Source organism: Rousettus aegyptiacus, unplaced genomic scaffold (genome assembly GCF_014176215.1).
Source record: "Rousettus aegyptiacus isolate mRouAeg1 unplaced genomic scaffold, mRouAeg1.p scaffold_m13_p_7, whole genome shotgun sequence".
In the NCBI taxonomy this organism is placed as follows: Eukaryota; Metazoa; Chordata; class Mammalia; order Chiroptera; family Pteropodidae; genus Rousettus; species Rousettus aegyptiacus.
In genome coordinates this window covers 108630182-108748489 of record NW_023416310.1, presented here as the reverse complement: position 1 = coordinate 108748489, position 118308 = coordinate 108630182, and the positions used below count along the sequence as shown (strand labels likewise).

The following is a 118308-nucleotide window of genomic DNA, read 5'->3' as shown; positions in this document are numbered from 1 at the left end:
GCACAGGGCTTGTCTCTTTCCCATGCTAGAAGCACTGTTTCAGTAGAGCCCTCCTTTCTGTCACTGCTCTGTTGCTCCCTGGCAAGGTCCTGGGCCAGAGAGGTTATTGGTGAGTACTCCAAGCCAGGCACCGTAATCAGGACACTCAGGACCCTGCTGGCAGTAAGTGGCAAGGCAGAGCCCTGATGCATTCGTCTCCCTCCTGCTTGCTGCAGCCCTGCCCTCTTCAGAGACTCCAGGGCCACCCCTGCATCTCTCAACCGGCAGTGAGAGGGCCCTGCCGAGGGCACACCTGCAGGCCATCTGGTACCCGGACCTCTTCCACGCCTCACACACCTGTTTTACACCATCCACCTTCTACTTGGTGCACACCTTTTCTTTGTCACCCAGAGTCACTTTGAGCTGCCCTTCTGCACACTCCACCTTTCCTTCCGACTCCCAAATCTTGCATAACTCTAACACCAAGCAAATCAAATGTTACACACTTTGATAATTTATTCTCCACACATGTGTCTGCACCATCCAGTTTCCACTCTGCACACCTGCGTGCCACTCAGAAGTCACCATGTTAGGGTTCTCCAGGGAAATGGGACCACCCAGAAGTATAAGAGAGGATGGGGCACTGAGCAAGGAGTCTGCAGGGCAGGCTGGAGACCCAGGGAAGAGTGGATGCAGTCTTGGGTCCAATGGCTGGACTCAGGCAGGATTTCTCTGTTGCAGTCTGGAGGCAGAGTTGCTTCTTTGTAAACCTTGGTCCTTGCTCGTAAGGTTTCAACTAATTGGACGAGGACCCCCTACATTACGGAAGGTCATCTGCTTCACTTAGAGTCTTCTAGTTTAAATGCTAATCTCATCTAAGAAACACTTTCACTGCAACATCCACACTGATGTTTTACCAAACAGCACCACAGCCTGGCCACATTGGCACATAAACTTGACCAACATAACCACTCCACACTTGTCCACTGGGATTCAGCAACCACTTCCTCCAGGCCTGCTCCAACACTCAGTAGTATCCCCTTGCACAGTCAGTTGCTGTGGCAACCCAGTGATGCCCATGATGTACCCACCAGCCCCACCCAGTGTCTACCCCTGTCTCCCTCATTGCCATTTGACCCCCAGAATTTTTTTTGACCACTGTTTTCACACACTGTGACTATACTCTGCACACTCCCTGGTTTATTCAGTGACCTCCCTTTCCACACATTCTGTACCGATTGATTTTTATTTGCATACCCAGTCTGCCGTTTAATAACTCCTTGCACATTTGCTGTGCGTAATTCAAAAGGCAACATCTCATTCTCCACTCAGTGTCACACTGCACATCCCCATTGTTTGCCATCCAGTCACCTTTTACATACCATGTGCAACAACAACCAGTCTGGGCAGCTTGCTCTATCCAGATTGCATCCAGCAATGCTTTTTTGCAGCATTTAAGATGCTCCTCCCTTGACCACTATCAGCTGTTGCTTCTCATACCCATGTGTGCAGTTTAACAGTGTCTGCTTGCACACACCCTGTGCAGGAGCCACTGAACACTTCTGGGACAGATTACCGGCCACTCTTCAGCTTCCAGCTCCCCCATCCTGCGCAACCACTATGTGCCATCTGACAGTGCTTGCACACTTACCGTGCAGATCAACAACCACTCTGCACATGTGTCAGTTCGGTCTTGCACATTACCTCTGCACCATCCGAGTCCCAAGTTGTGAATTATCAACTCCACAATCACTGGTCAACAATTGCTTACTTCATTATGTCCTCTCCCATATCTGCTTCTTGCACACCTACTCCCATCCAACAATGTCTCCTGGCACAGTCTCTCTGGGCTTAGCAGAGGTGACACTTGTAGCCATCGGGAGGAGGAGATAACTCGGAGCTGTCCCACATGTCAGCAGGCTCCTGTGTTTATAGGCTGCATATTCTGGAGCTGTTGGAATAAGTGACAGGGTACTGGCTGGAGGCCATATGGGTCCCAGAGGCTCCCCACTGAGCCTGCTGTTAGCCCTTGAATCTTGATCCTGGGAAAAGCCCCAGAGGATGCTCCAGTGAGCTCAGGACTTAATTGGTACTGCTGTGTCCCTGCTGCCCTTGGGTGTCAGTCCTGCTGGCACCTTCCTCCTCTGCCTGCCAGGCTTCATTTTTCAGCCCTGCCCACAGGAAGGGTTCACACCCCCATGACCTAACTAAAGCACATTCATCAGGGCCAGCAACAGTAGTGAACACAGAGTACCTGATGGCGAGGGCGTTCTCCCCGAGGAGGATTCAAATCTAGGTAAAAGGCCAACTGCAGAGCCCTTGGTGGGGTCTGATGATGGGAAGTCCTATGTGCCCTCAGTTTTTTTGCTAATTTTTTTATTTATTTTATTTATTTATTTTTTACAGTTTTCCCTATTTAGTGCTGATGGAATTCCAGAGGTTGACCTTGAAAAGCACAGTTCCCCAACTGGCAGTCAAAAGGTGCCTAAGCAAGAGAAGCAGAGTGTAGCAAGGCAGCCACCATCCCAAGGCAGGAAGTGGCCCTGGCACGTGTCATTTTTAAAGACACCCAATTTCAGTGCTGATTGCTCTGCCTGTGAAAGTACCTTCAACCTCTAAATCCCAGGGTTTCTGAGGAGCTGTGTCTGTTCTTGGCCCAGCTTTATGACACTGGAATGAATCTGTCCTCTGAGGAAGGGGCACTTGGGAGTCTCTTTCAGTAGCCAGGGAGGGGAGCTGGCACTTCTCCCTTCTCCCACCTAAAATAAACTGATGACCCTGCAAAACTTATTGGGTGAGGAGTGAGTCTCTCTAATTTAAATTAAGAGGAAATGGAAGAGCAAAACAACAGTTCCCAGGTGGTAGTAAAAACAGACTTTAATACAATATTCGAATATAACTTTCGCTATTTAAAGAATGAATATTATAATAATCAGTAAACTTTTTTATCTTTTATACAAAAATTCAATCGCTCTCTCACCTCTTGTGAACTCTCCACTTTCCACTGACCCCATCTCCTGTGGTTTCAAAGTCCTTGGTGCCTGGCACTTGAGGGGCACCAGAGGACATCAGCAGGACTCAGCTGCCCTCCTGTCACTTGGCAAGAGCCAGATATGTGACAGGTGGGTCTCTCCCAGGGAAGGTGTGGGAGACAGGCAAGAGTCGATGATGGGATCCTTTAGGATTCCATCTGCCTGACAAAAGCTGGGATAGTGGAAGGCAGGGCCGGAGCCCCTGGGATGGTCACAGGCAGGTGCTATAAATATGAGAGAAGTGCAGTCATCAGACCCAGTGGTGCTCTGGACACAGATGACCATGATCTGTACCTGCAAAAGGATGATGGAAGAGGAGAGGGCAGTGCCCGGCAACGGGCAGGGCACTCACTACCTGTGACCAGCGCTCCTTAGCAAAAGTCAGCTAGTCCTCTGGTTCCCAGGGAGCAAAAGGCACTTAAGGCAGCAGGTGGACCACAGGAGTCCGAGTCAGCCCGTCTACTGTCAGGCATCTTGAGATCCAGTGGTGAGATGAGTCTGGAGGTAGCCTGCCTGGCAGGTTGTGAAGAAGGTGCCAGCTAGCTAGGGCCACTTCTGAGTTTAGCTACCTGGCCAGCCACACGCTGTAGAGAGGGATCTGAAAGCTGGTTATTGCCAGGGGTTGGTTAGAAGATGCCTTTTATGAACTAGAAAAAGAACGAAATAAAGAAAAATTATTAGAGCAGAGGTGAATATTAGAGGTCAGAGAAATAGAGAAAGTCAAAGCAAAAGTTGTTTGGAAAAGCTAAAGAGCTGGAGTTGGATCTCGTTCTATCTTGAGCTGATGCAAAAGCTGGTGCTGCGGCTGTGGAGCTGCTGCTAGTGCCAGTGCTGGGAGTTGGTGATAGAGGTGCTTCTGTCCTAGGTTGGTTGTGGAGCTGGGGCTGTGGTCACTCTGGTGCAAGTGTCAGAGTTGGTACTGAGACTGGCGCTAGGTTGTAACTCATGCCGGAGCTGCCCCTACCTCGGGAGCTGATGCAGAGCTGGTACAGGTGCAGACTCTAGTTCTGCATTTAGTGTTAGAGTTGGTGCTGAAGCTGGCTGTAGCTCAGAACTTGGTGCTGGTACTAGTTCTGGAATTCATTTTGAAGGTGATTCTAGATCTAGAGCTGGTGCTAGAACTATTGTGAGAGCTGGCATAGGAGCTGGTGATACAGCAGTGTCTGTCTCTGGAGGTGGTGCCAGGGCTTACTCTAACTTAGGAGCTGATGCAAGATCTGATACTCAGGTTGGCCCTAGCTGGTGCTCGCTTTAGCTCTGGCAAAGGTGGTGGAGCTGGTTCTAGCTCCAGAGATCATGATAGAGCTGATTCTGGAGCTGGCTTCAAATCAGGTGTTGAGGTTGGTGCTGGAGTTGGCTTTAGCTTTAGAATTTGTGCTGAAGCTGGGGCTAGAGCTTAAGCTCCTGCTAGCACAGGACTGATGCTAGAGCTGTGAAATTATTGGCAGAGTTGGTGCTGGAGCTGGTTCTCTGAGTGGAGCTGGTGCTGGTGCGGGTGTTAGAGCTGGCAATGCAACTAGCACTAGCTCTGGATCTGCAGGCAGAGGGATGTTCACCAACATGACAACATTTCCATGCGACTTTTAAGATAGAAAACACCCTATTGCCTTGATGAGAAGCCCTAGTGCCACATCTCAGGAAGTATTCCCAGACCGAAGTCCAGCACTGAGTGGGCCGAGGTTACTCTGCCCCATTCTATATGGCCCAGCCTAGCCCCTCCTCATCGCAGCCACCCCCAGTCCTCCTTAGCCTCTGGCTTGGCCTTGGTGAGCTCCAGGCTCCAGCTGGAACCAAGCATGTTAAATTGGTGTGGTCCACTGGCATCTTGGAACATAAAGTGTGAACACTGATAGAAACCCTCTGGGACTGATCCAGCCAGGCACCCAGGATGTAGGAGGAGACAGGGAAGCATCATAGGCAGAGGAACCCTCAGGCAGAAGCTACCAAGGCAGCACCCTGCCCCTCTCCCACAGCCCACATCCACACTAGGAGGCCCAGCCCTGCCATTGAGGAGGGCAAGTCCTCCTGAAGCAGGAAACAAGCAAGCACTCATTCTTCAAGGAGAAACCAAGGTGGAGCTGGGAGGGCTGCTGTTCACTCAATAGGCCAGCACCCGTCAGCACTAGAAGGGTCTGTCCTCTCTGGAGCCCACTCCCTGCTTCCAGTTCTAGTCAGGGCTTAGGGGTTCTGGGGTCCCCCTCAGATCCTGTCATCTTCCAGCAGTGGCAGCAAGAAACCTGGCCTTTAAGAGGAGAATCACTCAGCTATCCCTTCCCGGTATTTAGGGCAGAAGCATGGGCCAGGCTTTCAGCTCTGCTGCTCCAGCCCATCCTGGAAAGGGTGAGGCCTGGGTGAGTCCTCGGCAGGTGCACTGGCCTCGCTATTGGTACTATCTAGTACCTACACGCCCAGCTCAGGTCACAAGACCCCTTTAGGGGAAAGCCTTCTCTGAGTCTGGACTATGGTCACAGAAACTGTGAAGTATTTTATGCTATAAGCCGCTAAGTGTGGGGTAAGATTGTCACACAGTAATACATTACTGTCATTGCAACCCAGGCAGGAAACCATAGAACAAAACACACCTTTAAATGTCATCAGGTAGTGGCTCCCTGGGCCCCGGGGTACAGAGGACCAAGCCTGTGGTCTCCAGAGAAAATAAGAGGAACATTGATTCTGTCTTCCTCCCTTTTCCTTCTTTTGCCTCCTTCCTTCTTCTCTCCCTCCTTCCTTTCCCTCCATCTGTCCTTCTTCCCCCCTCCCTGTCTCCTAATTCCTCTCCTTTTCTCCTCCGCCTTAGCTCCCTCCCACTTTATTTTCAATACAGCATGTGTTTTTCTTCTTCATATGCATTTGTTTTCTTGCCTTTATCCATCCACCCCCAAGACTGTTAGCTCCTGGAGGACAGGGACCACCCATGATGCCAGTACTCAAGGCCTTCCCTGGCCCCTGCACAGGATGAATGTCCAGGGCACAGTAGCTGAATCAGTGAATGAGAGGATTTGAAGCCCCCCCTCACCTCTGAACATTCCCAGATGAATGCTAATGAGAAGAGGTACTATCTGATTGGATGCAGGGGTATGCACAGAATAACCCCTGGTGTCCCTGCCTGCTCTCATTACTCCCTTGAGCAGAATGGGCACAGCCCGCCCCCTGGTGGTCAGTGCGGCCTCTGCAGCACAGGCAGAAAACACACCTTTGGGTGTCATTAGGTAGCAGCTCTCTGGGTGCTGCAGGCGTAAGAGGGGACATGTAGGTTCCAGGGACAATGAGAGAGGGCCCTCAATCTTCCCTGGTCTTCAGTTACTCTCTGCTGGCCTCAGACGGCCAGTTTACTCACCAAGCCGGCACAATGACCCTGGCCCCACTTCCAAAAGAGGACCTCAAGGCTCCAACCAAGATGGTCATGTCCTTGACTCTGTCTAGACTCTTGGTCATTGCTCGGCCTCGTTCTACTCTACACTATGTCCTCAGTCCCCCAAGTCCCCCAGCTACTCTCTGCTTGGAGGTCAACCAAGGACCTCAGGCACAGTGGGCCATCTCTGACCATGTGGAATCCTGGGGTCTCCACTCCATGCACCCAACTTGTAGAGGACAGAGGCCTCCTCTCTTGTAGCCCATCACATTTGGGGGTTTCCCATGCTCGTTCCAGATTCCACAGAGCTGGACACAGGACCCCAGATCCTGTCCACCCCAGGCTGCTCTACAGATGGCCCCAGACAGGCAGGTCCCTGGGAGACTTAAGGAATCTCTGCCCGTCGGACTAGCATCTCTCCCTCTCCCCAGCTATGGGACCGTGAGCATGCTGCTGGGAGAGTGGATACTCTGCCCTGTGGCAAAGCTGCCTCCAAACTCTTAATTTTCTTTTCAACTCCAGCTGTCTGTTCCTTCTCAGGCCACCAACTCATGGCCCCCAACAAGAAGTCTTTCTATGTATGTTGCAGGGAAAGGATGTAGGGAAGTAGAAATAGGGGTTACGAGTTAGTGGTTTGGGCCCAGGCTTAAGGATTAGGGTTAAGGTTAAATATCAGGGTCAGGGGGTTAGGGTCAAGGTCAGAGTTAAAGAGTTAGAGTTGGGAGTTAAGTTTAGGGTTAAGGATAAGGGTCAGGGGTTAGGATTAGAGGGTTAGGGATTAGTTTTAGTGTAAATTTAGTGTTAGGTTAAGTTTAGGCTTAGAGTTAGGTTTAGGGTTACCATTAGGGTTAGGTTTGGGACTAGATTTAAGGTTAGGGTTAGTTTTAGGGTGAGGGGTTAGGGTGATGGCGAAGATAAGGGGTTAATATTAGGGCTAGAGTTAGAACTAAGGATTGGGTTAAGGGTTAAGGGTGTTAGGGTTATGGAGAGAAGTTATGGGTAAGACTGTGGGCAAGGGGTTAATATTAGGGGTAGGTAGGGTGACTTTAGGGAGTCTGTAGGGATAGGTGTAGTTAGGGGTAGTGGTTGGAGTTGGGTTAGGGTAAGGGTTGTTTTAACTTCACTGACACAGGAGTCACATTTCTGGTATCTGAACATATTTCTGCAAAGTCCTCAGACCCAGTAAGAGCTCCCTCCTTCTCATGTCAGTAAGCCAATAAAAGAGCAGCCTGTTTCCTGTGGGCACCATCACCCTTTTCCACACAATGCCATGTTGAGTGGTGTAAAAAGTAAGCACTTATTTTTCACAATTCTAGAGGATGGACGTTTGAGATGCGGTTGTCAATCAAGGTTGGTTCCTCCTGAGGGGTTTCCGCTCAGCTTGTAGATGACTGTCTTCTAGCTCTGCATCGCTTGGACTTCCCCCTGCACTTCCATGTGTCCTCCCCTTTTCTAAGAACACCGGTCATATTGGATTAAGACCCGTCTCAATGAGCTCACTTAACCTTAATTTCTTCCTCAAAGGCCATAAATCCAAATATAGGCACATTATGTAGTTCTAGGTATTACAAAGTAAATATGGGAATTTGGGTGACCCAATATATACTAATCGCTTGCTGGAGATAGACACCTAGGAATGGGGCTCCTGGTGGAAAGAAATGAGTATGGAAATGTGAATAAGCTACAGCCAGACCGCAAATAGAAGAGGCTGCATGAATGATGTTGCCAATAGCAATTCCTGGTAATGGCTACATCTCACCCTCTAGCCCTACACAAAGCTTTCTCATTCTTTTACATTTTTACCAATCTGATGTCAGATTATTCAACACAATCACACTGATCCTTGATTTTTAATTGCCTCAGTGATTCTTTGAGTCACCTGTCAGCTGTTTACCACCCCCACGAGTTTTTCCCTTCCCGCATTACCATCTCAGATTCTTGCCTAGTGACCAAATTTCTCCACTCTGGAATTTCCAGGCATTTGCCCCTTTGCTGGGATCTTTATAATGAGTATCTCCAAATGTAATAGAAAAGGAAGAAAAAATAAGTGTCCTTTTTGAAGTCAGTGGTTTTCATAGGCTGTTTATCTTGTACACTGTCTCCAAACTGGGGAAGGACAAGGTCTCCCGACCCTCTCCCTATCTGTCAGGAGTGGGTCAAATCTCAGTAGCTTAGAGGGACTGCCATGCATGCAGCCCAGGCTTTGGCCAGTCCTCAGTTCTGAGCTGCATGACCTTGAGCTAATCGACATCCCTAAGCCTCTGCATTCATCTCTGTAGTGGAGATGTTTGTCAAGGACTTACTGGGTCAATATTATTTAAACGGACTATTAATACAGGGAGGTCTGTCATTCCTTAGCTAGAAAAAAATGCCTAGAAGGTAACAATTGTCTTTCCACTGTCCCTCACCCACCAAACTTAACTTTTAAAGGCTAGACTCTTGTGGACACTCCTGTCCCTCTTGTACATGTCCCTGAGGGGCTGCGAGTTCCTGCTTGGGCTCCAGACCTGGATCCTGGTGATTCATGATTCCACTAACCAGATGTCCCTCCTTGTCCCACCCAGCGTGAAGCTGACTTAACTCTTAACCTGTGTAAGGCCTATGGGATGCAGGCCCTGCAGGAGGGGACACTGAAGAAGGTGGCAGAGTCCATGACACCAGGTTTCCCAGATAGAAACATCTCCCAGGCCACTGCCTACCTTCACAGTCATTCACTGACCTTCACCCCAGCCCAGCAGGTCTGAGACCAGCTGTTGACTAGATGCGCACCCACCCCTGTTGGACACAGTGGTGACTCTGCCCACTGCCAATCATGTGTCTTGAAAATGTCATCACATCTCTCTGAGCCTGTTTGCTCCTCTGAAAAGTGAAGAAGAAGAGGATAAACCTCATAAGGTTCTCGTAGGGACAACTGAGACAAGCCATGGTCGCTGCTTACCTGGTCCCTGGCTCTGCAGAAAGGGCTGCCAGGACTGCTGTGTGTTCATGGTAATTATTTCTCCCACCCCCATGAATAGTCAGACATCTGCCTCGGTCATCAGCAGCCTATGGCACTTCTGAATTTAGAAAAGCACGTAGAAAACAACCTGTCAGGGAGTTTGAGATTCCATCTAGTGGTCCTTGTCCTTCCCCTCAACGTAGCCAGATGAGGGATCTCTGGGAATAGCAGGCAGCCCCAGGCCCATTCAGATATCTGGGATAGTTCTGGTGGGAGTTCATTTATTCAATAGTGTATATTAGGTACCTACTATAAGCAGACATTTTGGAGACATTTAGCATAACTCAATGAATGAAGCAGACACAATCTCTGAGCCCCAGTCTAGTCAGTGAGTGGGACAGTCACACTAGATATCATTTGCAGGTTCTATCCACCATCCATCAGATCTGATGCCCTCATGACATCCTCTACATTTGGATGCATCTTCTCACATTTTGACCAGGGTGACAGACCACAGGACAGCCTCCAAAAGTGAGTTGTTGTGGGTCCAGAGGAGGGCTTCGTGGGAGTAGAGTCTGTGGATTGTGGGTGGGGAGGGCTTGGCAGAACCCTGATCTTACACATCTTCTGATTCCCATGGGAGGGCTGAGGTCTGGTGGCTTCAACTACAGTATGGGAGTCACGGAGAACTGTGGATGGGGTCCCAGGGCCCCTGAAACTCAGGAGGAGGCTGGGCTGATTTGTTCCCTAGAGTCTTATCTCCACCACGATCCCATCTCTCTCTGCCTGCCTCTCTCCACATCCACCCCTCCAGGCCCACATCTACCACCATCACCAAGACCAGACATGGAGGGGTGCCCATCACAGCCTGGGCTCCGTCTGGTCCCAAAGGGAAAAGCCCAGCATGAGCACCTGGCACCCACCATCTGTGCCTCCATCACCCAGTTCAACAGTGTGGTCAACTCTGTGGACAGCTCTGTCATCACCACCTGCCTCGGGGACCTGAGCATGACGGCCATAGTGCTAGAACACTGAACCAAGGAGGTCACAATGTGCTATGAAAGGTCCAGCAGAGTTCTTGTCTGGCTGGAGCCTTGAAAATGCCTCTCCTCCTTTCTCAGCTCTCAGGATTGAAGTCTGTATCCTGAGGCCCTGCATAGTCCCTGGGGCCCTCTTGCCCAGGCCACACTGACCTAGACCTTTAGGTCCCAGTGCTGGGAGGCTTACTTCCTACCTGGCTCCTTTTTTGTGTTGAGCTAAAATACTCCTCCCTGTGAGTGTTACTCTTTTGATCCCAAATGTGACCTTCCTCTGCTCCCTGGGCATCTGTCCCACCCAGGTGGGGCGGTGTGAATTGCGGGGGACTAAAGCTAAAGCAAGCAGAACTCTTGCTCCTCCTGAAGCTCATCCGTTCCTTCTCTAGGAGGTTACCCCCTCAGGCATTCTCCTCTGGGCACCTGGATTCACCATCAGAAACAGATGTGGGGAGAGTCTCCAGGTAGGTAGGCTTCTCCCACAAGAGTGCCAATGTGGTGCGAGATCTCCCATATATCTGCTATGGCCCCCTCAGCTACTGGGACCTCCCGGGAGGCAGCCAGCCCTGTAGACAGGGTCTGAGGGTGGTGGGCAGGGTCGATAAGCCTCCATGGGACCTCAGGAATCAATTGGCAGTGTCAGATCCTAGGTGGGGCCAAACTTGAGATTTTCAAGTGTTTATAGCAATAGAACCCTATGTCCAGTTGAAAGCAAAACTTATCCAAAAAAAAAAAAGAACTGCTCAATGAAAATGGGAATGGAGGCCCAGGTGACCAGTGAGAGCTCCTGTCCCAGTCCCATGGGACCTTCCTGCCAGAGGAACACAGTGAACACCCTCTTGCAGGCAGTTTGGATTTCAGTTTCTCTAATAAAAGGGATTACACTTCCTCCTCCACCAACATACACATTGTTCCTAAACACTTTCCCTTCTTTCTCCTAACTCAGAAAGAGTTCTCTAACATTTAAAAAACTGCAGCTAGTGGAGAGACAGCAGGTCTGGGAAGAGGAGCAGTGGGGTAGGGGCAAGGAGGGGGAGACCAGGATGTGGCTTTGATAGTTCATGACTTCAAGTTGCTCTAAAAAATTCCAGTCGCTCTTGTCTGATTAAGAGGAACAGGCATTTGTTTTGACTACGTGCAGGTTGGGGTCAGTCTGAGGGACGAGAGGCCCTGACTGTGAGTAAGGAGAACGTGCTGTTGCAGGAGGGAATGCTGAGCCGGCAGATACAGCCGGCCTCTGGCTTCTATGCAGGTCCATCCTGCTGGCTGGCAGACTATTGGGTAAAGGGGGCGGCAGGTTACCTTTCTTCCCTAAACCTGTGCTCAGGAAGCCAGGCTCCCGCTGTTCCTTCTGTCTTCAGCACATCTTCATGGGGGGAGTACCCTGCCTGCCCCAGGGGTGGGCACTGCAGGGATTCCCACGGGCCAGATAAACAAAAAAGCTGCCTAGCCTCAGGTCCAAACTCCCGGACCACACAGATATGTGTGACTTCCCAATGTACCCGTCTACCAGTCACTGCCAGTCAGTGACAGTTAGGATCCTCAGCCAGGGCTGGTCGCTGAGTGGATGAAGACAGACTGCTGTGCAGGGAACATCCTGAGCGTTCCTTGGGGAGCTGAAGGCTTGGTGTGGCCTAGGTTCCAGCCTGGTGGGCAGAGACTCCAGTGTGGATGGGACAGGCTGGAGCGGCTTGACCCACAGTCTCCTGATCTGGGAAACGGAGGACAGTGACCCTGTGCTCTTGCCTCACAGTGGGTGATGAGGGGAAGGTGCACAGCTTTGTCCCAGCTCCTCCTGGAGGGGTTGATGAAGGACAGGGAAAATTTCCCCAAGTGGAGGGAGACGAAGCCTTGCACCGGGAGAAGAGGGACCTTTGGCGGAGAGTGTGGAAAGAATTCAACACACGCGCCAAAGTTAGAGTCAAAAGGAAAGTTTATTAGAAAAGGGATAACATCCCACAGACAGAGGCAGAGAGTGAGAGAGACAGAGTAAAGGAACTGGGAAGGACCCTGAGTGTTCAGGGAATTCAGCTTCTATGTCATTCTTCAGTTCTCATTTCCTTTGATGCTGGGCATACAGTGTGGAAGGGGAATAGTATGTAGCATGAAAAGGTAAGAATATGTAGAGTGAAAGACCTGCTGGCGGTTCCCAGCCTGTGAGCCATAGGCCCTCACAGGTGTGGGGAATGGGTTGTTAGCAGTCCCCCGCAGAAATCTTCCTTTGTTCTGAAGGTGTCCTCTGGCCTGGCTGCAGGGCTGATCCGCATATTGCAGTCTCTGATTATGGCTTGATTAACATTTTTAATTCTCTCATCTCCTCCCTATGTTAGGGTGAAGGGAGAGCAGTGATGACAGATGACACTGAGCCCTCAGGAGACCCTGGAGGGCAGGGGGGATTCTCACACTTTCCATATAAGAAAACAGGCTCAGCAAGGTCAGGTCGCAGGCCCAAGGCCGCACACCAAGTAAACGTTATAGCTGGGACTATTCTAGGATCAGAGCGTGCTAGAGGACAAGGCAGCACTGGTACAGGAAGACATGGGTCAGATGTCCTTGGGTCAGAGGCCATCAGTACTGGAGAGAATTGAGAGGAGGGGATTCTGGCCTCACTGACCCTGCTCTCGACCCTGGCAGGAGTGGCCCTCCAGGTTTGCCACCTTGGAGAGGAACCTCCAGAAAGACCAGAGAGGCTGCAGAAGGTGAGTGTATCTGTGGGGGAGGGACAGAAGAGTGTGGCTCCCTATCTTTTCTGTTAGCTGGAGGTCTCCAAATCCAGCCCTGCCTCTGTTGCCACAGAGCCTGAAATCTCACATTGGGGGTGACCAGAAGGAGGCCTGGAAGAGGAGAGTGCAGTTTGGGGGTACAGAGGGGCGCAGGACCACAGACCCCAGGACCACAGGCCCTATAGGTGATGAGGAAGAGTCTGTGGAGTTCTTGGAGGGTGAGGGGAGAAGGATGGGATGTCAGGCTCTAAGGGTCCTGGGCTGCTCTGGGTGGGAACCCTGAGGTGGCCAAGGAGGCTGAAGGTGAGGAGTTTTCAGAAGAGGGTCCATGGAGGCACTCAAGAGCAGGGCTTCACTCCATGCTAATGGAGGAGGAAAGAGAATTAACATGTTAATCAAGCCACATTCTGAGATAGCAATGTGCTGATCAGCCCTGCAGCCAGGCCTGGAGGACACCTTCAGAACCAAGGAAGATTTCTACTGGGACTGCTAACAACCCATTCCCATACCTGTGAAGGGGAAACAGGAACCAAGAGTGATACCCTATGGCTAAAACAATGGGGAACCTAAAGATTAAAGGCTGGGAAGTGTCAGCCAGCTGACTTTTGGAGCTACGTACTCTTCCCTTTCCCCTTCCTCACTGTGTATCCATATTAAAGGAAATGGGAACTAAAGAATAACATATAAACTGAATTCCCTGAACACTCAGGCCCCTACTCACTGCCTTTCCATGTCTCTTTTGGTTCCTCTTACTGTCCCTCTCACTGTCTGACTCTGAGAGGAGACTATACTCTGTCTGTGGAGGGTTATCCCTTTTCTAATAAACTTTCCTTTTGACTCTAACTTTAGCATGAGTGTTGAATTCTTTCTGCACTCTCCGCCAAAGGACCCTCTTCTTCTCTTGGTACAGGGCTTGATCTTCCCTCCACTTGGGGAAATTTACCCTGTCCTGCATCAACCCCATGCCAATTACACAGGGTATTGTCCCCTTCCTTGTTGGCCCAATGCTCACTGAACTAGTGATGCTAGCTAGACACTGAGTTGGAGGATTATCTGGAGGTGGGTGAGTCTGGGGCTGGGTAGGCATGACAAGGATGGAGGCTTGGGAAAAGAAAGCCCTGTACTGAGACCTGAGCTCTCAGCACATGACCAGCCTTCTCACATGAGAGCCTCACAGCTGCCCCTGTGAGCTGGGGAGTCACAGCTACCTTAGCGATAAGTGAACAGAGGCTCCGCATAAGACACGCATACAATCCCCCCAGGCTGGCGGAGCCTGGACCAGTCTCTCCCTCTCTTAGTGCACATGGTGAGGGGAACAGTGAGGTCTGGCCCTCCCAATCAAGAAGCACAAAAGTGGCATAGCAGTCTCAGCTGTCTGAAGCCTCAGTGTACACTTCTGTCATTAGAGAGGGTTGGCTTACAAGGGTTGAGTCCCTAAGACTCAGTCCCTATGTCCTCTCTTCTTTGAAGCCCAGAGCCTGGCCTGGGTCCAGGTCCTGCTCTCTGTGACTGCTGGGTCACCCAGACTCCAGTTGCTGGGCAGACACTGGGAGGGACACCTGAGGTGTGGCTCTTGGGAACTCAGAGATGCCACTCTATCCTGTAGCTACATCCTGTTCTGCCAGCGGGAGCCCAAGTCCTAGTTGGCCAGCAGATCACTCAAGACCAAGAAGAACTGGGCATCTTTATGCTCAGGGGTGATTGAGTGTCCAGGCTGACAGTGCAGCCTCTTCCTCAGCAGTGGGAACACAGGTGGGCCCTTGGTCACACTGGGTCAGCTCTTTCTGCTGTGAGGACAAGGAGGACATTGGGAAGATTTTCCTGGTGTCCCCAGAAGGCCAAGAGAAGAGAGAATGGCCCTACTCCATCCCAGTTCCCTTACCTTCAGTTTCCTTCTCCATGGAAAAGAATCATGTGCAGCCTTAGAGCTCCATCCCTTTGCCATCACCGCTCCACGGCTCCTCTGCTCCATGTGAACTTGGATCCCCAGCCTCCCTGCCCTTCCTTATGCAATTCTGTTTGAGGCAGAAAGAAAGCCCCTGGGGGCCTCCAGTCTGTCAGCTACATTGTGGCCACTACTCCCTGGCTGGGACCTGATGGATCAGGGATGGGTTCTCATTTGCCAGGATAGGGGCCTGTAAACTTGGTCAAGGGAAATCCGATATGCCTTCTTGCTGGCCAAAGTAATTCCTGGGGCCAGTGGTTCTGAATTCCATGTTCTCAAATAATGACCAGTTTACACACCCAGAAGTGCTGTTACTGACTCATTCTAAGTTGGCAGCTGGCCCCAGCCCATAGAGCTTGTAGCCCCCTGTGTTCTCTTCCACCATCTTGTGATGCGGTCACGTAATGGGGGGTGTGAACCTTTCCTGTTGGGAGCTTTGACAGATGACATTTGAAAGGGCAGGGAAGGAGTTCCACTAGGGCGAGGCCACCAATCTGACAATGTGTGGACAGGCATGGACACAGCCTTAGCTATCATAACACTTCCCATACATTAACTGCTCTGAGCTTACCCCGAGTGCCCACTCCATGATCAGGAACCGAGGGTGACCACCTGGCCTTTTGAACATCACCCCTGTAACACCCTGAAACATCCTGTAGGAGCAAGGGCCAGATAAATTGCTAGGCAGTTTTGAGTTATCCCTTCCATCTGAAGGCTGCAAGTGTCACTCAACACACTGCAGGGCTGGCCTCTGCCAGGAAGGCCTTTTCTGTGCAGCCGAGAGCAGAGTATAAATCCTGATTCTTGACAGCCCGGGCCCTTCCTGATATGGCATAGCTCTCCAGGGCTATGATTTGCTAAAGGAAAGATGGATGAGACTAAACCTCCAAAATAGAGACATACCAATTTCCAGGGGTGACTGAGCCAGGGGGAAAGGCAAGGGTGCCCAAAGGGTTTCTGCTGAGAGACTATGACACCCCCGAAAGCCAGTCCTGCATGTGCCTAATGATGTAGCAAAGAAGGGATGACTTAGTGAATCTTAGGACATCCATTTGTCAAAAGCACCTCTACAGGCATCCAGAAGAGAACCACATTTGCAGTAATGGTCAATGTCACTTAATCCCCAGAACTTTACACTTCAAAGTCTGTAGCCTATGACCAGCCTCTCCCCATTTGCCCCACCCCTCAACCTTGGCAACCACCATTATACTCCTGTTTTTATAAATTCGATGGTTTTATTTCTTATTTATTTTTAAAATTTTTATTTATTTTAAATTTGTTTTCGTGTTCAATATTACTTAGCTTTTATGTATAAGTAAAATCATATAGTATTTGTATTTCTTTATCTGACCTATTTCACTTAGCATAATGCCCTCAAGGTCCATTTATGTTGTTGCAAATGGTAAGGTGTTCTTTTTTATGGCTGAATTGTATATACATACATTTATATATCACATTTTATTTTTTTAATTAAATTTATTGAAGTAACACTGGTTAATAATAGTATATGAATTTTAAGTGTACAATTCTATCCTACATCATCTGTATATTATATTGTGTGCTCACTACCCAAAATCTAGTCTACTTCTGTTCACTTTTGTGAATATTGTAAGACTGAGATCCAATTTCATTCTTTTGGAAGTGAATATACACTTTACCCAACACCATTTATTAATAAGACTATCATTTTCTGGTTGATTATAATGGTTTTCTTGTGAAATATTAGTTGATCATAAAGGTATGGGTTTATTTTGGAGCATATGGTTCTGTCCCATTTCTCTATGTGTCAGGTTTTATGCCTGTACCATGCTACTTTTATTTTATAGCTTTGCAATGTAGTTTAAAATCAGAAAATGTGATGCCTCCAGCTTTGTTCTTTTTAAGAATGCTTAAACATTCAAAGTCTCATGTGATAACATAAGATTATTAGGATTTTTTGTTTTTGTTTATGTGGAAAATGCCATTGGAATTTTCATACGATTGCATTGAACTGTAGACAGTTTTGGATAGTGTAGGCATTTTAATGGTATTAATTCTTTCAAGCTGTGAGCACAGTTTATCTTTCCCTTTTATTTGTGCCTTTTTCAGTTTTTTCAAGTCATATTTCCTGGGTAGCTGATTTCTAAAAACTAAGAAAATGAGGAGAAATATTGTATTTGAATAAAACAATTTAACAATTCAAATATTTGAGCCTTCATTCTACACAGGACTTGAAAAGACACTCATTTCCTAGAAAGACAAACAGAATTTTTTTTTGCCCTGAGGGAACTTACTTTCTGGAAGGAGAGAAAAGAAAAAGACAAAAGTTGAAAAGAGAGTAAACTTTCCAAGTTCAGAGATTAGTTTGGTACTCATGACTGAGAAGTCTTTGAGTTTGTTCAAATTAATCACATAAACGACGACACTAATAGTCAAACGCAGATGCATGAAAAAGTTATTGGGACACAGCTTTCTGTAAAATGAGTTTTTATTATCTGACCATAACCACACAAACCTAGTGCCAACTGATAAAGCAACAACCTAGGGGCTAGGACTGCAGGAGGACACCGAATAGGGTAAGGTACGAATGTGGTCAGCGCAGCCTCATGCGATCTCCTGGCCTAAGCCTGGCCCACGCTCCCCTGACCATGGCCCACGGAGCAGGAAAAGGGGCTGCTCAGCCAGGAGGCCAGAGCAGCACAGAGGCTGGGAGGAAAGTCAGCCAGAAGTGATTGGACACCAGGGACCACCAGGGACACCAAGTTGTAAGGGACACTGGGACCACCAGGGACACTGGACTCCTACAGGAATATCTATATCCTCAAGGAGCACCAGGGCTCATCATAGACTCTTGGATCTACCAGGGACAATTGGAAACAACAGGAACACTAGGGTTTAGCAGGAACAATAGGTTCTTCTAGGAACCCTAGGTCTACCAGGGACATTGATGTCTTCCAGGGGCACATGGATGCACTAGAGACGCCGAGGTCCTCCAGGGAATCTGAGGTCCATAAAATACACCAGGGACACTATGGTCCTCTGGTGACACATGGATCCACCAAAGAAACCAGTATCCAACAGGGACAGCAGGGTCTACCAGGGATATATAGATTCACCAGGGACATGAAAATCAGTGAGGAACAATAGAATCCCCCAATGTAGGAACATTGGAGTCTTACATGGTCACCTGGATCCCCCAAGGTCATCATGGTCCACCTTGGGCACTTATATCCTCAGGGAAACTAGGATCCACCAGGAGCACAAAAATGAACCAGGAACACTGAGAAACCTTAGGTACAGTGGGATTCTCCATGAACCTTTGGATCCTCCAGGGACCCTGGGGTTTCCCTGGGTTGTGAGGGAAACTGGGAATCACTTGGGACTCTGGGATCTGTCAGGGACATTGGAGTCTTCCAAGGATGTTGGCATACACCAGAAATCTTGGATTCACCAGGCACACTGACAACCACCAGGGACATGATGATCTGCCAAAACACCAGGGTCTACCAGGGACACTGAGATCCATCAAGGACTCAAATATCGACCATGAACACCAGCATCTGCCAATGACACTGGGTTACACAGGGACACATGAATACACCACAGATCCCCAGGGGCCTCAAGGAACACTAGGTTCTACCAGAGAAACCAAAATCCATCAGGTCCAATGGGGGTCTTCTGAAAATGCATGGATCTCCAGAGATACCAGGTTCCTCCAGGAACACTTAGATCTACTAAGGTCACTGGAACATACCAGAGACACCAGGATCCACCAGAGAAACAAAGGTCTTCTATGGACACTTGGATCTACTGGGGTCCTTGAGAGAAACAGGGGTCCTCCAGGGACACTGGGATCCAACAGGGACACTGGAAACCACCAGGGACACCGGAGCCTTCCAGGGGCACTTTGATCTACCAGGGATGCTGTAATCCATTGGACACTGGGATCCGCCCCCTCCCCCAAACTCCAAAGTCCTCAAGAAACATCATGGTCCAACAGAAACACCGGAATCCACTAAAAACACTGGAGTCCACCACGGAAACCGGGATCCCTCAAGGACACAAATGTCCAGCAGGGACATCAGAATCTGCCAATGACACTGGGATCTTCCAGGGACACTTGGATTTACCATGGAATCCCAGGGTCCTCCAGGAAAACTGGGGTCTACCAGAGACAACTAAATCCTCCATGGACAATGCAGTCCTGTGAAGACATGTGGATATAACAGAGACATCAGAGTTCACCAGGGACACTGGGGTCCACCAGAGACACTTGGATCCACCAGAGACACTGAAATACACCTGTATTTGACAGAACAACAGGTAAACTGGGGACACACAGATCCACCAAGGACATTGAATCTACCTCAGATGCCAGTATCCACCAAGGACACCATGGTCCTTCAAAAACACTGGTCCTCCAGAAATGCTTGTCTCCTCCATGGACACAGAGTACTACAGGATGATCAGGAAGCTGGGAACACGAAGGTCCTGCAGAGTCATCAAGTTCCACTAGGTACATTAGGTTATTCCCAGAAGACCCATATTTACCAGAGAAACAAAAATCCACCAGGGACACTTGGATCAACCAGGAAACCAGAGTCCACCAGGGACAATGGGGTCCTTCATGGATGCAAGTGTCTTCCTGGAACCCTAGATTCAACGGGGACCGTGAGGTTTTCTAGGGAACACCTGGAACCTCCAGGGAAACCAGCATCTCACCAAGGACAATTGGATCCACCAGGAACACCAAAAACCATCTGAGGCAGCAAGTCCCACTCAGATCCATGGCCTGGAGCAAGAAGGAATATTTGGGGGCATCTGATAAAACAATGAATACTGGACTTTGTCACTCAGAATGAAATAAAAAGGCCATAAATGATCTGAATGGGAAAAGAACAAAAGCCATTTTGGATTTTAATAAGTAGAAATTAATTGTAATTAAAGAATTATTGCAATGAAATTAAAATAGCCCTTATTGGCCCTTCCTAAGAAAAGATTTAAAAATCCTTAAACTCATTTTCAGTTAGGTATTACAAGGTTCCAAAGAGGAGAGCAACATAGTCAATCTCATGGCAGAATACTCACCCTTCCCATTTTCTTGAAAGTCAAATGCCGAGGTACAGAATTTTCTAGCATTCCAACTATCTCTTCCATAACATGTGCCAAGGGAGATGGTGACTTCCATATCACCTGTGGGAACCTGTAGAGCTCAAGAAGTGCTCCAATCTGAAAAGACAGAGGAGAGGTGTCCCCTCCAATGACAGCCATTGACTGAGTCTGCCTCTGGCAGCCGAAATTGGGTCGGGTGGGATCACCTCCAGATAGCTAACTTAGGGAGCTCTCCATGGTCCTGCCATCACTGTGGTAGGTGTTGTAGATACGGTATCCCAGAGAAATGCTGGGCAGAAGACCCAGGTCCCTGTTGATTTCCTCCACGGTAAATTTCAGAGCCTGGGGTTGCTGAAAGTGTTAGTTGAGCTACCTTCAGGGAAAGGAGAGAGTCATCAGTCCACTTTGGACTTTCAAGAGATTGTAATTTCTGGTTGAGCCAAATTATAGAAGCATATCATTCAGAGAGTCACTAACCATTGACAACAAAGGCCTCCCCAGTACCTTTGGGCAAATATGGGTCCTATTATGAATAATGAAATACACATCTCTAGATAAATGTTATCGCATAATTGCAAGTCACAAGCAATCTTTTGTTTTCCAGTACATATACACATCTCGTCCATCTTGAAAAGAATAGATTCTATTTGTTATCAATTTTCTCTCATCCTCTTGATACCCAAGCTTTTAGAAATAATTATTTCCATGATCCTTTTTTTCATTCTTACCTCTTATTTTCTCAACCTACTAAAGTATGGCTTTTAATCCAACTCAACCCAACTGAAAATACTCCTTTTTTTCCCCCTATTTAGGAATCTAGGAGCATATAACTAGATTAACCACAATCTATGGACCATAACACTGAGAAAAAACTGAAATTCTGTTTTGAGTGCCCTGAATAATTCTTAGCACTTGGTAGCCTATCAGCACATTTTTGTTGAATGACTGAGTCTTCATTGAAATAGGGGTTCCAGGAATATAATAGTAGAACATGGAGGATGGGAATGGAAAAACATGGTGTCGACAGAGAAGAGTTGAATAAGACGACAAGTAAGTGAAGGTCACCGTGGGAATGGAGAGAACGTAGGTTTGTAGACTTCTGTTTGCTGTGGTTTTCTATCAGTGCCTTCAGATCAAGGTCAGTTGTGAAACCTCCCTCTGCCTTTTTCATATCTACCACATGGTACCTGGACCAGAAAATGAGTAATTAATCTACCTGAAGTCTTGAACTGTCTTACACAAAGAGCTGATCGAATGCCCTAATTATGTTCCAAAATTCTTACCATGTTAGTTTGACTCGTAAGTCTCTCTCAGTGCCAGATGCCAGATTTCTTTCCCTTTCTTTCTTCTCTACATTCCTGTTCTAGGAGACTAGGAGCATGCACTAACATGATTCCCCTTTTCTTTTGTTACTCTGCAACCAGAACTATTGTCCTGGGGCATATCACTTTTATTACAATGAAGAAAATAGTAAAAATAAAATTAGAGCAACATAGATTGTAACTGGAGAAGTTATACCATATATGTAAACATTAAAACATTTAATCCATGTAACCACTACTGGTGGGAAGTATTACTCTCTCCATGTTACAGAAGAGTAAACTGAGGTGCAGAGAAATTCAGTAATTAAGAAGTGCCCAATGTAATATACAATAATTGAAGAAAACAGAGTTGAACCCAGGCAGTATGGGTTCAGAATGCACAGGCTTCACCATTCTGCTATCTCACTTCTCAATAAACATTAGGAGGTGTTGATTGTAAACAAAAAGTCATCTAAATATTCCTCCAATAAAAAGCGTTATTCTGGAAAGAGAGAGAATTGCAATCTGATACATGTAGTCATGATACATGTAGCCTGATGTAGTCATATGCAAATCCACCAGCACAAAGAAGAGAGGTTATTTTATAGAAGGGAAGAGGAAATTGGGTAGCTGTTATAACCAGAGTTCTTCCTGTCGGGCTTTGGGATTGATGTAAGCATGAGAGCTCCCCCTACAGGCCCTCCTGATTCCAATCCTGGTTGAAGTCTTCATTAATTTTTTACAGGGGAAAATGTAAACAGGCAGACCTTGAGATATTGTGGGTTCTATCCCAGACCACCGCAATAAAGCAAATATCACAATAAAGCGAACCATAAGCAATTTTTTGTTTCCAAGTACATATAAAAGTTATGTTTACACTATATTGTAGTCTATTAAGTACATACCTCAATTAAATCTTAACAAAAATGCTAACTAACCATCTTCTGAGCCTCTACTGAGTTATAATCTTTTTGCTGGTGGAAGGTCTTGCCTTGCCATTGATGGCTGCTGACTGACTGAAGGTCAGGGTGGTGGTGGCTGAAGGTTAAAGTGTCTGTGTTAAGCTCTTAAAATAAGACAACAATGAATTTTGCTGCATTGATTGCCTTTTCCTTTCATGAATGATTTCTCTGTAGCTATTTGATGGCATTTGACTCACAGTAAAAATTTTTTTCTAAATTGAAGTCAATCCTCTCAAATCATGCCACTATTTTACTAACCAAGTTTATGTAATATTTTAAATCTTTTGTTTTCACTTCAACAATTTTCACAGCATCTTCACTAGGAGTAGGTTCTATCTCAAGAAACCACTTTCTTTGCTCATCTGTAAGAGACAACTCATTCGTTAAAGTTTTATCATGAGATTGCAGCAATTCAATTACAGCTTCAGGCTCCAATTCTAATTCTGGCTGTCTTACTATTTCCACCACATCTGCAATTACTTCCTCCATTAAAGTCTCGAACCCCTCAAAGCCATCCATGAAGGTTGGAATCAACTTCTTCCAAACTCTGGTTAATTTTGACATTTTGACTTTTTCCTATGAATCATAAATGCTCTTGATAGCATGTAGAATAGTGACTCCTTTTCAGAAGGCTTTCAATTTACTTTGTACAGCTTTACAAAACATATTTCTTTAATAATGAGACTTGAAAGTTGAAACTGCTCCTTGATCTGTGAGCTGTACTAACAGGCATGATAACAATCTCAACAATAGACCTAAAATATTTAGTAAACCTTATGTCGTAAACGGATAGGCTGTCACCTAGGATTTGTTGATCGATTCGTAGAGCATAACGGAGTAGATTTAGCATAATTCTTAAGGGCCCTAAGATTTTTGGAATGGTAAATGAGCACTGGCTTCAACATAAACTCACCAGCTGCATGAGCCCCTGACAAGAGAGTCAACCTGTTTTTCGCAGCTTTGAAGCTAGGCACTTACCTCCTCTCTAGCTATGAAAGTTCTAAATGATATCTTCTTCCAATATAATTCTGTTTTGTCTGCATTGAAAATCTGTTCTTCAGTGTAGCCATCTCTTAATTATCTTAGCTAGACTCTGGATAACTTGTTGCAACTTCTCCATCAGCACTTTTATGTAACAGAGATTGCTTCTCTCCTTAAACCTCATGACCAATTTCTGTTAGCTTCAAACCTCTCTTCTGCAGCTTCCTCATCTCTCAGCCTTCACAATGTTGAAGAGAGTATGGGCTTGCTCTGGATTAGGCTTTGGTTTAAGAGAATGTTTTAACTGGTTTGATCTTCTTTCCCGACCACTAAAACTTTCTCCATATTAGCTGTAGTAGGTAGCACTTTTAATTTCCTTCAACTACTTTTCCTTTACATTCACAACTTGGCTAACCGTTTGGTGCAAGAGGCCTAGAGTTTGGCCTATGTCAACTTTTGACATGCCTTCCTCACTAAGTTTAGTCATTTCTAGCTTTTGATTTAAAGTGAAAGATGTGTGACTCTTCTTTTCACTTCGTAAGGCCATTGTAGGGTTAGTAACTTGCCTAATTTTAATATTGTTGTGTCTCATCAGGGAACAGGGAGGCTGAGGAGAGGGAGAGAGATGGAGGATGATTGTTTAATGGCAGCAGTAAGAACACAAACATTTATCGATTAAGTTTGCAGTTTCATACAGGCACGGTCCATGGTACCCCGAAACAATTACAATAGTAACATTAGAAATCACCGATCACAGATCATCATAACAAATGTAATAATGATAAAGTTTAAAATATTGTGAGAACTACCAAAATGTGACAAAGAGACATGAAGTGTACAAATGCTGTTGGACAAATGGCACCTACAGACTTACTCAATACAGGGTTGACACAAACCTTCAATTTGTAAAAAAAAAAAAAAAAAAAAAAAAAAAAAAAAAAAAAAAAAAAGCAATAACTGAAAAGTGCAATAAAATGAGGTACTCATGTGTAGGAAAGCCCTATATCCTCCTCTTGATTTTACTGTGAGCCTAGAACTGCTATAAGAAAATAAAGTCTTTTAGAAACAAAATACAAACCTAGTCACCTCTCCTAGTCTTTTGTAGACTGGTTCTGTGCTATACCAGTGCTTTACTCATTACCTGGCTTGCTCTCAGCCTAAGGAACAGATGAAGCTGAAACCCTAAGATCTTAGATCTTTTCCGAACATACATCTTGGTTAGACCTTATGTTGTTTTTTCAGCTGCTTTAAAATGTCTTGGCTTCCCAGAGAGTCTCACCCTAGCCCCTCCTCAGGGCCTTAGATAGTCTATCTCATTTTTTATACCATTAAGGGTGGAAAATTTTCGAATGGCCAACTTCTTCTTCTATAATCTGCTTGCTTGTTCTAGGAGATATCCTGTGCAAAGATATGTAATGGTCAACTTCTGCTTCTGTAAACCTGCTTGTTTGTTTGATGTGATTTTAGGTTTTATAAGCTACCTCCTCTGGAAGCTTGGGGCTGCTCTCCTCTGACCTTGCGTGGTAGAGAGTCAGTCACCGGCTGGCTAATAAAGGCTCACAATTCATCTCAATTGGCTTTGTTGGTCTTAGATTTGATCGCACCACAACAGTACCTTAATTTCTTGCCCCAGGTACCTGTGGGACTATAATCTACCTGCCACTTTAATCGTCAGTGCTTCTCCCTATCTGAGATCCCAGGTAGGCAATGAGGTGGGACAGGTAGCCTAGGTATGTGTCCTCCCCTCCAAAATGTGGCTCCGGGCCTTTTTTAGTCCCTTTCCTGTTTTAGTCCCTGAAAGGGGAGACAAACCAAAACCAGTTCTTTTCAGTCCAGCTGCCATCTTTGACCAAGACCTGACCTTTGACTAATTATAGTATCATTATAATCTCATTATAATTGCAGTCACCATGGCTCCAATCATGCACCTGATGCCATGATAGTTCCGAAAACATCACATATAGAAGAAACTGCAGGAAATTGAGCTCCCTGCCTGCTGGGAGGGGACAATGGGGGCATACAGGTACCATGTCTGTGGGCTCAGCCTCTCCTCCTACCCAGAAGAACAAAAGCCCATAATCCAGACAGCCTCTGCACTACTAGATCTTTGAGTTTGCCCACACTTCCCTCTTAGGTGTATATTTTCATCTCCATAAAACTTGTGCTTTCCCGCTTGATTGTCTTGTCTGTGAATTCTTTCTTCTGATATAAGGCCAAAACCTGGTTGAGTTCTCTTTTGGACATCGATTCTGGTTGAGGTCTCCAGCATCAGTAAGACAAAGTCCAATATTTCTGGCAGGCCAAAATGGGCTAGAATTTTACATATTAAGGCCGCTCTGTTCCTTCCCTGTTGGAGAGAGATAATTGGGAATTCACTTGCCTCCTTCCCAGACCAAGACCCGCTTTGGGGAAGGAGTGAGGCTAGGGTAAGTGAAAAATACCTCAAATTTTCCCACAATTTCAAACGTGGTTTTTACTTCGAGTGGTTGCTATAAGTCTTCTAGTGTTTTCCAGAACTTTTCTATGGTTATTTTAGCTAGTTTCCAGTTGTTTTTGGATGTTGCCAAGGAGATCGAGGGCTTGCAACTTTTTACTCTGCCATTTTGCTGACATCTACTTTGACTAGAAATCACAGACCACTCAATATGGCAATTATGGGAAAGAAAATATATACATATAAAAAGAAGTAAAACTGTCATTCACACATTATGTGGCATTACATAAAACCCCAAAACAACAAATCCATTATTGGAATTTATAAAAAATTTTAGGCAATAAGCTGTATACAAAACCAGTACTTTATAAATTAAATTTAAAAAGAGACACCATTTACAATAGCTTAAAAAATATGAAACATCTACAAATAAAACACAAAAAATATGCAATAGTGCTGTGGAAAAAATATATAAAGACTTATGAGACCTAAATAAATAGTGAGATATATGATGGTAATGGAGTGTTAGGATCAATATTGTGAAGATGTAATCTTCCCCAATTGATTTATAGAGTCAATGAATCTGATCAGTCTCCGCATATTACTTATAAATTGGCCTGATGACTATTCATGTGAGTTGATTATAGCCAGGATATCTGAACAGAACTGATAGAAGGATACTGATTCTATCTTATTAAGATTTACTTTCCAGCTATAATAACACAGGGTGGTATTCGTAACCCTATGCTGTGCTGCAACCTGACTGCGCACTGACCCTAGATACGTCCAACCCTGCTCTCCTTTCGCTTTTTCCGATAACACTTATCTTCTAAAATGCTATATAACTATGCACATGACTTATTGTCTGCTCTCTACCCCTCCCTCCAAAAAGAAAAGTTCCGATCTTTGTCTTGTTCGCGGACATATTTCCAACCTTTTACGACAGCGCTTGGCACATAGCAGGCACTATATACTTCCGACGATTAGGTTCGTTCTTGGCAGGTGTCTACCTGCCTTATTATCATTTATATAGATGCAGAGCTATAAGATAACGCCCTCAGAGAACCTCCCTTTACTTCCGGAGGAACCGGGAAACCAAGGCCCTGTAGCTCACACAGCGGGGCGCCGAGCCCAGACTTGGGTTCTGGGCACGTGACAGGCTCGCCAGTGTCCAGCGTCTCGTTGACAGGCGCAGAGAACTACATTTCCCAGAATCCTTGGGTCCTCGCGTGGACTACATTTCCCAAAGGCACTAGCGGCCTCCCCTGCCCCGCCCCTTGCCCTGCTCCTATGGGACCTACAGGGAGCGCTGGGCGTTTGTCTCCAGAAAGAGTGGCTCCCAGGCTTGACCCAACAGGAACCCCGACCCGAGGCTGCTGCACGGCTCAGGCAGGTCCGGAGCCTCCTCCTGCGGAGTGTCGCTGACGGAGGCACGGCCCCCAGAAGGCCCGAGGCTTGGGCTAGGTGAGCGTCGGATGTTCGGCGGGATGAGGCAGGTAGGACCCGGGCCTCGGGAGGATGCGGGGCACGGGCACACGAGCCAGGCTTTCGTTGGCGCAGGTGTGCCGAGAGCCCAGCCCCCCAGCTCTGTCCGCCTGCCTCCCGCGATCCCTCCCGCAGACGTGCGGCTGAATAAGGCAGGTCAGGCATTTAGTTCTCGGTGGCCCCAGGCCCCAGCCACCTTCCTGCTTCCTCCGACCGTTCCCAAAGCGCAACCTGCCTGGCACCTGCCGGCAGTCAGTGAAGGTGAGGAAATATAATTCCTCCCCTTACCGTCGCCACTGTCTTCCGAGGTGGCAGGCGTAACGATCTGTCTTCCTCGAGAAGAGAGTTGCTAGCTTCCCCAATGACAGAGCCAGTACAGGCACCCTGGTCTTTGGAGTCTGTGCCCATCCCTCAGACAGCAGCCCCTTCCTGCCACAGGAGAGCTGATGTTTCCCCTTTCTTAAATAGTTTTCTCTAATATCTGGAAATGATTCCTTGACAGGAGGGGGAGAAAGTGGGTGGGAAAAATTTGCGGTGAAGAGTTGTTACATGCACTCAAGTGGGGTTATAGTGGATGACCGGGGTGCGCCGTGCAGGAACCTGGTGCACCCTCATTGGCTGTGGAAGCAAGTTGCTCCCACTCCGCCCTCAGTTTCATGATCTATAACTGGGGGTACTGACGATGCCAGCAGTGCTGTGGGACTAAACGGTGTGAGCGGTGCCTGGCTTAGTAAGTTGCTGCTGCTGCTGCTGCTGCTGCTGCTAGACGCCTAAGTCCTTTATCTCTGAAAAGTTGGGGCCTGGACCAAAGTAGACCAGTCCTTCTCTCTGGTCTTGCCTGCTCCTAGCTCTTCCTGACGTCCCTCTCTGAGAGCACAGGGCATCATTCTCAGCTAATGGAAGGATCTGAAAGCTGGTGACTCTAAGGGGTGGAAGGAAGAAGGGGCGTCTCCCTCCTGGCTCCTTTTTCTTTCAGATCTGCCTTCTGTGACCGTGCCCATCCTTAGGGGAACTAGCCCAGAAAGAGGACATGGCTACTGAAACAAGGTCTCAGGTGAGTTCATTGTGTCTCAGGCCTTAGGGACAGATTGTTTGTTTGTTTGTTGTTTTTCCTCCAGCTGAAGTTCTGTTCCCAAGACAGTCTTCTCCAGGATTTGGAGCCAAGTCCCTTTCCCTTTAAAGAGTCGGTCCCCCAGGGTGGGTGGTGGACTCTGTCCTGCATGCCTGCCTCTACAACTGCAGCCTGTGTCCAGTGTTTCCCTTCATTTTTCTAACACTCTTTTATTCATTAATCTCAACTCACTGCTTGATTGCTAATTTGACAGGTGAGATGCCATGCATCTCATATCACTTGCGGACAGAACATACAAACATCATTCTTGGCAGAGTTCCTTTCTGGCCCTGCCTCCTTCGCTCAGCCCATATCCCGCACAACCCTTGGCCAGAATGCTTTTCTTTTTCTTTCTGCCCCTGAGAATCCTCATGATACCTTCCCCAGGCTTCTCTCACCCACAGTTTTTATTTTGTTCTCCCTCTTAACCCTGTGGATCACATTACTTGCTTCTACCATGCTCTTGAAAACTGATCTTGACCTGCCATGTTCATCTTTATGTGTGGGAATGAGCAAGGGACCTTATCCAGTGAGCTGATGCGTGAACGAAGGGCAGCCATGTTGGAGAGGCACAGCTGGAGCAGTCTTTTAACTCTGGGGGCAGAGACAAAACTCCTCAAGAAGCAGCAGGGTAGGTTCAGTGGGCCATCGGTACTGGAGAGGCGGTGTATACAGTACTTAGGAAGTGGGGCTTTGGGGCCAGACGGCAGGTTTGAACCCATATCCTTCATTGCCATTTATGGGCCTTCAACAAATGCCTCCACCTCTGGGCACCGAGTTGCTCTCTTGCCCAGAACATTCTCTGTCCTCATGTGTGAGTAGATCCCATAGGCATTCTTGCCCACCTCACCTGATGCCCATCCATCAATGATGCGGGGACCCGAGTGTAAAACTCACCAACAGGACCTTTGTGACCAGAGAGAGAATATACCAAGGATTGAGTCAAAAGAAAACTCTAATTACTGTCCTGCTTCTGTCACTAATACATTATGTGATCTGGGGTCTCAAGTGCCCTGGACCTTGTGTTCCTCATCTCTAAAATAAGGGTCGACCCTGTAGGCAGTGCACCATCCTGTCCAGCTGCACATTTTCTTTCATTGTTCAAATTATTTCATATGTTTTCCTTGTCTGCCTATCGAATTGTAAATTCTTTGAAAGCAAATATCATTTCTTATATTCCTCCCCTGAATGCAAATAATTTAATGCTTTTTTTATGAAGTATAGCATGATCATGGTAAAAATTTTAAAGGATAAAATATGTACACATATATGTATGTAAATGTATATATATGTGTGTGCATATATATGTATGTTTGTGGATATATACATGTGTATTTGTATGTACATTTTTTTATATCTATAAAAAAAGTAAAATTACCCATAATCCCCCTATCTGGAGATAATCGCTGTCAGTCATTTCTTATGCATCTCTCAGCATCAATTTCTATGTACATATATATATTTTTTTCAAAAATGGAACAAACTACACAATGATATATAACCCATTTTCTGTACTTCACTACAGAGGATATCTTTTTAACTCAACAAATATTATCAAATCACCATCGGGAAGATTATTCTCATTAATACTCCCACTAATGCCCTTGAATATCTTCACACGTCTCCTAAAATGTTGAACAGACAGCCTGGTTTATACTTCATGCTGCTTGTATATATTTTGTCACTGGTTGATTGTTCATTAAACAAATGACCTGGAACCTTCAGAACCCAGAAAAATATCAGAAGCATTTCATGGTGGACCAGAATCTGCCTCCCCACTGCCACCTTCTTCACTCTGTGATGGCTTGTCTTAGCAGGTATCAGTGACGTTCGAGGATGTGGCTGTGCTCTTTACGCGGGACGAGTGGAGGAAGCTGCATCCTTCTCAGAGGAGCTTGTACCAGGATGTGATGCTGGAGAACTATGGTCACCTGGTCTCACTGGGTAAGGAAGCTTTCCCATAGGTACAGAATTCAGAAGTGGGGATAACTCAGTACCTGCTTCCCTGGCTAAAAGCCCTGGATCCTCAGAAACTTGAGCTGAGTGTTGCCTGATGATGTGCAAGTTGGATCTGCATAAATAAACATGAAAACCTTTCCTCGTTATAGACGTGGAATCGTCCATGGGGGGGGGGACAGTTTGCACTGTTGCACACTAGAAGCTCCCCTGTAGTTCAGGCATCATTTCCCTCTGTAATTGTTCTGTATTTGCTTGCTCACTGCTCAGTGGGCAGTGCCCCTCAGCCCTCTCTGTGGACCTGACACTTGCCTTTCCCCATTCTCTTTTCAGCCAGGTAGACATCGCACAGTCCATCTTTGAAAGGGAGTCAGATAGTGTATTCTTGTTTTGCACAGGCTACTCGGGACAGAATCCTTGCCACAGATACCTGTTCACAGATTTTAATTCAGTCTGTACATCTTGCATACTCCATCCTCTGTTGAAAGCCCTATTAATCAAGCTGCGTGTTTGTCTTATTTCCCTAACATACAACTAACTAATTATTCTACACATCCCTTCCTTTTCCCTCTGACACCCTCACATTGTGGGGCCCAACTTGAGCACTGCGCAGGGGCTCTTAGTGCCACCACGAGTGTTCCCCTCAGATCTGGGATAGCTCATTGTGTCCAAACAAAACCAAGTCTTGTTTTTTTCTTTTCTTTCCTCTGTGGGCAGGACTCCCACTTTTCAAACCCAAAGTGATCTCCTTGCTGCAGCAAGGCGAAGAGCCCTGGAAGGTCGAGGAAGGAAGTCCTGGTTGCTCTTGGCTGGGTGAGTGGGGAACTGAGGTGCAGGAATTGCCACAGGCAAAGGTCTGGTCAATGAGTGCACGAAATGTTGTGGCAGGAGGCAGGGTGTTGGTCCGGAAAGTTTCTCCCAAGTTCTTGGTCCTCCGGAAATGATGGGAGAGGAGACACTAAGGCCATAGACATGGGGGGTCCTCTTTTTTTCTGGTTATCACTTCGCAAATGAATTTCTCAGGATCTCTTATTCTTTCCTCTTGTTGCAGAAAAGGGCTACATTTTCATGTAGTCATTCAGCAAATGTGGTGTATTTAAGGAACTGCAGATTATTCATTCTTACTGGGACTCAGGGTATGTACATGGGGTAAGAAGAAGGGGAGAAAGGAAAGGATTTTAGAAAACTAGGTAGAGGCCACGTTATAGTGCTTTGATGCAGTTCTTAGAGATAGGAACTGCAAATAGTTAAAGGATTTTAAAATGAAGAATTATATCATCCTTGCTATTTTAGAAAAATTGGTCTGAATCAGAAACAGGGTAAGCGTCCTTCAGTACAGTCACAGTTGAAGAAGCTGTAGTATGTCCCCACTCTGGCATACGGCACCACGGTCAGAAAGAGGACACTGACAGAGCTCCCTCCAAGGCCCATTAAGGACTAAAGCAAGTTCTAGAGTGTTATTTTGATGTGGCACCATTTATATTTAAAGAAAATTACATGGGTGTTTGTCTATAGGTATAATATGCATGACAAGTACAGAGAGAAAGGGGCACAGCTTAGCTGGTAATGGTAGTTACGTTTGGAGTGAGATCGAGAATGAGCAGGGTGAAAGGGAACTTGATTTACATGTAATCTTTTAATTTGTCACAAAGAATAATTCATTAAGTCCTTAGTTGAACTTAACAAGAATGATCACGTTGGAAGAATTGCAGGATAGATTTAAAGTGAGGCAAAAAGAGGCAAAACTAGATGTGAAAAGTTTCTGGAGATTATTGCATAATGTAGGCAAGACGTGACTAGGACCTGAACAAAGGTACATGTGGTGGCATTCAGGAGGAATGAGGAGGGGCCCTTGTTAAGGGTATAAGGTGAGTTCAGTGTGGGATGGGTGTCACTTGAGATGTGAGTGAAATACTCGGGTTGAGGTTGCTGGGGGACAGTTGTATAAGGTATACGTGGGTGGGAATGCAAGGGCGGTTAGGGAGCCATCAGTACAAAGGTGGCATTTGAAGCCTTGAGCTGACCAGGTGGGAACAGCAAAGGACAGAATCCCTGGAAACCTCAACATGTACAAGGTGGGTTAGGAAGAATCAGGGGAGAGAAATGGAAGAGGTGGCTTTGGTGGAAATTGAGGACAGAAAGACACAGGTCCTGCTCTGGTGGAGCTCACCGTCAGGTGGGAGGGCACAGCGGGTAGGGTTGCCAGGGATGCAGGGATGCGTGCTAGTTTGTGGCGTGTTCTGGGATGGACAGTGATAGCATTCACTGATGGCGACACAGATTGAGGGGATGGTATAAATTTGATTTCTTATTTCTAGAGGGAATTCTACTTTTTGTAAAAAAAGTTTTTGAGATAATTGTAGATTCACCTGCAAATATCAGAAATCATACAGAGATCCCATTAGTCTTTTATACAGTTCCAAACCTATAATGCAACGTTACAAGCAAGATATTGATATTGATACAGTAAAGATACAGAATTTCTTATGTCACCATAAGGATTTTTCCCGTTACCCATTTTTAGACACACCCACTTCTCTCTTGTTCTCTCTCTGTTCCCCACATCCCCTTGCCCTTAACCCTTCGTAACCACTAACCCATTAACATAATTTTGTCATTTCAAGGATATTATGTAAATGGAATCATACAATGTATAACCTTTTAGGATTTTTTTTTCCACTCAACACAATTCTCTGGGAGTTTATCCAAGTGTTTGCCTGTATCAATAATTAATTCCTGATCGCTGAATGATGTGGATATACCACAGTTTATATAACCGTTCACTAGTTGAAGGACATCTGGATTGTTTCTAGTTTTTGACAATTACAAATAAAGTTGCTATAAACATTCTTGTGCAGGTTTTTTTGCAAAAATGAGTTTTCTTTTGTCTGTGATAAATGCCCAAGAGTGTAATTGCTGGGTGTTATGGTATTGCATGTTTAGTTTTATTTTTATAGTTCATGAGATTTATACTATTTATTAAGCAAATATTTAATTTAGTAAACAAATTGATGCAAAAAGAAAAACCCATACAATATCATGAGACAGTTTAAATATTCATGGTGATTATAGATTTGAATTGCAGTTTCCCTTTCAAAGATCAGGGCATCTAGACTATTTAACCCACTACATTATTATCTTTGAATATCATGAAACTGCCCCCAAAAGATGAGATTTTAAAAAGGAAAATGATGGTTTTAAAGTAAAAGTGACTCTTCCCCTCATTTCAAAAACACAGGATTTTCCTAAAATGTCAAGTAGAAAGGGTAAGTACATAGAAAAAACACTTCTCATCTTAACTAAGCAAACTTGAAAGAAATCTTTAATTATATACAGAACTAAAATAAATCCATGCATATTTTTAAAAGTGACTTGTTTACCTTTTCGTCTTTTTTATTAATATAAATTTCCTAATATATATCATAATGCTTTCAAGATACGTAACATATAAAGCAAGGTCGATTTTATCAGTAATTTCTGTTGAAAGAGTGTGGGGGGAAACTTAAGGTATAACCCTACAGAAAAGCAAAGCAAACTATGAAATGAGGAATAATCTTGATGCTCTCAAAATAGAAATGTATGACTTTAAAATAGTAGGCTGCCTAACTAATCCAGACAGAGGGGAAAGCAGGAAAGGATGAGGCAGGAAATAACATCTGGAACTAAGAAGACTAACTGCTGAAATCATTTACCTTTTCTTCAACTTCTCTTTTGACTTCTCGTGAAGTATAAAGGTAATGAAAGGCAACTCATTCCCAGTGCAGAGTCAATAAATAATAAAATAGAAAAACTTATCCCTCACTATGTTCCATTAACATTTCACCTATAAAAATGAAAATAAATATAGGAAAAAATGCTCTTCCACCTCAAATGATTTAAAGACAGTCATGGTTTAAACCAATCTCTTAACTATAAAAGTAACATTCCATTCGAAAAGAATGGTCTGAGAAGGGAGAAAATAGATAGCTATTTTAAGCTCCACATAAATCTTTTACTCATGTAATAACCTTCAGTTACCTTTTACGTACAGAAACATTTCCTCTTTAATCATTTAAAATCACATGCAAAAAGATGAATGAAGTATCCCCCATAGCGCAGATGTCGAAAAAAAGGCAGGAAAAGGACTAAATGACATAAAATAGGTTATGCCACTACAACCTGGAAACAAAGACTAACCTGCTCCTCTAGAAATGTGTTATAAACACACTAATAAATATCAGTGAGATGATTAAATACTAAACCTGGTCTTATTGGCCACATAAATTAAGGTGGAAGGGGAGGCACTTGACCAAAAGTACTTAAAATAAAACTTGAATCCTTTTTCTAGAAGATTCCTTAAATCTCACTTTCTACTTTTTGCACTAATTTACACAGGCCATATTAGCATTTACTATGTAACATTAAAGTTTCCAGTTAAGAAACCCAATTAAGAAACTGGTCACCAGTGAGATAAGGAGCACCGGAGCAGGAGTAAGGGGAGGCAGCCTGCTGAGGTAGAAAACAGAGGGCAAAGACAGAAGAGGCTGGGTCCTTTATGGTGCACTGTTTGTGGAACCATCTACATCCAGACTTTTTGTCATAAGATAATTAAATGTCTTTGTTTGTTTAGACCAAAAAAGAAAAAAAGAAAAAGGAGAGAGAGAGAGAGAGAGAGAGAGAGAGAGAGAGAGAGAGAGAGAGAGAGAGAGGAAGGAAGGAAGGAAAGGAAAGAAAGAAAAGAAAGAAGAAAGAAAGAAAGAAAGAAAGAAAGAAAGAAAGAAAGAAAGAAAGAAAGAGAAAGGAAGGAAGGAAGGAAGGAAGGAAGGAAGGAAGGAGGAAGGAAGGAAGGAAGGAAGGAAGGAAAAAACTGGTTACAAACTTTTGTATAGGATTCATCAAAAACATTTTTTTTCTTGGAACAAAAATAGTTAAAAACTTGGGTTTTATAAAGAGATTTGAATGAACATGGAGCTACACAGATACAAAAAGCTGAAGTAACTGAAATTATTTCACAGCCTGTGGTCTTCATCAAGATCTCAGAGTACTCAAAAGTTCTTTGACCCTTTCAACCAGGCTGGTTTGTCTGTCTTCAAAGTCTTCGTTAACATCCAGTGTTAAGATTGGCACCTCTTATAGATAATCAAAGTTGGTTTTCAGTGTTCTATGCAAGAGCCAGCTTTCAAAGTGGTTATTCATCTAGTCATTCATGTCTTGATAAATTGTCCACTCTGTTTCATTCATGCAGTCAGATTTATACAAATTAGATGCAAAAAAATACCTGTCACTATACACAGGTTGTTCAAAAAATAATACCGCTTTCTTCCCCTCTTTGAGTTTGCCAGTGAGAGAGGCAAGCTGAGCTCATATTGGACTGTGGCAGGCATATGATGGAAGGTATAAGACCATCCTTTAGGTTTCTCATACATCACCTGAAGAAGATTCTCACCACTTTTCTGAGATGTTGTCAGTTCTTAAAATTCATTTCAATGTACATCACTTTGAACATTGCACTATCTGGGAACAAATTCAGGAACCATTTACCAATCCTCATGGACTTGTTTAAGAATATTCACTTTAAGGATATTCACAAATCTTGACTTCCCTGCAGCAATGTTCCCTTCAATGGACATTTTCTTGATGTGAGTCCCCTCGAAGCTGTTCACAGGAGATAGGCAGCTCCTCTTTGGTGGGGTGGCCATTCCCTCCATTTTGTGGTGGCCCCAACACATCGGGCAGGGATGGCTGGGAAGTGTCCACAGGTGCCTGGGCTGCCGCCATCCCCAAATGTGGCCTTACCTGCAGGCTGGACTCCAGTAGATGGCAGGCTCTCTACTAAGTCTCCTAATTTGATTTTCACTCACGGAGTCAGAGCCTGATGGGGGGTGGGGGGTGGGGGGTGGGCAGGCCTCCGGCAGGCCACCCGCCCAGGCCGGAAACTACATGCTTAGTTTTTAAAGGCACAGCCAAATTGTCTTCCAGAGGGGCTGTATCATTTTACATTCCACCAGCAATGTAGCAACATCTAAGTGATCCAATTTTTGCAACCTTGTCAACATTTTGTGTTGTCACAATTTTTTATTTTAGCCATTCTGATAGATGTATGGTCATACATGTTGTGATTTTAATTTGCAAGTTCCTAAGGGCTAACGATATTGAGCATATTTCTGTGTGGCTGTTTTGCCGTCTGTATATCTTCTTGGGTGAAATGTTTGCACACGTCTTTTGTCCATTTTCTAATTGTATTGTTTGGTTTTCTATTGTTGAGTTTTGAGAGTTTTTTATATTATTCTAGATAGTAGTCATTTGACTGATAAGGGGTTTGCAAATATTTTCTCCTAGTCTTTAGTTTCTGTTCATCCTCTTAATCATGTCTTGGGGAATAAAAGTTTTCATTTTGATAAGGTCCAGTTTAAAAATGCCTCCTTTTACGGATTATCCCTTTGGTGTCAAATTTGAGAATTCTCTGCCTATCCTTTGGTCTTAAAAATGTTCTTCTCTGTTTTGTCTAAAAGTGCTACAGTTTTACATTGTACTTTTATGTCCATGATCCTTTTTTAGTTAATTTTTGTATTAAATGTAGGGTTATGTTGAGATTCTTACTGTCTGTCTGTCCGTCTGTTTCAGTCTGTCGTCCTCTTCCCTCCCCTCCCCTCCCCTCTTCTCTCCTCTTTGCCTACAGACATTCAGTTGTCCTAGCATTATTTGTCGAAGAAGCTATCTTTCTTCCACTCAATTTCTTTGCACCTTTGTCAAAAATTAATTACATGCATTTGTACGTCTGTTCCTATTTCACTGACCTACATGTCTGCCTCTCCACTCTCATCATGGTGTTGATTACTGTAACTATATATAGGTCGTAATATTGAGTGGATTGATTATTCCCACTTTATTCTTTTTTAAAGTTCTTTTAGCTATTCCAGTTTCTTTGCTTTTCCATATAAATTTTAGAATAATCTTGTCTATAGCTACAAAAAAACCTTGCTGAGATGTTGATAAGACTTGCAGTAAACTTGTGTATTGATTTGGGGGTAATTGAGATCTTTACCATGCTGAATCTTCCAATCCATGAACATAGTATAACTTTTTATTTATTTCGTTCTTTAAATTCTTTCATCAGTGTTATATAGTTTTCACCATATAAGTCCTGTATGTATTTTGTTAACTTTATACGTAAATATTTCTGAGCAATTATAAATGGTGTTATAATTTCAATGTCCACATGTTCATTGCTAGTATATGGAAATATTGGGTTTTGTATGTTTATCTTATATACTGTGACTTTTCTTAACTCTCTTATTGGTTCTAGGAAATGTTTGGTAGATTCCTTGGGATTCTCTATGTACTGTCACCTACAAATAGGGATAGTTTTATTTCTTCTTTTCTGACCTGTATACCTTTTATTTCTTATCTTGCCATATTGTACTAACTAGACATGCAATACTGTACTGAATAAGAGTGGTAAGAACAGACATTCTTGGTAATGCTGTCCACCTAAGATATTGTTCCTGATCTTAGGTGGACAGCATTACCTTTACTATTAAGTATAATGTTAGCTATAGGTTTTTGCAGATCTCTTTATCAAGTTGATTACATGTATAACCTATTGGTTAAAAGAGATTTAATAGGTATACCGACCAAATGCAGTGGCGAACCTTGATTGTTTTATAATTGAAAACATTTACGAGGCAATAAGAAAAATTTAAACACTGCCTGTATATAAGATGTTATTAGAGAATAGTGTTAATTTAGTTGTCTGTGATTTATTTTATTTTATTTTATTTTTGTTTTTAAAAAGCTCTTATCTTTGAGAAATGCAATTGGAAGTATTTATGGATGAAATGATATGATTTTGGGATTTGCTTTAGCAGTCTGACGGAGGAGGGGTGGAACTTATACATGAAAGTGTTGGTGGTTGTTGAAGCTGGCTTTAGAGGTTCATAGTACAATTCTTTCTGCTCTTATATATGTTGAAAATTTACATGGTAGTTTTAAAAAATTAGTTACCAAAAACAAAATTTCTAGACCAGCATTTCGTTTTTTCTACTAAGGCAAAGGATGTTCACAAATGAGCAATACCCCCATCATGGTGTTAGGTATAACTCCTAGCATACTAATTGTAATTCTCTCATTTCTCTGGTTCTCAAGAGAACCTTGTGAGACTGCAAATGAAAGTCATGTTTTTATCAAGGTATAACTTTGACTCTGACAGATTATTGGATAAATTGAAGAAATATTTTAGGAAATAAAGCCCAAAAGGTTTCTGGGGTCAAAAAATACTGATTCTGCCTTCAACTCTCACGCCGTCCCTTAATCTAGTATTGGGGAAAAGTTTTTTAAAAATCTCCTGCCAATCCAGAAAATCCTCTCCAAAGGGCAGAAAATATTGTTACTATTGAATAAGCATTAAACCAGATTGCCACGTGCATGACAGGTAATTGCTAATGAGATTACAAGAACAGAAAGAAACATACTCTTTTTAAAGTAGTTCAGGAGATACATTTATATACATGTTCTCAAGATTAATAGTAATTTATCCTCATTTAAGAGGTACGTAACAGTTAGCTGTACATTCTTTCATATTCACCCCAGATTCGCCTGGCAGTTGGGCTAACTATCTGTGCTAGCTAATTGTCTTTATCCTAAGAAGTATGTGTCTGTGGGGACTTCTAGTATCATAGAATAAGCAGGTAGTCACAGTTCAGATCTATGCACATAGGCTAAATGTCCCATGTGGCAGGGAGATAGGAGCACTGTCAGTTTTGATGTTTACTTTACAAAGGCACAGCTCTCAAGCTCTTAAGAAAAAAACATTCCTGGGTGGTGATGTTCACAGAGGCTTTAAAAGATTTACATAATATCAAAGGCATAAAGGAAGGATTTACAAATACAATTATCTCAAAGAAAAATTTCTCTAGTGTTTCTTCATTAAATAAGATACTGGTTTAGAACTATAAAGGATATGTATTTTATCATGTTGAGGAAGTATCCCTCAATTCCTATTTTTTTTTGAGCATTTTTATTATCCCTGGTGCTGATTTTTTAAAGGCTTTCTCATTGTCTCTAAATATACTCATAATTTTCCCCCTTAGATATGTACATTATAATGTACTATAGTAAGTGGTATAATAAGAATGAATTGTTGGAGCTCTGTTAAGAAAGACTGTGCAGAAGAGTTAATACTGGAACTGAATCTGAGGATACAGAGAAGTCTGCCATGTAGGAAAAGGGAAGAAAGACATTCAAGATTAGAAATAATTGCAGAAGTTAAACCAATGTTATGGAGATGATTTATGAGCCTATCATAGGCTTTGGATACCAGACTACATTTCCTAATTCATGCTTTTCCTCTAATCCCTTCTCTCCATTCATTCCTATAGTCTCACCTTCTTTAAATGAGCTTACTCTAGTTTTGTATTCACCCAAATCCTTAAAGCCTTCATCTATTATTTTTATACAATATTACTACCTATTTTTTCCTTTTGCTAGTATATTTTAGCCAGAAAGCAAGCCCCTGTTTAGATATCAATATTTATTCTTTGTATATATTTAGTCTCATCCAATTGTGTGAATCATTGGCAGTTTCTTTCCTTTTTTTTCCAGGAAGTAAGAGCACTCCTACAACCACAAAGTCAACCCAAACACAAGACTCATCATTTTGGGGGCTGATAAGGAAAAGACTCAAAAGAGATGAACCCTGGAACTTCTTATCAGAAAAACCCTGCATTTACGAGGACAAATTAAAGAAACAGAAGGACAAAAATGATAGTTTACAAATAATTTCAATCGCCCATACGAAAATCCTCCCTGTAGAAAAAAGCCATAAAAATAGTGACTTTGGCCAAAATTTCAGCCTGAAGTCAGTCTTTGTTAAACAACAGAAAGTTTCTAGAGAAAGAATACCCTCAAAATATGAAATACAAAGAAGTAGCTTAGAGCAGAACTCAAATTTACTTAACCAAACAAAAATCAAGACAGTAGAGAAATGCTATAAATGTAATATATGTGAAAAAGCCTTTAATCACAGTTCATCCCTTCGTAAACATCAGAAAAACCATACTGGAGAGAGATTATTTAAATGTAAAGAATGTTTGAAAGCCTTCAGCCAAAGTTCAGCTCTTATTCAACATCAAAGAACTCATACTGGAGAGAAACCCTATATATGTAAAGAATGTGGAAAAGCCTTCAGCCATAGTGCATCCCTTTGTAAACACCTAAGAACCCATACTGTGGAAAAATCCTATAGATGTAAAGAATGTAGTAAATCCTTCAGCAGAAGGTCTGGCCTTTTTATACATCAAAAAATCCATTCTCAAGAAAATCCCCATAGATACAATCTGGGTAGGAAGGCATCCAGTTGTGGCACACCCCTTCCTGGATGTCAGAAAATGCATCTCAGAAAGAAGTCCTATTTATGCAATGAATGCGGCAACACTTTTAAGTCTAGCTCATCCCTTTGTTATCATCAGAGAATTCATACAGGGGAGAAACCTTTTAAATGTGGGGAGTGTGGGAGAGCCTTCAGTCAGAGCGCCTCTCTTATTCAACATGAAAGAATTCACACTGGAGAAAAGCCCTATAGATGTAATGAATGTGGAAAAGGCTTCACATCTGTTTCACGACTTAATAGACACCAACTAATTCATACTGGAGAAAAATTGTATAATTGTAACGAATGTGGTAAAGCCTTAAGTTCCCACTCAACACTTATTATTCATGAGAGAATTCACACTGGGGAGAAACCATGCAAGTGTAAAGTGTGTGGGAAAGCCTTTCGACAGAGTTCAGCTCTCATCCAGCACCAGAGGATGCACACTGGAGAGAGACCCTATAAATGCAGTGAATGTGGGAAGACCTTCAGGTGCAACTCATCCCTTAGTAATCACCAGAGGATTCATACAGGAGAGAAACCTTATCTATGTCTGGAATGTGGGATATCTTTTGGCCAAAGTGCAGCTCTTATTCAGCATCAAAGGATTCATACAGGAGAGAAACCCTTTAAATGTAATACATGTGGGAAAAGGTTTAGACAGAGCTCATCACTTATTGCACATCAACGAATTCATACTGGAGAGAAACCCTATGAATGTAATGCATGTGGGAAACTCTTCAGCCAGAGGTCATCCCTTACTAATCATTATAAAATTCACATTGAAGAGAACCCCTTGAAAGTAAATTTGCATGTGTGAAAGCCTTAAACCAAAGCTCATCAGAGTATACATACTTGAGATTGATTTAATTAATGTAATGACTATGAGAAAACTTTCTATTTTAATTCCTCATCGGGTATCACATTCTAAGGGTAACTTTGACTATGCAAAAATATTGGGAAAACTTTTATACCTGTCAGTCACTTTTAAATATCCTGAGACAAATAAATCAGAACTGCAGATATTGATTTTGGCCATTTATAAGCTGAAAGGTAGAGTTTTTCTGTCTTTATACAGCATTATATGCTATATGTGATATGTAAACGTGAGAAATATCTGAGTTAGGGACACTGGATTTCTCAACAGAAAGACAACAACTATATAAGCTATTAACATATTTATTACAACTAACATTTTAATAACAAACAATTGATCTTAAAATATATGCATTTTTACAGCAAAGGACCAAATAATAGATTTAAAAAAGAAAACCTGTAAACTACCTCGCTCTCTGGAATTTGCCTTTTCCTAAACTGTTGTCAAACTTTGTGTGTGGTTTTCATTAAAGAAGGAAAAAAAAAAGTCTGTTCTCTTCCCCCTTTATTTTTCTAGTTAGTTCCAAACTATACCTAGCAATCTCTCAAAATTTTTACAATTTCTAATTTTGTTCTCAGAAATATTTTTCTTCATTGCCTCTAAGTCATATTTATTGTGGCTTTTATGTTTTGAACAACAGGTTAGATAATTTAAGTAGAAAAAAGTGCCATTTGATTAGGCCATCCGTTCAAGGTTTAAACTATTAATATTTCCTTAGTTGGCTGCAAAAAAAAAATCCTAAGGCTAAGAAATAGTTTAAAGAACCTATCACCTGTGGCAAAGTTTTGAAAAGGAATCATTTTTATGAAATAAAAGCATGTTTTCCAAATTTGAGGTTGTCTAGTTTTCAGACTGCAAAGAAAAATGAAAGAAGGAGAATAATTCTAAACTGTGGAACTGGTTTACTCAGTAAATGTTTAACCCCAAATCTGAGCGAAGTATTCTCCCAGGCACCGTAAATTGTACATAAGAAACTGGGCCCTGTCTTCAGGAAGTCATGAATTACAGGGGCAAGAGGATGAGGTTGAAGGGAATAACAACTGAGTAAGCAGAGTACAGTGTGTTAAAGCATTTCACAGGGAGATAGATGTTCTGATGATACTATGTTACAGAACATGCATGTTGTAGAGATTTACACAGGATATGGACAGAAGGAAAGGGGCATAACCAAAGGAACTTGGAGAGACCAGAGTTAGTACCCCAGAAACAATGTCTGGGCCCATTTTTGGAAGGATAATACAAATTCTCCAGAGTGAGATGAGTACTTCGAAGAGAGGGAACCACATATACAGAGGTACAGATGGGTGACAGCATGGCATGTTCATAAAACACCTATTAAGTAATGATAAGAATGTGTCAAAGCTTGGAAGGCAGAGGCCAAAACACCAAAGGTTTCATTTGTCATTCTAAATAGTTTGACTTTGATTCTAAAATTTATGGAACCATTGAAAGATTTCATATGAGCAAAATTGTTCTGACAATAATGTGTAAAGAATGAATTTAAGGGGTTGAAGACAGCTGAACAGACCATGTGGGCTGTTATAGTAATTTGAATGATAAGCGAACAAGGCTCTAAACTCAAGTGGGGCAGTGGAGTGAAAAATATAAGATAAATAAATATAAGATAAATAAAGTAGATAGCGCATGGCAATCAAATAATTGGGAGAGGTGAGTTTGGTAGAGAAGAATGGTAGGCTTCTGCCTGGTTAACTGGGTGTGTGGCACCGCTGTGCACTAAATAGGCAATATAGAGGATGAACGAGTTTGGTTTTATACATGTTAAATGGCTCATACAGATTTAGAAAGTAATTGTGAGCCAGAAGACTAGAATTAGGGGTAATTAAAATATAGTTGGTAGTCAAAACCATGGTACATGAAATTGGCCAGCAGAGTGTACGCACTAGAATGAGAAACAAAGGTGTCATGGATAAAACCCAGGACAACATCAACATGTAAGGAGTTGGTAGAAGAAAAGGAGTTGAACTAAAATGAAAAGGAATGGGCCCTACAGCTGGGAGAAAAACCAGAAGAGTGCTATCAGTAAGCCCAAAGGAGAAATTAATCTGATTCTGAAATTTATGGAATAAATTTAAAGATTTTATGTGAGCAAAAATTCACCTATCAAACGGTCAGTAGTGTCAGGTGCCAGTAATATGGAGAGTAAGTCAGAATTGGTAACTAGGAGAATATGGTAAGAAATTGGTAAGGGCAATTTCAGTTCAATTTCAGTGAACAGAAACCAGATTATTCTAGATTAGATTATTAATAGGAAGGTGAAAACTAGTCTGTTTTAGACTATGTTTTGAGAAGTTTAAATGTAAGGGAAGGAAAGAGATCTGATTTAGAGGGAAGGAAATAATTTAAGGAGTATTTCTATATTAATGATTGGGTCTATATATATGTATGTATGTATGTATGTATGTATGTATGCATACATACATATATATATATATGTATATATATATGCATATTGAGGGTGAATTAAAAAGGGATCATTGAGTGGGATGACTTTCGTGAGATGTTTTGAGGGAATAGAGCCGGGGTGGTAGATCTTTCACCTTAGGCTAGAGGGAAAAGCCTATAAAAAGATGAGACTGCAAGTAAGTTTCTGTTTGATTTGGAGGTGAAGGAATTTCTGCCTACTGACCTTATTATTTGTAAAGCGGGGGTGGGGGGGAGTGGAAATCTTGTTTTTAAAAGATGTTGATTTTAGTAACAATTTTTGTATCTTTAGGTGCTTAAAAATGTTAAATTAATGAGTTGCAACCTGAGCTTCGAGATCTTTAGGAATTCATGACTCTGAGTTCACTCCATATTCTTGTTTCAGTAATAAAGCTCTATGTTCATCAGTTTTATATGTTTGATATCTATTTTACTTTTTGTTTTTAAGGAAATAATTTTCTGCTGAATCAAAGTTTAAAAATTATTTAGGAAGAAAGAATGCTTTAAAAGAGTGATAAGCCTGAACAGAGACTAGAAATAAATGTAGGACTTCATCGAATGTTCACATAAGAGGAGGCACAAGAGGACATGATGTACTCACTGTACTATTGTAAATAGTATGTTTAAACTTTATTTTCCAATTATTTGTTACTAATACATAGAAGTACAATTAATTTTTATATATTGACCTCATATCCAGTGAACTTGCTAAACTCATTATTTTCTAATGGCTTGTGTGTAGATTCTTTTGGATGTTCTGCATAAATAATCATTTGTAAACAACAGCTATTTTAATTTTTTTTCTTTTCTATTTGTAATAACTTTAAATTTTTTTCTTACATTATAGCACAATATAGCACAGGCCAGTACAATGTTGAATACAAATAGTAACATTCGGTTTTTCACCATTTAGTATGTTAGCTTTAATTTGTTTGTGGATATCTGTTATCAATAAAGGGACTATTTTTTTTTTGTATTCCTAGTGTGCTGTGATTTGTTATCATAAGATGGGAGTAGTATTTTGTCATTCATTTTCTTCATTGACTGAAATGATATTATTGTTTTTCTCTTCATGCTTTTAATAGAATTACATTGAATTTTTAACCGATGTGTTCCTGAAATGAATCCTACTTCATTATGATGTATCATCATATATGTGTGTGTATAAGATCAGATTTCTTCCTTAATGAATAGAAGCCTGATGAAGTGCCCAAGGTTGTGTTCTAAGACCTGAGAGAATTTTTTATCATCCAAATCTGAAGAATGGTTGGAATCATGATACCTAGAGAAGAAGAAGAAGGCAAAGACCACAGGAGCAAAAGGCTCAGAGGGAGAGCAAATGCAGCATCTGTAGTGACCAGTAGGAAAACTAACTTTGCTGATGTAGAGGGCTCCTGAAAGGGCAAAATTAAAAATAATAGTAGAAATGTTAGCTAGAACTAGGTTATTAGTCCTTGAATGCTGCCTGAGACTATAGAACATTCATCTGAATATCTGACCATCTGTCTGAACATCCATCTGTTGGAATATCTATTTGTTGGGATAGCTGGTCTGAACACATGTCCTGCTTGAGTGCTTATGTATCTAAATATCTATGTGTCAAAATGCCCACATATCAGGGCACCTATCTGCTGGAATGTCCATCTGTCTGAATATCTGTTGATCTAAACACATATCCTTCTTTCTGACTGTCTGTGTGGCTGAAGTCTGTGTGTTGGAACACCTATGTATTGGACTGCCCAACTTCTGAAATGTCTTTCTGTCTGTCTGTAACTCCTTCCATTTGTCTGAATACCTGTCTGTCAGAACATCTATCTTAACATCAATGTACCTGATGGTTTGAGAGTCTTACATCCATCTGTCTGGGGATCTGTCCAAATGTCTGTGTTAACCTGTCTATCTGTTGGAATATTAGTCTGTCTGACCATCTGTTCATATGTCTAAACATCCATCTGTTGAATCATCCACCTGTGCTAACACCCGTCTGTGGGAATGTCTACTTGGCTTTATACTCATGTGTTGGAAGGCATATCAGTACAAATGCCCATCTGTTTGAATGTCTGTCCATCTGTCCACAGGTCTGTTTGTATGAAAGTTTATCTTTGTCTTTCCAAATGTCCATATGCCCATCTGTATGTGTGTCCAAATGACCATCCTCTTGAACATGTCTGTCTTTATGTTTGTTCTTCTGTGAACTATGTATTATATCATACATTTGTTAGAATGCTCATTTTTTGGAGTGTTCATCTGTCCAGATGTCCATCACACTAATGTCTCTGTCTATTCTGACATCCATTTTTCTGGACACCTGTCTTTCAGACCATCCATCTGTTGGAACATGTCTGTCTGAACACCTGTTTATCTGTCTGAATGTCCAACTTTGTGAATGTCTATTCATCTGCCTGAATGTCTGTCTGAACATATGTCTGTGTGAATGGTTCCCATTTGAAAAGTCCATCTGTATAAACATCTGCCCTTTTGTCTGAATACTCATGGGTCTAAGAGCTCATGTGTTAGAAAGTGTCTGGCACACTCCCATCTATCGGAACACATCTATCTGTCTGAATGTCTTCTGAATGTCCATATGCTTAAAGGTCTGTTTATGTGAATGTCTGAACAATCATCTCCATGAACCTCTGTCTATCTGTACAGACATCCATCTGAACATGTTTGTCTGTATTAACATCTGTCCATGCATCTGCACATCTGTCTGTGAGAACAACTGTTTGCCTAAACATCTGTCCATCTGTCTAATCAAGAATTCCTTACCACAAATTATGCAAAAAAGCAACAGCCCAAATTACAACTCTATTGCTAGCAGTCTCTTTTTGGGTTGGTAAACATGCAGTGTGTTCATTTTCATGATAAATATATAAACTTGGTTTAAACTATCAGACAGTGAAAGGTGAACATGACCCGGTTTGCTACAAGAATTCCTGCAGCATGATGTGTTCCCATCTACTCAAAAGTAAATAGTCAGGTAAGAATCACCAAAATTATTTTGCTGAAGAACAAAGCTGGAAGACTTATACTACCAGATAATAGTACACATATACAGTCACCTGAGTTATAACAATGGCTACGCTGATGTGGTATTATTTATTTTTTTCAATAAACAACGTTGGGTAAAGTGGATATGGGAGGAAGTGAATCTTGTTTCTGCCTCACACTATATACACAAAAACCAGCTCTGATGTATTGTAGATGTAAACGTATATGATGAAACAATAATGTTTGGTGTGGAATACCTTCATGATTGCATGCAAAGATATCTTAAACAGGACATACAACGTGCAACATAAAAGGTTAAATTAGTACCTGGATTACGTTAAAGTTTAAAACTTCCATGCATCAAAAGACGTCATTAAGGGAGTAAAAGGGCAAGCTACAAAATAGAAATGTTTGCAGTACATATATTCAACAAAGGACTTATATTCACCATATATAGTTCGACAACCAATCAGTAAAAAAAAGTCATTAAGCTCAATTTTAAAAAGGCCAAAAGACTTGGACACTTTATAGAAGAGAATATTCAAATAGCCATTAAGTTTTTAAATGAGCTTAACTTTATCAGGGAAATGCAAATTAAAATCGCATTTTATGGGAGTGAGGCAGCTAGCGGCGGCAGTGCTGGGGGTGGGGGGAGAACCCGCGGCACCTGCCGAAGGAGGGAGCGGGTGTCGCTGGTGGTTCCAACCGGGCCACAGTGCCACCGCCACGATAGTGCGGCGGGGCGGGCAGAGCCCCTCGCCGGACTCCCATCTCGAATGCGGAGTTCGGCGTGCCTGTGGACCCCTCCACTCCCTTCTGCTCCAAGCCCGGCCACCAGGACACAGGTTACCGGGACCCGGTTGCCTACAGCTACCTGGACTTGGTCAGCTCTAGCCACGTTTCCGGGCGGGCCGTACCTGGAGAAGCGCTCTACCTGCACAGAGCAAAGCCGAAGGCCTCCAGCCGCACCCCCGCCTTCCTCCCAGGTTTCGCGTGGTGGCCGTAGAGGAGGCGCAGCTGGAGACGCAGTACCCACCGCCGGTGCTTGTCGCCTTCAGTGCAGGCGGCCGTGCACCTCTTCACCTCGCTCATTCGCGCGTGCTTCCTGCCCAACATGGGAGTCCGCGAGCAACATCCGCCACCGCCACCGCACCCTGAGCCGCCGCAAGAGCGCACGCACCCTGCGCAGAGCAGGCATGGGCCTTCTCCACCGCTCTCTGCATCTTGCTCTTTTGGCCAAGGTCTTGCTGCTCTGCGGGATCGAGCTCTGCACGTGGACGCGTGCCGCCAGTCGGGCCCTGCACCCAGCCTCCGCGGCCCCATCGGCTGGCAGGCTGCTGTCGTGTCCACCATCATACTGGGACTCGTAAGCCTCATTCTTTGTGATCTTCACCATCCGCTTCTACCGCTGGCTGGTGGGCCACAAAACTGAGCACAGAACCGCAACATCCAGGAGCTGCATAAGCTCCAAGTGCGGCTGGAGGAGCACGAGCGCCGCCTGCAGGTCGTGTGAGCGCAGCTCCCAGGAGGCTGGGTGCAGAACAGAAATAGCGCGCAAGTTCAAAGCTGCAATTTGCTCACGAGACTGCCTAGACACTGCCAGATAATTCAAGATCAAAGTGTCATTCCTGTTTTATTGCTGTGAAACCTGGATCATTTCCCCTCAGAAGATAGAAATCTTTAGATCAACAGAGTTAAACGGCTCTGTTGCTAAGAGCTTCGGGCAAAGAAAGGTCGAGTCCCTGGCCCTGTGGACTTCCTGGAACAGGAAACAGGGCTCTGAGCCCTGTGCTCCTCTCAGAGATGTGGAACCAGCAGCCAGTGGCCAGCAGTGCAGGGAGCCTGCGGAGGCGGGGAAGTCAGGATAGGGCGGGGAGTTCAGAGGAGCGCCGGAGACACCTGAGGTGGTACACCTGATAGTACCAGCCTGTTGTGATTAGACGGAGACCATGCCGCTTAGATGGGCCACAGGATTATACCTGGGTCTGGTGCTTCCCTACCCTGCCCTGCAAGGAGAGGGGTGGCCTGGCTTGTGGGGAAGGCGAAAGCCTGAGGCACCTGTCCTCCCAGCAGGTGCGGTTGGTGCCCCAGGAGGCCGCAGACTTGTCAGGGCCTGGGGGAGGCTCCCAAGGGTGGAGGCCTGGCAAGGTCCGGGAGGCATGTCTGTGGGCATCCCGTGTAAGATGCTCCCTTGAGGAGACTGTGAACTGAGGGGCGCTCTGAAGCTCACTGGCTCAAATTTTTTCTTCCCAGCCAACCTGGGGCCCTGGACACACTAACCCGGTGAGGCCACCAGGTTGGGAAGGACCCACAGTTCAGAGGCCTCCACCTCTTGCCCCAGAATGTCCTCTGAGCCTGAGTTGGCTGCCCTTCCAGGTGTGGTGGCAGAAGTCCAGGGGCGCTTGCTTGTGTAGCAGAACCCACCCATCTACCTGCTGCAGGAGGGACAGCCTGGGGGACTTCCTGTCTAGACAAGGTCGTGGACCTGGTCTGGTGCTTGGGTGGTGGCACCAGGGACAAGCTCAAGCCAAATGTAGGTCCTGCTTATGATGTGGAACAACTGCAGGAAGGCGGGACCCCACAGAGTGCTCCCCTCATGAGCAGAGCCTTCCTGGTGCTCATGAAACGAACATCTGCCGTGCTTGTGGCCCTTGTGAAGTGGAACCCAGTCACCATTTAGTGCCTGACCAGAAGTTTCAAAACTCAAGTGTTTCTATTTTAGAAACTGCAGACAGAATGTATTTTAGTCTCCCAGGAAGGTGTATGGAGAACAAAGCCACATAAACCTGAGTGAATGGAGGCTTGTCTGCAGTACCTACCTGTCTTGTGCTGGTTAATTCATGATGCAGAATGCTGTGTGGGTCATGTGTGGTGTATGCAGATTTTTAAAATAATTGCCCTGGATTGAACTGAATAAAAAAGCCATGAATCACTTTTAAAAAATCACAGCATGATATGATATGTAATACTATCATCTAACTATATACATCAAAACATATTAGAATGCTAAACTGAAATTCTGAGATTGGTGGTTATAAGGTACAAAGTTTCTGTTCTGCAGGATGAACGAGCTCTGGGAGTCTAATGTACAGCAAGGTGACTACAGTTAGCAATACTGTCTTGTATGCTTGCAATAAAATAAGACAACACATCTTAACCGTTCTCATTAAAAAATGATAAGTGTAGCAAACAACCTATCAGAATGGTTAAGATTAATAAACACATGTTTTTAAGTATTGGTGAGCATTTTGACTAACAATAACACTCATACACCACTGGTGAAAGTATCAATTGCTACATCCACTTTGGGAAACTGTATGGCAGTATCTACTAAAAACCTGAATGTGTGCATACCTGGGACTCAGCCATTACACTCCTGAATATACATCTAATAGAAACATTCTTATGTATTCACCTAAAAACATAAGCAATAATGTTCCCAGCATTTCTATTTATAATGGCTCCAAACCCAAAACTCCCCAATACATATCAAATGGTACAGTATTAGTGAAATGTCTACATTAAGATACTATCAGAATAATTGTTGCTACATAGAAACACATAAATGAATTTCTCAGGAGTGGTGAATGAAAGAGGTCAGACATAAACAGTATATACAAGGTAATTTCAGTTATGTGGTGTTTACAAAAGAAGCAAAATTAATCTTTGGTATCAGAAGCCAAGATAATGGTTACTGTTACAAAAAAAATTATTCAGACATTTCTTAAAATAGCAAGAGAAACTATTTCAGACTACTGCAATGGGAGTATTACAATAGTGGAAAGAGATTTAAATATGCCAAACACAGCTGGAGACTTATATCTAAGGAGATGGTGTCAATGGGTGGAAAAATTAATAAAGGTGGTATTGGGGTAGGGTGGTTTTTGGTAAAGTGACCTATCTAAATTCTTGCTAAAGGCAGGGAAGATGTGAACATCAAAAGCAATAAGGAACTTGATCAGACCTCAAAGGTGATCAGGTATCAACGGTGGGGGATGACAGCAGGATTCTTTGCTAAGATTGGGCTGGACAAGCCAAATAAAGGACAGGTTTCAACCTTGATAACAAGAGGGCTCAGAGGAACTTAACTAAAGTTTGATTGAAAGTCTTCGTCCTTATTCTTGGGGAATTAATAATGAGGATGAGGCCCAAGGGACCTTCTGGGAACTGACTGTGTTCTATTTTTTGGTTTGTCTCCAAGTTCACAGTGTGTTCACATGGTAAAAATTTATTAAGATATATTTTTAACAAGTTTTCATTTTTCAATTACAATTGACATACAAGGTTATGTTAGTTTCAATGTACAACCTAGTGATTAGACATTTATATAACTTAGGGAGTGATCCCCTTGATAAATCTAGTACCCTTCTGACACCATACATAGTTATTACAATACTATTACAATATTATTGACTATATTCCCTATGTTATACTTTACATCCCAATGACTATTTGGAACTACCAATTTGTACTCCTTAATCCCTTCCTCTTTTTCACCCAACCACTCCCATCTGACAACCATCAAAATATTTTCAGTATCTATCAATTTATTTCTGTTTTGTTAGTTCATTCATCTTGTTCTTTAGAGTCCACATATAAGTGAAGGAAATCATATTGCATATGTCTTTCTCTGTCTGACTTACTCCACTCAGCACAATAATTTCTAAGTCCATCCATGTTGTTGCAGATGGTGAGATTTTTTCTTTGTTACAACTGAGTAATATTTCATTGTGTATATGTACCACCTCTTCTTTATCCATTCATCCATTGATGGACACCTGGGTTGCCTCCATATCTTGGCTATTGTAAATAATGCTGCAATTAATATATGGATACACATGTCCCTTCAAAGTAGTGTTTTTGGTTTCTTGGATAAATATCCCAGAAGTGAGATAACTGAGTCCTTTGTTTTTTGTTATAGCCTGTGTTTTAAAGTCCATTTTGTCTGATATAAGTATTGCCACCCCAGATTTTTTGTTTTCATTTTCATGAAACATCTTTTTTCATCCCTTTACTTTCAACCTATGTATGTCTTTCAATCTGAAGCGAGTCTCTTGTAGGCAGCATATGTAAGTGTCCTGTTTCCTTATCTATTCAGCCTCCCTATGTCTTTTGATTAGAGCATTTAATGCATTTACATTTAAAGCAATTGTTGCTAGATATGTTGTTATTGCCATGTTATTATCCATATTTTTAATCTTTTCTCCTCTTCCTTCTTCTTCTAAGTTCCTTTAACATTTCCTATAATACTGGCTTGGTGGTGATGAACTCCTTTAGCTTTTTCTTGTCTGGGAAGTTCTTTATCTGTCCTTCAATTCTAAATGACAACTGTACTAGATAGAATAATCTTTGTTTTGTGTCCTTGCTTTTCATCATTTTGAATATTTCTTGCCAATCCCTTCTGGCCTGCAGAGTTTCTGTTGAGAAATCAGCTGACAGTTTTATGGGAGCTCCCTTGTAGCTAGCTAACTAATTGCGTTTCTCTTGTTGCTTTTAAGATTTTCTCTTTGTCTTCAGCCATTGGCATTTTAACTGTGATATGTCTTGGTCCTTCTTGTTTGAGACTCTTTGCACTTCTTAGGCTTGTATGTCTATTTCCTTTGTGGGGTTAGGGAAGTTTTCTGTCATTATTTCTTCAAATATGTTTTTAATTCCTTGCACTCTCTTTTTCTAGTAACCCTGTTATGTGAATGTTGGTACACTTGATGTTGTCCCAGAGACTCCTTTAAAGTGTCCTCTTTTGGGGGGATTTTTTTTTTTCTTATTGCTGTTGCGATTGGGTGTTTTCTGCTACCTCATCTTCTAAATTACTAATTTGATTCTGTTTCATCTAATCTACTGTTGATTCCCTCTAATGTAATCTTCATTTCAGTTATTGCATTCTTTATTTCTGACTTTTTAAACATATTTTCTACCTCCATTTTTATGTTTTCTGTGTCTTTGTTAAAATTCTCACTGAGTTAATCTACTCTTCCCCTAAATTCATTGAGCATCTTTATAACCAGTGTTTTGAACTTGGCACCTAGTGGATGGCCTGTCTCTATTTTGTTTGGTTCTTTTTCTAGATCTTTGCTCTGTTCTTTCATTTGGGACATGTTTCTTTGACTCCCCATTTTGATTGCCTACTTGTATTTGTTTCCATGTATTAGGTAGGGCTGCTATGTCTCCTGTTCTTAATAGAGTGGCCTTATACAGTGTGGAGACCTGTGAATGAGATTCGCATGCTTGTAAAAGGAACACCGGAGAGATCCCTCACCCATTCTGCCATGTGAGGATACACTGAGAATATGGCCATCCATGAATCAGGAAGTGGGCTCTCACCAGACAATGAATCTACCAGAGCCCTGATCTTGGGCTATGAAGCCTCCAGAATTTTGTAAAAATATCTGTTGTTTCAGCCATCCAGTCTATAGTATTTTGGTTGCAGAAAACAAAACCAAAGTACAAAAATCATTTGGGTTTCTATACACTAACAGCAATCTATCTGAAAAAGAAATTTAAATTTTTTTTTTTAATTTAAGTAGCACTAATGCTCACTCTTGCCACATTTATTCAACATACTATCGGAAGTCCTAGCCACAGCAATTCAGTAAGAAAAAGAAATAAATGCATCCAAATTGAAAAGGAAAAAAAGTAAAACTGTCACTGTTTGCACATACATAATTTTAAAGTCTTTAAACCCTAAAGACTTTACCAAAAAACCATTTAAAGTTTTAAAATACAAGATCAATGTACAGAAGTCTGTTGTGTTTCTATACACTAATAACAAACTATCAGAAAGAGATATTAAGAAAACTATCCCGTTTATAATTGTATGAAAAAAATAAAATATCTAGGAATAAATTTAATCACGGAAGTAAAAGAGCTATACACTGAAAACTATGACACTGATGAAAGAAATTGAAAAAGACACAAACAAATAGAAAGTTATTCCGTATTCATGGGTTAGAATAATTAATATTGCTAAAATCTTCATACTAGCCAAAGCAATCTACAGATCCAATGCAATACCTATCAAAATTCCAATGGCATTTTTTACTGAATTAGAAAAAACAATCTAAAATTTGTATGGAAATGTGAAAGACCCTGAATAGTCAAAGCAATCTTGAGAGAATAATAAAGCTGGAGACATTACGTTTTCTGATTTCAAACTGTATTAGCATATATAGTATTCAAAACAGCCTGGTGTTGGCATAAACATAGAAACATAGATCAATGGAATGGAATAGAGAGCCCAGAAATAAACCTATACTTATATGGTCAATTAATTTGTGACAAAAGATCAAGAATATACAATGGGGAAAACATGGTCTCTTCAATAAATGGTCTTGGATTTCTTCGGGTATATACTGAAAAGATATATGCACCCCTATGTTCAATGCAGCATTATTTACAATAGCCAATATATGGAAGAAATCTAAGTGCCTATCAATAGATGATTTGATAAAGAAGATGTGGTACATATCTACAATGGAATATTACTCTGCCATAAAAAATGAAATCTTAACCATTTTTCAATGACATGCATGGACCTACAGGGTATTATGCTAAGTGAAGTAAGCCAGACAGAGGAAGACACATACCATATGATTTCACTGATATGTGGAATCTAAAGAACAAAATAAGTGATCAGACAGAAACAGGCTTACAGATACAGAGAACAAGCTGATGGTTGTCAGTGGGAGGGGGGTTGAGACACTGGGTGAAAATGGTGAGGAGATTAAGAAGTACAAGTTGGTAGTTACGAAATTGTCATAAGATGTAAAATACAGCATAGGGAATAAAGTCAATAATATTTTAATAACTGTATAGTACTATGTGGGTACTAGACTTACTCGGGGGGCAGGGGGAGTCACTCATAAATTATATAAATGTATAACCACTATGCTGTACACCTGAAAGTAATATATAATAATACTAAATGTCAACTATAATTAAAAATTAATTAGAAAAACTGGTGTTGGAAATACTAGACAATCACATGGAAAAGAATGAACCTATATCACCATCTTATACCATACACAAAAATTAACTCATAATGGATTAAAGATTTGAATGTAAGACCTGAAACCTTAAGTCTCCTGGGAGAATATGGCTATACGAGCGCCACTGATCTTGGAGACATTTTTTGTTTGTTTGTTTTTTGTTTTGGATTTGACACCAAAGCAAAGGCAAAAAAAAAAAAAAAAAAAAGCAAAAATTAAAAAGTGGGACTACATCAATCCGAAAAGCTTATCAGAGCAAAGTAAATAATTAACAGGCAATTAACAGAATGGGAGAAAATATTAATGAACCATATACTGATAAGGGGTGAATATCCAAAAAAAATAAGAAAGTCCTACAACACAATAACGAAAACACAAATAACCTGATTTTTAAAATGGTCAAAGGACTTGAATAAACATTTATCCAAAGACATACATGTGCCCAAAAAGTATATGAAAGATGCTCAACATTACCCATCATGAGGAAAATGTAAGATCACAATGAGATATGACCTCATACCTGTTAAGATGATTATCTTCTATGATGAAAGATAACAAGTGTTGGAGAGGATATGGAGAAAATAAACCCTTGTACACTTTTGGAGGGAATGTGAAATGGCATAGCCACTATCGAAAACAGTAATGTAATTCATAATGGTTATAACTTTTACTCCTGATGTCAAATACCTTTTTTAGTCATTTACCCCTGATTTCTCTTGATGTTATAAAATAAGTGACTTTATTTGCTTTTAAACCCTTCCCAAATTGTTTTGGCTATTTAGCAAGAAGCTGCAAATTTTGCAGGCACATAAGATCCTTCTTGTGAGCAAATGGCCTAGTTGCTCCACTGGCTAATGCCCAACGACAGAAGTCCCATTGCGGGACTAGAGAGACCTGGAGCAGGAAGCCAAACCACTTTAGCACTGACCTGGGACTAACTAACCCGATAGATCTTCAATGCTGTCTGTTGACAGGTTTTGATAAAAAGGGTGATAATGTCACCCCCAAGAAAGAATATACCTGCTAAGAAAGACTCCTTGTGCTTAGCGAGGCCCCACTTCATAACCAGAGTCTAGAAGCCATTGTTTATGAGGCTTCTCACATGCATTTTTCGTATTTCGACTAATGAAACTTAGACCTTCCCTGTCCAATTGGAGTTTCACAGTTATACTCTTATTTGCATCTTTACCACCAATCAGAGCAGCTCCACAACCAATGAGAATGTGTGGTGCTGGCCAATCAGGACAGCGCAATTCGGACCAATCAAACTGTATGGATTTGGAGTCATCATTTGCATAGAAGTGGAATAATCAGGGACTAGATGCTGGAACTTCGCTTTGTCTTAGTGGAGTCCACTTTTGGCTGCATTTCCCAGGCTTGAGCTGCAGTACTTGGGCTGCAACATTTGGGCTGCTTCACTTGAGCTGTTTCACTTAAATAAAGTCTCTCCCTTCAGACTGGGGACTCCTAGTAGTATTGAATTGGTGGAAGTGACCTTTTGTTGACACTTTAAAACTTCAACCTCCTGCCATGTGGCTGGCCTCTGTCTTACTTTCTTCTTCCCTCTTTTCTCTCCAGAGACTAGCTGTCTATCTACATTTATATCATCCTGGGGAAAAAGGAATTGCCCATTCTGTTGATTACGAAAGGAGATCTAAAGATATGTCTCAAACAGTTTTCACCTGTCTTCTTTACCCCTTTTTTTTAGTCCCACTCGCCACCTCAGTCCCAATTCCAGAAGTATCTGGTATTATTATCACTGCTGTACTTTTGAGGTTTCTGAAATATAAAATCAGATTGACTCTCAGCTTTCCTTACATGTCTCTGGGGATTTGGCATTTTTAAAGTTTGCTGAGAAAATAACATTCATCTACTTTCCAGGTCCAAAATGTTGTTGCTGGTGTGTCCTTACCTGTTTTTTCCTGACCTTGTGAGTCAACTTTTCAAATAATTCCTTACATTTGGTTTTACTGAGTTTTGGAAAGGAACAAAATTTAATACGTTATTAAAGAAAAAAATATCCTACCTGTTAACGAAAAAGTTGTTCATGACACTTGTTACAGAACTGTAGGTGGATGGTGAAAGATGAGGAACCAGATAGTGAGGGTGATCAGACATGGAGGATGAGGGATTCTGAGTAAAATAACTTAGCAGAATTCTTGCTAAAATTGGTACAATGTAGAAATAAACCCAGGAATCTGAAAGTCAAGGCCTAGTTGAATAAGAGCTCAGAGGAACCTGATTAGAGTTTGGTGAAGGAGAGAACCTGTCAGTGTGAACAGACCAATCTCTAAATATTCCCTTTACCTACAATTTTTTTAAGTTTCTGGTCTTTTAAAAAATGTTTAGTTGCATCATTGCTAAAGAGTATGTCCTTATGATACCAATTCTTCAAAATATATTGAGACTGCTTTATAGCCTAGCATGACATAATTTTTAAATTACCTTCTCTACCTCTAGCAATATTTTTTGCTGTAACTATTTAAAAATCTAAATGTAGCTATAGTAATTTCTATGGTTAATATTTTTCAGGTTTATCTTTTTCCAATTTTTTACTTTCAAGATTTGTGTTTCCTTATGTTTTAGCAAATAGCTAAATTTTTAAAAACCTAGTCTGACAGTATTTTTGTTTTATTTAGAAAGTTCAGTCCATGTTTATATGTAGTAATTCCTGACAGACTGATTAATTGCTGCCATTTTCTTATGTATTTATTGTTTATCTGAATTTTTCTGTTTCTGGGTTGTTCGGTTTTTTTGTTTGCTTATTAATTTGTTTCCTTCACCTTCTCCCTTGCACCACATTCTGCCTACTTGTTTAGACATTGCACATCCAATGTTATGAGTTTTATTAGGATTGTTTCCAACCCCAGAACAAGTATGATGATTATGTTCATGTAATTTCTAATGTAAGAATACCCTTGTAATCCTGGAGAAATTGGTTCAAGCTATCTGTCTTAGTGCAGTGATAGATTTTTTAACTTTGTTTGGTGTTATCTGGATTACCTTAGCTCGAGTAAATGAATTATGAAGATTTTCATACTTTTCAATAGTTTGAAATAGTTCAGACATCTCTCAAGGAGAAACAGAGTTGGGCACTAAAGGCAGTAAAAACATTTTTTATTCAGTATTACTGCAATAGGGGAAAGAGGCTTCAGTAGAACTGTATTCAACTCCCAATATAGCAGATGGCTGGGGTTTTACAGCAAAAAAGCAGTTCAGAGGTTCAGTGAATGGAAATTACCAAAAACAGATGGCAAGTTTGGGGGATTCTTGCTAAACTTAATGTAGGGAGGAGATGAGAGAAGTAAATGTTAAATCAAGCCACATTCAGAGACTGCAATATGCTGATCATCCCTTCAGCCAGGCCACAAGGACGCTTGCAGGTGAAGGAGAAACAGGAAAAACAGTCTTTAAGTGGCTGTCCTACACAAAATAAAATCGTTCATTCCCTATGCTAAAACCATGGGGGAACCTAAGGATTAAAGGCTTGGAACTGCCAGCAGGCCTTTCATGCTACATATTTTTACCTTTTTCACATTACGTACTTTTCCTCCTTCCCCTTCCTCACTGTATGTTCATATCAAAGGAAATGTGTAAACAAAGTCTTTAAACTATAACTCACAGGAACTAAAGAATGATATATAAACTGGATTCCCCAAACACTGGGGGTCCCTCTCAGTGCCTTTACTCTCTTACTGTCCTGTCTCTTGCTATTTTCTCTGTCCCTAGTCTCTCTTAGGCTCTCTCACTCCCTGCCTCTCAGAAGAGAACACACTCTGTGGAGTGTTACTCTTCTCCATTAAACTTTCCTTTTGACTGTAACTTTGGTGTGTGTGTTGAATTTTTTCTACACTCTCCACCAAATAACCTTCTTCTTTCAGTGCAGGGCTTTGTCTCCCCCAACTTCAGGGAATTTGCCCTGTCCTGCATCAAAGCAACCTAACAGGATTCTTGCTAAAGGATTTAAACATCAAGAGTGGGGGGGGGAGGGTAGGAATTTGATCAGATATTAAGAATGGATTTGCTACCTAAACTGATTTAGCAGGATCCTTGCTAAAACTGGGCTCCACGAGTCAAGGATAGGGCTCAGGAACCATGCCTAATAGAAAAGAGGGCTCAGAGGAACCTCTCTGAAGTTTGGTCATGGGTGGATTATTTGTCACAGGAATAGAAAGTGGCAGAAGAAACTAGCAGTTATTTTTAGAAAAGCGAGTATTACAATATAAGCTACCATATTGGTCCGCCCCAAATGTCATGTACTTCTCCAAGTTCTAGCAGCAGATCCAGCTGAAACGAACAACTCTGGCCACATATTTAATTGGAGATTTTGTTCTTATTCTATGCAGTGATAATTTTGCAGCCCATAGAGTAGCACCTGACGCAGAGTTAGGGCTAGGGGTACCGTAACCACCACTCATGGAGTACCAGCTATGTATCCAGTATGTTACCACCTCTTCTAATTCTAGAATGACAACTTTGCAAGGGATTCTTCTGGGTTCCCTTTACTTCAGAGAAGGAAAGTGAGACTTAGCCAAGGCTGCCTGTCCCGTTTCCCCTCCCCACGGGGCACTGACAGGCTCTAAGGAGGGGCTTCTTTAGGACAACCCGGGTAAGGTACCCGCGCCGACCGCAGCGGGTTTGGCAAGCCGCAACCGAATCTAGGAGAGCGGTTATGGGAGCCAGCGGCTGGAACCGCTTCTCCCCATTTTCGGCCTGCGCCTGCGCACTCCAAAGTCAACGCCACGTCCCCGCGGCCTTGTGGGAAATGTAGTCTGGCTTCCCAGGGAGGCAGCGGGCGGGGCCGCGTCCGCACCGGCTGCTTCTGTTCGTGCTGGGCGAGGGTGAGTGCGGGACCGCGGCGGCGGCGGTGGCGGCACGCGCAGGGCCCGGCGGGTGGGCGGGCGCCGGGCGGAGGCTCGGGCAGGACGAGCCCTGGACAGCCGCGTGAGGCGAAGTCGGCGGCGGATGGGCTCGGGCCGCCTTTTCCGGGCCGCTGCGCAGCTCCGGGCCGCCTGTCCCAGGTGCGCCCTTCTTCGCCCCAGGCGCCGGGCCAGGGTGAACACCCAGAGCTGAGGGGCGCTGGACCGCCCTTCCACTCCGCGTCCCAGGAGCGTCGGGGGACGCGGGGGACGCGGTGGCCCGGGTCCGAGGTGCAGTGAAGGACCCTGGGTTCCTCCTCTCCGCCGGCTTTCGCCAGGACCCGCTCTGCGGTCTTGGGGGATGCTGGGCCAGCTGCGGGGTCTCTGGGCTGCAGCACGTGCCCTTTGTGTAAACCGCACATCGGTGCGCGCCCTCTGCGATTGCCGATTCCTAGGGGCGCTGGCGGGGTCTCCCCTTGATCCATCTCTCCGTAAGGATGGGGAGTCAGCCCTATGCAGGTTTTCTACTTCAGGGAGTCCTTTTCTCACTCTCTCTTTTTCTTTTTTTTTCTTTTCAAGCAAGGTTTTTCTCACCAAAAAGTTCATTATAGGATAACTAAAAAATTCAGAGGAGCAAAAAGGAAAAAAAAAATCATTTGTAAACTGACAAAATCTGCTTATCGGAGAGTATAATATGTGTTTGAACATAGAAACTTTTTGTTCTTAAGGGTGGATATTAGTATCCTTTATTTGCTTTTACAAATGAGTTACAAAATACATTTGGTAAGGGGTTTAAAGTGCATAAATCTTAAGCTTCATGATTTTTTAAGTTTTATCCGTACAAGTACCAATCAACATGGAGAATAAACTTTTTTAAAAAATTTAATATTTTGCAAACATCTACTTACACCAGTTTTTTAAAATAGGTTATTTTAGTGAGTAATGAAAAGTATGTCTGTGCCATATTTAATCCTTTAGGTCTTTATGTTCTTTCTCAGGTTTGTTTGTTTATTTTTCAATGTTATGAACAATAAAGGTCTTCTGGCTACATATATGTTTGCATTCTTGTATCATTCTGTAAATCTCTTCAAATGAAATTTCTGGATCCTCCTATGAAGCTTTTGATACCTCCTGTCTTACTCTCTCCATGAAAGTAGTAGCTTATAAACATTTGCAATGTAAGGGAGCCTGGTTGACCTACACCAAGCCTGAGTGTTAACTATTCTAACTTTCTTAGAGGTGCAAATGATAGAGTTGTTTAAATTTACATTTTAAATACTAATGAGTATTTTTATGCAACTTGAATTTTGTTTTTAAGTTTTCTATCTGATACACAAGTGTTTCTTTTCTGTGGAGAAATGTCGTATTTCCACATGGTCAGACATGAAAACCTTCCCTTCATGTTCAGATCTTTGGCATCATCGTTAGGCTTTCTGTTCCGTGATCACAAAAATGTTCATCCACATTTTCTTCCAGTACTTTAGTTTCATGTTATATGTAAAGTTTTATTTTCCAAACGGTAAGCCCTTGTTCCAAGTTATTGAATAATTCATCTTTTCTTCACAGATGTGAAATGTACTTTTATTGTATCTTGAATTCTTAATATATAAATGTTTTTCTGAACCATTTGTGTTGGCACGATGTTAATTTGTTTCATTAACTCTTTCCCCTGTTAGAATAGAACACCCATGAGAGGAGAGAGTTTATCTGTTTTGTTTACAGCTGTGTTCACTCCTACCCATAGGATTGATGCTTGGTACACAGGAGGTGTCAACAATATATCTGGTGAATGCATGATTCTGCCATTCATGCGTCACTATCATAGCTTCATAATAGTTGGTTGGCAAGTTTTTGTTCATCTCTAGTCCTTTTCCAAAATTTCCTAGCTGTTATACAACACAATTAACTTTTAAAAAGCATCTTTTCCATAATTAACTTTAAAATATTACTTTGGTATAATTTGAGAATGTGTTAAGATTGTAAGTTCATTTCAAAGAAGTGAGAATTTAGGATGTTATTGTGACATCCTATCCAGGAATATGGTATATCTCTCTGTTCATCTTTCTTTACATATCTAAATAAACTTACTAAAATAAACTTCATAAATAAAAATCAGAGTTTCTTTATGTAGATACCATACCCTTCTTATTTGGTTTATCCATAGGAATTTGTTTTTTGTTGTTGCTGTAGTTGCGCTTCTCATGGCTTCTTTCCTCCCCTCAGCTCTGCCTCTTCTTCCTGCCCACCCCCTGGAAAGAACTACACTGGAAGGAAGGAGCAGGCAATGGGTGCTGGGCCTCTGCCATTGGGAGCTCAGGTGAGCTCATTTTCCACTCATTTTTCAATCTCAAACCTGTCGCTCACTCTGTACTCTGATGTTATGTGTGAGTTTCGCTGAAGAGGACAGGGCTCTTGAAATCTCTGAATATTGGCTATTTTCCACAAAGCTCCCTTCAGTGTCCCTCAGCTCCGTTCTTAGTGGCCACTTCCTCATTCAGCTCCTGGTGCTGTTCAAGGGTCAGAAAAGGAAAACAATCATGTGGAGATGGTCCTAGTGCTTACAGGGCTGTGGACTCTAGGGCAGCAGAATAAGTCACATCTCTACAAGATGCTGTTACGATGACTGCACGTGAGTCTGATAATAAGAACAGGTAGGTTAGGTGCCCAGAGTGTCAGTGTTCCAAGTCCTGGAGAAAGGGAAGATCAGCAGGGCAGCTAGGGGAAGCAGGGTGGGGTAGGGATGAAAGGAGGGGATGCTGAAATGGATTCAAGGTGTCCCAAGTTAAAATCCTGCCTTTACCATTTAAGAGCTGTGTTGCCTTGGGCAAGTGACTGGACCTCCTTGAAGCATCAGTCCCTCAAGCTGATGACAGAAATAATAAGAGGAACTGAGCATTTGCCACATCCTTGACACTAAGAATTTCACGTGGCTTATTTCATTTAATAATACCTACTTCATAGTTTTGTTGGAAAGTGCAGATGAAATGGTGTAAGTAAAACGTGCCCAGTGTTATTCTTGGGAGGTTGAAGGCACTCTTAGCATGATGCCAACCAAGAGCTTGGGATGTAGAGTTTAGTAGCATTGACTGGTAGTGAGAGGGAATCAGATACAAATTGTAGGGTCAGGTGCCAGGAAGGAGGAGTTTGTGTTTGGTGAAGTGGCAGACATGGGGGTAGAGGAGGAGTTGGAAGAATTTGGAGGGTTGGCATGATCAGAGCTTTTCTAGGAAGAAGCAGTGGCCATCAGCTAGAGGACATCACGAAGTGAAAATACTGAATGAGGAATCTAGGCTTTTTTTTGGCCCCGATTACTTTAACATGGAACCTACTAGTTTTCACCAGAAGCTAGAATTGGTGCTTCTCTGGAGAAGGAAATAAGACATCGGGGGGACTTGGTGCAGGAGACCTTAAGTTATGTTTTGCCTTACATTTTTCTTTGTCAGGTTAGGCTTACTTAACCTTGTCTGCAGTCCCGAAGGGCTTGTGGTGTGTTCTCTAGTCATTAGATCACGTGTTAGACTTCTCTTAAATATGTCACTTATTTATCAAAGGTGCTGGTTTTAAGGAGCCTTCATGAAGACAAGAATTAACTGTTGGCGATTTCTGTGTGTACTACTTTCTCTCCTCGATATTGTGAAGCTCAGTTATAAAAGGCAGCATAAGTCACAAGAATAGTTATTAGAGGAAGGGAGTTTCTAGAACAGGGGAAGGTTTAAAGGGGAGAAATCATAAGATTTTGATCGATCAAAGAACGTTGTGGTTTGGCTGTCAGTGACCTTGATTTTATTTTATTTAGTTAAAAAAGTGTTACGTTGTAAAATCAGCTTTTTTAAAGATAAAATTTACATAAAGTAACCCACTTTAAGTTTATAATTTATTGAGTTTTGACAATTTTATGCACCAACATAACCACCACCCCGGCAAAGCTATAGAACATTTCATCACTCCAGAAGTGTCCTCATCCTCTCTCATCCATGTTCCCCGTCCCCAGCAACCACTGATTTAATTTCTGCGTACTTCAGATATGTAGCCTAAAAACCAGGCCCTGGTTCTACATAACCAGAATACAGTTATCAAAATGATGAAACTTACATCATACTGTTACCAAATTACAAATCTTAGTCATATTTTGCCACAAATGTCTTTTATCTGGACAGGATCTAATCTATATCACAACTGACATTTAGCTGTCATGTTTCTTGAGTCTCCTCTAGTCTGGAACAGTTCCTCAGCTTTGTCCTTGATGATGTTTTGAAGAGTATGGTGATTGATTTGGGACATGTCAGTGCAGCGTTAGAGCTGTTTCCTTTTTTCATCTTTCCTCTTATTTTCATCTTTCTTATGTTGGCCAGTGATGTGACTATGACTTGCCCAAGTATGACTTGCATTTGCCACTAAATTTTACCTTCTTTTTCTGCATATAAATATTGGGCATATAGTTATCAAAAACATTTTAAGGCTATAAGATATACTCCCAGGTCTCAAATCCTCAAAAATAAGTATGAATGTACATTCTAAAATACGTTTTGAAGTTTTATTCAGTTAACTTTTCCTTTGTTTGGTTTTGGAATCATGCTATGAGATTCTTTCTGTACCCTAAGATTATATATAAATATTTTTCTACATTTTCTACTAGTTATATCCTTTTAAATTTATATCCTAGCTGTCTGGAATTTACGGTGTATAATGTGAGGTTAAAATTTAACTTCCTTCTACACGGTGTCTTGAGGTGTTTTGTCACCCATCCATTCATTGAACAGATATTTAGCACCTGTCTACCGTATGCTAAACTGTGTTCTGGATGCTTGGGAGACAGCAGAGAATGAGACAGGAAAGGTCTCTCTCTTCTCCATCTTATCTTCTAGAACAGGGGAGGGATGACAGCAGTGAAGAGGAAACACTACTGAAGACACTGCTAAGTGCTACAATGGCCACATGGCAGGGGGCATGTTGAGGCAGGAAGTAGCGTGGTTCCCAAGGTGGAGCCAGAGTGGAACCTATTTCTGCTGTAGTGCCACTATTCTGTTTGTTGTTCAGAATTTATTTTGTTATTTCATAAAGCAAATATCCCCCTCAGTTTTCTTTTCAAAATTTTGGTAACTGTACTGTTTTTATACATTTATCTTTATAGTTGCATTTTATTAACTATCAAGTTTTATTGACTTTATCAAGTTCCAACAGTAACAGTTAAAAAGAAAACAATGCAATTCTGTTTTGAAGTCCGTTGAATCTGTATCAATTTGAAGAAGACTGCTCTCTCTACTATGTTTGTTCTTCCTGTGAGTAAGAAAGTTGCCCTTCATTTTATTCAGATTTCATTATGGCTTTTGTTAACTTTGATCATGAGAATCTTGCATTTTCCTATTAGGTATATTCTGTGGTTTTATTTATTTATTTTTATTGCAGTTGTGATTGGGATTTAACAATCATTGTGATTTTATAAAAAAATAAAAATCAGATTACTAAATTCTATCTGAAGATATTTTGCTGCTGTGATGTCTTAAACTTCATCATGATCTTATCTTTACAAATTATACTTTCATCATTTGAAATATTCCTATTTATTTCATTGGCTATCTCACCTTTTCAAAGAATAACAGTATCAAAAGACCCATGTTTTAAGTTTAAGAAAACCCCTCCATGAATGAGATAACTCATGCGGCTGCTTTTTCCCACCAGCCTGAGTTACCTGTGCTTACTCTGGTGCTGGGGAGAAAAACGGCTTAAGGGATTAACAGCAAATGCATTTTATGAGCGATATCCTTAAGTTTTACCTTCGTCTTTTAAAATGCTATTCTGTACTGATGCCGCTCAGTGCCTCACAAGCTCGCAGCCAGCACAGGGATCCACAGTGCATCCCATAATAAGAGACGAGCTTGGGGCTTGCACCAGGGCCTTGCATGGAAGGGGACGAGAATCCATGGGGACCAGCATGTGGCCCGTTCGATCCTGAATTTGGCTTTTTAATTTTGCCCAATATACTCATCAAGGCAATTTATTGAAAAAAACAAAACAAAACAAAACAAAAAGAGATTAATTTTTGGAAGGAGAATGTCATATTTCTGATCTGTATCTTCTTTCATAAAGAAGGGGCTTATGTTTTGTTTCCATATACATTTTACCCAGTCCGATGTTTCTCTGCTCTTCTTGCTTTCTTCTCATTTACAGTTGCCTGCAGTATCTTGTCTCTATCCTGTTTTCTAAACCTTGGTTTGTTTTTTAGATACATTTCTTATTTGTGCCATAAGCCTGGATTTTAACCCAATTTTAGAGTTTTTGTCTTTTAATAAAGTTAACCCATTTATGTTAATTGTTATACATGTATTAGGTCTTTTTCTGGTTATTTAATGATCTGTGGATATTATGCTTTCTTGTTTCATTTTCTTAACAGCAAAAAGTTTAGGCCGTAATAAAGAATAAAAAACATTAATTTAAACAAAGGAAGCGTCGCAATCCAGGGCACACATTCAGGGAGCAACCTAGATTGTGTATTGAAGGGAACAAAGAAAGGCAGGGTTTATGAAGGGCAAAACCAGAGGAGCCGTTCTCATTAAGGTCCTTCGTGTAGATGAGTGGTCCCCAACCCTTTTGGCACCAGGGACCAGTGCTCCTATGAGAATCTAATGCTTGATGATCTAAGGTGGAGCTGAGGCAGTGATGCTGGCCCTCGGGAGCGGCTGAAATACAGAGAAGCTTTAATTGTTCACCTACCACTCCTGTTATGTGGCCCAGTTCCTGACGGGCCACAGATGGTACCGGTCTGTGCATGACCTAGGGGTTGGGGACCCTTGATGTAGGTAAATGATGTTGGCTGGGTCGGTTGGGATTGGTTAGGCCCATTACGTAAATGGAGTGTGCTGGTTGTGGAAATAGGTCGGTTCCTTTCAAGGTGAAGAATACAGATCTGGTTACCATGATGAGGCCACGTGTCCCTGCAGCAATCATGGATCCAGGATGTGTGTGGTCGGCCTTGTGCTGAGTGTAGCAGCAGCTCAGCAACTTAACCACAACTCCAAGAACAGACATGAGCCATGCACAGGCCCCTCAGTGTCCTCCAACTCCATTTTAAGTGACTCTTAGCAGTGCTTATTCCATTTTATTTTCTCCTTATCATTTTCCTCTCCTTTCTTTGCATTTGTTAAACCGATGATTTTTCTTGGTTCCTCTTTTCCTTTCATAAAATGGGAATTCTGCTATGTATTTGTATGCTGCCTTTACTTTTCTTGATAATTGTGTTTTTGTTATTTCGATGTATTGTTTAGATAAATATTAGTAGCAAATAATGAAGTTGAAAGTAAGAATGAAGTTATGCCTCAGTGTTGACACTTTTTCTGGCGTTTATACCCAGTAAGATGTAAAATAGACTAATTCTCTCTCCTCTGCATATTTTCATATTACTATATTCTCTGTTTCTAAATGAAAATCTTTTCCATTACTTTATTTCCATTACCTATTCCTTACTTCTTTCCATAATCCTGTTTCTCATCTTTTCCATAAAAAGTTTGAAGTAGCTCCATCTAGCTGCTTCTGATCCCTCCCATTTATTCTTTTATCCACTACAAGCTGACTTCTCCCTTCCTCACTGCTGCAATTTGCTAATTTTCCAATCAACAACTCTCTTTTCAGTCCTCATTCTCTTGATTCACACCAGCTTCTGAGAGTGCTCACCACTCCCTCGTCTTTGAAACTCTCTTTCCCAGTTTGTCAGCCCCAAATCTCTGTGCCCCCCACCCCAACTGTCTTGCACTTCACCCTCCTGCTTGCCAGGATGCTGGTGTCCTTTTCTTGGTCTTCTTTTAACAACACTGGGACTTAGGTGGTTCAAATCCCAGCTGTGTGGTGTTGGAGAGGTTATTTAACCTTTCGGAGCCTCAGATTCCTCATCTATAAAATGACTTTAGAGGTCTCAGTCCAGCAGGTTGTCACATGGATTAAATGGGGTGAGGCGTGTGACTTTCCTTTTGGGGTAGAACTCAGTACAAACATGAATTGTCATTTATGGTGACCACCACTAGTTAGTGCTCACTCCTTGTATTAGTCAGGGTTTTCCAGAGAAACAGAACCAGCAGCATATGTGTGGATAGACGGGAGATTGTGAGGGATAGGCTCATGCAATTATGGAGGCTAAGCAGCTCCCACGATTTGCCACCCAGGAAAGCCAGCGCAGTAGGTCACTGCAAGCCCAGGGCCTGAGATCCAGAGACTGATGGGGTCCGTCCTGGTCCGTGTCTGAAGGCTCCATCCAGAACCAGGAACATCGACATCTGAGGGCAGGAGAATGTGGCTATTCCAGCTCAAGTAGAGAGCATGTTCACCCTTCCCCTGCTTTTGTCCTGTTCAGTCCCTCAGCAGGTGGCATGGTGCCTAGCTCACTGGGGAGGGTGATCTCTTTTACTCAGTCTACCCATTCAGATGTCACTCCCTCGCAGAAACACCCACAAATAACACTTTACTCCAGCTGGGCTCACTTAGCCTAGTCAAGTGGACATAAAATTAACCATCACACTGGTTAAACAGACATTGTGCTACTTCCTACTCTAGAACAAGGGCTATAGAACAAGGCGGAAGTGGCCCTGTAAATTTCAAATGCCATTCACAGCAAGCTGGGTGTTTTATTTGTTCCCTCACAGACCAGCCACGCTTTAGATTTATCCTGTTTGCACGTGCTTTTTCCCTGATAATAGGATTCCTACTGTATGGTAAGGCCTGCAGCTCCGTGTGCTGCCTTGGCAGCGTTGAGCCCCGTGGGACCCCCAAGACCTAGTGTGAGTCCCCCTGCTCCCCGGCCAGGCCCTGTCCAGAGGAAAAGGCCCCACCCAGCTGTTTCCCCACCAGTTCACCTTTCCAGTCCTCAAGCTGACATATTTTATCTCCCTCCCAACCCTCGGAATTGTTCAGACAGGCCAATCATGTCTTCTGGTGGTAATCAAGAACTACTGCACCCTCTTGTCATCGCAAAGCCTGCCTCCCACAGCTCCTGCAGGTTCAGGTTTCTCGGGCTCTAGGGGTGTGTGACCAATAACTGCTGTCAGGCTCTGCCACGCAGTGCCAGTGTCATGTGTCCTGTCATCCTGGGCTGTTTAGTGCGAGCCCCCCCCCCCACCAGCGGTCAGAGCAGCCTTCCGTGCTATACCCATCCCTCCCTTGCATCGACACTCCTTGTCCTTATATGCCAGAGCACTTTCTGTTATCTCCGTCTGTTATTAGCTCGTGATAATATCCATTTTTGTTGCAGCTGTTTGTTTCTTTTGGAGGATGACACATTTTTCTCACCGATCTCTTTATCCTGTTCCTCTAATGCTGCTTGTTTGTTCATGTCCCTCACAGGGTTTTATTGGCATAATCCTTTGTTGGGCAGGAATTTATAGTTTCAGGAGTCAGTGACATTCAAGGATGTGTCTGGATTTCACTTGCAAACAGTGGATTCATCTAGACACTGTTCCCAGGAAGTTGTACGGGGATGCAATGCTGGAGAACTACAGGACTTGGTTTTGCTGGGTAAGGACTTCTCCTTGTCATTCATCTTTCCCCACCTTCTGACATCTTGCACAGCCTCTGAAGTTATGAACTTAGATTTGAAACCCTAATACTATCAGGGGTTGTTTTAGGGTAGTTGCTAGGTGCCCTCTCTGTGCAGGTGAAAGGTTTTTTTCTGTAGAGAACTGAAAAATGGGAAACTTCAGAAGCCACATTTGTTTATTTGTTTCAGAAGCTCAGAGGGGATGTTATGGATAAGGACCTGTGTGGGAAGTGGCTTTTAACACTCAGTTCAGAACCAAAATTTAGGGTCTTTCCCCCTGAGCAGGCATCAGCTTTCCAAACCAAACCAGTGGGAACGAGAAGAACTGAGCCAGGTGACAAAAGAGCTTCCAGGGTGCATCTCTCCAGGTGAAGTATCAGGCTGCAAGGACTTGTTACATGAGTGTGTCACCTAGGGAAGAAATCACTTCAGAGATCCCTGGGTCCCTTGGAAGGATCTGCCCATTGCTGTGTGTTTTCCTCTGCATCACTGATGCCACCCACTCATCCTCCTTACCTTGGTCACTCATTATGTGAGTTAAATGAGTCACTACTTCTGTATCACTCATTGATTGCCTGGAAAGTACTGAACGTCGAGTAAGTGTTAGCAGTCATTTCCCCTTTTGTCTTCATCTGAACTCCGAATTCATGTTTCTCTCTCCCTCATCTTTATTCTCCCTACTCTCATGAGTCTTTCTTCTCAGCCATAACCTATGTCCGTAACTTCCTGTCACTTTTTCATTTAAACATTTGTCAGCTTTTTAAAAGGAAGCTAACATTTCTCTTTATATTGTTTAGGTGTTTTATATGGCCTTCATTTAAAAACAAATGAAACTGACTTTGGCCTTGTTATTGTTATTAGTAACCTCATATTTTATATATTTTTCTTTTTTCACTCCTAAATTTTTCATCTTTACCAACCACCTGTTCAGTCCCATTCTCCTTTAAACATTCAGCACTCCTTAATCTTTATTATCTGTGATATTATTCCCTCTCACAACTGAAATTTCTCTTTTAGATATTATTACTGACTTCTCTTTGAAAAAAATGTATTTTACACCCTGACATCTTCTCTACTTAGTATGAAAGTGTTGATCACAATTTTAAAATTATGATAGGCAAGTAATTTTTGATCTCTGCATAGTGCACAGCTATCTAAATACAATGCAATAAAAGAGATCAGTAAAATAACATTGATAGGAAAAAAGTAGTATGATGAATATCACTGCTATTTTCCAGTAAGCTTTCTAAAGAACAGGATTCTGGAAGAATCACTGGGTTAAAGGATACACACATTTGTATGCCTGTTGCTACATATTGAAAAACTTTGGCTATTATGTATTTTTAATGCTAATTATATATAAAATGATCCCTTAGAGATTTAATTGCCTTTATTACAGACTTCTGTTGACTTGATTGCTATTGCTGTTTGTATTTATTTTTATGTAAATAACTTATTCAACAGATGTTTTTGAGCACTAGGCCCTGTTCCTAGCACTGGAAATACAGCAAGCAAAACAGGCAGTTTCCACTTGGAGTTTATAGTTTAGTGAGGGAGACAGTAAATTAATAAAGAAAGAAGACAGAGCGGGGACAGGAAAGGAAGGAAGAAGGGAAGAAAGGAGTATTCGATGCAGTGGCCCCCCGCGCCCCCCCCCCCCCCCCCCCCCCCCCCCCCCCCCCCCCCCCCGTCACCCTGGGCTGCAGACCGGTAAGGGTCTGTGGCCTGTTAGGAACTGGACCACACAGCAGGAGGTGAGCAGTACGTGAGCGGGCAAAGCTTCATCTGTATTTGCAGCCTCTCCCCAGCGCTAGCGTCACCACCTCAGCTCCACCTCAGATCAATAGGCATTAGATTCTCATAGGAGCACTGGTTCCCAGTGCCAAAAAGATTATGGACTGCTGCAGTAGAATCACAGTGCTATATGGAAAACAAAGCAGTGCCCGGGAACTAGGAGAGCTGACAGAGCTGACACCTCACCTCTGAGGTGACTCTCAAGTGGCTTCTCAATGCAATGGGCCCCATAGGGGACACTGGACACGGGGAACATCAGGGCAAAGATCTGCAGGGGTTGCCTGGTATTGTTTGAAGGGAAGAGTCTGAGGAGATGTGAAGATTTTCTTAAACTTTGTCTTTCAGTCCTTCCATGAAAAAATTTATTTCAGCTGCCATATTTTTTTTCTATGAGCCTTCTCATTTTCTGCGTGTTCCTTCTTTAACAGCTATTTTAATGTATGCATTAACTTCTCTTGTCTGTATGAAGATATTTAAGTTATTTTGTTTTTCTGGAGGAGTATATGTATGCTACATTTTCCCCCTTGTTCCTCAGATTATCTTAATGGGTTTATAGATCCCTTTTTCATTATCCCACTGTCATTCTGGTGGGTTTTCTGGAAGCAGCAGAGGCAAACACGTGTATTCTTGATACTGTGTTTTCCTCTCCCACTTTTCTACCTGTCTTCAGACTTTTCCATCAGGCTGCATCTTAAAGATTCTCTACTTGTTCATGACTGCATTTCACACTCTGTTTTCCTTGTCTCTTTGAATGGCTGTCTAGCCACTAGTGTGTGGGCTCATGGAATTGTCATGATTGAGCTTACTTTTCTTTGTGTTTCCTGCCTAGCACATTGCCTGCTAGAGGAGCTGTTTAATATATGTTTATTTAGTGAATATTGACATCAAGTAGCATTTTTAGAGGTCAGAGGAAAATACAGATTTGAGCATTGTAATCATATGTATGACATTCATATCACTCTATATTGTTAATTATCAGGAAGAGTGAAGGATATAAGGGGAAAGCAGCAAGGATGGAACCCTAAAGGACAAGAACGTTTGGGAGCCAAAGAAGTTCTAGCGCAGGTGACAGAAAGAGGGGTCAGAGGAGGGGGAGAGAATTTAGGGGAGCTGGGCCACAGGGAGAGGGAGAAGCAGAGGGCAAGTGCAGCAGGGCAGAGTAAGAGGTGAAGAGTGGCCTTTGACCTGGAGAGGGCACTTTGGTGCTGAGGGAAAAGTGCTGGGCCAGAAGAGTAAACAGAAAAGACAGACTATTCTTTCAACCACGTTAACTCCAAAGGGAAATAAAGGGCAAGAGCTGAAAGAAGTCTGAGGTAGTGCACCTCTGATTTATCTCTTAGCAAGAAAGAGACCTGAGTATATGTACAGGACAGAGTATCTGCTAAAAAGAGAAATAAAAGGCCCAGGAGAGTGGGGGGAGAGTATGGAACCAGAAAACACGGTAATGTATGAACTCCACGTCTGTTCTTTCCAGATTTCCTTCCGTGTTGCTGCCAGATTGAGCTACTGTTTAGTCTTATTATCCTGTTCAAAATCAAGACAAAGCATTTCTTGAGTGCTGCACTCAGCAGTTCCCCAGTCACCATCTAATGTGCTCGTCATATCAATCCCATGGGGTACGTATCGTTAGCTGCTGTCACAGTGAGAGAAATGGACTTAGAGAGGTGAAGTCACATGCCAGAATTAGAACACACGTTTTGTTTGTTTTTATCTGACTTAATTGCTAATTTTAAAAAAATCATTACTTTCTTGCCTTGCCTTACTTTTACTTCTTATTTCCTAATGCGTATAGTGAAAATAGAACTACATCCTGGCCCAATATACTTTTTTCCAGCTTTTAAGAATTAAATTTATTGGGGTAACATTGATTAATACAATCATATAATTTTTGGGTGTACATTCTAATTGGACATCTGTATATTGTATTATGTGTTTACCACGCAAAGTCCAGTTTCCTTCAGCTACCATATATTTGATCCTCTTTACGTACTTCACCCTCCCTCTACCTCTCTATATTTGACCCCCTTTACCCCGTCTACCTCCTCCCTCTTTCCCTACCCCCTACCCTCTGGTAACCACTAATCTGTAGTCCATCTCCATGACTCTCTGTTTGTTTGTCTTGCTTATTTGTTGCTTTTAGGTTTATGTCCTACATATAAGTGATATCATGTGATTTTCAACTTTTTCTGTATAGCTTATTTCACTTACCATGATTATTTTGAGTTCCTTCTATGTCGCAGATGGCAGTATTTCATCTCTTCTTATGGCTGAGTAATATTCCATTGTTTATATGTGCCACAGCTTCTTTAGCCAATCATCTATCATAGGACACTTCTGTTGCTTCCATGTCTTGGCCACCGTGAATAATGCTGCTATAAACATCGGTGTACAAATATCTTTTTGGATATGGGTTTTCAAGTCTTTGGGGTAAATACCCAGTGGAGGGATTGCTAGATCATATGGTAGATCAATTCTTAGTTTTTTGAGGACCTTCCATACTGTTTTCCATAGCGGCTGTACCAATTTGCAGTCCCACCAGCAGTGTATGAGGGTTCCTTTCTCTCCACATCCTCTCCAGCATTTGTTATTACTTGTCCTATTGATTATAGCTATTCTAACAGGTGTGAGATGGTATCTCATTGTGGTTTTGATTTGCATTTCCCTAATAGATAGCGATGTTGAGTATCTTTTCATATATTTGTTGGCCATTTATTTGTCCTCTAAGGAGAAGTATCTGTTCAGGTCCTCCGCCCATTTTTTGATTGGATCATATGCTTTTTTGTTGTTATTGAGTTATATGAGTTCCTTGTATATTTTGGATATTAGGCCCTTATTGGAAGTATTGCTTGCAAATATATTTTCCCATTCAGGTGGCTTTCTCTTACCTTGTTGATGATTTCTTTTGCTGAGCACAAGCTTTTTAGTTTGATGTAGTCTCATACATTTATTTTAGCTTTTACTTCACTTGCTTTTGAGGTCAAATTCATAAAATCCTCTTTAAGTCCAAGATCTTTGAGTTTAGTTCCTCTGTTTTCTTCTATGCATTTTATTGTTTCAGTTCTAATATTCAGGTCCTTAATCCATTTTGAGTTCATTTTGGTGTGTGGTAATAGACAACAGTCTAGTTTCATTCTTTTGCAGGTGGCTTTCCAGTTTTCCCAGCACCATTTATTAAGGGGCTTCTCTTTCTCCATGATATGTTTTTGGCTTTTTTTGTCAAAAATTATTTGCCCAGATAAATATGGGTTTACTTCTGGACTCTTGATTCTGTTCCATTGGTCTGTATGTCTGTTTTGCTGCCAATACCATGCCGTTTTGATGACTGTCACTTTGTAGTATGGTTTGAAGTCGGGCAGAGTGATGCCTCTAGCCTCATTCTTTTTTCTCAGAATGGCTTTGCCAATTTGGGGTCTTTTGTGCTTCCATACAAATATGATGGTTTTTTGTTCTATTTCTTTAAAAAATGCCAATGGGATTTTGATGTAGATTGCATTAAATCTACATGATGCTTTAGATAATAGGGTCATTTTAACTATGTTCATTCTTCCAATCCAAAAACACAGAATATCTTTCCATTTCTTTGTATCTTCTTCGATTTCTTTTAATAGGGTCTTGTAGTGTTCCTTATATAGGTCCTTCACATGTTTCATTAAATTTATTCCTAGGTATTTTATTCCTTTTGTTGCAGTTGCAAAAGGCATTATTTTTAATATACTTTTTAGATGATTGTTTTCTTTCTCTGTACTAAAGTTTTCACGTGTACAGTGGTTGAGTGCTTTGTTAGATTTTGCTCTTGTATCAAAGCTGAGTAGAAAATGCAAATTTAGAACTGCTATTTGTAGAGACAGTATTATCACTAGTAAACCTGTTCATGTTGAAACAAAGATGGAAATTATTAGTAATGTGGAAGCAGTTCATGATTAGCCTTTAATCAGTGGTCATTAGACTTAAATCAGCTGATGATGTTCAGTTATGAAGGAAACAAAGGTTAAGGACATGTATAAAGTATTAGAAATCTATTACCAAAGACCATGTCTAGAAATGAAGGTAGTCTATAACATTTAAAGCTCTGCAGGAAGCTACCCTTAACTCCCCCTCAACACAGAAACCTACTGTTTGTGTTTCATATGTGATTTTGTATCATTCTAGAAATGTATTAGGCGACTCTGTGTGTGTGTGTGTGTGTGTGTGTGTGTGTGTGTATGTGATACGTATGTATGTGTACATACAGAATTTATATTCCATTAGAATCCCTGTCTCTCTTCATGCTAACGTGAGTCTCACTCGTGTTTAGCGTAGACGCATGTCCTTGTTTCCGTTAGTAGGAAAGCTGACCTACAGGACTACAATAAATGCAGGCGATGCGGAAGTTCGTTCATTGTGGCACAGGGCAGCGCATGCCTTGGCAGCAGCACTGGCCATTCCTTCCGTCTGGGCTGCTCTCCCTGCAGGCCTGGAACTCCCACCTTAGCCCCTAAAATTTTGGCTTCAATAGCACTTTTTCTGTGAGGCCTTTCCTGAAGACCCTATTTAAAATTACAAACCTTTCTCCTCACCTGTCAAATTCCGTTTCCATTTAATTCCGTTTAATTTTTCTATAAGGTATACCACTTAAATACTAAGTATTTTACTTATTATGTTGACTGCCTTTCTTCCTCTCACTAAAATATAAGTTCCTGAAGGGCAAACACATGTTTCACTCATTGCTATAGCCTTAGAACCTGGAGCAGTGTCTGGCTCAACATACCTTTATGGAATGAGTGATTTATCATGTTCGGGTCAGTCTGGCTGCTATATGTAGGATGCATTGTAGGGCAGCAAGGGTGTAAGTAGGAAGTCCAGTCGGCTGATTATTGAGGTAGTCTGGTTGAGTGGAAGGAGTAGCTTAAATATTTGGGGATGGAAGAAATATAATGAGGGAAAGGAAAGAAATTAACTTGTTCTAGAAGAATGGGGACTCCTGTCCAAGCCCCACACCCACCCCAATACTCTGCAGGCTTCTACTACAGACAGTCCCAGCCATAAATACTGAAATATCTGTGCTTTCCCAGACTGCTGGTCCTGGGGACTCTCGTTCATATCCTGACAAGTACAAAATGATATAAATCCTAGAAGTTAACTATGCACTGTAAGACAATATGGGAGTGTGGGTTACCATTTGAAAGTCCTGTTTAGGAAAAAAGGAAAGGAAGAGAGAGCTATATATTTTTTAACACAAAATAATGTAATAATAACAGTTAAGAATCATCGAACCCTTGTTATGGGCAAGGACAGTGCCATGTGCATTATAGGGTCCTTATTCAATGAAATAGCAAAATGGCACAATCTGAAGTGTTGTCCAGGCCTGGAAGAGCTAGTTAGTTTTTCACTGTTAAGTGCTCAAATTCCAAGCCCACAGTATTTCACTTATTCCGATTAAAGTCACTCTAGCAATTTTATGTTTTCTAGAGTGGCAGTTACGTAATTGGAAAATAAAATTTCCTCCCCTCTCACTTGTCTAATTACTCATACTTTTGGAACAATAGCAGTAATAATAAATATCTTTTCCTTGATTCTGTTATTAATGTGAATTCTTCTAGTGTTTTATTTTTATGCTTGGTACAGTGCTAAAATTTTTGGTTTTGGATCAGGATCGAGTGTTGAATTTTGCCAAATACTTTTGAAGCGTTTATCAGGCTGAGCGTGTGTCTTTTTTCCATGGTCTATTAATATGGTATTAAGAGATTCCTAATAGTGAACATTCTGGAATTCCTAGATCACTCCTTTGTTCCAATTGAATATTTAAGTAACATTTCAGGAATGGTTTAGGAGTACTGTAATTACTGAATTTTCACATTTAAGAATGTGTTTTTGCTTTCTCTGTACATGAATAGAGTACTAGCCTATTGAATTCTTGAGTCACATCAGCCAGTTTTTAAAAATTTGTTGGTAACATATTTTTCTTAAGCAGTAACTTTTCAGCATTAACTTTTAAATTAGGTCTCTAAAGTCCATGAAGATATAACAAGTCTTATTAAGCTTTTGGCACTACATAATGTTTCAATTTAAATGATTAATATTTTCCAAAGTAGCAAACATTTTGTTTTCATTTATTTTTGAAATGGTATATATAATGTGCAAAATACACATTATTTAACAAAAACCTACATATTCTAATGTAAATACTATAAATATTAACTAATTTTTGTTTTTATATCAACACTGTGAGATCAGTACCATTTAACAGGTGAGAAAACTTGAGGATAGACATGTTAAGTAACCTGCCCAAAGTCACACAGCTAACAGGGTTGTGGAGCTCAAATTTGAGCCATGTAGTGTGGCTCCAGGCTTGTTGTCTTAACCATTATGACATACTGCTTCTTTTTATAGTTCATAATGATGAAGACTAATGAACAGTAAAGAAATTAAACACACAAGCACTAGAACTCAGAGTAAGAACGCCACTGGTGTCCTCACCATGCTGTGTGTACCTCCTCATCCATACAGTCCTACCTCTCCCTGGGATGCAACTTCTATAGTAATTTCCTTCCTTTGCTTTTCTTTATAGTATTGCCATCCATAAGTGAACCTCTAAACAATATATTTACTTTTAGTCTGTTTTTAAAGTTTATCTAATGGATTCTTGCTATATGTATTTTTCTGGGACTTTGAATTATTTAAGTCATTCATATTGATAATATGTAGCTTTAGTCTATTAATTTTAACTAGTTGGTTCAGGCTGGTATAAGAGAATACCACAGACGAGGTGGCTTAAACATTAAACATTTATTTGTCACCATTCTAGAGGCTGGAAGTCTGAGATCAGGGTGCCAGCGTGGTAGGTTTCTTGGTGAGGACCCTCATCCTGGTTCACAGATGCAGCCTTGCTGTGCCCTCACATGATAGAGAGCAGAGAGGAAGCAGGTGCACTAATCTCATCACAAGGGCTCCACCCACATGACCTAATGATCCCACAAAGGCACCACCTCCTAAATTATCCCATTGGGGATTTGGCGTCAACATAAGAATTTTGGGGAGACACAAATATGAAATCCACATTTACTATTGTCAGTGATTCCTTTGTATAAATATTTGACAGTTTAATTATCCATTCTATTAATGATGGATATTTGCGTTGGGGTCCATTTTTTTTGGTATTGTGCAATGCTACTTTTAAAATTATTAATCGTGGTATACCTCTGCCAGTTAGACTTACTCTACGTGTGTAGACCTAGTAGTGGACTTGCTAAACCACCCATTCAGGTTTCCTTTTATTAAGTGCCTATTCAAGTCTTTGCCAATTTTTCTAGTGGGCTTAGTGTTCTATAGACAGTGTCTTCCAGGTCTAGGTACTAGTTCTTCATGAGTCATTGTTACAAATATCTTTTTTATTTTTATTTATTTATTTTGTCTTTGGATGACTGGAAGCATGTAATTATTCTTCCAATGTTTATTCTCCCTTTTTTTTTTTTTTGCTTCTTTTATCTTCCCATTCTGTTTATATTTAAAAATTTTACTTCTTAAACCTCTACATAGTTTCCAAACTTGGTATTTTCTGCATATCTCCTGTGAGCGGAGGAGGTTCTGTCTAGAGTTTGTGTTTATTTGATGGTGTTTATTTGCCCTTTATGTTGTTCCCGGTTACACTCTAAATGTTCTAAGGGAACTGTAATTGGATAGCTGGATATGATAGTGAGGTGGGGCAAGTGGTTGCCTCTAATGTATGTGTTGTCTCTTATTTTCATACCTGACTGGATAGGTCTTCTCTGGTTACTCTGATGTGCATGTGTTGGAGGAAGATCTAGCTTTGCTTACCACTTTTTCTTTAATGTAAGCAGATCAGGTTGGAGGGAGGTGGTCCAGTTAGTGCATACCCCTTGCCTCACAGTAAAGCCCTTGCCCACAGGCCTGTGGTGTCCTGGTTCAGTGTTGATCTCTGTTGTTGACTTGATCATGCTGACAATTGGATTCTTAAATTGTAGTTTCCTGCCTTCCACCTCTCTACCTTCAGGCCATCTGTCAAGCATAAGATATGGGGTCTGAGAGAATGAAGTCTCAGTGGTGCCCCTGTTATTTATGGACTGGTTCACTTTTCTTTCCCTTCTTTCCAGTTCTCTTCCTAATTGTAGGGACATCTTCGAAAGCTCTCAGATATGCCCTATAGTTACTGTTTTATTCTCATTCCCACCTTATACAGTTTTCAGTCTCCCAGCACAGAAACCAATGTGCATTTGAATTTTTTATTTTTTACAGACTGGGAGACAAGACTTGAAACCAAAGAGCCAACTCTAAAGCCCAACATTACTGAAGATTTATCCTATAGGGTAATAATGGAAAGGGAAGGTCTCTGGCATTCTTCTTTACTGAAAACCTGGGAACCTGATAGTTGGTTAGAGGGGCAACAGAAAAACCAAGATAGACTTCTGGGTCAAGTGGCCTTTACCCATAAGGAAACCCTCACTGAGAGGAGGGTATGTGGAGGTAATGAATTTGAAAGATGTTCCAGTCAGTGTTCAATCATTGATAAACAACAAAATACTCCTGGGGGGAAAAGGCCTTATAATCAGAATTCACATGGAAAAGATATCAAACAAAATTCTGAATTAATTAAAACTCAAAGAATGTTTGTAGGAAAGAAGATCTATGAATGTAATGAATGCGGGAAGACCTTCAGCCAGAGCTCATCTCTTCTTAAGCACCAGAGGATTCATACTGGAGAGAAACCCTATAAATGTAATGTATGTGAGAAGCACTTCATTGAACGCTCCTCCCTTACTGTACATCAAAGAATTCATACTGGAGAGAAACCCTACAAATGTAATGAATGTGGGAAAACCTTCAGTCAAAGCATGAACCTTACTGTTCATCAAAGAACTCATACTGGAGAGAAACCCTATCAGTGTAAAGAGTGTGGAAAAGCTTTCCGCAAGAATTCATCCCTTATTCAACATGAAAGGATTCATACTGGAGAGAAACCCTACAAATGTAGTGAATGTGGGAAAGCTTTTACCCAAAGTATGAATCTCACAGTGCATCAAAGAACACATACAGGAGAAAAACCCTACGAATGTAATGAATGTGGAAAAGCCTTTAGTCAAAGTATGCATCTTATTGTACATCAGAGAAGTCATACTGGAGAAAAACCCTACGAATGTAGTGAATGTGGAAAAGCATTTAGTAAGAGCTCAACTCTTACCCTGCACCAACGAAATCACACAGGAGAAAAGCCCTACAAATGTAACAAATGTGGGAAATCCTTTAGCCAAAGTACATACCTTATAGAACATCAGAGACTTCACTCTGGAGTAAAACCTTTTGAATGTAATCAGTGTGGAAAAGCTTTCAGTAAAAATTCATCTCTTACTCAACATCGGAGGATTCATACTGGAGAGAAACCTTATGAATGTATCATATGTGGAAAACACTTCACTGGGCGATCATCCCTTACTGTACATCGGGTTATTCATACTGGAGAGAAACCTTATGAATGCAATGAATGTGGAAAGGCTTTCAGCCAGAGTGCATACCTTATTGAGCATCAAAGAATTCATACTGGTGAGAAACCCTACGAATGTGATCAGTGTGGCAAAGCCTTCATTAAGAATTCGTCCCTTGTAGTGCATCAGAGAACTCACACAGGAGAGAAACCCTATCAGTGTAACGAATGTGGGAAAGCCTTCAGTCGGAGTACAAACCTTACACGACATCAGAGAACTCACACATGAAGAGAGTTAGACCCTTTATCATGATTAACTCTTCAGTGATAATCAGATTAGTCATAATGTGGAAACCTAATAAATGTAACAGTCTTAGGAATCTTTTAGTGGAAGTATATTATACCATATCAGATAATACAAACCACTGCAGAGAAACCATATAAAAATGGATAAATCTTGACTGATTCAGAAAGTAAAACTTTGTCAGAAGGTTTAAGTAGCTGATACTCTATAAACAGTGAGGATTCATGCTGAAGATAAGTTCTGTTGTATCATGCTGCAGATTCTCCACTGGGCATCAGAGACGTTACACTGGAGAGAAAATGTGAGTGCTTAACTGGACAGCCCAGAGTCCTGGTATATAATCTGATCTGCCACTAACCTGGTCAAGTCACCTACTTTCACTGAGTCACAGTGTCTTAATTTGGTAAATGAGGGATTTTGGATTTAGAAGGTCTCCAGGATCCCTGAGAGCTCTGAAAAGCTACAGACCTATAAATATAATGAATGGTGGGATATCCTTGATCTTTTACCATGTTATATATGTTATATAGATGCTCCTATTCCACAATATGGTTTCTCTGGATGTTGTGAGTTAAAATTCTCTACCTCTCAATCTTATTATCCCTCCAAGTTCCTCCCCTTCTCCCTGCATTATTTTCTCCCCTAAAAATAGACTGGTTGCGACTAGATGATGGAATAATTGTACAAATCTTAAGGCAATGGCATGCTGTTTTGAATTTTCAACTAACAGTCATTAAATTGTTATTAAATAAGCTAATTATTTAGAAGACACTATAACTTAAATATAGTCTTTAAGTATATAGGATTGAAATACATTTCTTTGTATCATACGCTATCAAAGTGAAAATGAGAATAGGCTAAACACTAATAGACATGAATGTCTAACATTAACAAAATCTTTAATTCAAAACCTATTCAGAACAATCACATGGACATTTTATGGAACTATAATTAAGATAGTAGCTAAGACAATTTCACTTATTTCACACACATTTAATAAGTGCTAAATATGTGCTAGGTATGATAAGAAAACCAAAATAATATATATTCTTGTTTAACAAGTTTTAAACTGAGAAAGTAGCAGTGGAATGGGAGAAGAAAGGAAGAATTCAAGCAACAATGAGACAGAATCTGATTAAATGTGGTCATGTGAATTTATTCGGGTAGGTAGGGATGCCATAATTAAAAACATAAAGTTGACCAATTTTGTGGGGAAATGATGAGTTCAGTCTGGGGGCATTTTGATGAGTCCGGATATCCAAGTGAGACTTCTTAACAGGGAGCAGAATAAGTAGAAGGACAGTGATGGAAGGCTGCTCCTGGAGTACAGTAGTCCCCCCTTATCCACGGCTTTGCTTTCCGTAGTTTCAGTTACCTACAGTCAACTCGGGTCCAAAAACATTAAATGGAAAATTCCAGAAATAAAACAATTCACATTTTAAATTATGTACTGTTCTGAGTAGCATTGTGAACTCTTGTGCCATCTCACTGTGTCATCACCTCACTTTATCACATTACATAGGCATTGTATCATGTCATGTCACAAAAAGTGAGTACGGTATAATAAAATATTTAGAGACATTCACAATTTGCTACAGTATATTATAATTGTTCTAGTTTATTGTTAATCCTTTACTATGACTAATTTATAAGCTTAACTTTATCATAAGAATGTATATATAGGAAAAAAACAGGACATATAGGGTTCTGTACTATCCATGGTTTTGGGCATCCAGAGGGGTTTCTGGAGCATGTCCTTTGTGGATAAGGGGGGATGGCTGTACTGTTATTGAGTGGGGAAATGGAGGAAGTGGAATCAGTAGAAGCTGAGGGGAAATATAAGGAGAAGGTGGTGGCACAGAAGTAAAGAGAATTTTAGCACAGGGACAGGAATAGTATTTCCCAATGCTACAGAGGGTTAAAGTAAGATAACAATAGAAATATGGCCTTTGGTTTTTGTTATTTGATAACCTCTGTAAATTTAGTAGGTTGAAGAGTGAGTTAAAGGTTGAAAGAGACTTAGTAGCGTGACTGGGAAAGGAAAGTTCAGAAAGATAACTAGAGGGAGACTGAGAGAGGGAAGAGCAGTCAGAAGAGCTTTTGGGCTACACATAATAGGCCAGTTAATAATGGCTTACAAACAGTTTATTTCCTCACATAACAAATCTGGAGGTGACTGGCATTTGTTCAGAGACAAAATAATTTAATGTCTTGGGTTTCATGGTGCTGCCATCATGATCACATGATGGCTTCCGTAGCTTCAGGTAAAATATCTGTGAAAGGTGCTGACTTAGCCAACAATCTGCTAAGACTGTGTACATGATTCCAGGTAGAAGATTTCACGTTTACTACCTAAAAGGGGCATGGAGTGTTAAACGGTGTGGAAAGGAAGGTCGTGCAACTCAAAGTGGGGAATAAGATCTGGAGCACAGTTTGAGGCCATGGGAATCTTTCTCCAGGAAGAAGGAGACCGTCCATGGGGAGAGCTGGTGATCAGTGATGTGAGCAGAGGACGTTTGTGCGTGGCACTGACGGAGGTTCCCGATGGACTGTCAGTGTTTAGGCCTTGGGCAATTCAGTCTCTTTGGGCTACAGGACCTCTAAGTTTTAATTATGGAGTTTGGACATCAGAGACACAGTATGAAACAATTAACTGTATCCTCAGAAATAGATTTCAAATAATATCTCCATTATACCATATCCATTTTCCTCTTTTCACTTATTTTTTCTTGTTTTCCTGCACCATCTCAAGAGAGAGAAGGGGGAAGAAAAGAGAAAGGAGAAATAGGTAGAAAATAGATGAACATGATAGCACAATAAAGGCTCAAAAGGAAGACACAGGACAAGGTCGGAGAGAAAAAATGAAGTTATTGAAGCATGAGGCGGATGCAGTAACTCAAAATTGGTAAAATATTGACCCATAGAGGGAGCATCAGGGGAAATGAGTCAGATAATTGGAGGTTTCACTACTATTTCAGGAGTCTGGGAAACCTTTGGCCCTTGTGTGGCAGCCATTCTGGGCAACGACTAACGAGGACAACCTTTGCACCCTTCTATCAATAGGTGCAGGACTCCTGGCTGCATGTGCTAGACGTGAGACCTTGGGTAGGATATTGAACATAATGATGACTTGGTTTTCTCATTTAAGTGTATAAATCTCAGCTTTGGATTACGGATAACGTAAAGTGCTTATAAAAGTGCCCAACATGTAGTTAGTGCTCAATGAATGTTTTATTATCATCCTCATGTACCTGAAAACAGAATAATACCCAAACTCCTTAGTGTGGCATCCAGAATCCTTAATTATCTTAAAATGACTAGGCTCTCCAAACAGATACCTTGTAAAAGGATTATGTAATGGAATCTGTCCCTCCCTGGACTGCTAATAGCCTCCTAACAGGTTTCCCTGTACACCCTCGAGCCCCGCCAGCCCGTTCTCCCCACAGCTGGCCAATGATTTGTTACTGTGCTCAGTCATGTCACTATTTTGCTGAAACCCCGTGGGTGGTTTCAGTCACAGATTAAATCCAGAGTTCCTACAATGGCCTTAAGGCTTCCGGTTGCCCTCTGACCTTATCCCATCTCCCACTCTACCCTGTTCACATGCTCTCTTCATTCTGGTCCTGCTGAGCCTCAAACTCACCAGGTACCCTTTTCGGGACAGCGTTCCTGTTCCCAGGTAGTCAGGTGGGTTCCTCCCTGTCTGTATTCCATTCTCTGTTCACATGTTCTCAAAGAAAATTTCCCCAAATGCTACTTATAATTAACTCCTGTCGCCCATCACAGTCTAAATCTTAACACAGCTTCACTGTCATCACTACCTGATAAGTATTTTGTTTGTTTTATTGACTGCCTCCCCGAGTAGATTTAAACCTGTGTGAGTGCAGTTTTCACTGCTATTTCTCTAGCCCCTAGACCAGTGTAAGTGCTCCAAAAGTGTCTATAGAATGAAACTGTCAGCAAAACCCCGGACAGAATGTTGTGCTGTCACTTAAGTCACTGACACTGCTTCCTAAGAGTTCCCTGACAAACCTCAGGTCACATTCTTGGATTTTTTTTTCCACCACCGACAGAGTTAAAGCTCATCTTTCCTTCCTGAGCTTCATGAAAATAAGTATTCAAAAACACCTAAATATTTCAAAGTTGGATGTTTTTGTACATTGCCTCATTCTTGCCCGCCCCTGATAACACCGTAGACAAAAACAAATACCACCTTCTTTAAATGCCACCCAGCTGTCCAAGAGAAAGCCTCCGTGGCATCCAGGCTCCTTCGTTCCCTGGTAAGTCGCGGAGAACCAGGGCTATTCTACCTGCTGGAGGTATCTAAGGCGCCGTACCCTCGACCGTCGAGGTCACCGCCCAGGTCCCTGCCACCATCCGCTGTCCTGAACCGCTGCGGCCCCCTCCGCACTCGCCTGCCGGCCTTCAGCCCTACACCCGTGTCCTCCCCGCGCTGCACCCCACTTCTTGCCGAACCACCCCCGCGCGAGCGCTGGCCACACTGTCAGTATCGTTTGCGTCCCCGGGGCCCGAGGCGCAATATCGGCGCGGTCCTTCCTCTGGAACGCGCCTTTTCGGCTTCTTGCCTCCTACTCGGTCCTCGGGGACGGCTCTCCATCCGCTCTCCTCACCAGATCAGGGGCCGCTCCCCGGAATTGACCTTCCTTATCCTACTGTCAATTTTTCGCTAGTCTCCATCTTCTTGGGCCTGTTTTCAAGGCAGAGACCGAGTCTCAGCCTGACCAGAACCGAACCAAAGCCGCACCTGAGGATTAGCCTAACGGTTGTTACCTGTATGACGGCACGGTGAAGCCCCGCCGAGGCCTCTGGGAAATGTAGTTTCAGTGAGGCAAGCCTCTAGGGGCGGGGTTTGAAAAGCGAGGCCCTATATGCGCAGGCGCGCAATATTTTTCTCGCTGCGGTTTTGCCATCTGGGAAGAGGTCTGGGAAGCAGACTCGCTGCAGCCCTCGAACTTGTGGGGATTCGGCTCAACGGTTCCCAGGGCAACGCGCAAGCGCAGTTCATACCCGGGCTGCAGATTCCAGGTCTTTGTGTTCTGCAGGCGATGTGGCGGTTGCGATCTCTCGCCACCGGCAGGGGCTCCTTGCAGGGCAACCCGGTGGTGACCAGCACGGTGGCCAGAGCCTCATCTGGAGAGCGCGAGCGACCGTGGGTGGTCGCGCTTGGGGAGAAGGACGGAGGTAAAAGCCCAGTAGATCCAGGTCGTGTGCCGTTCAGGAGGAGGCTGATCTGGTGCCTCAAACTTACCGGGATGTATAGCTAAGGTTTGATTCCAAGAAGAGGGAGGACGACCATGTGTGGGCTTTTGGGTTTCGAGTTCGAATCTGTCAGTGCTGGTGGAAAGCGCAATCAGGGCTTCTGGCGAGTATCTTGGAGCGGACAACGGAAAGCCCGAATACGCCCAGGGGTAGATGCTTTGGGTGGGGTACGGAGCCGCGTCCGCCGAATCCTCCCCGCCGCCACTCCCCTGTGGACCTAGCAGAGCAGAGGGCGGGAGGGCGCGCTGGGTTGTGCGAAGATTCTAACCAACCCCCTCGCCCCTCACAAGCAAATACAGTGCTTGCCCGCGCACCTTTGACTCCAGTTCACCCAAACTAGGCCCCAGAGAAGGAGAGGCGCGAGGCCAGAGAAAGGCTTGGCTTGAGAGACGTTGGCAATGAAGATCTAGACTTCCTAGTTTCTTTTTTGAGGAGGAAGATGACCCTCCTTCCGCACTTCCTCCACTCCCCTCCCAGAATTAGGCAGCTGTCCAGTGAGGGGACACTTCTCTAGAGATTTCAGCATGACTTAAGGGCAATGGCCGGAGAGCGGGGACAAAGCATGAGAACTGGGGCAGGAGAGCAAGTCAGTGCTTTTAGTATATAGAAGGGAAGATGCGGAAGATTCGAGTCAGGCGCTAGGGGAAGGATGGGAGCGGGGGCAGCATGGTGCGTGGAGGCCACCAGAAATACTCTTAGAGGGAGGAGAGAGAATCGTGAGCAAATAGGCTCTAAGGAGCTGGGCTAGGGGCTGGAGGCCTCCGGGAAAGTGCATGTTCACAGCCTCACTCAGGACAGTGTGCCGTGGCTTGACCTGGCCGGCTGTCCCCTCATGACAGGTGGGAGGAGTTTCCGGCCTGAGGAGCCCTGCTCTGCTTGTTCCTAAAAGTGCACCTCAGAGAAGAAGGAATGGCTGTCAGGGGCCTGTCAAGCACGATCCAGGTGAGTGTTGCTGTGCTCCCCCAGACCCCCACCTCCCACACACACACTGAATCGCCATGGAAGATTGAATGTAGAGGTTTGGAGAGTGGGGCTTTTTTTCCCCCCTGACCAGGAGCTTTTTTCCCAATCCAGTCTCAGAGGCCTGAGGCAGTCACTACTTTCTCCCCCACCCCCCATGGCAGGCTCATCCTAGTGGGTGTCAAGCTAAGGAACTGGTTAAAGGTCACCTAAGTGACAAAAACTGGAACTGGAACTGGAACTGGAGCCTAGGTTGGTCTGAAATGGAAACCTGCACTCTTCCTACTAGCAAGTGCGAGTCTGGTCTCAGTGGTAAAGGCGGTTCCTGAACCAGGAGCTGAGAGGAGAGAGAGGGTGGAACACTTTCTTGGGGCAGTAGGATTTACTGGACTCTATTTTAAAAGCTTTTACAGTGACATTTGGTTTTTTACTTCAGAGGAATATAGCATACCAATGAAATTATTCAAAAGCTGTGGTACATGGAATGTTACTCAAACATAAAAAAAGAATGAATTCTAACCATTTGCAACAGCATGGGTGGACCTAGAGGGTATATAAGCAGAGTGAAATAAGCCAAAGACAAATACCATATGATATCACTTATATGTGGAATCTAAACAACAAACTAAAAACAGAAAGAGTCATAGGTCCAGAAAACAAACTAATAATGGTTGTCAGATGGGGATGGGGTTGGGGGGCTGGGTGAAAAAGGTGAAAGGATGAAGAAGTACAAATTTTTAGTTACAAAATAGTCACGGGGATGTGAAGTACAGCATAGGGAATATAGTCAATAATATTGTCATAACTATATATAGTGTGTTCTACTAACTGGAATTGCCTCTTAAGTTATATAAATATCCGATCACTATGTTGTACACCTCAAACTAATATACTATTCTATGTCAACTGTAATTGAAAAAAATTGTTTTAATTTCTTAAAAGATGTGTTTTCAATTTCAATAAATTACTGAAAGTCTCTGAGCAGTGTCAGCCTCTATAGAGTATGGGTATGGACTATACTCTGAAGGATCAGCATTCAGCTGAGTGTATAAATTCTGATGAATTTGATAAAATTGTTCTCATTCCTTTACATTTTAGCCTGTCCAGGGTAGGAACCGCTGGCAGAAATCACTGAAAGGGCTGAGCAGCCCGTCGAAGGTGCTGTGTTCAGCCCAGTCACACTCACTGGCTGCTCCTGGTCCCACCCCTGGATGTTGACTTTTCCTTTAAGATCCATTTTGGGCACCACTTTCTCCATGAGGCTGGTCTCCATGGTGCGAGTCCACTGTGCTATTTCTCTTCCCTGACCTTTTCATCAAGTTCATCGTGTCACACAATTATCTTGTGTATACAGGCTGCCTTAATTTGGTTGCCTTTCAACAGACCTGTATTAGGTGTGTAAGATGTGCAGTGGTCAACAGGGTTGGGCTTGCTGTTACAGGAATCGGTGACCTTCAAGGATGTGGCTGTGCTCTTCACCCAGGATGAGTGGGCACAGCTGAGCCCTGCTCAGAGGGCCCTGTGCAGGGACGTGATGCTGGAGAACTACAGCAACCTGGTCTCACTGGGTGAGTGCTGGGATGCCTCTCTGGAGCCCTCACACTGCTTGCACAGAGAAGGCCGGGCTAGGCACAGGCTGACTGAGGATGTTATTTTCAAGGCTCCGACATGCCTGTTCTTGGTGTCCCGGGCACAGGATTCTTTTGGAGCCTAAGGTGAGTAAGGGTCGAATCCTCCCTCCCTTCTGCAGGGAGAAGGGCTGGAAACAGGTTGTCTGTGTCAGGCCTGAGCCATCTTCTTGTCCTCTGGGAAAACGCCTCTACCCTGGGCCTTCCTATCAAGTCACCTTTTCTAAGAAGCTTCAAGAATCAGATCTCATCCTTGCAGTGATTTTATCTCTAATATGAACAGATGTGCTCCAATTTTTTCCCTCAAAAACAGGACTTTTAGGACCCAAGCCTGATATGTTCGCCGAGCTTGGGAAAGGGGAAGAAGAATGGATGCCGGACACCGCTGGAGGCTCCTGTCCGGGTAAGAATCCTGCATGTGGGAGACATTGGGAGAAACTCAGCAAATGCAGCAGGCCTGTGGGCTGAGAAATGAACATCTTTTTCCTTTTGTTCACCTCGATACTTTGTTGCCACATTTGTCCCCCACTGCATGTGGCCCTCCTTCCTTGTGGCTGTTTGGGCCTCCCTGGACCCTCATCTCTGATTTTTTTCTCTCCCTGTTTGTCATAGATTAATAATCCCCAGTTTAGAAAAGATCTCACATGTAATCTGGGCGGCTTCCCCACCATGCTTGCATGTCCCTTGTCCTGTTCAGCATGTGACAGACAATGCAGCCTCTGCTCACACTTCTTCAGCAAGGAGGAGCCATGCTGGGTCACCCACAGCAGGGCGGCTTCTGATCCTACAGGCCAGTTACCATGTGCTTGCTGTGGCCACTTTACTGGCTAAACATTGCATGTTTCTTCAACCCCCTTCCTTTTTGTTCATACTCGCGTACAGCCACCCAGCCAGTGTGTAACTGTTCAGCTTTTGTGGCACCACACTGGGCTTTCAGCACCATGAGAGCAAGGCCAGGTCCATGGGATATTTTACTTGGCACCTGGTGAGTGGCATAGACTTGTTGCTTGGGGACACAGAGAACATGACAGTTTAGCGGCTGTTTCTTGTCTTGAGCAGCCCACTGGGCCTGGTAGTTTTAAGACAAGGAGTGAGGGTACCTCTCCTACCCCTCAGTGTTCTAGAGAGCATGCTGCCTTAACCAAGATATTACAGCGGGTCACTTTCGCTACAACATTTTTGCAGGGTTTAGGATATTTAAATATATATTTTAAAACCTTTTGTTATTGACTTTGCCCGATGAAGTAGGCAGCAATTTATCTCCTGCAGGAAATAACTATATACCTGGAATGCTGAAGACCCAATCTGTTATGGAATTTAAATGTCTTAACTCCGAAACAATTATCAAAAAAACAATCTTTTAACTTACTCCAATAGCATTCTGAATTTGTAGGTTCTATTTTAACCAAACTAAGGATTTTAATATATAATTTTGTATTATACAAGCAGTGTGATAACAAAAAGAAAGAGGAGGGAATTAAAAGAAATCCATCCCCTGTCCTACCACTCTGGCATCATAACCTCATTTATTCTTCAATTTATTTCTCATTAAAACTCATTCTTTATTGCACTTGTGGGGGAGCATGAAAACAAAGAAGGACTTCGATGCCCACAGGGGACTTTAGAGCTAGGTGTGGGTCACAACTTAATATACCAGGTGGTGGTGGTTGATTCCTTCCCAGGTGCCTCTCACAGCTCTTGGTTCCAGACCTCTTGTTTCTGCATTGCCTGGATACCCCAAACTTGGAGCCCATTCATGAAGGAAGATTACTGGTTATCTGGTCAGACATGGAAAGAGGTCTTATTTTATATCTCCCAATAAAGATTTATAGCTGTTTCCCCCATTTCCTAATAAGGTTATATATTTTTGCTTTTGAACCATATCATCCCCTTTTGCTTTTTAACTGGAAATTGCTACTGTAAAAAAAGATTGTCATTTTCAAATATTTATCCCCCCTTGTCACTCTGTCTTATTCTTAAAATATTCATTGGACTCCTTTTTAGTTTTTGTTTTTACTTACTTCTGTTTCACTTCTTAATGACTGGCTAGGACTTCAGAAACAGTGAAGGACAATGGTACTGGGTTTGCTCTGATTTTTAAGGGACTGGATTGAGACCTTTTTCACTGTTGCATCAGTTACTCTTGGTTTAGAATAGACACTTAATTTTTAATAGGAATAAGAACAAGTCATTTTGATAAGTAGCTTTCCTTCTATATTTTTCTCTTCCCTGGGCCATGAGCTCATAGAGGGAGGAAAAAGCTGACTGAGCACCTGTGGCTCAGCACTCTGCTAGGTGATTTCAGGGGATTTATGTCAGTTGCCACCTTTAATAATTACAGCCTGTGGGGCAAGTATGGCGAACCCCACTTTATGGAAAACCAAGCCTCAGAGTGGTTAATCAATTTGGATGGATTTAATGTTGCTATTACATGGCAAGCCAGGATTAGGGTGAAGCCAGCATGAAACCCATCTGACCCTCAAATGTGTCATTTTTTTCTCCTCTAAAATGGCTTTAATTACACAGAAATTGTTTACTCAGTAAACCTAAAGAAAACTACCTGATCCCTTATTTTGAGTAGTTTGCTAATAACTTTTTGCATTTTTTTATTTATTAATCCTTTTATGTTTCTTTTTTGTTATATCAATTGTACATTTTACTGTTTAGCTTAAAATAATCAAATTTGAACTATGAAATGTATTCATTTACAGTTGTGCATGATATACCTCTATAATTTTAACATTTTAATATTATGTCCTCTTTCTTATTCCCCATTTTACCTGCATATTTTTTTCTCTTAAATTTGTCGGCAATTATTTTTAGAAAATTAGCTTTTATTTATTTCTCTGACATGTAATTTTATCTCTATACTTAGCATTATCATTTCCTTTTTTTTACCTTAAAATAACTATGTTTCGAATATACATCCTAGGTACAAAAGAGGGTATGTAATATTTTTTGATAATTTTGAGGAATAAAGGAACAATGCCCATACATACCCCACTGTCAGCTTAAGGATCAGAACGGAGTGGCACATGTGAAGTCCTGCGTGCACCCCCTCGAGCCTTCCTCCTTTCCCGCCAGCAGCTCTGTGTTGCTCTCCACAATTTTACCACACTGACCCACAGCTCGAAGCAATTTTGTGGCTGTAAAACTTGATTCATATATATTGTACTACAGATACTTTTCCACACCTTCTGTTTTTATTTTATTTTTTAAATTTTATTTTATTAGTTTTAAGAATATACAGTACATTGCTTAGACATTTATATAGTTTATAAAATGATCCCCCCGATTGCTCTTTCTCTTCTCTGGCTCTCTACCTAGCCAAAACATTAATATTAACTGCATTCCCTATGCCATTCTTCCCATCCCTGTGACCATCAATCAGCTACTAATTTGTACATCTTTAACACTTCACCCTTTCTCCCAGCTGCCCAACCTCCCTCCCCTCTGTCCATCACCAAATTGTCCTCTATATTTGTGAGTCTGTTTTTGATTAGTTCGTTCTTTTTGTTCCTTAGATTCCACATTTAAATGAAATCATATGATATTTATCTTTCTCTGTCTGACTTATTTCACTCAGCATAATAACCTCTAGGTCTATCCATGTCATTGCAAATGGTACAATTTCATTTTTTTTTAATAGCTGAGTAATATTGCATTGTATGTATGAACCATAATTTATCCAATTGTCTCTTGGTGGACATTTAAGTTGCATCCATATCTTGGCTGTTATAAATTGTGCTGCCATGAATATAGGGGTGCATAGATCTTTATGAATTATTGTTTTGGTTTTCTTTGGGTAAATACCCAGAAATGCAATTGCTGGGTCTAAAGGTATATCCATTAGCAGGGTCGTCAACCGTCAGCTATTCTAGTGACTCAGGCAGTGCGCCTACCCATGCACCAACACAGGGCTCATTCTTACCACAACTTCTGTTTTTAAATCCTTGTTCAGATGTGTAGCTCCAAGTCTTTCTTAACTGCACTTTGGTATTCCTTTAGTGATCGCTCCTTAACTGACCCTTTCTCTGGCTGATAGACCTGGAGGTTGTTTCCAGATGTTTTGCTGTGTTGAATAATGCTGACCTGAATATTCCTGTATGTACTTCCTTTTGCACACATGGGCCTTGTTTGGGACTTTCTTTAGCATATTTATAGATAAAGAAATACTGTGTTTAAGGGTATGTGCTTCTTCAGCGCGACTTGGTTTTCCCTGATTGCTGATTAAACAAATTCCAGATTATGCTAATAGTTGTTGTAAGTTCCTATTATCTTACCTTCTTGCCAAAATTTGGAACGTTTAGACTTTTAAAAATTCTCCTGGTCCCATTCCTGAAAAATGGTATCTCATTGTGGTCTTAATTTGTATTTCCTTGTGAAATTGAACATTTTTTTATATGTTGTCTATTTGTGTCCTGTAACTTACAGATTCATATTTTTTGCCCATTCGTCTATTATAGTTTATCTTTTTCTTATTCATTTTTGGGAGTTCTATATCTATATCTGGGAATCTAATACTTGATCAGTTAATATATGTTTTAGTCTATAGCTTACCTTTTCTCTTTACTAATAGCAATTCTTAATTAATGAACTAAAATAGATCAGTCTTTACCTTTATGATCTTTATCTTCGTCATTTTTGTTTCCTGTTTAAATAATCCTTTCTGCCCTCAGATCCATGAGGGAAGGACTGGTTTGCTCTGATGTCCTCAGCACACCAGGTCCCAGTATGTATTTGTTGAATGAAAGCATGAATTTCTAAGCAGCTGTGAGAGGGGCCATCCTCCCTGCCCCATGTTTTGGGGCAAAGGCATTCAGCCTTTGACCATTGAGTTAACATTAGAGATAGGGTTGTTTATAGATGTTTTTTATCAGGTTACTGGTCTGATGAGAGTTTTCTCATAAACAGATGTTGGATATAGTATCAGTGAATTACTGCAATTGGTTTTAAAATGTCAAATAAAATTCACATTCCTGGAATAAACTCAGTTTCGTCTTGATTTAGTATCCTTTTTAAATATTACTAGATTTAATTTGCTAACATTTCATTAAGAATTTTTGCATCAGTATTCATGAGCAATATTAGCTTGTAATTTTCCCCCCTTGATATCAGAATAATGTTAGCCTTATAAAATGGATTTGGAAGTTTCCCCTTCTTTTCCATTTTCTAGGAAAATGTGTGGAGAATTGGCATCGTTTCTTCATTAAATGTTTGGTAGAGCCAGCAAAGTCTTCTAGGCTTTTTTCCTTTTCTTTATCTTTTTTTTTTTTTTTTTTTGGTAGGAAGGTTTTAAACTGCAAATTCAGTTTCCTCAGCTTTCTGCTCTTTAGTGGGCCACAGATTCTAGCTGCCTCAGTCTCTCCAAACCTTGATCTCTGTCACTTCAATTCATTGAGACTCCTGGGCTGTTTGGTCCTGTGCAATGACCTGGAATCTGCCTCCAGGGGCCAAACTGGGGTATCCCTAGGTTTTCCCTTCTCCGTTTCCCTTCTCCCAGGGATTGCCATCTTTCCCTGTCACTTGTTCATTACCTAAAAACAGTTGTTTCATTTTTTTCTGGTTTTCTAACTGTTTACTATAGGAATTTATTGAGTTTTGAAATTCTGCTATCATTTTTAATTTCCAGGAACTTGTTTCTCTGAATATTGCTTTATTTGTAAGCTCTTATTCATGCTTTACAACTAAAATATTTTACCTCTAAAAATAATGACTTTCAAAAAGATCTTCCTCCTTCATAGGCTCTGTGTTCTCAAATTTCCTCTTTGATTCTTTTGATATCTCTTTCCTGTTAGAGGCTAGTCTCAGCATCTGGTCATCCCTGACTGTCTGCCCAGCTAAACAGTGGGAAGCTGAAGTCCTTTTGGGAAGCGCTGTACGCGAGTGAGTGGGACTCGAAACTTCAACACAGCTCTCCCGCCACTAGCTGCCTTATTTGTTTTTTTCATCCAGAGCTGCTCTGATGTACTTTCTCCAGGAGAAAATGCCTCTGGTCTTTTGCGGAGTCTGGAGAGGGATGTCCCTAGTCCCTAGCTGCTCTGCATTGGGAAAGGGCTCTGGGAGCCTAACAGCTTTTTAAATTGACCTTAAACTCCTTTTATCCTCCCCTAACCCCGCCCCCCCCCCCACACACACACACACACTTCTGGAGGTTCCTGATGATGCAAATCCTTGAAGTCTTTGATGATTTGGAAGTAAATTGGGCTAGTTTCTGGCCCATCCCTGGGTGCTTGGGTCATACTACTTGCATGCCTTTCTTGAAACCCTAGAGTTACATAGTTTAAAGCTATATATATATATATATGTGGCTTTGAAATTCAAATATATTTGATTGTGGGCCATTGCAGCTAGGGATAGGAGTCCTTGATTCAGCCCATGTGTAAGTGACCTGGTCCCCATGAAAGTGACCCTGAGTGCTCCTAGGTTCAGTGAGTCCGGACTTCCTTACCTCAGTTAATCTTCCGAGTGGTAAAGCCAGGGTACATTTGACTCCCCTCTTCATAAACAATTAAGTGGGTGTCCTGTAACCTAAAACATTAAAAAGACACATATTCTTTTATATACAGATGTGTTTTTATTACCACGATCAAGAAGACGCTTTCATAGACATAGCTGCCCCATAGCTAGTAGAAGAGAAAAATCTCAGTTGGTTAGTTTTGCTGAGCCAAATTATCCTTTTTGGAATCCATCTCCCAGATTTTTTAAAGTAAACTTTTTCCAAAGTAATACTAACAAGGAAGAGTACACAAATCATAAGTTTACAACTCAACAAAATTTTATAGTATAAATACATCTGTATCTTTAGCACCTACATCAAGAAATAGAATGTTAGCAGCACACCAGAACCACCCATTCCCTTCTGTTTCTTTTGTCTTAAACATAACTACTATCTGACCATAGCTTTGGTTTTGCCTATTTTAAAACTTTTTTAAAATTAAATTTATTGGAGTAACATTTGTTAATAACATTATGTAATTTTCATGTGTACAAGCTTATAGTTCGGCATCTTCATACTCTTGCACGCATACCAACTGAAGTCTAGTCTCCTTCTGTCACCTTGTATTTGACCCCTTCTACCTAATTCTCCCTCCTCCCCCTCTCCTGTGCTAACCATCATTCCTTTGTCTGTATCTATGGTTTGTTTTTGTTTGTTTTGTTAGTTCATTTGTTACTTTTTGTTTTATATTCCACATGTGAGTAAAATCATATGGACTTTGTCTTTTTCCATTTGATTTATTTCATTTAGCATAATACTCTCAAGATTCATTGTGTTGTCGCAATGGCAATATTTCATCGTTTTTATGCCTGAATAGTATTCTGTTGTGTATATGTACCACATTTTCTTTATGCAGCCATCCATTGGTGGACACTCAGGTTGTGTCCCTGTGTTGGCTATTGTGAATAATGCTGCAATGAACATTGGGGTTCATATGTCTTTATGAATAAGTGTTTTCATATTTTTCACATAGATACTCAGAAGTGTAATTGCAGGATGCTATGATAGTTCTATTCTTAATATTTTGCGGAACCTCCATACTGTTTTCCATAATGGCTACACTAATTTATATTCCCACCAACAATGTATTGAGGGTTCCTTTTCCTCCACATCCTCACCAACACTTGTTATATTTCTTGTTGTTTTGATAATAGCCATCTTTAAAATTAGTTTGAAGTATACAGTACATTGGTTAGACATTTACATAGTTTATAAAACGATCCCCTTAGATAATAGCCATTTTATCTAGGGCGTGAGGTCATATGTCATTGTTGTTTTGTATTTTCCTTATAACTAGTGATGTTGAGAATCTTTTCGTGTCTGTCAACCATCTGTATATGTTTTTTGGAAAAAGGTCTATTCAGGTTCTCTATTTTTTAATCGGATTGTTTTTTGTTGTTTAGTTGTGCAAGTCTTTATATATTTTGGATATTGGCCTCTTATTGGATGTATCATTTGCAAATATCTTCTTCCTTTTGGTTGGTTGCCTTTTCGTTTCACTGATGGTTTCTTTTGCTGTGCACAAGTTTTTTAGTTTGATGTAGTCCCATTAATTAATTTATTTTTGCTTTTATTTCCCTTTAAAACGTCATATAAATGGAATCATAAAGTATGTACTCTTCTGTACCTGATTACTTTCCTTCAACAGTGTGTTTAAGATTCATCCATGTTGTCACATGTAGCAATAGTTGGTTCATTCTCATTGGTGTGCAATATTTCACTGGTAAACCTACCACTATTTGTACATTCTACTGTTGCTAGATATTTGTTTGTTTCTGACTTGGAGCTATTATTATGAATACTGCTGCTATGAACATTCTTCTGTCTCTTTTAGAGAATATATGTATACATTCTTCTTGAGTACATAGCTGGGAGTACTATGTTCATGAGAATGTGAGCTTCAGTAGACACTGCCACATCCACTAGGAAGATTCATTAGTCATTGTTTTTCATATGGATACCCGGCTGACTCAGGATCACTTACTAAATTGACTGTCATTTCCCACTGTACTGCAGTGTCACCTTTGTCATATGTATAGTGACTACAAGTGTGTGAGTCTGATTCTGGGTTCTATAATCTGTTTCATTGCTCTGTTTGTGTAAAGGTGTGTTTCTGGAATCTCTGTTCTGTTTCATTCTTTTTATCAAATCTTGTGCCAATACAATACTGTTTTAATTTAACATAATAATGTGTCTTAAAATTGATGACGGAAGTCCTCCAGCTTTGTTCTTTTCTTTTAGAATTTTAGAATTGTCTATTCAATTTCCACAAAATTTATGCTGGAATTTTTATGAGAATTGGGCTTAATTTGTAGGTTAATTGGGGAGAATTAGAAGTATTCCATTCTGTGAACATAGTATATCCCTATATTTATTTAGGTTTTCTTTAATTAAAATTTTTGTAGTTTATATGTACAGTTCTTCATTATATTTATTTCTAAGTACTTTTTGTTTTTAATGCAATTATAAATGTCTTTTGAAAGTTTGATTTTCCAATTATTTTTTGTTGGTATGTAGCTATACTATTGGTTTTTTTGTAGTTTATATGTACAGTTCTTCATTATATTTATTTCTAAGTACTTTTGTTTTTAATGCAATTATAAATGTCTTTTGAAAGTTTGATTTTCCAATTATTTGTTGTTGGTATGTAGCTATACTATTGGTTTTTATATACTGGTCTTATATCTAGTAACTTTACTAAATTCTTTTATTAATTTTGTGTCCATATTTTGTGTTTCTATGTGAACATAATCATGTTACTTGAGAATAATGACTTTTATTTTTTCTTTCCAACCTTTTCCTTTTTTCTTTCTTTACCTTGTACTGATTAAGATTTATAGTACAATGTTAAATAGAAAGAACGATAACAGACATGCTTATTTCATCCCAGTCTCAGGGAAGTGTTTTCAGTATTTCACAATTAACTATGATGATGTTTGGTGTAGACTTTTTTGTAGATACTCTTGATCAGATTAAGGAAGTTTGGTTCTAATCCTACTTTTCTGAGCCTTATCATGACTGGCTGTTAAATTGGGCCAGATGCTTTTTCAGCATCTATTGAAGTAATGTTGTAATTTTTCTCCTTTATTTTTGTTAATATGGTAAATAATAGTGAGTGATTGAAATATGAAAATGACCTTAGAATTTCAACTTATTTGTGATATATTATCCTTTTTTATATGACTGTGTTCCTTTTGCTAATATTTTGTTTAGGAATTTTGCATCTGTGTTAATGAGAGCAAATGGTCTGCAGTTTTACATTTTTTTAGTGTTCTTATTAGATTCTGGTAGGTGTTGCAAACTTCATAATACCTTCTTTTCCATTCTCTAGAATAGCCTATTTAAGATTGGTGTTATTTTTTCCTTAAATGTTCAGAAGCCTTCATTAGTGAAGCTATCTCTGCCTTCCTTTCACATAGGAAATTTCTGTGTGAAAAAATTATAAATTGAGGATTCAGTCTATTTGTTTGATATAGGACTATTCAGATTTTCTGTTTCTTCTTGTGTCTGATTTAGTACATTGCACTCTTCTAGGAATTTTAGTCTTTCATCTAAACTGTCAAATTTATTGACATAAGGTTTCCTCATTATGTTATTCTCTTACGAGCCCTCTGTAGAAGGTATCCTGATATCACCTGTATCATTCTTGGTATCAGTAATATATTCCTTTTTACTTTCCTTCATTAGGCTTGCTAGAGCTCTATCATTTTTTAATTAAATTACTAATTTTTGTTATCTTTATTATTTCTTTTCTTCTTCTTTGGGTTTACTTTGTTATTTTTCTATCTCTTGAGATGGATAACAGACAGATAGATGTACTTTTCCTTCTAAACATGGCTGTAGCTGCATCCTGTAGGTTCCATTTTATGGTTTTACTATTTAAAATATTTTCTAATTTTTGCCATGGTTTCTTCTTTAATCTATCAGTTATTTAAAAATATATTGCTTAATTTAGAAATGTCTGTGGATTTTCTAATGATCTTTTTGGCATTTTGGTATTCATTTCAGGCTTAATTCCACTAAGTTCAGAGAACATATTCTGAGTGTTCTCAGTCCTGTGAAATATGTTCATTCTGCTTTATGGCCCAGCCTTCGTAAATGTTCTGTATGCATTTAAATACAATGTGTATTCTGTCATTGTTAGGTGTAGTGTTCTAAGTATATCAGTTAGGTCAAGTTTGTACATCAAATTGTTAAAATCATCCTTATTCTTAATGATTTGAATTCGGGTTTATTGAGAGTGATGTATAAACATCTCACTGTGATGGTTAAGATTTCTGTTTTTCCTTTTCATTCTCTCAACTTTTATTTTATACATTATGAAGTTATGTAATGTGCAAATGTAGACTTGTTATATGTTCTTGGAGAATTAATCCTTTTGTCAATATGAAATATGTCAAAGTCTTTTTTTTTGTGAGATTTGTCCGATGTTATAAGTATACAAACTTTCTTGTGGCTAATGCTTGCACAAAAAATCTTTTTCATTTTTTTTCTTTTTTACATTTCTGTATCCATATTTTTGGTATTTCTCTTCTTTTTATTTGTTTTGTTTCCTCCTTCCACAACACATATTAAATAACCCCACCTAACATTATTTCTCAGCCTTGGAGACTCAGAAACCACTAGTAAGCACATGAGGCTAATGTGTTAAACATAACAACCTTTGCTAGATTTGGCCTGTGATTTTTCCCTTACAATGAAATGTTAAAAATGGGTGCAGTGATGAGTTCTGTGTGTGTTACTGCTAATGAACCAAGGATCCCAGGCAATTCGGTATTTTCTGCTTCATTGTTCCCATTTCCAGTCCAGTTTTTGAAGTCCAAAGATTAAAGAATTTCTGAGCTACACAATAGCTCTTTGGTCCAAGACAAAAAAGGTAAAATTCCTGAGGTTCTTCTTCTTCTCATTCTTTTGAGTTTGATTTTTTCACGTAGCAAGCTGTACTTTCCTGATGCTCTTTTTTCTTTTCCTTCATGCCTTAGTACCACAAGCTAGTTTCTGCCCCAATTTATTGCAATATTTGTTTTGTGACTGCAGACTTCGTATGTCTACTTGGCACTTCTCTTGTACAGTGAGACTTCAAACTCGGGATTCCGTACCAGAAAGAAATCAAGATGTCACCACTTTGCTCTTGAATACCTAAGGAGGGTGTAGTTATATTTCCCATCTTGCCCATACCCTGTCATATGACAATGAACCAGCAGAAAAGGAGTCCCCACAACTGAGATAGGAGACTTGAGTGTTATACCACTCATTCAGCTTTGAAATTTCCAAATTTGAGAGAGAGAGAGAGAGAGAGAGAGAGATCGATCAAGGGCACATGATGGTATTATTTTAACCTCTATAAACTAACAGCACTCTTTAGTGCAGGTCAGGAATCCCCAACTTGATAGAAAATATCAATGCTACTTTTTTTTTTTTTTTTAATTTCCATCCCTCTATACCAATCCCCTTTGGCAACCATCAGCTTGTTCTCTGTATCTATGGGTCTGTTTCTTTTTCATTTCATTTATTCATTCATTTTTCTTTTTTGAATTATACTTATAAGTGAAATCATATGGTCTTTGTCTTTCCCTGTCTGACTTATTTCACTTAGCACAATATCCTCCAGGTCCATCTCTCTGTCACAAATGGCAAAATTTTATTTTTTATTGCTAAATATTCCATCGTATATATGTACCACTTCTTTATTCATTCATCTATTGATGGACATCTAGGTTGCTTCCATATCTTAGCTATTACAGTAATGCTACAGTGAATATAGGGGTGCACTTATATTTTCAAAATTAGTGTTTTTGTCTTCTTCAGATAAATAACCAGAAATAGAATTGATGGATTGTATAATAGCTCTAGTTTTAATTTTTTGAAGAACTTTAATACTGTTTTCCATTGTAGTTACTTTAATTTTCAATCTTACCAACAGAGTACCAGGGTTTCCTTTTCTCCATGTCCTCGCCAGCATTTTTATTGATTCTAGCCGTTCTGACAGGTGTGAAGTGATATCTTATTGTAGTTTTAATTTGCATTTCCCTGATGATTAGTGACATTGAACAGCTTTTCATATGTCTGTTGACCATCTATCTGTATGTCCTATGTGGAGAAATGCTATTCGGGTCCTCTGCACATTTTAAAATCAGATTGTTTGTCTTTTTAATGTTAAGTTGTACAAGTTCCTTATATTGGATATTAGCCCTTTATTGGATGTATCACGGGCGAATATCTTTTCCCATTTAGTAGAGTTTTGTTTGTTTGTTTGTTTGTTTTATTGTTGATTTCCTTTGCTGTGCAAATACTTTTTAGTTTGATGTAGCCCCGTTTGTGTATTTTTTTTGTTGTTGCCTTTGCCTGAGGAGACATATCCAAAAAGAATGATGTCAAAGAGTTTGCTGCTTATATTTTCTTCAAGGAGTTTTATGGTTTTAGGTCTTACAATTAAGTCTTTGATTTATTTTGAGATTATTTTTGTATATTGTGTAAAAAAAAATGGTCCAATTTTATTTTTTGGCATATATCTGTCCAGTTTTCCCATCATCATTACTGAAGAGACAGTCTTTACCCCACCGTATATCCTTGCCCTCTTTGTCATAGATTAATTGACCATATAAGTGAGGACCTATTTCTGGACTTTCTATTCCATTGATCTCTCTCTCTCTATTTTTTATGTCAGTACCATGCTGTTTTGATTATTGTAGCTCTGTAGTATAGTTTGATATCAGAGAGCATGTACCTCCCACCTTATTCTTCAGGATTTCTTTGGCTATTTAGAGCCTTTTGTGGTTCCATATGAATTTTAGAATTAATTTTTTCTAATTCTGAGAAGTCTATTGGCATTTTAATAAGGATTGCATTGAATCTGTATATTAATCCTTCCAATCCATGAGCATGGTATATCCTTCCATTTATTTGTATCTTCTTCAATTTCTTCAATGTCTTATAGTTTTAGAGTGCAGATCTTTCACCTCTTAGGTTAAATTTATTCCTGGGGATTTTTTACATTTTGATGCAATTGTAAATGAGGTTGTTTTCTTAATTTCTCCTTCTGATCATCTGTTATTGGTATATAGAAATGCAACAGATTTCTGTATTTTGATCTATATCCTTAACTTCACTAAATTCATTTATTAGTCCAAATAACTTTTTAATGGAGTCTTTAGAGTTTCTATATATAGTATTATATCATCTGCAAATAATTGGAGTTTTACTTCTTCCATTTAGATTTGAATGCCTTTTTTTTTCTTGTCTGAATTCTATGGCTTGGACTTCTAATACTATGTTGAATAGAGGTGGTTATAGCAAGAATTCTTGTCTTGTTCCTGATCTTAGAGGGAAATCTTTCAGCATTTCACCATTGAGTATGATACTAGCTAGGGGTTTGTCAGATATAACCTGCATAATAATGAAATACGTTCCTTTGATACCCACTTTGTTAAGAGTTTTTGGTGTAAAAAGATGCTGAAGTTTGTCAAATGCTTTCTGTGCATCTATTGAGGTATTCATATGGATTTTATCCTTTATTTTGCTAATGTGATGTATCATGTTGATTGATTTATTGATATTGAACCATTCTTGCATCCCTATATTGAAACCCACTTTGTTGTGATCTATAATCTTTCAATGTATTGTTGAATTCAGTTTGCTAATATTTTATTGAGAAGTTTTACATTTGTGTTCATCAAGGATATTAGCCTGTAATTTTCTTTTTTGTAGTGTCTTTGTTTGGTTTTGGTATCTGGACAATGTTGGCTTCATAGATTGAGTTTGGAAGCATTCCTTCCTCTTCAATTTTTTGAAATGATTTAAGGATAGGTATTATTTCTTCTTTGAATGTTTGGTAGAATTCACCTGTGAAGCTGTCTGGTCGTGGACTTCTATTCATTGGGAGTTTTTGATTATTGCTTCAATTTCATTGCTAGAAATCAGTCTGTTTAGATTTTTTATTTCTATGTGGTTTAGTCTTAAAGGTTACATATTTACAGAAATTTATTATAACATTTCTTTTAAGTTGCTGAATTTGTTGGCATATAATTGTTCATAATATTCTTTAATAAGTCTTTATATTTCCGTGATGTCAGTTGTAACTTCTCTTTCATTTATGATTTAATTTATTTGGACTCTCTTTTTCTTGATGAATTTGGCTAAAGATTTGTCAATTTTATCTTTTCAAAGAACAAGCTCTTAGTTTTTACCGATCTTTTCTATTGTTTTTAAATTTCCATTTCATTTATTTCCACTCTGATCTTAACTATTTCCTTTCTACTGTTTCCTTTGGTTTTGTGTGTTCTTTTTTTCTAGTTCCTTTAAATACAGAGTGAGATTTGGGATTTTTCTTGTCTCTTGAGATAGACCTGTAAAGCTATGAACTTCCATCTTTGAACTGATTTTGCTGCATCCCATACATTTCGAAAAGTTGTATTTTTGTTTCATTTGCTTCAAGATGGTTTTTGATTTCCTGTTTGATTTTCTCTTTGATCCATTGGTTGTGTAGTAGCATATTGTTTAGTCTCCATATAGGTGTGTTTTTTTCAGTTTTCTTCCTGTAGTTGATTTCCGATTTTTATGCCATTGTTCTCAGAAAAGATACCTGATATGATTTCAGTCTTCTTGAATTCATTGAGGCTTGTTTTGTCACCTGATATATGATCCATTCTGGAGAATGTTCTATGTGCACTTGAAAAAAAAATATTCTTCAGTTTTTGGATGAAATTTAAAAAAAATTATATAGTCAATCTGATCTAATGTGACATTTAAGGCCATTATTTCCTTACTAATTTTCTGTCTGACGATCTATCCATTGATGTGACTGGGATGTTAAAAATCCCTTCCATTATTGTATTACTGTGGTTTTTCTCACTTTACATTCATTAATAATTGTTTTATATATTTAGGTACTCCTGTATTGGGTACATAGATATTTATAATTGTTATATCTTCTTAGATCCAATTCTTTATAATTATGCAGTGTTCTTTTTTGTCATTTTCTTTTTACATTTTGTGTTTTAAAGTCTGTTTTGTTTGATATGAGTATTGCTACCCCAGCTTTCATTTTGTTTCTCTTTGCACTTTCACTCTGTCTTTCTGTTTGCAGTGAGTCTCTTGTAGGTAGCATACAATGGGTCTTTTTTTTTTTTTAATCCATTCTGCCACCTTTTGTCTTTTTATTGGAACATTTAACCCATTTACATTTAAAGAAATTATTGATAAATATGCCATTTTGTTCATTGTTTTTTGGTCGTTTTTATAATTCTCCTCTGTTCCTTTCTTTTTCTCTTGATCTCTTTCTTTGTGGTTTGCTGGTATTCTTTAGAGTTTTGTTTGGGTTCCCTTCTCTTTATTCTTGGTATATCTTTTATGTTTTTTGGTTTGTGGTTACCATGAGATTTATGCATATCATTCTATATTTATAGCAGTATAGCAGTATAGAATGATATAACATACATTTTATATTATAAGCTGATAGGCATTTAAGTTTGAATATATTCTGTAAGGACTTAATTTAACTCCCCTCTCCTTGCTTTATGTTATTAATGTCATTATTAGATCTTTTTGTGTAGTGTATCTCCTAACTACTTATTGTAGTTCGAGTTGAGTTTGATACTTTTTGTTTTGACCTTTATAGTAGCTTTTTACTTGTCTAATTTGTTGTAATTATTAAATATTTGGCTTTACCTGTGAGATTTTTTCTTTCTCTTATTTTCTTATATCTGGTTATGGCCTTTCCTTTTCTGCTTAAAGAAGTACCTTTAACATTTCTTGGAAAGTTGGATTAATGGTGATGAACTCCTTTAGTTTTTGCTTGTTTGGGAAACGATCTCTCCTTCAATTCCAAATGATAATCTTGTTAAGAGTAGTATTCTAGGTTGTAGGTTCCTTTCTTTCAGCATTCTAAAGGTGTTCTGCCACTCCCTTCTGGCCTATAAAGTTGGTGCTGTTAAATCAGCTGATACCCTTATGTGATTTTCTTTGTATATAACTGGTTGCTTTCCTCTTGCTTCCTTCAAGATTGTCTCTTTAACTTTTGCCATTTTAATTTCAGTATGTCTTGGTGTGGGTCTCTTTGGGTTCATAAAGTTTGGACTCTCTGTGCTTCCTGGACTTGGATGTCTGTTTCCTTTCCCAGTTTAGGAAAGCTTTCAACTTTTTTTTTTTTTTTAAAGAAAGTTTTTGTTTCTTTCTCTCTTTCTTCTCCTTCTGGGATCCCTATAATACAAATATTTGAATCCAAATGAGAGCCTCACATGTTTACTCTGACCACCCTCCCACCTCTTCCTTAAAAGGTCCTGAACTCCAGTTTTTAGCTCCAAAGTTCTACAAGACCATAGAAAATTCTGAACCTCTGCTTAGCTTTAGTCTCTTGCCCTGAGAAGCTTAAGAATTCAGAAAATTTTATGAGATAAAAACCATTAAGCGTTGGAATCAACTCTCTATATTTCCATTTTCGCCCCCAAAATTAGACTGTCAAGTTGGGCTCAAGTGATATCTGATGCCTTTAGACAGTTTTTTTTTTTCCACTTCAGATTTTCCTGTTGTTTCCCTCAGGAATGTCAGTCAGGCTACTCTATCAGGTCTAGAAGTAAAAGTCTATCCTTAAGATTTTGAAATTTGGTAATACTGGTGTTTAACTTTGCCCATTCTCTGTCTTGAGCAAGGATATATTCCCTGAGCTCACTAAGATTTTAGCCTTAAAATGCACCTGTTTAACTTTCTGTTCTAGATAAGTTTTACAGGGTTTATTTTTTGATAATAGCTCTTTGTAGATTTCCTGGGGTGAGTTGGAAAAGAAATGAAATGAAGGGGCCTTGTTCTTAATAGGGTTTCCCAGGAATCGGCCTCATGTGTGTTTAGTCACTAGTCATTATATTGCATCTCTTAGTACAGAGTCTTAAATAGATAACATAAAAGGCAGATATTCACAAATACATATGAAAAACTAATATGTAGTCCTGAACTCTACTTGTTAATATCAAGGTTCCCATGAAAGATACCAAGCCAGACAGTTGTTGAGTAAGCACGAACTTTGTGTTTGGAGAAAGGAATCATGTGTCAGATAATTCAAGGGACCCCAATTCTTATCGCAGCAGCAGAGTCCTATTCTAGTGATTCAGGGCCTTGTCCTCTGAGACCAGTGGGTGCATCTTGGCAGGTTTTCTGCCTTGCTCCTGACTTTCTGTGCTCACATATACATCCTCATAGTATATTTTCCTCATGTAGATGTCACATTGTTCATATAGGTTTGAAGACATTGCTTCCTCACTGGTAGCAGGAGGTCTTTCCCACAGCATTAGTAGTAGCCTAACTTTCTGTTATCCATCCAAATGCTAACATGAATGTATTAAACATTGAAAGGATGGATTTTGTAGTTACTCTGGAGATGAATTTTTTCTGCCAAGTATTGCCTCTAGTTTCAATGGTTTCTTAAGGTCACATCTGGATTATTTTAAAGACCATATCACTAAAATAGGCAAGGTACTTTTTTTTTTTTTTAATCATTAGTATAATGTGGTCTGTATAAGTGTTTTTGAGGCTTAGAAAGTCAGGTAACTTATCTGTAATTACAAATAAAGTAACTATTATACTCAGAATCCCAATCCAAGCCTGTGACTTCCAAACTCAAGCTCCCAAGATCTCCTGCTTCATACATTATACATTAGATCAACCCCTTCCTGTTTTGTGCTCTGTTGACTTCTCTTCCCCTTTCCTTTCTTCACTTCAAGAAATTTTCAAAACTGCAGCCTCTTTGTTATGATTATAAAAAGGCTCATCTTATCCCAAGTAGATATTTTACTGGAATAAAACAGACATTTTTATTTTTGATGCCTTTCAGACTGGATGACTGTGCCGGTGAGTAAGAAATCTACTCTCAAGGAAGATACTCCTGAAGAAGAATTGGATCAGTGGGTGATAAAGGAAAGATTCACTAGAGATAGTCGCTGGAAATATGATAGCCTATGGGAATGGCAGCGTGGAGGCCAGGAGATAAAGTTGCAGCAAGTAGTGTTCACTCACCATAAAACCTCATCTGTGGGTAGTTACCAGGAATGTAATGAATCTGGGAAGCTCTGCACCGTGAGCTCATCTTTTGTTCAAAGTCAGGGATTTCAATCTAGCAAAAAAGCCTTTGAGTGTAGTGAGTGTGGAAAAGTCTTCACTAAGAGTTCAACCCTTAATAAACATCAGAAAATTCACACTGAAAAACTTAATGCAAATCAGAAAACTCTTATTAAAGAGAAGCGATATGAATGTAGAGAATGTGGGAAAGCCTTTCATCAGAGTACACACCTTATCCATCACCAAAGAATTCACACAGGTGAGAAACCGTATGAATGTAAGGAATGTGGCAAGGCCTTCTCAGTGAGCTCCTCACTTACTTATCATCAGAAAATTCACACTGGAGAGAAACCTTTTGAATGCAATTTATGTGGAAAAGCTTTTATTCGAAACATACACCTTGCCCACCATCATAGAATACATACTGGAGAGAAACCTTTTAAATGTAACATATGTGACAAAGCCTTTGTGTGCAGGGCACATCTTACCAAACACCAGAATATTCATAGTGGAGACAAACCTTATAAATGTAATGAATGTGGGAAAGCCTTCAATCAGAGTACAAGTTTTCTTCAGCATCAGAGAATTCATACCGGGGAGAAGCCCTTTGAATGTAATGAATGTGGAAAGGCCTTCAGGGTGAACTCATCCCTTACTGAACACCAGAGAATCCATACTGGAGAGAAACCTTATAAATGTAATGAATGTGGGAAAGCTTTCAGAGATAATTCATCCTTTGCTCGACATCGGAAAATTCATACTGGAGAGAAACCTTATAGATGTGGTTTGTGTGAGAAAGCCTTCAGGGACCAATCAGCCCTAGCCCAGCATCAGAGAATTCATACCGGGGAAAAACCATATACATGTAATATATGTGAGAAAGCCTTCAGTGACCATTCAGCCCTTACTCAACATAAAAGAATTCATACTAGAGAAAAACCTTACAAATGTAAAATCTGTGGGAAAGCCTTTATCCGAAGCACACACCTTACTCAACACCAGAGGATTCACACAGGAGAGAAACCCTACAAATGTAATAAATGTGGGAAAGCTTTCAACCAGACTGCAAACCTCATCCAGCATCAGAGACATCATATTGGAGAAAAGTGATGTGACTGCAGTTTATAAGAAAGAGCTTTGAGACTTGAGTATGTTAATTATTGAATGTAAGAGAATCCATTCTAGAGAATAACCATGAAGTTTATATCAAGATAGTCTTTTTTTTTTTTCCACTGAGTGTCAAGCTTTACAGGATTGTGGGTTTTGAGAAATTAAGAATGGCAAACATGCCTCAGAGTTCAGAACTGCCTCAACTGAATAACAGTTCTGTGTAATTAGTCTGAATTACCAAGTTTAAGAACCAAAATAGTGCTTCATCAACAACATAAAAATTACTTTGTCAAATTTACATTTTTTCCTATTAAGACAAATTGTGAAATTATAAAAATTAAGGTTGAGTAGCAAAAAAACAAGAAAGTAAGGAACTGGTCTACAAGCATTTCATTCTCTTTGATTCTTTTACATAAGGGTTTCCACCTTTAATGGAACCCTCTGTTCTCAATCAAACCGCTGACACCCAAAGTAAAGAAAGTGCATTCACTCGTGCATCAGCCCAGAACTTAAGTCTGCTCCCCAGCTTCTGCTTCAAATTGTTTTTGTCAGATCTCTCTGGTCGGTGTGTCCACTGGTTTCCAACCTGTCTCCTTCTGGAACAATTCATTTGAATGGTGTGTCCCTCCTTTGATTTAGCAGCTCCTAACTGGTAACATCATGTCACTTATTACCACCCCATTTGCCCTTGAAGAGTGTGGTGATCCAACATTGTACACAGTCCATGATTGTGGGTATTGCCCCCAAATCTGGCTTTCAGAACTTGGGATGTCTACCTGAAAAGGAGAGGTTAATCAAAATTCTTGAGTTACCCAGTTTCTCTGGGCCTTAGCTTGATTCTGACCCTGGGGAGATACCTAATGTAGGGGCTTAGCCTGTGTAAACATTGCCCTTTGATTGCTCTATACTGCCGTTACTGTACATAAGGGATGTAGGTGTGACGATTCCAACCAACCTCGTGGTGGTTTGGGTCACCTCCACTTGTGTGGCTTGGCATTTCTGGATGTGCAACTGACAAGAGAGATTGGATCCCCATGGCTAGTTCTCAAAGGTTCTCACCCGCTCTTTCCCACAGCTGGGTAGTCCTCGGCGACCCCTGTGTTAGAGTGTATCTGTCACTCCCAGAACATTGAACTTCATCCTGGTTCTTGCCCTGTTTTTGTCCAGTTTTCTGAAGGTATTAACTGTGTTCACAGGAAAAGCAGAGAGCTTTGTATTTCTGCTTTTGCATTTGAAAGTACGCACTCCCTCTCCTCTGTGTATTGCACTGCTTAAAGCCTGTCCCATTCTGACAGTGGTGAGCAACATGTTGAGTAATTCCGGGAGTATGAGAAGTGGTCAACAGCACTGTGACCTCTGGCAGGAACAGTATGTCCAAAGGTTAGAGTGATACTCTATTCCTGCAGGTGGAGTTCCTTCACCATCTCTAATCTTTCAGTGCTGTCAGTAGAAATCAGAGAGATAAAATAACAGTTGTGTGTCTTCGTCCACTTAACCGCTGGTGGCATTCTTCCCTCCCTCACCAGGGGAGCCCACACTACTGCAGGCTGGAACATTCCACATCATGAAGATGGCAGAACAAGTAAACGATTGTTCTGGGAAACAGAATGGTAGGTTCCCAGTCTGTGAAAGTGCTCTCCATCAAGTCGGGTGCCCTTCTGGCCTTGCAAATACTGCACCTGAGCTCCAATTCACAGAAGAGGACATTCGATGTCATGGTGGGATCAGTGGCCTCCAGGTTAAACAGACTTGAAGCTTCCCGCAGCCTTCAAGCCCAAGTTCTCTTAAATTCAGCTTCCATTTAATAAAGGCCAGCTATAGGTGTCTCCTGTTAAGTAAGAAGCAATTCATACTTTCTACTAAGATGCAGGTGAAGCAGCATTTTAAAAGGTTACTTGGGACCATCTGTGCCCTGGGCATGTTCCTCTACAGGTTCGTATGGCTGGCAGCTCAAGATTCCACAATAACCTAGAGAAACTGCTCATTGCTCTGATACCTGCCTTCGTTACTATCCATATGGCCTGCTTGGTCCTCTCACCTCCTTACCTTGAATCCCTGAGAAACATTTTTCTAAATTGTTCGGTGTTCATGTTGTTTGTTTTTAATGAGAGCTACAGCCACTTGGCAGCTGCCTGCTATAAAACTGGATCCCACACCTGCTTCCACTTTAACAGCCTCATTTGTCCCAGTGACAGCCCTGGCGGCCCCTCCCCCAGAATCAGTGTAGTTTGAGGCCCTCATCTGAAAGTGTGCTCCCCTTCCCCCGGACCTATCTGCTGCCAGGCTTTGGTCTTGATGAAAGTAGACCTCTGAAATGCCTATTCACTCATCCCTTTCTGGGGAGGCAAAAAATAAATAAATGGCCTACTATATGTGTCTGGGCCAACTGATGTATTTATGGCAATACTATTTAAGCCGGCCTTTAGCTCTACCTTTATTGTATTCTGCCTTATGATTAACACCTTATTGTGTGACCTTAACTAAGGGATCAGCATTTGCCTGGGTGCTATTCTATGCTTTCCTAATCTGAAGTAGTATGGCTCTGTCTAGGCAGTCTCCCCGCCCGAGCGGCACCTTTCACTCACACCTAAAAGTGTGTTTTGGAGAATACTCGGCTACCTTCTGCTGACTGATCTGCAAGATGTTAGGCAAGATTTCAGCAGTTATTGTGAGCGGCTTCTCTACTCTGCCCTCAGCCAGGCTACTCTTAAGACATTAGAGATTCCGAGGAAGAGTAGTTCATTCTGTACCACACTTTTCTAGTCTTGCCGATTGGCTACATGGACACTGACTGAAAGAGAGGAGGACCACTGGGACCCACACCCTTTAGGGTTTCAGAGTGTGAGCAGAGATATGGCATCCTCAGCACATCTGGCCCATCTCTCACTACTCCTAGCTTCACATAGTGCAGGAGACTCCCAGCATACCCAGGGCCATGCCATCTCCAGAAGGTGACTCTGCATGTGGCAGAGCAAGTGCTGGACTTACACATGAGCCAGTCTCCCCACTCCCTCCCCTGGACCATAGCTAAGCTATGAGCCAGAGAAATGGACCTTGGCCCCCCTCCCACAGCACTCTCCTTGTGTACTATGGAATCACCCAATGGGTAAACTCACTGGAAGTCCAGTTGCACTCTAGCCATGCAGGGATTCAAGTAGAGGAGTAGTATCTGAACTTTGTTACATTTTATTTTTAATTAATTCATTTTACTTACTTTCAAGTATACAGTGCATTGGTTAGACATCTATATAGTTTATAAAACAGTCCCCCCAATTGCTCCCTCCCTCCCCTGGCTCTCCACCTAGCCATCATATTAATGCTAACTGCATTCCCTATGCCATGCTCCTCATCTCTGTGACCATCCATTAACTATTAATTTGTACTTTTTTAACCCTTCACCCCATTCTCCCATCCCCCCAAACCCCTACCCTCTGTTTGTTACCAACTTGTACACTATATTTGTGGGACTCTTCTTGATTCGTTTGTTCTTTTTTTCCTTAGATTTTGCATATAAGTGAAATCATGGTATTTATCTTTCTCTGTCTGACTTAAATAACTTCTAGGTCCATCAAGGCAATATCTTTTCCATCCTCCCCCCCCCCTTTTAATCTGTGTGTGTCTTCTCATCTGAAATGAGTCTCTTGTAGGCATCATGTAGGGGTCTTGTTTTCTAATTCAATCCACTCTTTTAGTTGGAGCATTTAATTCTTTTCCATTTGAAGTACTTATTGATAGGAATGTAGTTGTTACCATTCTTTATTCCTGTTATTGATACATGTTTTTTCTTAAAGAAGTTCCTCCAACATTTCCTGTAATACTGGCTTGGTGGTGATAAATTTCTTTAGCTTATTTTTGGCTTGGTGGTGATAAATTTCTGAGAAGCTCTTTATCTGTCCTTCAACTTTAAATGATAGCTTCGCTGGATAAAATATTCTTGGTTGTAGATCCTGGGTCTTTATCATGTCGAATATTTTGTTCCAAACCCTTCTGTCCTGCATAGTTTCTTTTGAGAAATCAGCTGCCAATCCATGGGTACTCCCTTGTAGGTAACTACCTGCTTTTCTCTTGCTGCTTTTAAGAGTCTCTCTTTGTATTTAACCTTTGGCATTTTAAATATGATGTGTCTTGGTGTGGGCCTCTTTGGATTCTCTGAGCTTCCTGGGGTCGAATGTCTGTTTCCTTCACCAGGTTAGGGAAGTTTTCCATCATTATTTCTTCAAATAGCTGTTCAACATCTTGTTTTCCTTCCAGTACCCTAATGAGACAGATATTTTTACTTTTAATAGTGTCCCATAGGCTCCTTAAATTATTATAGTCTTGGCTTCTTATTTCTTACCATTCTAATTGACTTTCCATTCTTGGCTTTCCTGCCCTCAATATAGGTCATTTGATCCTCTTCTTTATTCACTTTGTTTCTTACTTTGTTTATTCCATTTAATATACTTCTCATCTCAGATAATGTATTCTTCATTTCAGACTCGTTCCCTTTTATAATTTCTATTTCCATTTTTATGTTTTTTATCTCTTTGTTGAAGTTCTTTACACTTCCCAAAAGTTCATTGAGCATCTTTATAACCAGTGTTATGAACTCTGCATCTGTTATATTGCTTGACTATTTTTTCTGGATCTCTGTTCTCTTCTCTCATATGGTTTCTGCTTCTTTGTCTTTCCATTTTGGCTGCCTTTCTATGTCTGTTTCTATGTACTAAGCAAAGCTCCTAAGTCTCCTGGTCTTATTAGTATGGGTTTGTATAGTAGGTATCCAGTGGCACAGTCCTGAGAGGTGTTCAGCTGCAGGCCAAATTTAGCCCAAGCATGTGCCCCTCTAGAGCTACCTGCTAAGATTCAGCAAGCAATCCACAGTTGCTGTGCTTGTACTTGCCTCAAAAGCCATACCAGAAACCGAGGCCAGCTGCCTCCGGTGTGAATCTAGGCACCACTCAGCAAGGAGCATCTGACTCACTGAGGATACACCTGGATGTGGATTGGTGGGGCCATGAGTTGGGGGAGGTAGAGTTTCAGGGAATCCTTTGGGTGGAGTGACCTCTGTTATCCAGTTTGATGACGTCAGGACTATGGCGGTGCTGTGTCTGTGCATTGGGAGTGGGGAGGGCTCAACAGAGAAACAACGGATACCCCTGGCACTACTGCCAGGGAGTGAGACTTGCTGAGGCCCTCACTCCAACTACTCAGTGTCACTCTGTAAGTCCCTGCGCAACCCAACCAGCACTGGTGCTCAAAGCAAGCAGGTCTGCCACTGCGGAAGTCCGCTTGCAGCCACAGCCCCTTTAAGAGGTATCTGCAGCTGCTGGCTGCTGCTGCTGCTGCTGCTGCTGCTGCTGCTGCTGCTGTTGCCTCCATTCCACTCAGCCACTTAAAACTGGGCAGCTTCATGTCCTTGCCCTGTCTTACCTTCTGCCGTTGCAGGATGCTTGCTTAGATTTCTCCCTAGTTGTGTGGTTTGTTTATCTAGATCCCAGGTGATTTTTCCTTGCTGTTTGCTTTTTTCCATCACGACTTTGATTTGGTCGCCAGAGGGATAAACAGAGCCTATATCATCTACACCATTTCTCCCACCCCACTTCCAACTTTGTTGCGTACTTCAATGTCCAGGGGCTCCCATGAACAGCCACTGCCAGCTCTTCAGGAGAAAAAAAATTGTTCCAAGTCTCCCCTTTTAAGTTCCTTTAATTCTCCTCTTGTCAGGTCTTACTCTTCTCTAGCTGATTGATTTTGCACCTGGATTCTGCCTGTCCACCTGTGTTTGCCAGCTTTGACAGCAGCATCTCTAAAATGCTGCCTTCTTCCATGTTTAGCAACTGCTTTTAAAATGGCACCTTGGTCTATAGCCATGCTACTGTGAACAAGCCCAATCCCATCTGATCTCAGAAGCTAAGCAAAGTTGGGCCTGGTTAGTACTTGGATGGGAGACCACTTAAGAAAACCAGGTTCTGTAGGTGTAAAAAAAAAGGGGGGGGGGATTGTAAGCTGACAAGGTCCTTGCAATCTGTGAGGTCAACAAAGGGTAGCCTCGTCTAAAAAATAAAATGGCATCTTGACCTTGCTGAAGACACGATCTAACAGGTTACTGTGCCCCAGCCCCAGAGTCTTAGTACAAAATAACTCTGACCTACATGAGTGTCTTAGGTTAAGGAAATAATTCCCTTAAAAATTCCCTTATGCATAAATTTAATCTAAGAATGGGTAGTCTAATTCCTCTCCTTTTCCTCTTTCCCTTTGTACTTTGTGCTTCTCTCCCGTATACCACTGGCTTAGCCAGCAGGAAAATGTGGAAACAACTCGCCCACCTGGAGTGGGAGGGTTCCCAGTTTCTTGGCCAATCTGAACTCCTGCTAAATATATTTTTGGTAATATTCTTACTTTGATATTTTTATACCAGTTTATGAAGGGAAAAGAAATACAAAGCTTGATTATTTCCCATCAAGGATTTCTCAGTTGTGCTAATGTTTATTATCAGCAAGTGCCAGGATGCAGTCATGTAGATGTACCCTCCCTGTTCTGTGTGTCACCCTGGATGCCACACTATCCTTAAAAAAAAAAAAAGTTGCCATAAAAATTATTCATCACCGTGTCTTTCTTAAATGAGAAAAGTATGCAGTATTTTAAGATGTGCAAGCTGCATTTGTGCCACCTGATTACCTAATCAGGTATCACTAAGACATGCCAGAAGTCGTGCTTCCAAATGTTTTTGTAGTCTTATGGCCAGTCTGGTCCTTGCTCTTCACGTGGCCATCCAAACCTACCTGACTCCAGGATCCATAGTGTTTAGACTGTATCTCTGTCACTGGGAAGAACAGTTAACATTTTGAGGGCATATCTTGTGCCAGGTACTGTTGTAAGTACCCAGCATATATTCACTTAGTTCTCACAATTATGTGAGACTGTTTGTATCATCCCCTCACGAAGGTTGAAGAAAGGTATTGTTATTGTTGACCATAAGAATAAACATACCTGTTGAGAAGGGCTCCTGGTGGCTAACTGGGCTCAAATTTACAAACAGAACATAGCAGCCATTGCTAAATGAACTTCTCACACAAGCCACACTTCAGGAAGAAGTCTGCACTGAATTGCTTGCCTTCTGCACTAAACTGCCTGCTTATACTGTGTTCCTGCAGTCAGAGCCAGCCCTTCCAAAAGAGTTCCTAGGATCCTATTTCAATCAATAGGACTGAGATTTTCTCCATCCAATGGAAGCTGTGCAGCTATAGCCTCATTAGCATCTTCAATGACTAATCAGAGCAGCTCCATTCTGACCACTCAGGATGGTGCCTTTAGGACCAATCAAACTGTGGGGATTTGGAGTCCTCATTTGCATGAGAACAGACTAATCAGGGGCCAGGGGTGGGGACTTCTCTGACTCCTAAAGCTCACTTGCCTTTTCCATCGAAGGGTGTAGAGAGAATTTTCTCAGCTGGAGCTGAACAACGAATGTGGGTTCCTTGAACTGGAGTGGAAGGATAGAGTGAAACCTAGTGGCCTCACCCAAGAGCCACCTCACAGCTATGCCGTTCCACAGCTGTGCTGATTCACAACTGAGCTGTAACACTATTGAGCTGTTCTAAAGCAATGTTGTAACACATAGAGCTGTTTGCACTGAATAAAGCAGCCTCCTTCACTGCATCCCTAATTGGGGATTCCTGTTTGTGTTGAATTGGTGCCAGCAATCATTGGTTGACAGTTTAGAAACTTGTCAGGAGTCACATACCTAGTAAGTGGTGAATAAAGGACTTGACCCAGGCAGTGTAGCAGCAGGGCACACGTACTTGCCTACGGCACACATCTCCTGAGACATTGGGGTGGGGCCGATGTGGCAGCGGATGGGTAGGTGGTAAGGCCCTAGTCATATAACTATGCTCTAGGTGTGGGTTTCCACGTGCACTTCTTCAGCTTTAGTTTGGTAAGGCGGAAGGAGCTCCAGGTGCTTTGCTAACCTGAGAGTGCAAGAACCATGGGTTCTTATAAATATCTGAGGCCTGGGACATCTCGTGAGCACAGCCTGTGGTAATCATCGCAGGTCCTGGCCAAAAAGCAGAACTATCATTAAGAACGCCTTTTCTGGAAGTATTACAAAAGAGATCTGAGGCTAGTGGCCAGAGAAACAGAAGGGCAATAGCCATTCATTGTATAATTTTTGCCAAGTGTAGTGTGCAGTGGTTACATATGCATATAGTTACTGCTTTCATGAACCTGAAATGGGAAGACAGGTATTATAAAAAGAAATAATTAGCAAATAATTGTAGCATGAGGAAGGTGTAAGTAGAATGGAATACTACAGAAGAGTGTCAGGGGTCTGGCTTTAAACTCTATGGTTGGAGCAGGCCTTACTGAGGAATTAATTGACAAGAGACAAGGATAGATGACTGAGACAGACAAAGAGGTCTGGGTGTTCTAGACAGCGAATAGCATAGGGAAAGCTCAGGGCAGGAAGTAGCTTGGGCTGATTTAGAGCCTTTATAAAGGGGGAGGGGGTACCCAGAGTGTCAGACCCACATGAGCAAGATGAGGTTGGGCAGGAAGGCCTGGCCCACCTGGAAGATGAGCTTTGGTTTTGGTTTAAGCACAGAAGGAAGCTATTACTAGGTTTCAGACTTTGTATTTCAAACTTTCAAGCTATGGTAGTTGTGATTAATATATAAATTTTACCAGAGCATAAAATATGGGAAAGTTTCCAATTAGTTCTTTCCAAATAATTTTCCTTGCAGTGAATAAGCAATACCTAAGTTAGAAAAACTGTTTAACCACCTAAAGTGCAACTGCTAATTTATTTCCGTAACATCCCTAAACCAAAGTATAGGGTTGCTCTCTGATACAAATGTTACCTAATGTTATTTTATAATTTCTAGCCATGTGATAAGAAAAAGAAGTTACAAACATTTATAGTTAGAGACATGCAAGATTCCCCCTGACAAATTGCCCCATGCTCCTTACCAATCTCTCTGATCCCTTCCAGTGTATCTCCCACGCCAGCCACTAGCCACTTGTCCACCTCCAACAAATCCAGCCATGGCATTTGCCTGCTTAAACCCTTCAGTGGTTCCCCTCGGCCAAAAGTAGAAAGCGAGGCCTTCCCAACCATCCACAACCATCCCCAGCCTCATTTTTCCACCTTACCCTACAGAAACGGAACTGTCAGTTGCTCCTGACACCCCAAACTGGTTTGTCATTGTCTCTTTATCTGGGTCCCTAACTAGGCTGAGCTCAATCACAAGGACGTAGCCCATCATCCAGCTGAAGATGAGCACATAGTGGTGTCAACAAATGTCTATTAAATTAATAAGTGAGGCTTTCTATTTCTGACAAATATTTTCCAAGGGCTGTAGAAAGTATGAAACATCTCTTCAGAGTAAAATGTCTTCAATTAACTTGCGAGTTATAAAAGGGGATTTCTGTTTTCATGGCAATAACCCTGTGTGCAAATGTTGAGGAGGAGAAAGAGGTAGAGTGTTGTGGTTGCTTTATTCTCTTAGTGTTACTCGATAGATAGGCAACTATTTTTAAATGATTTAATGTGGATTTTTTCTTTTTGGTAGCACACAGTACAAATTCAAAAGCAGATGTAGTGAAAAGTAACTGCTTCCTCCCACCCCTCCTATGCAATGGCCTTTTTAGAGGTAACAGCAGTTAGCAGACTCCTTGGGTCCTCCCATAGATAGTCTGTACATGTGTCCCATCCCTCCTTTTAAAAACACAGATGGTAGACTACCAGAAACATTGCTGTGCATTTTGCTACTTTTATTTAACAATATATCTCAGAGATCTTTTCATTACAGTAATATAGGTCTGCCTCATTTCATGTAATGGCTACAAAATATTCCATCCATTGTATGGATGGATGCTCCATGATATATTTAGATCAAATTGGTTCCAAATTGTGCAGCGAGGCTGTTTCATTAATTGCAGCAAAAATGC

At 41.3% G+C, this 118308-nt stretch overlaps 3 protein-coding genes and 3 pseudogenes across 16 annotated transcripts; 5 read left to right on the top strand and 1 right to left on the bottom strand.

Annotated features, from left to right (window-relative positions):
• The first annotated feature begins 27059 nt into the window (after positions 1–27059).
• Positions 27060–43046, top strand: LOC107509719 (zinc finger protein 354B). 7 transcript variants are annotated; one of them, XM_036224323.1, is made up of 5 exons: positions 27060–27236; positions 28234–28999; positions 30186–30312; positions 31042–31137; positions 39908–43045. In XM_036224323.1, exons 2-5 carry the CDS (start codon positions 28855–28857, stop codon positions 41487–41489), a joined length of 1950 nt encoding a protein of 649 aa, XP_036080216.1. In that variant the 5' UTR covers positions 27060–27236; positions 28234–28854; the 3' UTR covers positions 41490–43045. The 7 variants fall into 7 exon arrangements, with proteins under 7 accessions (XP_036080216.1, XP_036080218.1, XP_036080217.1 ...); XM_036224325.1 differs by having other exon boundaries at positions 28234–28311; positions 30183–30312; positions 39904–43043; XM_036224324.1 differs by having other exon boundaries at positions 27060–27268; positions 28234–28311; positions 30183–30312; positions 39904–43043.
• On the bottom strand, positions 35332–36002 carry LOC107509727 (annotated as a pseudogene).
• Positions 43047–43412: 366 nt separating the features above from the next.
• LOC107509741 lies at positions 43413–48492 on the top strand (annotated as a pseudogene).
• An 11294-nt stretch (positions 48493–59786) lies between these two features.
• Positions 59787–82302, top strand: LOC107506997 (zinc finger protein 2 homolog). 6 transcript variants are annotated; one of them, XM_036224335.1, is made up of 4 exons: positions 59787–59805; positions 62047–62140; positions 72612–72753; positions 79370–82302. In XM_036224335.1, exon 4 carries the CDS (start codon positions 79447–79449, stop codon positions 80839–80841), a length of 1395 nt encoding a protein of 464 aa, XP_036080228.1. In that variant the 5' UTR covers positions 59787–59805; positions 62047–62140; positions 72612–72753; positions 79370–79446; the 3' UTR covers positions 80842–82302. The 6 variants fall into 6 exon arrangements, with proteins under 6 accessions (XP_036080228.1, XP_036080227.1, XP_036080225.1 ...); XM_036224334.1 differs by lacking the exon at positions 59787–59805 and adding an exon at positions 69151–69321 and having other exon boundaries at positions 62043–62140; XM_036224332.1 differs by lacking the exons at positions 59787–59805; positions 72612–72753 and adding exons at positions 69151–69321; positions 69629–69711 and having other exon boundaries at positions 62043–62140.
• Positions 62072–110769, top strand: LOC107506996 (zinc finger protein 454). 3 transcript variants are annotated; one of them, XM_016137972.2, is made up of 5 exons: positions 62072–62140; positions 86976–87078; positions 88538–88664; positions 89038–89127; positions 107045–110769. In XM_016137972.2, exons 2-5 carry the CDS (start codon positions 87046–87048, stop codon positions 108376–108378), a joined length of 1584 nt encoding a protein of 527 aa, XP_015993458.2. In that variant the 5' UTR covers positions 62072–62140; positions 86976–87045; the 3' UTR covers positions 108379–110769. The 3 variants fall into 3 exon arrangements, with proteins under 3 accessions (XP_015993458.2, XP_015993456.2, XP_015993459.2); XM_016137970.2 differs by lacking the exon at positions 62072–62140 and adding an exon at positions 84528–86058; XM_016137973.2 differs by lacking the exons at positions 62072–62140; positions 86976–87078 and adding an exon at positions 88757–88811 and having other exon boundaries at positions 88548–88664.
• Positions 110770–114219: 3450 nt separating this feature from the next.
• LOC118606224 lies at positions 114220–114338 on the top strand (annotated as a pseudogene).
• The last annotated feature ends 3970 nt before the right edge of the window (positions 114339–118308 follow it).

What these genes read in the sequence shown, in the direction of transcription:
- LOC107509719 (XM_036224323.1), top strand. Translation starts at nt 28,855, where the DNA reads ATGTTCATCTTTATGTGTGGGAATGAGCAAGGGACCTTATCCAGTGAG. An exon ending in TGGTCACCTGGTCTCACTGG is followed by an intron (nt 30,313 to 31,041) that starts GTAAGGAAGCTT and finishes CTCTGTGGGCAG; the next exon opens with GACTCCCACTTTTCAAACCC. An exon ending in TCCTGGTTGCTCTTGGCTGG is followed by an intron (nt 31,138 to 39,907) that starts GTGAGTGGGGAA and finishes TTTTCCAGGAAG; the next exon opens with TAAGAGCACTCCTACAACCA.
- LOC107506997 (XM_036224332.1), top strand. Translation starts at nt 69,284, where the DNA reads ATGCAATGCTGGAGAACTACAGGACTTGGTTTTGCTGG. An exon ending in ACAGGACTTGGTTTTGCTGG is followed by an intron (nt 69,322 to 69,628) that starts GTAAGGACTTCT and finishes CCCCCTGAGCAG; the next exon opens with GCATCAGCTTTCCAAACCAA. An exon ending in TCCAGGGTGCATCTCTCCAG is followed by an intron (nt 69,712 to 79,369) that starts GTGAAGTATCAG and finishes TATTTTTTACAG; the next exon opens with ACTGGGAGACAAGACTTGAA.
- LOC107506996 (XM_016137972.2), top strand. Translation starts at nt 87,046, where the DNA reads ATGGCTGTCAGGGGCCTGTCAAGCACGATCCAG. An exon ending in GCCTGTCAAGCACGATCCAG is followed by an intron (nt 87,079 to 88,537) that starts GTGAGTGTTGCT and finishes TTGCTGTTACAG; the next exon opens with GAATCGGTGACCTTCAAGGA. An exon ending in CAGCAACCTGGTCTCACTGG is followed by an intron (nt 88,665 to 89,037) that starts GTGAGTGCTGGG and finishes CCTCAAAAACAG; the next exon opens with GACTTTTAGGACCCAAGCCT.